A 144179-nucleotide genomic window follows, 5' to 3' on the forward strand; every position below is an offset into this window, starting at 1 on the left:
CCATCCAAGGATAGCAAGCAGTTTTCCAAGCACAGCCACCACCCACAAAATGCTCAAAAGAAACGGGCTAGGAAGGATTTGCTAGTTGCACAGGGGTATTGCCAGGGCAATACATCAATACGGGTGCCCGAATCCTTCCCGAGTACCAATACTACTAGCACTTTCAAAAGCCCATTCAACCCACCAAATAGAAAGGAGCAACATTGTCAACTCCACCTACCAAGGTGAACAAATTAAGCAAGGTTAAGGAGAAAGGGAAAAGAAGGTGTGCAACCATAGTTACAAGGCACACAATAGGCTCAACAAGAATCAGTGGATGCACTCTTCAATTGGATGGATGGCAAAATCAAACAGTCCCACTATGAACTAAAGAGGTTACAACAACAAATTCCCACAAGGGCCAAGGTACCAAATTGGTTTCCATGGCAATAAACAGAGAAGAAGTACAAAAGGTATCCATTTCTCAACAATGGGTTAAAGGTAAAAGTGTATTTAACCCTTCTCTTAATGCATAATATAGGGAATTAAGTGTTTGAGCATGTAGGAAGCATAGGGTGTCAACCTTGCACGCACGAGATCATAATAATTCACGTCATGAAAGGCTTAGTGCTTCACGTCATGAAATGGTTAGAAACAGTTCGCGACGTGAAATGCTTAGTACTTCACACCGTGAAATGGTCAAAAACAATTCACGGCGTGCCATGAGAAATGGTCAGAAATGGTTCACATCGTGAACCACCTTAGTGCAATCACAAGACGCTACATGGCTTGCCTCATTAAGTTAGCCACCAAGGCCGTCGATTTATTTATAAAATCGATTTCTTCTCTCTTTTGTGCACTTCTGCTTGTGCGATTTCTACATTCGAGCTTCATCCGTTGCATCTCTACTCATCGCTCGGTCGTCGCGGAATCTGTGCTCATCACTCACGGATTTTCCACATGATCTTCCATCTCACATTGCTTGCGATGGTTGATTTTAGGTGGTTGTGCTTTAACCTCATTCTTTCTTTCTTTTGCAAATAGTGGGTATCAATCGCTATCATGTTGTGTATAGTTGTACTTTGCCAGATTGTTTTTTGTCTGCACGCGGTTGCTGCTATGGGTTGTATCTATTCCCCAATGCCTGTATGAAAGAATGTGCATAAAATGTTTTACTCTTGGTGGCGATTGATTTTTCCCATGAAATAGTAGTCTACTACTTCACGACACCCACTCTAATCCTTTGGATGGGGCTACACAATCTCTCTCTATCTAAATGCTCAAATCCATCATAGTTGACCCATAAAAGCATTTAAAGTAAAAAGCCCTCAGGGTCAAAAACCTGATATCGCACGGGTTAAGCCCTCTCACACGTTAAGCCATCTCACAGCTTATAACTGTCTCATGGGTTAAAAACTATCCATTGATAGCTCCGTGCTACAACCTCCTATTTGGCTGGTGTATTAGGGATATCATTTGGGACAAACAGGTCAAGTTTGTTGACACTGTTGTCCAAGATGTCTGAGTTTTACAACACCCGACAACAACTACGTAGGTTAAACATGATGTGATGCAGGGGATAAAAGAATATATCACTGGGGTCTATTAGTACTAAATCCCCCCAAAAAATACCCATGATTATAGTTGAGTCTGCATCTCGTTCTATATTTTGCTTGATTAGTGTTAAATTCCCTAAGCTGAGGTCTTCAGATAAGTTAATTTCATATTAAAGGAGTGAGAGGGTTAGTGTAAATAAAACAAAGTTAATCTAAGGAGGGGTTTGAGGAGTCATTGGTAACGAACCTATCTTTTAGGCTCATTTAATCGATAATTGTAATTCGTCCAGTGGCTCCTATCATGCACTTCTTTCTCTTACAGCAAGTTGGTGCTCCAATTCTTGTATTCATGAGTCTTTGGCTGACAGAAGATCTGATATGATCATTTCACGAACCAGTCAAGCTGCATCTAATTCTTCATATCTCCGGCTTCTTGTGCCCTTCTTGTTGTTGCTGATGCTTCCAAAGCTTGAGCTTCTTCTATCAGCCTCTCTGCTGCCAATACTTGGCTGGCCTTGAGTTGCTGAGTGATCTGATCCACTTCTTGTTTGTGGCTAGTGGACATATGTTCCATCTCCAACGATTTGGTAGTTATCATTTCATTCAAGGCTTTAACATTCTCTGCATGTGCTTTGTTTGTTTGCTCCCTCTCAATCTGAAGTACCTCCTGTTCAGCAGCTGTGTGAGGACTTCATTGGTGGTAGCAATAGTCCTTGTTGTGAATTCTTCTTCTTTGGCATGAACTTTTCCTGACCATCTTGAAACTGTTGAGCATGTTGCCTTACTTGTTCCGGAGTGTGTACGACTTCTTTTTGGAGCTAATCCTTTGCTTGTTCTACTTGCGCTTTCAGCTCCATATTCTCCTTATCCTCTGAACAATGGTGGTTGAGTACTTGCTTGTTGCCCTCTAAGACTTGGTATCTTGTTCTTGTCACTTGCTTCTTGGACCTGTCTCCAGAGGGTAGCATTTCTATCATTAAGCATGTGAGTAGTTAATAAGTGGCATTGCCATACCCTTTGCTCCTGTTCCTAGATGGAAGCACTTGTGGAAGCTGGGCCTTCTAATCCACGTAGTGGCAATTGTATCAAGTTGTCTAGGCCCTCCATTGTTTCTGTTAGAGGAAGCAGTCAGTATCCAAATTATGTAAGAAGGAATTCTATGGGATTTGGTCTTCATCATCCAACCATTGTTGCTTGTTGGGGATTATTGCTTCTTTGTCTCTCTTTCTCTTTTTCGTTTCCTGGCTTTCATATAGGGCCTCTATGAGATATTGGCCACCCAAGGTCTTAGTTAGTAAGTTTTGGATGCCCAAATGTGAATAAGGGCCAATTGTATATAATGAATGGACACAATCCTCCTTTGTGCTACGAGAGCTCTTGTCTTGTCTTGTGAGAGAGTGTGAGAGTGTACTCTAGTACATGTACCTTCTCTATGCATGCTTGTGTAGAGGAGTGAGAGAGAGATTACCGTGTGTGGTGGTGTGAGCGACTCTACGAGATGGCAGCGTGGAGGTGGAGCTTGGAGGATTGGAGCTTTTGGAAGCAAGCTTGGAGACCTCAGGGGACGTGAGCTCAGAGCATTGGTAAGTCCCCAATGATGCTTATTGTCTATTGCTTCATCTAATGATGAATGTTATAGTTCTCCCTTTGGAAGTGTGGTAGCCCATAACACTGCCATATCTTGAAGCCCCTATCAAATATGTTTGTGAGAGTTGTATTCTTGGAAAAATGCAGCGGGCATCATTTCCCAAAGATGGTTCAGGTAGAGCTGTCCAAAATATGCAGCTTATACATAGTGATGTATGTGGTCCTATACATTCATTTGATGATTATTTCATATATACTTGGGTATATCCATTGAAACAGAAATCAAAGGTTTTTATGTGCTTTAGGTACTTTGATGCTACGGTGCATATAAGATTGGTACCCTTCTTACTGATCGAGGGGGGGAGTATATGTCTAAGGAGTTTCATGCATACATGGCTAATCATGGGATAAAACACCAATGTATTGTGCCCTATACACCTTAGCAAAATGGTATAGCTAAACGTAAAAACAGGTCTCTCATGGAGATGGCACATTGTATGGTCAGAAATCAGGAGTTACCACATGATTTTTGGATAGAAGCAGTCATGTGTGCAACATATGTTTGAACAAGTTTCCTACAAAGGCTTTGCATACAATTACGCCTTTTGAAGCTTGGAATGGCAGAAAGCCCTCTATGGCTCTCTTACACATTTTTGGTTGTCTTGCTTATGCCCTTGCGTGCCTGAACAACTTCGCAGCAAGCTTGATGATAAGGCTATTAAATGGATTTTTGTAGGGTACAGCTCAGATTCTAAGGGTTACCATCTCTACCATCCTGGTACCAAGAGGATTCTTGTGAGTAGAGATGTTGTATTTGTGGGAAATGCAGCTCAGCCCTTGCTTTCATGTAAAAAATAACAAAATGTATATTTGTAGGATATATTCGACACTCTCCTTCCATTGTTCAATGGAAGACACATTGATGTAGAGAATTTGGGTAGTCAAAGAAATGTTGAAAATCACCCCACACAGGTTACAAATAAGTATGTTTTTCAGCCCACGAATCAACCTATTCATCAGGCAAATGTGGATGATGCAATTGATGTGAGGAGAGAAGGGAAATTGAGGAGTCTAAAAGTTGCCAAAATGGTTGGCGCAAACACTACGTGACAACAAATTGGCCACTCCTTTTTCTAGTAGAACACATGTAGACTCTCATCATGCATCTCTTATTGATATAGGTTATACTCTTATTGCCAATTTATGTGATGACGAGGAACTTGTCTTCTTTGATGAAGCAAAGGAATATGAAAATTGGATGAGTAATATGTAATCTAAGTATGATTTGATACTAAAAAATAATACATGGGATTTGGTAGACTTGCCTCTTGGGAAGAAGGCCATTGGTACGAAATGGGTTTACAAGCTTAAACATAGAGAATATGGCAGTATTGAGCGATACAAAGCTAGACTTGTTTTTGCAAAGGGTTATGTACGAGAGAAAGACATTGACTATGGTGAAACCTTTGCACCCACTTGTCATATGACTACCATGAGGACTATCATTACATTTGTAGCACATAAAGGTTGGAATGTATGTCAGTTGGATATTAAAATTGCTTTCTTGAATGGAGATTTGCATAAAGAGGTCTATGTATCTCAGTCTCATGGTTTTGTTCAGAAAAGTCAGGAATCAAAAGTATATAGATTAAAGAAAGCTTTATATGGTCTTAAGCAGTTTCCTAGAGCATGGTACAAAAAATACATGCATACTTGGTTGCACGGGGTTTTTGCAATAGCCCAACTGACAATACCCTCTACATTAATGGGACTAAGGATATTTTATTGTTCATCATGTTATACGTTGATGACATCCTGCTCACACAGGTCCTAATGATGATCGCATTTTAGCTTTTTATAGCTGATTTAGAGAAGTCTTTTGAGATGTCAGATCTTGGACCGTTGCACTATTATTTGGGCATTGAATTTTGGTAGCGTAATGATTGGCATCGTTATGCTATAGAGGAAATACATAGATACATTGTTGAAGAGGTTCAATCTTGAAGACTATAAACCTGTGGGGGCTACACCTATGGAGCCAGGTTTACGACTAAGTCTTAAAGATGCAGGTGACTCTTTTGATGCTAGCTTGTATATATCAAGAAGCTGTTGGATGCCTTATCTTTTTGTGTAACACCATACTTGAAATTCAGTATATGTGGTCTCAATATTGAGCAGATTTATGCATAGCCCAGGTACAAAGCATACTTGAAATTCAGTATGTGGTCTCAATATTGAGCAGATTTATGCATAGCCCAGGTACAAAGCATTGGTAGTCTATCAAATGGGTGTTCCGTTACCTAAAGGGCACTAAGAACTTTGGCTTATTTTATCCCAAGGGAGGTAAATCACAGCTGCATGTATTTACAGACTCAGACTGGCAGGATGTCTTTTACAGACTCAGACTGGCTGGATGTTATGACACACAAGTGTCTATGAGTGGTTTTTGATTTTGCCTTGGTGATTCATATATATCATGGCTCAGAAAGAAGCAATCCATTGTGGCCACTTCTAGTTATGAAGCTAAGTACAGGGCAGCTTTTATAGCTATAGTTGAGTGTGTTTGGCTCAGGCACCTTATTGCTAATTTGGGTATTGGCGAGTCCTCAGTCACTACCATCTTCATTGACAGTCAGAGCACTATGGCAGCAGTTGTAAGGAATCCAGCTTTTCATGCTCACAACTACAGTTGATGAGTGTGTTTGGCTCAGGCACCTTATTGCTAATTTGGGTATTGGCGAGTCCTCAGTCACTACCATCTTCATTGACACTCAGAGCACTATGGCAGTTGTAAGGAATCCAGCTTGTCATGCTCACATAAAGCATATTGAGGTGCACTATCATTATGCCATTGAGAGATGATGTGCGGGGGAAATCAGCTTGGCTTATGTGCCAACACAGGATAACTTGGCAGATTTAGTCACGAAGGCTCTTCCACGAGAGAAGTTTGAAGCTTTTCGTAAACCTTTAAATTTACTTCCCTTTGGGGACTGGTCTAGGCTCCCTATCAGAGAAGAGCCTGGCACATCTCTATACTTCTAGTGCCATCTCACCCCTTGTTCACATCATCACTTCAAGAGAGGGATTTGTAGCCATATTTGGTAGTGATGTGTGTGAACACACTAGGATCAGTTGTCTAGGAAACTTTTTCCCTCTTTAGGAGGTTTTTTCCCCCGTGCTAGTATACACCCTTCTCAGGGTATATTAGCTTCTTTATACATCACACATTCATTATCTATTTATCATCTCATTGTGTGCTCCCTTGAGCTTCTCCACTGTGTGTGTGCGCATTCATGCAACCCTATTTCAAACATTAATGAGTTTTCTAACTCTCCCTCACAACTTTTTATCGCATGGTCTGTACAATGAAATATCCTTTTTGGAATAAAGAGATTTCTCTCTCTCTCTCTCTCTCTCTCTCTCTCTCTCTCTCTCTCTCTCTCTCCCCCCCATTAGTTCTTATGCTCCTTCTTCATTCAATATTCCCCCAACATCACACTATGAATCTCACTCTATCTTTGATCTTAAACCCCTAAACATCATGTCTAGCTTCAGCAGTAATGTTACAACAATAGCATAGGATATCTCTACAATCTTGGCTAAGATGAAGGTGCATATGAAAGATAACAAAGAAGGCGATCATGAAATCTTCAATTGAATGAAGCTCTCTCTCTCTCCCATTAGCTCTTGTGCTCCTTGCTTCATTTAACATTTCCCCACCATCACATTGTGGCTCTCACTCTATCTTTGATCTCAAACCCCCAAACATCATATCTAGCTCCAATAGTAGTGTTACAATAATAACATAGGATATCTCTACAATCTTGGCTATGAGGAAGGTGTAGATGAAAGATAAAGAAGAAGGGGATCGAAATCTTCAATCGAATGAAGCAAACTCTAGAAGCAAAGTTGTTGTGGGAGAAAATGAATGGAGATGGGCCGTTCTCGTGTAAGAGAGAGAGAGAGAGAGAGAGAGAGAGAGAGGAGAGTGAAGTGAGGGCAGGGAGGAGGGAGGAGGGAGGATGAGGGGAGAAGAGAGAGAGGCCAGGGGTGATAGAGAGAGAGAGTGGATGTCAAAAAAAGCTCACTTCAAATCCATTCGTGAGTATGTCGCAATCTCACAACGTGATGTTGAGAGAACGAGGGTGAGGTTATAGTGGTGTGGTATTGGAGTCGTAGAGGTTGTGAATAATGAAGCTATTTGGAGGAACCCGTAAGGTTGAGGGTTCTCCAAGTGATGAGCCATACCAGCCCCCATCTAGAGATGTACTTGGAGTGTTGGCGTTGACGAGGTTAGTTGTAGGCGCATGCATTTGTATGTACCATGAGAGATAAGAAGTGACAAAAATGTGATGCCTGTAATGGAATATGCACATGATGTGCGTGGGCAATGGGCAGAAGGTGTGCTCTTGTGTGTGTACACTTCTCTAACATGAACACTTCTCCAACTCAACTTCTCTAGCATGAACACAACTCAATTGCTTTTTTCCACTCTCTTTGTTGCTTTCTTTCACATACATCCCTTTTTGTGAGGAGTCAAGATTATTAGATTATTTGAGGCATGGCAGTGGACTTTGTGCATGGTTGTGCCTACAATGGAGCTAGGCAATCTCAGTGGCTCGATGGATTTGGCTTTGTAGAGCACTAAGGATAGAGGCAGGGTGGAGCAATTATTGTGGATGAATACAAGGCCACGAAAAGTTCCTCCTGCTGATGGAAGGTGCACACAATGGGTCGTCCCATGGGCCAGATTTGCCATGCCATGGTCCCCCCATCCAGAAATGTACCTTGCTTGAATTGCGCTCCCCCCCCTCTCTCTCTCCCCCATGTACACTCTCACTATTGAATGTTGCCATGCAATGGTAACAAGGAACCTTTATGTCTCTATCTCTCTATTTCGTACAACCTTGCTCTTATACACATAGCATGGGTACTACATGCCATTCTCTATGCTTTCCTAGAATGGTGTTTTTAGAATTTCATAGCTTCAAAGGTGAAACCTTTGGACCTCTTTCATTTTTACCATTAATCACCTTAGCCATTCGAGTGGATAGGATAGGGCACCAAAATGATTTTTTGATTGGTTTTAATTAATGAAAGTGGTACGTTTTAGACAGATGAAAATGTTACGTGAAGAATTCATGTTTATTTTTAACAATCTTCTATCTCTGTTTTTAGTAGTCAATTGCTCAAGTTTATGACATGCTTTACAATTATTACTCTACCCCCTTCCACACACACAAGCAAATTTTCCACAACAAGTATTGCTTTCTCTCCATCTCTTTACACTCTCTCTTTTAGAAATTTGCATGAGCGCTCGTGTGTGTGTGTGTGGCAAGTATTCGCAGCCCAACAAAGGGTCTCTCTGTCTAGACGTTTTCAAAGCCTGGAGAGGTTTTTAAAAATGTGTATTTCATCTTTTTATCTATTCAGTTTAACGCTTTCTCATTCTATCTCTGTCACTTTTCATCATGGTTATGCAACACAATGGGAGGTAGGGGTGTGGCTTGGCAAGAGGTAGGTGACATGAGGGATGCCATGAGGCTGTTGGGTGGACCAAGTGAGGCTCCCTGTTTTGTAGGTTTGTTTTGCCTTCACATTGAAGGATTGGACCAAGTGATGCCATGAGGCTGTTGGGTGGACCAAGTGAGGCTCCCTGTTTTGCAGGTTTGTTTTGCCTTCACATTGAAGGATTGGACCTTACAACTGGGTAAGGTTGAACCTTATTGGTACTACATTGAAGGTTTGGACCTAACAATTGAGGAAGGCTGAACCTTATTGGTACTGTTAAATAATACACAGACAAGACAATATAATATGTGATCGTGTATCTATGTATTATACTGTAGGCACGAGTAGGGAGTTGATTATTGTGCAGGCATGAGTGGGGGTTTTTTTTCCACGTGGTTTACTTTCTACACAACCCACTAACAAGATCTTCTCACGTTGGGCCATGGAGGTTGTAGAAGCATTAAATAAATGCTAAAGATTTCCACTCCCACGAGAAAAAGATTAGGTAAGGCTCATTCGACTTGCCAAGTTTCAGAGTAAAATCCTAACTGTGCCGATTTGGCATAGTTAGGGGAAATGGCTGGCCTAGTTTCAGAGTAAAATCCTAACTGTGCTGATTTGCCACAGTTTGGGAAATGGCTGGTCTAGTTTAAGAGTAAAATCCTAACTGTGCCGATTTGGCATAGTTAGGGAAATGGCTGGCCAAGGTTCAAAGTAAAATCCCAATTGTGCCGATTTGGCACAATTAGCCTCATGGGCCAATTAACCTCCCCATGGGAAGCTCGCCTGTTAATGTGTCACTTGGCACATCTACATATACGTTTTATACATATACATCTACGTTTCATTTGAATGTGAACTATGATTATTTATTGAATCATAGTTTTAGAACCAAAAAATAGACAATTTAAATTAGAACTTGAACCACACTACTAGAAAGAAGCACAAAAATCAAAAGCGTGGTGTCGACAGGGGAAGCATTGCATGGCCTGGTGGCCCGTTCAACGCTATCATCACCGCCATCGCCATTTCTTTGATCTTCAGCTGTGATGCCAGGCCGAGAGGAGTGGGACGGCTATGGTAACGAAGAATGGGACCAGCAGAACAAGAGAAGGTCCTCCGTCTGGCCCTTCGTCGCAACCTTCATGGCTGCCCTTGCCGTAAGTCCGCCATCGTTCATATGTATTAACACACAATTTAGTTGCCTTCATCTGCTCTGGGAACGTTTAACCTAATTGACTCACTTTCTGGGAAAGTTTAAGTTAATTGACTCATTGTCTCGGAAGGTTTAACATAATTCTAGTGAAACAAACCTAATCCTTATTTTTGGCAAAGTTTTAACCTGATCTTGTAATCCTACTTAATGGAAGGTAATACCTGATCTTTTCATGATTGAAGTTAAACAAAACCTTAATAATCCTACTTTTTGGGGACACTAATCTACTGATTAGGGATCTAATCTAGCGGGGTTAGGGGTTTCAAGATTAGGGATTAGCAAGCTAACTCACAACCATGCCAACATCCACTGCCAGTCTCCCCCAAGCCGAGGCTAGGGCTTCGTACGCAATTCCATCGTGTCTAACTCCAGCGTTCCATACCACCGAAGCTTGTTGGTAGCCTTCGACACTCCAACCTACGTACTTGCCATGTGCTTGGCATGAACATGTCTGCTCTCTTGGTCCAAGCCAGATCCTCAGTGGTGCATCTGCAAAACTATATCTCATACCTTAGCTCCCAGCATCTCTTTCAGTTGACTGACATGAAAGACTGGATGTTTGGAGGCAACTCTAGTCTATAAGCAACCTCACCTATCTTTTTCAAGATCTTGTAAGGTCCACAATACCTAGGGGATAACTTCCCAACCTTCCCTGTATGTAGCGTCTTTGAACTCTTGGGCACTCTCAAATAAAATAGCATTCCCTTGGTGAACGTTGCCTATCCACAGCACCTAGGGGATAACTTCCCAACCTTCCCCGTATGTAGCTTCTTTGAACTCTTGGGCACTCTCAAATAAACTAGCATTCCCTTGGTGAACTCCCTCGGTGAACGTTGCCTATCAGCATAAAATTGTGCACAATCTTGTGCACTTTTGATAGCCTCTCGTGCTCCGACTAGCATTACTTGCATATTTGAATACCCTTAAGTCCAACTATTATTGGAGATATAGGTTGGTATTCGTACATTAGCATAATGGACTGTTAGTAGTACCTACAAGCTTAGCACTGTTATCGGCAAACTTGACCATTGAGATGTACTTCTCTCAATCCGATGGTCTCTTAGAGACGTATGCATGAAACATATCCTCCAAAACCTCTCTGCCTGCCCATTAGATTGAGGATGAACAGAGGTTAAAGGGGTCCATGGATTTACTGAACAACTACGGCAGGTATTATGGTCACGCAGGCCCCATTACCCGATTTGTCACTTGTGACTCGTCGTCCTAGTACAAGATCGCCAAACCTACCTCCATAGCCCACCCTACGGTGCCCAATGAAATGGATCTTTATTCCTTCTGTTACATCCCTAATTGAGATAGGGACCGGTGTTAACCTGGGATAACCCAAGGTTAAAGGAGTGGCTAATCCAAATCGACTAGGTTGAGGGCTAGGATTAAAAAGCTAACCCCAGATCAGGGTTAGGGTCTAGGCAGGCTTAGGGTTTGGTAGAACCTTGGGCGGGTTGCCAGAGCTAGCAAGAATGCAGTTTGGATTGCTTAGGGTCAAGTAAAAGTAAGCGAGGGGCTAATTATAAGCGAAACACCTAATAATGTGTTGAGAGCTTATGATAGTTGAGGCAGGTCTAGTAGTGATCTTAGGGCTTAGTTATTAGAGGTTGAGGAATGGATCCATGGGTAGAGGCATTTGTCGAAGCGTGGAGCCTCAAGGTTTGGAGTGGGTTTGTGGTATGAGACATAGGTTCATGCTATTAGGTGTGAGGCTATCTCAGGGACAATGTAATATGAGAAACACGTTCATGCTATTAGGCATGAACTTTACCTGGGGGAAATCGAGACCTTAGGCTTAGGGGTGGTTGCAGGAGGAAATTTATGGCTTGGAGGAGAGTTACTAGCCACAATCTATCACAGTCATCATTGTTGGTCCAAGTATGCACGCAGTCCTAACATTGGTTTCAGAGCCAAACTCTTGAATTTATGTAAAGACGTGCTTTAACTAAAAATACATTTCTACGGGCCATGGTCTTAGAGAAAGATGGTGTGTGAAGTGCTTTTTTTATGCGTACTTTTTTGCCTATGTCGAAAATTTCCATCAAAAACTTTCATGTTGAGCTAAATTTGCATGAGCGTAGATTCAGGTGGAAGAGAGGAGATCAAGACTAGAAGAAAAAGCTGGATGCTAAACTTCAGCTGTACCTAGAGCTGATTGGGAATTTTCCCAAACGGAACTTGATGTGAGATTGATTGCTTTTTGCATCTCTGCCGGGAAAAGCTTCCACATAAATAAACACAAGGGCCTCTTGGTAACTAGGGCGAGTTCTAGTGGAAGGGAGGGGACTCCAACCAGAAGAGCATTAGAGTCTAATTATTGTTGAACGGATTGGGAGCAAGGTCTTGGTTCAATCCTTGATTTGGATTGTTGGGAGAAAAGAAAAAGGAAAGATTTTATTAATGTCTACTAAAGACCTAAAAGGGCTTTTAAGAAGCTATAATCTTTAATAATGCCTAATTTCCTAAGACTATGTTCACATGATCTAGTCTATCACTAGCTAAATTTGTCTGATTTTGATGTCATTTGTTCTGTCAGCTTCGTCTTGATCTCCTTGATCATCTTGAGCTTGTTTTTCTTTAACACTCCTCCTCAAGCTCAAGATCTTCAAAATAGATAGCTTGTACTTCTTGCCAAAGTTATCTTTCAGAAGCTTCAAAGCATTTCCTATCCAGAAAAAGATCAACGAGGTGTCGATGAAGTTCCAAGCCAGACCATGCACGATGTGTTCCATGTCAGTCGGCTCAAACCATATGTAGGTCCAATTCCTTCAAAGATTAAAGATGAAGCAGAACGACGAAGTTGAAGTGATGGTTCCCGAGTAGATCCTTCTGTAGCGCTTCAAGCAACGGTTCTAGCCGAAGACAGACAATTCCTCACAAAGTTTCAAGACCGAGAGACGCACGAAGCGGTTTGGCTTGACAAAGAATTTTTCGACGACTATCCGGCTTTATTGAGAGACTATCTAGAGGCTATGCAGCTTCCGTCAAGTTAAGCAGAAGGGGATGTCACGTTTATCCCGCACTTGGATGCCACGTGGACATACCTGCATAGTAGTTGTAGGGCCTGGAGTGGAAATTGGTCCCCTGTGAGCCCCAGTCCGACGAGTCAGCTAGGGTTCCACTCTAAGTGTCCAGGGTCAAGTGTACAATTCCTGTACATGGTCTTGGTCAGGTGTGCAAGTCCCGCACATGAAGCAACACCAGTCTGGACTCTATACTGTGAATCTGTTAGAATTTATGCATCTCAGTGTATTTGGGGTTGTACCTATTCTACCTATTTTAGGGCATTTATTGTATTTCTCCTTGATCTAGTATGTTGCATGGTCACCGTGAAACACGTTTTAGGTAGCTTGAAACGTGAAACCTTTGAAACGCATGAAACGTTTCAACATTTCAATGAAACGCCCCACTAAAACCTTCAAAGTGAAACGTCCAAAGTTTCGGAACTTTGAGATTTGAAGTTTAAATATTGATAGTAGAGATGTCTTTTATACTTATGTTATCACTCGTGGTAATGTATTATGTGAGTAATTTTGAGATTTTTATACTAACAAATAGTAGACCTAGCATATCTCTCTCTTGACTTTATATATATAGATATATATATAGATAGATAGGCATTTCGGTCCGGCGTTTCAAATGGTGCATGTCTCATAGAGTGAAACGTTTCGGACTTGAAACGTTTCGTGGTGACGCTGGTAGGTCGTGAGCTGGTTGGCCTGCTTTAGTGCAGTCGGCCAGGTCATGCATGCACTATATAAGGAGTTCTCCCATTTCTCACTTCAATCATCCAATCCCTTGCACAAGTTCAACATCTCTTGCTAGCCAATTACCATTGTAAAGCTTCAAGCTAATATAAAAGGTGATCTTGTTCACAAGCTCTCTCTACTCTCTCTGGTCTTGTTTATGCTTCCGCTTGTGCATTTTCCAACATGGTATCACTTGTTTAGGTTCAGGCTGCTCCATCTTCTGCAAATCTGCCCGCCTTCTCATCTCTGCCTTGCGTTTTCTGGCCTAGCTCCTCCTGGCTGCAGATCAGTCCCAAACAGTGGCTGCATTTTCATAATTTGCTGCATTTTCTGGTCCAGCCAGCCCTCTTCTTGCTGCCGGCCAGTTTCTTGGCTGCGTTTTCTCCTACAGAGGCAAGCCGGCCAGGTTCTTGGCTGTGTTTTCTTCTACAAAGGCAAGCGTTGGAGTTTTTGGTTGTGTTTTTTGCTCCGGCATCAGTTGTTGGTGAGTTTCTTGCATGTGGACTTGCCAGACAAGTGGCTGTTCATCTCCTTCTTCCTCCACGAGTCCCTGCCCTTCCGGTAGGAGGTTCTCGGTGGTTTCTTGGACTGTTTTGCTGCTGTCCAGCCTCCTTCTCTCTTAGGTTTGAGAGGGGGCTGATTGGTTCTGCAGCCTCGCTTCGTTGGAAAGCACTTGAGAGAAGTCTGAGAGCTGAGATCTGTGTTTCTTGTTGCTGTGGATATGGCTCCCTCCTGTACGAACAAGGATGACAAGTTGAAAGGACCCAACTATGCCCATTGGAAGCTTCAAATGCTGATCTGGTTCATCCACAAGGGTTTGTGGGATATTGTTCAAGGCACTGAGAGGAAGCCCGAGCGTCCTCAAAACTCTATAGCAGCTCATCATCTATTCTTGGAGTTCACTGCACACTTGTGTGGGAATTTGTGGCCAAGCAAAGTTTCTTGCTGTTCGTGGTGGCATTTTGTTTGGAGGAAACAGGTTGGTGGGTGCTTTCTTCGAGGTGATTCCAGTATTCGTGGTGCTGGAGGGTCCATGGTTGCATCTTCATCGGCTTCTCTTCTTCCGACTCTTGCACACTATCAACTGCAGAGGGGGTGTTAGAATTTATGCATCTCAGTGTATTTGGGGTTGTACCTATTTTACCTATTTTAGGGCATTATTTCTCCTTGATTTAGTAGGTCGTGAGCTGGTCGGCCTGCTTTTTTGCAGTCGGCCAGGTCATGCATGCACTATATAAGGAGTTCCCCCATTTCTCACTTCAATCATCAAATCCCTTGCACAAGTTCAACATCTCTTGCTGGCCAATTACCATTGTAAAGCTTCAAGGTAATATAAAAGGTGATCTTGTCCACAAGCTCTCTCTACTCTCTCTCGTCTTGTTTATGCTTCTGCATGTGCATTCTCCAATAGAATCACCCTCTGGAATGATGACGGGTTCCGAGTGTTCAGCTCATAGCGAGATACTAGGCATCTGAGCAGGAAGCATGTAGTTGCATGTAGAAGGGGGCAGCCCTAAGGGCCACCCGAGAACAGGGTTTGATACCCTTGACTGAGAATGGGGTAGGGCTTTGGCCACGGTGACCCATGGCCAATGCCCAACAGTCCCATTGGACTGGGCATGCTGTGGGCCTGGCCTAGAGGGGCGTGGACAGCAAGGCAGCCAGCGTGTCTGCCAGCCCTATGGCCTAGGCAACCCAGTTGGCCAGCCCTCATGGCTTGGCCAGACTGTGGGCTAGCCCATGGGCAGCCATGCACAGGCTGGACAGCCCAGCAAAAGGCGGCCAGATCATGGACAAAGAGGCTGTCAGAATTTGTGCATCTCTGTGTATTTGGGCTTTCCCTATTTTATGGGATTTTATCTATTTTCTCCTATTTTAGAAAGTCGTAAACAGTCGGCCAGCTCCCTCCCTTCACTATAAAAGGGGCTTCTCATATTCACTTCTCAGTCAACCAATCCAAACACAAGTGTAACACTCTTCTTGCTGGCTATTGCCATTGCAAAGCTTCATGCTATTATAAAAGGTGATCTTGTGACTTGTCCACGAGCTCTCTATCTCCTTTGCTCCTTCTCTCTCTAGTTTTGTCTATGCTTCCGCTTGTGCATCCTCTAACATGGTATCAATCGCTTAGGTACCCGGCTGCATTCTACAAGGCGATTGTGTTTTCTTCATATGCTGGCTGCGTTTCTGGCTCCTGAAGGCGACTCTACTTTTCTTCATCTGCGGGTTGCATTTTTGGCTCCTGAAGGCGACTATTTCTTCTCCTTCCACTGCTGCGTTTTTTGGAGATCCAAACAATAGCTGCATTTTCTGAACATAGCTGTGTTTTTCTACTCCTGGTGCTTTTCTTCATCTGCGTTTTCACTCCGCGGGCTGCCTTGCTGCTGCTGCTTCATACCAAGCGTCATTGGCAAGCTTCTTGGTGCTTTTTTTTAGCGTCTGATTGCAGTGAAAGAGCTGTTTTCTTTGTTTTTTACAGCGTGGACTGCAGCATGTGGTGCAACTTGACAAGCTGCCCTGACATCTCTGCGTCTTCTTGGCTTCCCCTCCCTCTGGTTGGGTGTTTCCGGTGAGTTTTGGTGGACTGTTTTTCTACTGTCCAGCCTCTCTCTCTCTCAGATTTGAGAGGGGGCTGATTGGTCCTGGTGCCTTGCTTCGTTGGAAAGTGCTTGAGAGGAGTCTTGGAGTGCTAAGATTTGTGTACTTTGTTGCTGTGGATATGGCTCCCCCCTGTACGAACAAGGATGACAAGTTGGACGGAACCAACTATGCCCATTGGAAGCTGAATATGCGGATTTGGTTCATCCACAAGGGTTTGTGGGAGATTGTTCAAGGCACTGAGAAGAAGCCCGAGCGTCTTCAGAACTCGAGGAGGTGGACCCAAGATCAAGAGGATGAATTCCTTGCGGAATTAAAAGACTAGGAGAATCGTGATTCAAAGACGTATTCAGTGCTTGTGCGGACCATCACAAAGGAGATCTCACCGGCCGTGCAAACTCTTACTCAGCTGGATGCACTCATCCTCACCAAGCTTCCCCTTGAGTATGATGTGGTTTCTCGAGCTTTGCGGTGCCAGGTCACAACCACTCAGTTGGATTTTGATGACCTTAGCTTCCTTCTCTTGGAAGAAGAGTCCGTCCTTGTTTCTCAGGGTAAGATTAAGGTGTCTCTTAACAGTTCTGATCAGGCACTTTAGTTAGTTTAGAAGAAAGGTCGGAGTCATTGCTTCTCATGTGGGAAGAGAGGACATCTGTCTACGGATTGTTTGTCCATGAAGAAGGACAAGACCAAGGGCAATTCTTCATCTCAAAAGAAGGGCAAAGACACAACACATGACAGTGATACAGATACTTCGAGTACCTCGTCTAGGGCTTCCTAGGGCGCTTCCGGCCCGGGAGGACCAAGATGGTGTACTTCTCTAGTATGCATGCTTTGAGCGAGAGGAGGCTTGTGGATAGGAGAGGGGGCTGATAGCAGCTCCATTTGCTAGTGCATGGGAACCATAAGTTGAGTTCCAAGCATTAAAAATCTAGCAAGACATGGTCATCTTTGGTGTAGCAGAGATTATGGACTGGATTTGTTCCGAGTTCATTGTTCGAGGCTTTTGAGACGTGATGTGTTCACAGGCCACTGTTGGGGATTATGGGCGCGGTGTGTCCAACAGCTCATTATCTTATTCTTGGACTTCACTGCACATAGAATCCCTTCGCCTCTGATCTGCAGTAGGAGGTGCAGGTGCTTGTATGACTAAAGCAACTGTAACACCTTCTGTAGAAGGAGTAGGAGAAGGTTGTTGCATTGCAGACACTAGGCGTTCTTCTCCTCCTGTAATGATTTCCCAAAGCCCTTTGGCCATCAATGGCTGCCTCATCATATAGGCCCACAGCAGGTAGTTAGTCCCGTCAAGCTTGTCTTCAGTAGCAAGCATTCCAAATACATTATTACCAGCCATATTGTCTACAAGTATACTCTTTGTAACCAACTGAATGCAAGTGATGCAAAACCCCCAAAATATTGCAAGTATGTATGCTAATGATCGCAATGCGAAACACTGCAAGTAGCTCTCTAACGATCGCAATGTGAAACACTGCAAGTAGCTCTCTAAAGACCTGTAAAAGTATTGAAAGGAGTAGGGATAGAGATTACTTTTTGAAATTTCTCAAGCTCGGTTGACGTATTTCAATGCCAATACCACCGATGGGTAGCTAGAAGACTCCCACACGCACCCCTATGCTCTGTTCAACTCTATTTTGGTACAAGCTGAAAATTTGCAGAGGTCTTTTGGAGGGGCAAATGGACTCCAATTCTGGCGTTCTTCAGCTTGGAAGACTCAGGAAGATAAGAGGAATCCAATGATGTAAAAAAGTCAAAAATTTGAAGTTAAATTTCTCGCCTTGCAAGTTCGCAGTGGCGGGCGGATGGTGGTGCCACACAGTTCACCAAATCAAAAAATTGAGAAGGGGCTTCTCTAATTGGCTGTTGGGCAAGCTGTTTTATGTAGCTTACTTCGTGGACCGGGCTGTGTAGACAGCGGTGCTGGCCTGTAAATGGCACCAGCTATGGCCTGGCTGCACCCAGCTCACCCGAAGGGTGTGGCTCCTAGGTAAGGAGCCTAAGGGGGCTTAGAGACCTAAGCTCAAAGATTATGAAGGAAAAAGAGCCCCAATAGCTACACGTGCCCGACACAAGAAAAACGAGCTACTCCACCAAAATGATGCTGTAGATGTGTGTCCCTAGATGGGTAGAGCCCGGTGCTCTAATACCAATTGTTGGAGTAAGGGTTGCAACCAAGTACAAGAGTCAACACACACACACACAAAGCCACAGTCGTGAGAGTACAGGAGAGGCACAAAACACAATGTTATTGATAATATGCAAAAGTACAAAAATATGTGAACCCCATAAGTGAAATAAGGGCCAGTTCACATGTACAAGAGCTCGGGGGAAAAACCTCTCCTAAAGAGAGTGAAATTGTCCCGGTAGGTCCTAGTGTTCCATATGACATGGATGTCAACATGTATTATTGTTGTCCATAGAAGTGGCTGACAACAGGTTGGCCAGTTGGCCTAGTTGCCAAGAGTGTTCATTGTTAGACATCTTTCTTTGTAACAAGCTTGATGAATAGAATCCGTTCTTCAATGGACAGAATTCAGCAATCTTTCGTGACCAAGATAACACACAAGATAGAGAGATATGTGCAGAGAGAGAGAGAGAGAGAGAGAGAGAGAGAGAGAGAGAGAGAGTATTGGGTCCCGAATACCCTCTCTAGGGCCCCCACCACGGATGTTGTATTTGCTTTATTAGAATGAAGACCTTGGTTTTAGAATCCCCTTTGGCTGTCCTGGCCCTTGGAATGCTTCAGCCCCTTGTGAAATGTAAGATGCCTCAAATGAATCCTAGACAATAATTTTATAGTCCTCATTTATGCTGTGGTCAATGGTTCCTACAGGGGTTGGCCTATTTAAAATATCTCCACGACCTGAATTGTTGTGCCTTTTAATAGGCGCCTTTGTTGGAGTATGTAAAGGCGGAAGCGTAGACAAAACAAGAGAGAAGAAGCAAAGGAGATAGAGAGCTTGTGGACAAGATCACCTTTTATAATATCATGAAGCTTTGCGATGGCAATAGCCAACTAGAAGAGTCTTGCACTTGTGCTTGGATTAGTGTACTAACAAGTGAATATGAGAAGCCCCTTTTATAGTGAAGTGAGGGAGCTGGCTGACTATTCATGACTTCCTAAAATAGGAGAAAATAGATAAAATCCCATAAAAAAGGGAAAGCCCAAATACACAGAGAGACAAATTCTAGCACCCCCTCTGTAGCTCATAGTGTGCAAAAGTCTGAAGAAGATCCAACCACGGACCCTCCAGTACTGCAGATACCGGAATCACCTCAGAGAGAACACCCGCCAACCTGTTTCCTCGAAACAAAATGCCACCACGAACAGCAAGGAACTTTGCTTAGCTCTGAATAAGATTACTAGAAGTGAGTGCTTCTGATGCTAATTTGTATGTTCTAAAATTGTATGGCAAGATTGCTTTGGTTGTTTTGTATGTAGATGACTTGAACATCATAGGTGACAGTGAAGAAATGATCCATCAGACAATGGATATGCTGAGCTGCGAGTTTCAGATGAGAGATTTGGGTCTTATGGATTTTTGTTTGGGAATTGAGGTTTGGCAGGGGTGAGGTAAGATCTTCATACGCAACTGAAGCATGCTTGGGAGATTCTCATAGCATGACTGCAAACCTTTGTCAACACCTATGGAGGTGAATGTGATGCTTTTTGCAGAAGATTTTTCACCATTAATAGACATCGAGAAGTATAAGAAGCTGGTGGGGAGTTTAATTTTTCTCACTAACACTAGACTTGATATCAGCTTCATAATTGGTATTTTGAGCAGGTTTTTCAACAAGCCAAGGGAGAGTCATTGGAAGCAAGGGATGCGAGTACTTAGGTACATCATATGTACTCTTGAGTACGACATTGCTTACACAGTAGGTGACACTCTTATATTCAGATTGGACAAGAGATTGTGATTGTAGAAAATTAGTTTCTTGGATATTGTTTTTCTCTTGGTGCCGGTTTTCTCTTGGATGAGTAAGAAGCAACCTACAGTGGCACTTTCTTCTATAGAAGCTAAGTACAAGGCAACTTGTTTTGCTTCTTGTGAAGCAGTATGGTTGAGGAGGATTTTAGTGGACATGGGAGTTCATATTAGTGGGGCTACAGCCTTGCAACGAGTTGCATGCATAGTCACATAGAAACGCGTTTCTTGACTAAGAAACTCCGAAATCCCGAAACGACCGAAACGCCAGAAACGCGGTTCAAAAACGAGGATTTTTTTTTTGTTTCTAAAAAAAATAAATTGTCTATTTTTAAAATTCTGTCTAAGTGTTTTTTTAATAAAAATGTTGGGCTCTCATTTTAAATTGTCTATTTTTCATTTTGTTGGGATGACAGAGGATACCCCACACAGGTACATTGATTTGTCTCATAGGCCGAGTTTGGTCTTTTGGAAGACGTTAATAAAATCTTTCTTTCTCTCTCCGGCGCGCGACCTGCAGCCCAAACATCCTCTCTCTCTCTCTCTCTCTCTCTCTCTCTCTCTCTCTCTCGCACGCGATCTGCAGTCACCCCTTCTCCTCCTCCTCCTCGTCCTCTTCCTCTCTCCCCCAATTTCTCACAAATTCCCCAATATTTCCAATTCCCTAAATTCTCAATTGCCCAATTTCTCATAAATCCCCATTTTCTCTCGAGTCACAATTCCACAACTCCCCAATTGCCCAATTGTGACCACAATTACCTAAGCTTTTACCATATTTTAAGTGCCTAGCTAGCACTAGGTAGTCCTACAAATAATTCTACAAACTACAAGTTCTAAACCATTTAATTTTATGTAGAAAAAAACTACGAGACCTCCGCGTTTCTTAGCCGAAAGACGAAACGTTTTGTCCCGAAACCTCAAAAATCCCGAAACATTTCTGGTGACTATGGAATTTGCATGGCTGCCAAGAACCTTGTGTTTCATGCTCGAACAAAGCACATTCAAATTCATTATCATTATGTGCGAGAGCTGATTGAGGATGAGAGAGTGGAGCTGGAGTACTATTCTACGGACCAGAACTGCGTCGACATCTTTATCAAGGCTCTTGGGAAGGATCAGCTTACTAGGTATCTTCATTGACTTGGCGTTGGGCCAAGAATATAATTTGTCTTTAGGTAGACATTGAGGGGGGGTGTCAGTATATACTCAAAGCTGCCTTTCAGCATGTATCTCACATCTATGTTTGGTGCACATTTGTAAAGGCCCCCATTATGTGGAGAAGCCATGCGTGCACGTGTTTGGTGGGAACCCCGGCTTAGACGCCGATGGGGTCTTTATTGTGACCATTGATGGTTAGGAGCTGGTCAAGAGTGTAAGCGTTAGTTGAGGCCTGAATGCATGGAGAATATTCTTGGAATATTTCTTAGGATACCTAAGTTCATTATTAGTGGGCGGTGGACGGTTGGCGTTCTTGATATGCGGGCGGTGATTGCGTCCGTACAACGTAACCGACCACGTTGTATACGCGTCTACCACACCACTTACAACACTATATATGGACATAGTTATCACAAGCTAAGGTATCCACACCCTCTACACTTAGTACTTCCTCCATCCAGAGTGTCTAGATCGCTATCTAAGCTCTACTTGAGAGCGCACAGGTGGACATCACCATCACATTGTACCTTTCTTAGAATTTTTAAATTCTCTATCTATTGCATTGTCTATTGTACTTTGTTTTACTATCTATCTTTTTGTTGTGCTATATTCTTATAGGTATTGCTGAGGGTCTCTTAGGATAGGCTTTGGTGTTATGGGATGTTAAGACTGGCTTGGCTTGTGGCGAGTGGAACCTTAGCTTCTGGCTCAGGGAAGATTCCAGATGGAATCTATGGTTGGGAGGTAAGTTTTCTTACATCCTTCGATGTTGTTCTAACCTTGTGTGTTTAGCTTGTTATGCGGTGATCCTTTGGGAGAGGTCTTACATGTCTATGCGTTAGCAATCAAATAGATTTGGGTGATCCTTCGGGAGGGTCTTACATGTCTACACCTTAGTAATCACATAGAGGAGGACTCAACTTGGGAGACAGTTGCTAGTTTAGAGCGGAGGTTCCTTGACTTTGTTTCCTAGAGGGGAAAGGTCTGAGGAGGACAAGTATGTTATGTACTTAATGCTTATCCTTGATATTAGGTCCTAATATGGGTAGGGTTGGAGAGACCTAAGTTTAAGGGAAGGCTGCATGCATGTTACAAGTGGTGATGGTTCATTATTATTTATAATCCATGGTTATAGGTGGGGAGGGCTCATCATGGTTATTGGCTATTTATGATTGGATGGTTATTTATGGTGGCAATAATCACTATATAAGTGACTTAATGGGTTATTGAGGTCATAGACTGTTCTACTTGATAGTTGGTTTGTGTGTGGACTAGAACGGTCTTACTCTTGCCATGGACATGGTGATTCACATGTGGTCTTGCCGAGGGTTCCTTAGGATAGGCTCTAGTGTTATGGGATGCTAGGGTTGATTGGCTTGGTTTGTGGGGAGTGGAATCTTAGTCCCTGTCTCTCGAGGGAGATTCCAGATGGAATCTACAGCTGGGAGGTAAGTTTGCATGCACCCTTCTATGTTGTTCTAACCTTGTGTTTAGCTTGTTATTAGGTGTGATCCTTCAGGAGTAGTCTTACATGTCTACACCTTAGCAATCACATAGATTTGGGCGATCCTTCGAGAGGGGTCTTGAAAGAGTGCACAGAGCGGAAGCAGAGTGGCACTAGAATGTGCTGAACAGAGAGTGCAAGAGAGAGAGAGATATGGAGAAAACTATGCTGAATATACTGAGATTTTTGTTGCTGATGAGTTTGCTTTAGATTTGAAAACAGCAATGAATCAAGTCCACTTCACAATCAGGTCGGCTCAAGAGCGACAAAAGAAGCAAGCTGACAAGCGTCGAAGGCATTTGGTCTTCGAGAAGGGCAACTATATTTTGCTGAAATGCCATCTGAAGCAGGGAACCGACCAAACTTCATCTTTTCCAAATTTGTCCAATAGATATTATGGGCCATTCAAAGTTATTGATAAGATCAATGAAATATCTTACAGGGTTGATCTTCCACCTCATTGGAAGATACATAATGCTTTTCATGTAAGTTTACTAAAGCCTTATGTTTGACCAGAACCAGAAGAACCCATCATTGAAGATCCACCTTTGGTGGAAGAAACTAAATAGGTGCTAGAACCAGAACAGATATTGTTTCACAAGGACCAGACCACCAGAAGTGGCCTTGTGACTCGGAAGTTTTTGCTGAAATTCATAGATCTACCCTCAATAGATGCAAAATGGGTAGATGAAAAGTTCATGCAATCTTATCTAAGGATTCTTCAACCATACGAAGAAGCTTTTCAGCTAAGGACAATGGAATGAAAGCCAGAGGGCTGTCATGACTCAATGCAAAATGAAAGAAAGAATTCTTTGTATTCTTTGTAATAATTATACTTTCTTCTATGTTTTTTATGTTTTCCTTTGAATTTAGATAAGCAAGAAAATCCATTCATTTGGATAGATTCGTGCATAGGAGCTGGCTACTGGTGAGTGGCCATTGGTCATGGTGGGTCCACGCAGTGGACTAGAACATGGATAGTGCACGCTTCCACCTATATGACCTGATTGGTCGCATATGGTCGGAACTCAAGCATACCAGGGTCAAGCTCGCACGCAGAAGCAAAACAATCCCAAGCAAGAGACACTACAAGTCTCATAAGTGAGGGAGCAAAATATGTACAAGACTGAATGAATAGGGAGAGGCCAGCCCCACCTATTTATAGGTGAGGAGGGCTGGCCGACTGGAGCTCAATAAGCTGGTCGACTGGAGCAGAGGAGTTGGTTGACTGGGAAAATACCAAATAGGCCGGGAAAAATCCCAAAAAATATGTAAAATAGGGGTGGCCAGCCCACAATCAAGGGCCATGCAAAAGGGACCAAATGGGCACCATAAATGAGCAGAAACTGGGGATGAATGTGCTAACACCCCCTCTTAGCACCAGATGCTGAACATACTCCGAGAAGTCGAAGAAGTCGTCCTCTGTCAAAGACAAAAGAAAGCAGCAACAACAGGTACCAGGAAAGCTCCACAAGCAATCTCCACAACAACTCAGCTACAATAGCAACAGAATAAGCTGCAAGGTACACTGCTCTTCTAGAAGAAAACAACCATGAAGGTTGCGTCGTGTTGCTCCAAATATCGGTGCCAAACCCAAATATAAACACAGTGTCACAGGAATCCCTAGAAGCCTGTAGCTCTCCAAGAAGATAATACCCTCAAAAGAAAGAGTCCATCTGCTCCAACTCTGTACCAAGAGTAGCCAAATGCTGTATAATAGCACCCTCCTCGAAGGTCGGCATCGCCAGATGTAAGAACTCAACTGCCCCCTCTGAAAACTGATGTCGGGACTCCACAGGCCCAACCAAATCCAAATCCCAATCCTTCAATCCCTGGAAGTACCACTGTGCCCTAGGCACGATCACGGACACACCTGACCACAATCCAAAATCCTCACACAGAGTAAGGTAAGTAGGAACAGTCACTGTAGTGGTAAAAGAAGTAGTAGTAGCCTCCTCAATAGCATAACACAGCGTTGAAGCAGGCTCCTCTATAGAAGGCAAAGGGACTAGCAACACATCCTGGTCACTGGTTGACAAAGAAAGAATCGGAGGCGAAGCAATAGGAGAAAAATCCCCCTCAGAAGTTGTGAGCAAAGATAGCCCACTGTCATCCTCAAAAACATTACCAGATATATCATCCTGGCAGGGAGAAGTATGCAAAGAAACTGAAGGCAAGGCAACAGGAGAAACAAACTCCTCAAATGCAATGAGCAAAACTGGTCCAATATCCTTCGCTGCAGGAACATCTCCAAAAGAAGTATCCACAAGATCACTGGCTGCATAGCACCCAGAAGTAGAAACCATCTGTCGATCACTGGCATCACCATACAGGTCGCAGAGTAACTGCCACACATAGAAGGTAGAAGCATCATCAGGAGCATAGATGAAGTGTTGAAGAACTGAATCCTGACAATTCAGGAGGAGAAAGCCATAGATCTGTCCATCAGTCTTCCTCCACCGACACATCCTTTGCAGAGGCAAGGTCCGGCAAGCACCGATTCTTGTATGAGAGAAACTCCATCAAACCATACTCCCTAAGAATAGAAGTAACCTGCAACTTCCATGACTGAAAGTTACCACTATCCAACTTGTCTGCCTCATCTAGGAAATAACAAGAGAGTGGTACGGGAGCCAAATATGAAGCTGTCATCATTGATCCAATCAATAGGACCAACCCTCATAAAATAAAACTGTCCAAATTAGAAAACGCTGATATAGGGTCTTTCCTCCCACCAAAACGCAGCCCTAAGAGGCTGGACAGCACCCGATAATATGCTGTAAGAGGGTGCAAGAGGGAAAGGCAACAACAAGGACAGTAGCTTAGGCTCTCCTCAAGAAAAAACGCACAATCTCTGAAGAAGAAGTGTCCTCCACAGGTACCAAGAGTGCCACCAAAGCCTGCAACACCAAAGACCCCCTCTGCAAAGGAGCAAACCCATGGGAGAGGAAAAACGCAGCGAAGGAACCTGCTGTCCTGAAGAAAACAGGCCGCCTATGTCCCAAACTCCACGTGGAAGAGAAGAAAACTGGTCAAACAGTACCAGACGGCTGTGTTGATGCAGCCAAACTGAAGGGTGCAGCAACCAGCAGGTTCAGTCCAGAAAACGCAACAAAGGAAGCTGCAGATCTGAGAGAAAAACGCAGCAAAGGAAGCTGCAAATCTGAGAGAAAAACGCAGAGTCAAAGTGACCAGGTCCAGAAAACGCAGCATGAAAGAGCTGCAGATCTGAAGGAAAACACAGAGGAGGAGGTGCTGAAAACAGTGCTGAATCTGGGGCAGCAAAGAGGTTGCTGAACCGGGAGCGATGATACCATGAAAGAGTGCACAAAGCGGAAGCAGAGTGGCACTAGAATGTGCTGAACAGAGTGCAAGAGAGAGAGAGAGATATGGAGAAAACTATGCTGAATATACTGAAGCAAAACAGTCCCAAGCAAGAGACACTACAAGTCTCATAAGTGAGGGAGCAAAATATGTACAAGACTGAATGAATAGGGAGAGGCCACCCCCACCTATTTATAGGTGAGGAGGGCTGGCCGATTGGAGCTCAATAAGCTGGCCAACTGGAGCAGAGGAGCTGGCCAACTGGGAAAATACCAAACAGGCTGGGAAAAATCCCAGAAAAATATGTAAAATAGGGGAGGCCAGCCCACAATCAAGGGCCATGCAAAAGGGACCAAATGGGCACCATAAATGAGCGCTAACAGGTCTTACATGTCTATGCCTTAGCAATCACATAGATTTGGGAGAAATCTACAGCACTTATGAAGCATATATATTATCGAAGATAAATTTAATCATGCATGTATCAAAGATGACATACCATTAAACTCATAGACATATCTCAGCCCATAAGTGATGATCAAAAGCACACCAACTCAAGTGTAGCCAAGAGGAAAGTAGCACTAGAAATCTTCAACACACACACCAAATAGAGCTGAAAATGCTATGTAATCATCACAAACTCTTGTTTGTATGTTAGACCTAGTATTGGAGCAGCTAAACCTCTGATTTGAGGAGAGATTAGACACCATTAAGTGCTCCAAAAGAGTGCTGGAACTAGACGAAAATTACAGCAAACTGTATGCTTCAAAAACATGAACATAAACTATGCTGCAAATCGACTAGAGAAGGTAGAAACAATAAGTCACCGAATCGCCTCGTAGATTGCTTGGATGCAAGTTCCACCACTGCGAGGATAGAGTTGCTGCAGGATTGACTGCAAATGGGCTTGCTGCTGCACCATTTCCTGTCAATGAGTGTTTGTGAGGGGTGCAACCCACCCAGAGCTTGTGTTTGTGCTCTATTTGTGCCATTGGGGGAAGCGAGGAGAACTAAAGCCCAAGATCTAAGCGACTCGATCCTAGACGGCCCTTGGGAATGTGTGGGAGCCAAGCCGATGCCCAGTGAAAAGGTGGATGAGGTGTTCAAACATAGGATTGCTGCAAGTGCTCCTCATCTGTGGTGGGAGGAGAATCCCAAGCTCAAAGAAGGCTTGTGAGTTTTCAAACTTGTGGTCAGGGGACTTGATGAAGATCTATTGAGTGCTGGAAAGCCAAGGTGTTGTGCGGGTGGGGTTGGGGTTGGGGTCAGTGATGTGGGCTATAAGAAAATCCTTCCACGCCTCCTCCTTGGGTTGGAGACCGCGGACAATGAACTTACTGAGAAGTGTCTTGCTCTGTACCTTTTGGTCAATGATGCCTAGCCTGCTCTTGTGGGGAGGCTGAATGATGACGTTCTAGGGCACCTTGGCCTGGGTGGTAAGGCCACCCTGAGAAGTTTTGGATGAGCCATTGAAACTTGGTTGATGTAAGATAGCATAAGATGATGTACCACATGGTGACTAGTAGAACATTATCGGGGCCACCACAACCCAGCCTGCCAATGAGAGCCTTGCAGTGCTCTAGTGTAGAAACTTCCGGTCGATGCTCAAGAGAAGGGGGGCCATATGCTACTTCAGGAGATGTTGATGCCTACCTGGCACCATAGGTAGCCTATGAGGGTGCGCACTAGAAAGCCTCCAATGGTTGCTAAGTTGGGGCAAGAGTTACGGCTATTGAGAAGCAGCAAGACGTATGCCAGCTGATTCGCTTCCCCAAGGTGAGACAAAATTACTTGATCACTGCAGGGTTTCACATTTCAATTTTTAAATTGGCTGAATATACACAAATTTTGTCAAATGTACATACATGGGCTCAATTGTACACTAATCTTGTCCCAACTGTCAGGAATGGGGTATGCATTTTTACAGATTTTTGCTTGCTTGGATTTAGTCAAAATAGGCAGAGTGGTTACCACCATTACTGTACTGTGCAAAATCATTTCCTTACTTTTTTCTTTCTTTAGCATGTTATTATGCTTCAAAATTATATTGATGATCCAATGTTTTGTCTGTGGAGAAAAATTGCAGATAGGGCACATTATGTCTCTTAGACGGCGTTTACAAGATTATGAAAAGTTTGCTCGGCAGGTATTCTCTATATGATGGCTGTGCACTTTCTCCCATGGGTGGACTGGTCATCCTTCATCAAAGTATTTTATTAGAAGTGAATACATTAAGGAAGTACAATCTAGGGCATGGAGTGTAAATGGGTGTGGGTGGGTTGGGGATGTGTGTGTGTGTGTGTGAGAGAGAGAGAGAGAGAGAGAGAGAGAGAGAGAGAGAGAGAGAAGAAGAAGAAGAAGAAGAAGAAAGAAGAAGAAAGAAGAAGAAGAAGAAAGTTGTATTAACATCTTCAAAAGGCCAAAATGACCTATGAGACCAAAAGGTTACATCATATCCATGAGGTACATCATCTTGGGTACAAAATAGTAATAAAAAAAGATAACAAAAATCTAGAACTATAAAATTTGATCTAGGTACATGAGTAAAGAGCTCTCATATCACCCTAATACATCCCTCATGGGCCGCTGTGACACGGTGCTCAAGCCCCAAGGTGGTAAAATTGAGCCGGCGCGAGGTCTTGCAATGACGGGAGATGATGGCCTGGATCGTCCTGTGGTGGCGTGGCTGTGGGTGAGGGCCATGGGGTCTGGGGCGTCGAGCTCTGCATAACTCAGTGGCTATGTCAAGTGTCACACCTCTCGGCCGAGCTCCTGCACTAGCTTGTGGTCCGGGTATGGTGGGTGGATCGGCCCTCGGAGTGCTGGTATGGAAGAAGTCGGTGAGAGTTCTCTGTGCTGGTTCTCGAGCAAGTATAGCTGATCTAGATCTCACTAAGGACTCCCTGTGTCTACGGAGCTCTAGAAGAGAAAGTCCTAGGCATATGTGATCCGGGGAGTCCATGCTCCTAGAAAGTGGTCCGAACCTAGCATGGAAACCTCCCCCGAATCTCATAGTATACAAGGCATCGACATATGTAAAGATCCTCTGTCTCGGGCTCTGTGTGACAGAGCTGGCATATCCTGTCCTCTAGTGTGGCCGCCCTAGTCCCATATATGTCAGTCTCCACTCTCAGCTGGTGGGACGAGGTGCGGATCTTGCCGATCGCACATCTCACCCCAAAAGATAGGTGTGTGTCCATGTAGCATGGGCAGATGATGAAACCATTCTCTGTTAGGCATAAGAGGTGATCTCTGTAGAAGGCCATCTTCGTCCCCAGTGGACGACTAGGTGAACTCCATGTCCTCTGAGTATCCAGTCTAACAATGTCCTTCCTGATAACCCTGTTCCGCTTTGTGTAGCTGAGAGCAAATGACGGGGCCTCTATGCTGTACTGGAACGGGGGGAGTGCCTCCATCAGCATGCCGTGCATGCCAAACCCAGTGCCCTGTGCATACCAGCACTCTGTATCTCCCTTGAGTGTCATGAGTGTCAGTTGTCTCGAGGACTCCAGGGCTAGCCGGGGTATCTATCTAGTGGAAGCTCCCATAGCCTGTGCCAGTATGTCACTGTCTGGAATAGAGCCTCTTCACTATTGATGCAGCTCCCATCTCTGCCTGCACAATCTCATGTGGCACTGATGGCTTACTCCTAATTGAAAGGATGCAGGGGAGAAGAGAGCTTGAGCTCTTGCAAGCACACACACACTCACACAAACCCTAGAAGAGAACACACAAGGTGAGAGGCTGAAAATTATTCTTCTTCACACAACAAAAGAGATCTACAAAGAAGATAAAGTGACTAACACACATAATAGAGTATATACAAGCGGTCCACAATGTGAACACGATAAGAGGAGTGGGTAGATGTGGACTAGTCGAAGTAGTCCAACTGTAGAATCTCTGGCGAAGATATGTCGGTGCTAGCTACTAAACCCGCTAGTGATATAAATGTCAAACGGTTATGCAGGCGCTTTGTGAGTGTCAGCTCATGTTGAGCTTGACATCTCCACACTCCCCCTCAAGCTCAACTCCAGCTCATGAACTCCAAGCATATCTCGAAATCTACGGAGCTTCTCAGCTCCCAAGGCCTTCGTGAAGATGTCAACGACCTGATTTTGTGTGCTGACGTCGATGTTGCCTGCTCTCTCCCTGATGAAATGGTAAACTATCTCAATGTGTTTTGTCCGCACATGGAAAACTGGGTTCTTGGCCAACTGCATACTGCTAAGATTGTCACAATATACGACAACATTTCTCTCCACATGCAACCCCAAATTAGCAAGTAGCTTGCGTAACCAAGCTACCTCACATGCTGCCACCGTAGCTCCTCTGTACTCGACAAGGCAATTGTGGGCTGCTTCTTGCTGCTCCATGTCACAACAACGCTTCCCAATGAAAACATAAATCCATTGGTAGATCTCCTGTCTGAGATGCTACCTGCCCAATCTGCATAGGTGTACCCATATAGCTCCAATGGTACACGTGTTGCATAAAACAATGCATAATCAACAGTGGCCCTCAAGTACTGAAGTGTGCGTCGCACACTGTCAAGATGTGGTTTGCGCGGAACTTGCATAAACTGGCTCTCTAAGCCAACACTGTAGCTCAAATCTAGCCTGCTGATCGTGACATAGATCAAACTCCCCACAATCTTCTTGTACATAGTGGGATCCTCCAACACATAACCTGCATCCGTACTAAGCTTGCCATTTTGATCTAATGGCACCGAGATTGACTTACAATCAGCCATCCCATACTTGGACAACATGTCTAATATATACTGTCTCTGTGACAGTCAAATACCCTCATGTGTGTGAATGACCTCAATTTCCAAAAAGTAGCGCAGATCTCCCAAATCCTTCATCTCAAACTTCCTTTTGAGAAGACTTTTCACATGCTCAATCTCTTCCAAGTTGTCACCCCCAACAATAAGATCATCTACATAAATGGTGATGATCACAATACTCTTATCACTCTTGCGCACATACAAAGAGTGATCTGCATCTACCATATGAAAACCAATAGTGACAAGATACTCAGCAATCTTGTCATGCCATGCTCATGGAGCTTGCTTCAGTCCTTACGAAGCTTACATACATACTCTGGGTGACCTGTATCCTCAAAACCTGGTGGTTGATCCATATACACCTCTTCTTACAAGTCACCATGCAAGAACGCATTTTTTACATCCATTTGACGTAAAAACCAGCCTTTAGTTGCAGCCACCGCAATCACAGCTCTCACAGTTGCCATCTTTGCAACTAGGGAAAATGTCTCCTCATAATCAATCCCATGTGTTTGCGCATATCCTTTGGCTACCAATCTAGCCTTGTACCTGCTTATGCTACCATCACTGTTATGTTTCACCTTATACACCCACTTACAGCAATAGATGTCTTGCCTTCAGGCAATGGCACCAAATTCCAAGTCTCATTTCCATACAATGTATCCATCTCCTCATTCATAGCTTTCTTCCAACACACATTTCCAATAGCCTCATCAAAACATGTGGGTTCTACAACCTGCACAACTTTTGCCATATAAGCATAGTGATGTGCCACATAACCATCATAAGTTAACCTCTGCACAGGGTTTTTGACTCTTCCAGATCTTCGTAGCTTTGCATTCATGGCTTCCATAACCTTCTTCATGCCAGGTGTCCTCATTGCTGGAATCCCAAGCTCCTCATCAAGGCTCATCTCCGAGCCACTAGAATCTCCATCAATAAGAGAATGCCCTACAGAAATATCAGGCACACCAAGGGGCTCAACCACTTTCTCTTTGCCTTTACGTGATGTACCAACTACATTTTCAGGACTGATATTATGACGCAGTCTGCCACTTCATGGTCTATCAAGATGCCGGATTATCCATATACAAATGCCATAACACAGCCCAACACGAGGCTACCAAGCCGGAACATAGGCTGTAGAAATGCCGAGCCAACAATATAATCCATATACCTCCGTGTGGGTACTGATTCTTCTCCAAAAACCACGGGTCTTCATGCAATAGAGCTGGTACAGCAAGTACAACTCTCCATTCAGTCGGTGCAGCAGGTACAATGGTTGGTATAGTCGGTACAATGGTTGGTACAGTCGGTACAATGGTTGGTACAATAGGTACATTATTTGGTATAGTCGGTACGGTGGTTGGTACAACAGGTACAGCAAGTACAAATGTTGGTACAGCATGTACAGTGAACAATACAGCAGGTACAGTAAGTACAGAAGTTGGTACAACCGGTATAATGGATGGTACAGCAAGTACAACAAGTACAAGGGTTGAGCCAGTACAATGGCTGGTACAACAGGTACAAAGGCTGGTACAACAAGTACAATGGCTAGAAATCATAATAAATGATTAAATACCCTTGCCTTCAGTATTTCTTCGCGATGGAAGCCTCCAAAACAGTCCCCAACAGCCGGTATTCTTCATGGGCAGCCTTCAAGAGAGAGAGAAAGAGAGTAGCCATCATTAGGGCAGCCTTCAACGGTGGTAGAGGCTAGTGTGCAGCAAGAGAGCCTCTCTTAATGAAGAGAGAGGGCTCCAATTTATAGATTTGGGCCTCCCATGAGCTAAAATGGCAAGAGAAGGCTACAATGACAAGTGGAGAGCCACACAATAGCTGAAGTGACAAGTGTGAGGCCACTTGTCTCACTTTGATCCACTTTCTAACAAGTGTCAGGCCACTTGTCTCACTTTGGTCCACTTTCTTGCCACATGTCTCAATCTAAGAGATGGGTCCTTCCATAAACTTTATCTCTAAAAATATCCCAAGTGATAGACATTCTGTCATAGGCACTTTGCCAACTCTTGGTATGTGCTTAATTCCAGATGTAATGATGCGAACAGAATTTCCATCAGAGTCGGGCCAAAAATAGCAACTCTCCTAAATTTTAGGAGTGTGGTTCTTTGTATTCTAGGATAATCCCCCATTCCCAAAGCTTGTACTTTCCAAATATTTAGACATCCTGGAGTCCACGCAACTTTAAGCTTCAAGCCATATATTCAAGATATAATCATGTCCCATTAAGTGGGCGAGACGAGACAGTCTCAAAAATCCAATATAACTGAAGAATCCATGTCCCAAAGAAATGGGTGAGACTAAATAAGTCTCCATAATACCAATATCAAAATCATGTCCCAAAATAAATGGGCGAGAATTCCATTGAAGATATGCTAGACATAGGCACAAGAGCCAATTGTGTCTCAATCACCAATATCAATGAGATAATCATATGCCAATGAAAATCACCAACCAAGTGCTAAGACACTTAAATAAGTGCCATGCACAAGAAAGTTGAAACTAGTGCCTTGCATAGAAACATGTGCTATGCACACAAACTGGGGCCATTCAAGAGCACAAACCATGGGGATGGAAAAGTTGGTTCTCCATAGTTCTGGCAATCCTTTCTCCCAATCCCAATAGTTCCAATGTTCTCCTATACAATCCCAACTCTGATCAACAAGCATGGTGTGGAAACAATGAAACACTCACTCCACAATCGCAACACGAATCCACGTGTATGGTGGAGTGTTCATTGAATTATCCTCTCACAATCCCAACATTAATCCACATGCATGGTGAGATGAACAATGAACCTCTTGGCCTCTGTATGGGAAGATAGTGATTCTAATATGGCATAAAGATAAATAAATCCATATCCCAAATAAATGGGCGAGACAAAATAGTCCCATAAGTCGAGATATCATAATCCAAGCTCAAAGCACACAAACATGTGCCAATCCAAATGACCCTTGGCGTACACATAAGTCCCTTGCCAACCAGGTATCATGTCCACTTTACCACTTGCACTCCATGTTGGTACTCTGACCACACACCTTGGATGAGAGGTGGGCTCAAGTAACAAGATAAAACAATCACTCGCAGGCATAGATATCCTGGTGTTCCATAAGCATTTCTGCTACACATAGTTTATAGGCATTTCGGCCACCAACTCACACTACCCTCTCAAGTGCCCATGTTCCCTTCCATCTGCTCTCTATTGTTCCACCCACACATGGTAGAAACAATCTTCAAGAGAGCACGTAGGACAAAAGAACACTACACAGGGTATGTTGTGCTTGTCACTACCCTTTGAAGTGCCCATGTTCCCTTCTATCTGCTCTCTATTGTTCCACCCACACATGGTAGAAACAATCTTCAAGAGAGCACGTAGGACAAGAGAACACTACACAAGGTATGTGAACCATGAGTTCTAAAGTCCAATGCATCCCAAATAAAGGGAGCCAAAAAGAATAATCCATAAACTTGAGGATAGATCCAAAGAAGTCCAAGAATCCATAGACTTGTATACCATAATTCTTGTATACCATAACTCTTACCACATACTCCATGCTAAACACACACCTTCGAGTAGAGGTTGACTTTATCCATAAAAGCGTCATATCCATGAGATATCCAAAGATTTCTTCTCTAAAAACTCAGACAGATTCGTCCATAGAAATTGCTTGTGAAGCCCAATATCTATATAAATCTCATCCAAGAAAGAAATCTCCATAGATATAATCCATCCCAATAAAGGGAGCCATAAACAATGTTTCCCTGAAACCATCTCAAGGCAAACAACACCACCTTTCTCCTTGCATAGCTATACAAGGGTTAGTGAACATCAAAAACACTTCATAGCAAAAGCACTAACTTTGCAAACTCAAAGTATACTTAGCTTTTCTTTGCCAGGTTGGTCATGAAGCCAAAAGAAATATCTCGTCACCATATCCTTAAGATATCCTGAGATATTTCTCCATATACCTTGCCTGTAAGCTTGATAATATAATCCACAATATCCATATGGAAAGAGTGCTAAACGTGTGCACATAAAGTCAACTCCATACTTCCAAGATAAATTTTGTGAATTCATAAATCCTTAGATCAACAAGCTGTCTACTGCTCATGCTCTTGTTTCATAAGCTATGAAGCGGCTGGCCATGCTTAACAGCAATGATGGTAAGTGTGGTCCCCACTTAAGATCTTTTCTCTTCCTTATTGATAGAAGGAAGCCTTCGCTTCCAAGAAAGCCTATGCTTCCAAGAAAGCCTATGCTTCCAAGAAAGCCTATGCTCTGATACCAATGAAACTCGCGGCGCCGCCCGGGGGACTAGGGCCTTTGACACACTTGTTGATACCATCAATGCATATTAAAACATTTAAATATAGCCACAGCCTTAACATATATCCATCATCATCACTTTGCATGAAACATAAAAGCTAGACAAAACATCCACAAATGCTGAAAATGGAGCTTGCACATGTGACACCGCATAGAGACCGGAATGGGCCGACCCCCCCCTTGGAGTATTTTATTACCCAAGGAGAATAATATCATGTACAAGCTTTGAGGGCCTTACTCTCCCCACGGGAGATGCCGGATTATCCATATACAAATGCCATAACACAACCCAACACGAGGCTACCAAGCCGGAACATAGGCTGTAGAAATACCGAGCCAACAATATAATCCATATACCTTCGTGTGGGTACTGATTCTTCCCCAAAAACCACAGGTCTTCATGCAATAGAACTGGTACAGCAAGTACAACTCTCCATTCAGTCGGTATAGTAGGTACAATGGCTGGTACAGCAGGTTGTGCGCTTTTGCCGCACAGGTCGTAGCTGGGGGCTTGCCGAACACCGTATGCGAGCCACGAATGGCTGCAAGCATACAACTAGGGAAGTAAGCTCAAACAGAATGCAAAAGGTGTGTCACTCACCGCTCAACCGCTGCCTTCAAGGATTCCCGCGTTGCAGTGAAGAAGGAGCCGCCGTCGCCGCCCTTCCGCCTCTCCGCCGCCGTGCCGCTACACAGTGCTCGATCGCTCTCTCACTCTCTCTCTCTCTCTCTCTCTCTCACACGCAGGAGAAGGAAACCAAGGAGATAAGGCAAGAGCACTCTTGTAATCACGACACATGAGAATGAGGGTTTTAGGGTTACATTTGACTCTTATAGGTGACTTGGCCGTTCACACATGGGCGCCCATACATGGCCGGCCGATCCTAACCCTTACCTTGCTGATATTCAAGGTGCGCCTCTCATCGGCGATCACCCAATCCCTTTATCCTTAACATATGGTACCGACAAGCCCGGCCCATGACTCAGAATATTTAAATTAATGACGTAAAACATAGTACGTCTCAATGTCCGTCATGGGTTAACATGCCCCCCTTCCTGATGTAGATTCCGTCCTCGGAAGCTATGGTATTAAGCTCGATAGGGTTGTTGTGGTGGACCGTTTGCAAAACAGGGAAGTAGAGTGAAAGTATGCTGGAATTCAAAAGATATAAAGTGTATAAATTCAAGCATGTTAGACCACAATGGATGTTGCTATGAGAACTTAGTTTAAGGGTCACATGAATGAGCTAGTGTAGCAAATTAACAAGAGATTAAAATTATTGAAAGTAAATCAAGAGTTAGCAAGGTGTCAAAGGTTAATCAAGGTTTATAACTGGCTTAAGTCAAGGAAAATAACCAAGCTTAATAAATAAACAGATGACCACATTGTGTCTACTCTAAGAACAAGTTAATACCACGAGCCTAGGGATACAAGAAACATCAGAGTTACAGGAGCCTTTTGCCTTTATTTCTTTACGCACGTGATAATTTTTATACACAATGGCGACCTTCCTAACGCAAAACTAATATCGATCCTGGTACCATGTTTAACACAAAGCATTATCCAGGAATCTATTAGCTCACTTTAGGCAAGGCTACCCTCTACCAACCAAGGCATCGGTGTGGAGTAGAATACTCCTCGCCTACCAAGTATCAATAAGGCGATAGGCCAATCATTAAAGCACATCATAGACTTGTATTGCCATTTATTGTAGGCTCTTTTTTTTTTAAATTTAAATAATTTCTTTTGATCTTCACTCCTGAACTATAATTTGTCTTGCATCCTTTCGACAAGGGGTAAAAGCTATGTCCTAGAGGTCAACACACACATGGCCAGGTGTCAAACATTAAGATGGTTTGACTCTAGACCTAAGACAATCGTATTCCAAGGTTAACTAAAGACGTCATGCATTCTTAGGAATATATCCAATAAGGTTAAGCTCATTAATGATTTACACTAGCATGTCAAGCAACTTCAGAAACTAAGTATTACATTGACAATTTCCATGTGGTCATGCATTATAGTTCATGCAATTAATTGAACAGAAAAAATGAAAGAGAGTGGGTATGGAAGAATTACACCTGTATTTTGGAGATCTCCTTGATGCGATGAGAGAAATGCCCGCAATTTGATGAGATATTTATGTATGAGCGTTGCGGCTATCTCAGGGCTTGAAAGCGAACCCACCTCAAACTTTTCAACCTGTACAATCAACTAACAAGCACTATACCTCGAGAGGCACATCAGTGTGAAAAATTAAAGACTCATTTAAGGAATCCAAACTAGAAAAAACTAGAAAACACTAACCTACCTACCAGTCACCACACTACTACTGAGGATACGGTAAGAGGATGTTGTAGAGTCCTGGCTCTAGCCCTAAGGCTAAGCCTCTATCCGCATCATCCAAATAAATAAAGTCAACCTCAGTAGTGCCATGAGTTTCATCCGTCCATTCATCATTGTCAGATATTTCCTTTTCATTTTTCCATCCACATAAACTCATCAAGAATGTAACCATGCGAGGATAGTCATCTTGTGGAAAAGGAAAGCATTGGGCTATTGGGGATATTTCCTCTACAGAGTAGGGGTCAGTCATGGTCAATAGGCGAATTAGCCATTCTAATTCTTCAACATTTTTCTCTCTGGCTAGTACATCTATATGATCCCATTCAGTTTCAACTACAGGATAGCACATGTGAAATATCTGAGAAAGGTACAGATGATACCTCTCACCAAAGGTGGGAGTGGATGAAGTGTATGATGATCGTGCATCTGCCATATCTGCAAACACAGATATAGCATCAGTAGGTTTGTGACAGGTCAATCTAGTTCTTGATTGTATACGGATATTTATCCTCTTTTTGTGCTCTTGCTCTTTTTACTATTTTTTGTTTTTCTTTTCTTTGTTAAAAAAAAAAATGTATGAAGCTATATATATATATCGCCTTGAATTTGGCAATTACATGGTCAGGGGAGAAGGTTAAGGAGGAAGCATTAGAATGTGGAGCGTGAGTACATGCTCCCCCTTTCCTTGGGTAGATCATATTATTTGCAATGATGTTGCAGCCTCTTGGAACCAATTTGTCCAACGGGTCATAGGTTGTGATGTGGGCAGATAGCTTTTTATGACCCTTGTGGCCACATCCAATAGTAGAGATGGTAGTGTACGCTCCCATTGACGAATGGAGGAAATGGTTTCCGACGATACTATTACAAGGGGAGACGTAGACTCATCGGTTTTTTATTGGGTGTTGACAAGAGTAGGTGTAGAGCATGTAGAAACTTCTATATGAGTGTGTGCCTGGCATGAGGAGCTAGAAGCTTCATGTGGCTCCCCCCTTCCTGAGCTAGGTGGTAATGATCTATATCGTTTGGGAATCCAAATTAACTCTGGAAGAAGTGGTGCGGAGCACTCTGTTACCTTTCCCTTACCACGGTCTTGAATTGTCATTGGGGTGGCAACAATTGGTTTGCAAGGTTTTACAGGTGATGTAGAGGGATTCAGCTTATGTTTAGGGACCCAAATCTGGTCATTCCCCTCGTAGTACCCTTGGGCTACTAATAATTTTTTAGGGATCCATCGCGATGTTACATTGCCCTTTCTCGGGTGGTTAGTTGCTTTTCTTTTACGAGGCTTCTTGGTGGCTGAACGAGATTGAGCAGGGGAAGTAGCTGTTAACGAAGCTTTTGGGACCCATTTGTATATACTCTTTGGCATAGTAAGCGGAACCTTAGAGACCACCTTGCCTGTTTCCACTCTTGGCGTTGAAGCGTTAGAGGGATGACAAACAATCAAAGATGGTTTTGCCACTGGACTATGTGATTTTTCATTATCTAATATTTGAGTGGATGACTTAGGTGCGGGATTTTGAGTGGTCAGACCTAGTGTTGGTTCTTGCGTTGTGACTCGTCTAGTTGCCCAATCGATATTGCACTTGGTGGCCATCATCCATTTGCGCCCTAAGTTTACAGTCCCTTCCATGGTACCCGTAGGCATAACCAAAAAGCTTTGAATTACAGTCCCCTTGTCATAGGCAACCGGAGTGTGCAGAACTCCTGAGACAGGGGTTTTTTTCTTGTTGATTTCTTGAACTTGGATAGCACTCTTGGATAAAGGTGGTTTTCCAAGTTGACACCACACGCCATATGATAGCAAATTGTGTTGAGCTCCTGTATCAAATAATGCATTATACAGCACCTCCCCGTAAGGACTCTGTAACTCAATTGGGTATCTTAGAGGTGGGTCAGATTCCAGTGCATCCTCCTCTGCTTCCTCGAAAAATACTTGCGTAATTCCCAAGTTGGCTTCTCGTTGTCGCCTAGCACGCTGTTGACGTTCTTTGGCTTCGACTCTCGCTTGTATCTTTTTAAGCTCAGCTTGTTCTTTAGCTGCCTTCTTTTGATGAATTGCATGTAACTCCTCTTGGCTCAGGGGGTCATAGTATCTTTTGAATTTACTCCCATTAAGGAATCCAATGGTTTCAACTCCGTCGAGAGTCTCCACTCTAATGGTACCTTGCGGGGTAATTTCACATACTCTATACGGTCCCTTACCAGCGTATTTGAGCTTCTTCTTTTCGTTACGCACTCCATACATCAGGACTTTATCCCCAACCTTGATGTCCTTGTCCTTGAGGTGGCGATCAAACTATTTTTTCCTTCTATCCTTCTCCACAAGGGCATTGTATACAGCCAATTGTCTTTCTTCGTTTAGCCGCTCAAGGATATATAGACGCTCTACTAAGGGATTACCATCCCAACCCTCTTGAGTAGCAACACGAAGACTAGGAATGACAAATTCTCACGGCATGACTGCTTCTTGACCATATACCATTTTGAATGGTGTGCAATTAATAGCCACTTTGTACGCAGTACGATAGGCCGCCAACTCTTGGTTTTGCCGCCTTCTTGCAGTACGACTTAGTTTCGGCTTCTCTTCGATTTCTAATTGGGCGACGTCATGAGGTTGCGGAATACACCACATGACACTTTGGAGGTATTGTCCCCAATTATCCACTAACTTCAGATGAGCATCAATGGCTCCTACATAACTAAGCCATTCTGCAGTGGATCTTTCCTTGTTTATTGCAGTGCGTACATTAGCTCGATAGCGTTGGCGCTTATGTCTCGTTTTCTTCTTACCAAGTTTTTGATTTTTGTTTCTATCAGATTCGGACTCACTTGGTCGATCTTCACTTGTGTCCCCCTCACTTTTGGATGAACTGCAAGAGGTCACTGTCCTAGGCCTTGAGCACCTTGCTTCCACATTTGGGTGAATATTTGATTCATCCCCCCCATCAGGCTCAGAGTCAGTTTGTTCTTGAGATTCATACTCAGAGTTGCATTGGTCAGAGTTTTCGCTACTTTCAGTGTCAGTGGAGTTTGCCACTTTCTCGCCATCAGGAGTCAAGTGCATAACACCTATCATGTTTATTGGCACTAACGGTGGCATATCTTGCCCCTCAGGTGTTACCCAACTTGTGCCTCTATTTTCCCATGTGTCTATGGTTGCCGCTAGGTGTACCCAATCCACGTTATCCGACTCAGTCATACCCGGTAGGACATCCATATAAGGAGAATCTTTCCCATCATCAGTCTCTTTTTTGCATGTATAGCAATACCTTAATGGGACGGAGTGAACAGTGGTATCCGATCGATTATCGATGATAACCTTGCTTCCTAAAGGATGCACACGACCATTCTCAAGATCAACTCGAATGACAGAGTCCTGGAATTGTAGATAGACATGGTTTTTCGACCAGTCATGCACCATTTGTGCTTCCCTCATGAAAGGACGTCCTAAGATCATTTGATATGACATAGGATGCTTGGAGAAATCCATTACAATGAAGGTATGTCGTACCTTGTATCCCAGAACCTTGATCTTAAGGTCCCTTAACATTCCAATAGGTTTAGCAATAGTTCCGTTTGCCATCTTAACCACTATGTTTGTGACTTCAAGGTGAGGTCTTCCCATAAATTCCCAACAGTTTTTAGTCACAATGCTCACGCCAGCACCACCATCAAGGATTCCCTTTAGAGTTAATCCCTTGGTAGTAATGGGGAGGGTTGCATTAGATTCGTCACCTTCAAAGTACCGTCCCAACTTGTTAACAGGTATTTCAACGACCGAATCTTCATCTAAGTTGGGTTGTAGATCCCAATGCTCCCCTTCATCTTGAAGCGTGTCGGGTCTATCCATATTTGCAAATTGTGGTAGCTCCGCCTTTAGTTCTCCATTGAGAAATGTCCGAAGAGCTAAGAATAGCTCAGGATCTCCGTATAATTTGGATATGATCGTGGTTCTGATTTCAGAGGACATGAAGTCCATTAGCTTAGACACATTCAACGGTACTTTTCGAGACATCGCCCCTTGACTAGGGACTGGTGAAGATGGAATCACTTCCTCTTCGATGGGGTCAGGCATTCCCTCATTAAACATTCTTTCAAGCAAAAAGGGTGGTTGCCCACTTCCTGATGTCCTATCCTCACTTTCCTCCCGAATGACACTAGGTATAGCTAACGGTTTATGGTTCCTGTGAGGCTGAACTTGCGTAGGAAACACTGTGTCTGGAATTTTGATTTTTCTGGGGTTTGGCTCCAGTTCTCTTTGTGTTTCTTCCACCAAACCCCTTAAGTGTTGCACTTGTTCAATCTCCTCAACTGGGTTTGGGTAAGTTCCAATCTTTTTCTTGAGGGTTTTTGGCCCACGTGGCTTGTCTTGGGGAGTCTCAGTCAGTTTGGGTGGTCGAGAGGGCATTAACTGACTTGGTTGTGGGGCCGAGGAAGTTTCCTTCTGTTTTCCCTTATTTATGTACTCGCTTGGTTCTCCTTCATTGAGCTCCTGAGTGGGTTCCTCCCTTAAGGTAGTGGCTTTGGTCCCCATGGTTTCTATTGAATCAGAATCATCTTCAGGATCATTCATATACACGGGGTCGTCTCCTGTCCCTATGTTAGTCTTTGAACTGGGCTTGGAGCTCGTGGCATTAAGCGATCTCTTCCGCCATGTTTTCTTTTTCTTTGCCTGAGCGATTGATGCAGTATCCCTCTCTTCAAGAATGTAGTTTTGATTTTGAAGCATTGACCGTGTAACTACATTCGCGGGTACAACGGGTGTGGTTCCTCGTGCTTGGTTGGTGACCTCAACCAAATTCAATGGCGTAATCTTGGGTGCATTAGGATTATGTGGACATTGAGCGATCAAATGATCTATGCCACAATGATTACATGTAAGTACCGGCATTCCCGATGTGCTCCCTTGATTTGGTTGCATATGAGTAGCGATCTTCTGTAGCCTATTAGGGCACTCCGCTACACGATGCAGTCCACCACACTCGTAGCATTGAAGAGGTGGTCTCCTCGCCAAGGTATTAAGGTTTTGCCCTCTTGTGGCGAGAGCAGCCGCTTGATATACAGGCTTGACTTGCCCGAAATGATCCTCCATGTAGTACTGGGAAATCATTTCAAACGTATCAATCCCATATGGAGCAGTGGGGTCTATCTCCTCTTCATAATCCCCACACGCACTATGTGACTCACAACCCATCTGGTTTATTGGGGTAATCCTTGGATGTGGAGGTTGTGGTCCTAGCACTGGCGGTGGTAACGTCACAGACTGGACTACATTCGGATTCCTTGGAACTATGTGCTGTGACGGTTGCTCGACAGGTTGTGCAGGCATTAGCGCGGGTACTTGAGGTGTGTTTGACCAAGCTAGTGGTGCCTGATTCGCCAACATTCGCTTAAGTACTAGGCAATCTTTAGATTGATGGCCATACTTACCACATGCATTGCAATTCCCATTGAATTTGACTCTGAATGTGGGACATTCACTCGTGCTATGTGGTCCTAAGCACACCGAACACCATTGTTGCTCTCTCCTTGGGTACATATAGCTATTCTGAGGAGCTTGATTACCCCTAAAGTATTCTTGGAGAGCCTTAGTAAGGTCGGTCATAGACATTTCAGATATCTTGGGCTCCTTGGCAATAGGTTTCACCGTCATTGGCTCGTGCCCAGATACTTGCGAACTAACGGATTTCGTCTCCGAAGACACCTTTTTACCTGCAATCATCAAGTTGTCTTCTAACTGGATTGCATTGGCAGTGACTGCTTCCCACGTTGTAAGACCTCTAATGACTAGGCCATTGTATATGTCCTCGTGGCGCAATCCTCGGATGAATCTATCGAGCAGTTGGTTATTATTGAAGCGCTCATCGGGAGTGCAGCGAGAATTTAGATGCTTCAATCGACTTATAAAGTCTCTCACTGACTCCCCTTCCTCGTGTTCAGCTTTTTGGAGTTGAGATGCTATTCCCCAAAGCACACCCTCACGAATGTATTCTTTCAAGAACAATCTCTTGAGAGTGGGGTAGTGAGTGCGCTCTTCAACCCTTAGGGTTCGATACCAATCTCCGGCCTTCCCACTCAAGGTTAAGCCTAAGGCTTTACACTTATGCAGCTCATTGTGCTCTTCCAAGGAATCACACACGTGTTCAAAGACTTCAATGTGCTTCCTCACATCTTCGTTACCACTGAAGTTTTGAGTGAGCTTGGCCACTTGTACAGCCTTGCTTCTAGGTTCTCTCTGAGGCATACCCCGCATGTTTTCCGCAATGGATCGTCCGATCGTCTGAGCAAACGCTGCGAGATCACCTAGGTGAGCAGGCATAGCTGGTGGAGGTACTTCTGGGATAGCTTGGCTGATAGGAGTTGGCGTTGGTCTGGGTATGTTGGCAAATGACGTAGGATATGATATGTGACTAGGCCTAGCTTCTCTTGGATAAGGGTTGTGATAAGGCGGTCGTGGAGCATACGCCATTGGCATACTAAGAGGCGTAGGAGCTACATGAGCATGAGTAGCGATAGGTACATAGGGTCGATAGGCACTGGCACGCACTGTTGTAGGTACTGTTCCACTAGGTAGCGGTGTCGTACTAACTACAGTGGTAACAGGTGCGCTTTCTGTCATGCTCATCATCGGGGTAGGCATTGTGGATTCCTTAATGGAAAGTTGAGCCAAGGTTGGAAAGCTAAAGTTACTGCTCGTGGGCTCAACCTGCATTGAGACTCCAGGCGAAACAACATACGAAGGGTCTATGGGACTCACCGAGGGAGTCTCCAATTGTGATAGGGTTGGTTGTTTGGCCTTGCCCGTATCCAAAAATCTCATAGGGCCAGTGGAAACCAGGTTCACTCTCCTATTTTGCCTCTCAAATTGGATAATTCTATGAATAACCTCACATATCATTTGTTGTTGCTCCTCTAGATTAGTGGCGCTAGATGTAGATCGTAGGACTTCTAACCAACCTACATGGTATGTGTAACCCGTGTATAGGTCAGTTAGAGTCTCTGTGTGTAGATCATATTCCCAATTTTCATTGAGAAATATCCCATCCAGACTTGGTGTGCCAAATGGTTCTCTTGAAGTGGACGCAATGTCACTTCTTATGGATTGGCTTCTACGGACCTCTGCTTTAGGAAGAGCATAGGAAGGTGGTAGCTCAGTAGGGCCCTCATTAAACGAAGTGGGTAGAATATCCACATGGACACTCTTTGGGAGGGTAGGGTCTACATAAGATGTGAATGGCGAATCTACTACCCCTCCTTCCTCATTTACTTCGCTTGTCGCATGTTCAGAGCGTGTAGCTCTACTAAAGGTCTCTATTAGACGACTAAACATGCTAGATCCGGGTTGTGGGGCCCAAACTGGCATGTTTTGGCTTGTCTCCTCAGGGTTCTTGGTAGGGTGCCCTTCCATGGCTTCTGAGTCAGAGGACGAGTCACTATCCACTATTCGTGGATCTTGGGTTGCACTCCCTTGGGTTCCAGCCGAAGGCCAAGATGCTAACGTGGAGGGATGGTGTGAGCCTGCGTAAATTGAAACGCTTTCTAGTGGCTTAGGCTCTAGCACCCGACTAGAGTGTAGATGCATATGACGTGGGTACCCTACGTGCGTTGGTAACTACCCTTGAAACTCACACAAGTGGTTTCTTAGGTGTTTCGCACCCCGTTTTTACTTGTTTTTAGATTGTTTTTAACTCGTTTTTGACCCCCTTACTTACGGTCGAACTTGGACTAGGGCGTGTGATAGCTCGAAACGAGCGTATCGTTTAAAGGGTCCTAGCGTGCTTTACAGCACTGTGTTCGCCTATCCAGAGCTCCTGTGGTCCTCAAAACAGTCCGTTTCCCTATGGGGGAAGGGGCAAAAGCCTATTTGCTTGTGGAGGAAAGGGTGAGGGCTTTATCACACATGCTCACTTTACTCCTTGGGGAGTGGGCTACATATAGGGCACAACTTTCCATAAGCTCTCACTTGAAAGAAAGCTATGGAGGCTCACTCTCCTATATATATATATATCAAAAGACCGAGACCGAGACCGAGACCGGGGCCGGGGCCGGGGCCGGGGTCGGGGTCAATTGGGGGTTTTTCTTTTCAAAAATTTTTTCTCCAATTAAAAAATCTTTCCTCTCCATACGTTTGGTTTTTTTCTTTTTTTAAAAAAATAATTTTTTATTTTTGTTTTTTTTTTCAAAATTAATTTTGTCTTTTTTTTCTTTTTTCTTTTTTTAAAAGATAAGTTTTTCTAGGGTTTCTTTCTGGGGTTCAGTCTCGGCCGCGGCGTAGTTCACACACAGCACAGGTCTGGGAATCAGAAATCTCCCCTCACACGCGGAGAACCAGATAACAGAACGCACGTCCACACGCGGAGCGGAAAAATAACAAAAGAAACAGAAATGCAGAAGACAAATTGCAGAAACAGATTGCAAAACACAGAAACACCTCAACGACAAATACACAGTCGCTTTCCTACAGTGTAAATTAAACTTCACGCAGCAGCCCGAGCTGCAAACTGGAGCTTGGTGTAGGGCAACTCCCCGGCAGCGGCACCAAAAAATGTGCGCTTTTGCCGCACAAGTCGTAGCTGGGGGCTTGCCGAACACCGTATGCGAGCCACGAATGGCTGCAAGCATACAACTAGGGAAGTAAGCTCAAACAGAATGCAAAAGGTGTGTCACTCACCGCTCAACCGCCGCCTTGAAGGATTCCCGCGTCGCAGTGAAGGAGGAGCCGCCGTTGCCGCTCTACCGCCTCTCTGCCGCCGTGCCGCTACACAGTGCTCGATCGCTCTCTCACTCTCTCTCTCTCTCTCTCTCTCTCACACGCAGGAGAAGGAAACCAAGGAGATAAGGCAAGAGCACTCTTGTATTCACAACACATGAGAATGAGGGTTTTAGGGTTACATTTGACTCTTATAGGTGACTTGGCCGTTCACACATGGGCGCCCATACATGGCCGGCCGATCCTAACCCTTACCCTGCTGATATTCAAGGTGCGCCTCTCATCGGCGATCACCCAATCCCTTTATCCTTAACATATGGTGCCGACAAGCCCGGCCCATGACTCAGAATATTTAAATTAATGACGTAAAACATAGTACGTCTCAATGTCCGTCATGGGTTAACACAGGTACAGTGGAGTAGGTACAGTGGTTGGTACAGCAAGTACAGAAAGTACAGAAGCTGGTACAATCGGTACAATGGGTGGTATAGCAAGTACAACAAGTACAAGGATTGGTATAGCCAGTACAATGGCTGGTACAGTAGGTACAAAGGTTGGTACAACAAGTACACTGGCTAGAAATCATAATAAATGATTAAATACCCTTGCCTTCAGTATTTTTTTCGCGATGGAAGCCTCCAAAACAGTCCCCAACAGCCGGTATTCTTCATGGGCAGCCTTCAAGAGAGAGAGAAAGAGAGTAGCCATCATTAGGGCAGCCTTCAACGGTGGTAGAGGCTAGTGTGCAGCAAGAGAGCCTCTCTTAATGAAGAGAGAGGGCTCCAATTTATAGATTTGGGCCTCCCATGAGCTAAAATGGCAAGAGAAGGCTACAATGACAAGTGGAGAGCCACACAATAGTTGAAGTGACAAGTGTGAGGCCACTTGTCTCGCTTTGATCCACTTTCTAACAAGTGTCAGGCCACTTGTCTCACTTTGGTCCACTTTCTTGCCACATGTCTCAATCTAAGAGATGGGTCCTTCCATAAACTTTATCTCTAAAAATATCCCAACTGGTAGACATTCTGTCATAGGCACTTTGCCAACTATTGGTATCTGCTCAATTCCAGATGTAATGAGGCGAACAGAATTTCCATCAGAGTCGGGCCAAAAATAGCAACTCTCCTAAATTTTAGGAGTGTGGCTCTTTGTATTCTAGGATAATCCCCCATTCCCAAAGCTTGTACTTTCCAAATATTTAGACATCCTGGAGTCCACTAGACCCCTTTTATACTGGAAAATGTCTAGGTTGGTGACAGCTACCAAACCCGCCAGTGATATAAATGTCGAACGGTCATGCAGGCACCTTGTGAGTGTCAGCTCATGTTGAGCTTGACATCTCAACACTAATCATGCGCGAGATCATCGCCACTAGGCGTCTCTCCATCGGCTTCCACCCATCATATACCTCCTTTGTATCTGTCTTGGCCGGCTCTCTCCTCTGTCTCCTCTAGTGGTATAAGGTGGGATCCCAGACGGGGGCACCATACAGTAGTGCAGGTGTAACTGGAGTATCCCCTGAAACTGTATGTGTGAGCATTGCCTCTCTAGCGAGCCAAGGGCTGCATATCCCCTCATCAATCTAGCTTCAGCCGCCTTTCGCATCGAGAACTCAAGTCCAGCAAAAGTGATCCCAAGGTATACATATGAGATGAGGTAACATAATCTAGAGGCTCTCCACTGTATGTAAACTGTATTGTAGATCTGCCTATCCATTGTGGGGAGGTGCTAAAGATCATGACCTTGGTCTTTCCAAGGTTCACAGTGAGGTCCTGGTCCTCGCAAAAGGCTCGTAATGCATCAAAATGCCTCTGCAGCCCCTTTGGTGAATCAGAAATAAGAACAATATCATCTGGATACAAGAGGACCGGTATCAGGACTCCTGCTAAATGTGCTTGTGGTCCTCCCTATCTGTCTATGTAATCCGAGATCTCGTCATTGCATAGACCAAATAGAGTAGGAGACAAGGGGCAGCCCTGTTTAACCTCGATAGTGCTATGTATGATCTATGAGTCACCTCCTGGAGCCCGTACTGTGCCTGTGACTGACTCATAGAGTGTAATGATTCCCCAAAGCGTCTTTGCTGGCACTCCCATATCCTGCAGTCTCCTCATCAGTTTGGCCGGTGGGACAGTATCAAAAGCTTTGCGGAAATCCACAAAGCAGCAGTATATCCCATGCCCGTGAGCTCTCCCCTCCTCAATGATCCCCCGTAGTATAAAGATATGATCTAGTGTAGAGTGACCTCTCCTGAAGCTTGCCTGCTCTGGTGCTCTGAGTCTCTGCTCCTTGGATCATCTACTAAGCTCATGCTCCAAAATCAAACCATAAATCTTGGCCAAGGTGTGACCAATCATGATAGTCCTGTAGTTGCTGGGGTCCATGGGATCACCTGCTTTCAAGATAGTTACAATAGTATGCGGGGAAGCTCTCACATAGAGCCCTGTTAAACATGTGAACTAGTAAGGGGGCTAGCGTGTCCCTAGCATGAGAGAAATGCTCGGTGAGGAGTCCATCATGATCCTGTGCTCTCCCAGTTTCCATCCTATCAATAGCATCTCTCACCATGCTCAGGTGAAGGAAGGAAGAGTGTGGGGGACAAGGTTCGGGTGGATGGGGGAGAGGTTGCTGCTTGGGGGTATTGTAGAGAGAGGTGGCATAGGTGTGCTAGGTGTCGGGTGAAGTAATCGGAGTCGGTAGGCGATGATCTTGGAGGATCCTCCAGGCCTCCTTACAGTCCCTCCCAAGAAATAGCTGGTATAGTTCCTGCTCAAGCCTGGCTAGGTAGGCTCTCTTCTTCCTCCGTGTGAGACGTCGGAAGATCAGTCGTGCGTGCTGGTGAGTAGCGCCAACTCCTTGTTGGGGTAAAGGCGTTATGCCCACCCTTATAGTGTGTACAAGCCCATAAGTTATAGTACATAGTACACTTAGTACTTTTAATGTACTAAGTGCACTATGTGTACTAGTGCAATATACATGTGTGATAGGGGAGTCACACACTCATGCTTTTCATGAGTTGACTTATCCCCACAACTCTCTCTCTCTCTCTCTCTTGCTTCTCTGTGTATGTCTCCCATGAATGAACTCTAAACCCTAATTCAGGTTTCTCCCCTTCAACTGGTATCAGAGCCTAGTGGTCCCTCCCTCTTCTCCTTGCTGATTTCTGGTCGTATTCAGCCCCATCAACTGGTCGCCTGCTTCCATAAACGTGGTGAGCGCTGGCCCTTCAGCGTGAGTGTGAGCAATGGCTGCCAACGGCTGATCTGTTCCGTCATGTTCGTTGCTGCCTTGTACTCATTCATGGCCAGCCCAAGTCGTGTGTAGCGCCAGCGCTAGGCGGCAGCAAGAATTCAAGGCGAATACAAAAGCGCTGGCGACTAGGCGAAGTCGGTGTGGCGGGCGTCCATCGAATACTAGGTAGCTGGCGTGGAGCGAAGGCAGCATAGCGAAGGTGACGTGTCGGCTGGCTCTCAGTCGGAGGCGACTCCTTGTCGCGTGTAGCTCTACACGGTGAAGGTAGCAAGGCGAAAGCATTACGGCTGGCTAGACGGAGACGGCGAAGGCAAGCTCGACACGTTCTCCTTGTGGGCGATGGCGATCTTCCTATGAAGCTGGGCATCGCCTGACACCGGCGCTGGCAGCTTGAATCCACCAAAAGAACACAAGAAGACCAAGGAGGAGGAAGCGAAGGCGTCTGCTGCTTCCCCGGATGCAGCAGCACACTTGGCCACTTTGACAATGGATCTCAACCAGCCTCTTCTTGATACATGTATTTGAGCAGGATCATCAGCATCTGCATCAATACAGCACCAGCATATTAATCGACGCCCTCCTTTCCTGCAACAGAAATCAACCTGCAAATCAGAAAAAATCAGAAATTTCAAAGGTATTTTTGCTTCAATTTTGCGAATTTCTTATCAATTCAAGTAATTGAGCAAATACAGGTGCCCAATTGCTCAATTTTTGAGCAAAATTGGCAAAATTGGGTGACATTGGTCACAATCAGGATCAATTTGCAGGAAATTGGTCAAATCAGGATCAATTTGCAGGAAATTGGATGTCGAAATTTGGGGCTTTTGATGTAATTGTGCAATTAAGCACTCATACATGCTGTATGATGTGAAAAATCGCACACTTGGGCAAAATTGCAGCAAATTGCAGTGCAAATCAAGGGGCTTTTGTGCCGATTTGGTTGATTTGCATGCAGGCAATCGCATTTGATGCTGTGGTTAATGTGCTGATGCCTTACAAGCACTCAATGTGCCTGTAAATCAAGGGGCTTTCATGTATTTGATGTATATGTGGCCAGGGGAAAGCATCGTGAACACTCTGGATGCCTTCATGTGCGCCAATGTACCATGCATGATCAGAAATTGATCTCAAATCAAAGGGCTTTTCAAGTTTGTATGCTTGTTGAGCTTGGCAAAGCAGCAGGCAAGACATTTATGTCTTGAATCCTCAGAAATCAGCTTGCAGTCAAGGGGCTTTTGCCCAATTTCTGTTCGGAACTGTTGTATGCAGTATACAGGACTGTAAAAGTCTGATTTTCACTCATTTGGACAGCCAGGAGAGCATTTATTGCTACTGTACCTGTTTTGAGTGATCAAAAGGTTCAAATTCAGCTGCTGAAATTGCCGGTACAGGTTTGGTACATCATTTGTAAGCACTTAGTACTGCTGTACAGTACTTTGGAAGGGCAAAAGAGCACATTCAAGGTGCTGTCCAAAATCTGCAGCAACCAGATTTTGGTGTTTTCATCACAAAAAGTGGGAGAAAAGTTGTATTCTTGCTTCCGCAGTGGGAGATAAAGCTTGGGAGAACATTTGTGAGCACTTTGTGTGCTTTGGGTGCAGTGTTTGCACATCTTTTGGTGCAGTGTTTGCACATTTGCAGGGAGTCAGGCATTACAGGTTGCATTTTGCTATGGCAACCACAGGTGAGAGCTCTTCATTGCTTCACATCAAGAAGCTTGAAGGCTCGCATAATTATGATATTTGGCAAACCCAGTGCTACAATGTGTTGCTCCAGAAAAAGCAGCACAAGCCTATCAAAGAAAGGGGTGTGATGCCCGCTTCTCTTACAGCTGAAGAGTGGGAAGATATGGATGAGCTGGCAAGATCTACTATCATGTTGTCTGTGTCAGACTCATTACTTTTCAGCATTCGTGAAGAGAAGACAGCTTGGGGAATGTGGCAGAGATTGCAGGACTTGTATGCCCAACAAAGTGCCTCAAGCAAAGTGTATTGGTTGAAGAAACTCATAGGCCTTCAGATGAAGGAAGGGGCTTCTATGACAGCCCATCTCAATGAGTTTAATGGTATTGTCAGCCAGGTTATAAATCAAAAGTTGGCAATGGACGATGAGTTCAAAGCCACTTTTTTGTTATGCACTTTGCCAGAGAGTTGGGACACATTCAGGACAGCCACTAGCAATTCGAATGCTATGCTGTCATATGCAGATGTTGAGGGTGCTCTTCTTCAAGAAGAGATGAACAGGAAAAACAACTCTGTTGGCAAGTCCAATGCAATGAATGCACGTGGGAGATCCCAGCAAAGGGGGAAAAGCCAAGAAAGGGGAAGGAGCAAGTCTCGCTCCAAAAAGGATTTGGAATGCCATTATTGTGGCAAAAAGGGACACATTAAAAAGCAATGCTACAAATGGAAAAATGATCAAAAGGAAAAGGGAAAAGGCAAAGACAAAGAGAAAGACGAAGCCAAAGATGTAAAGCCGAAGGGCAAAAGTGGAGTCAAGATTGAAGAAATCAATGTGTCACATGCAGGTGGCAGTGAGGATGAGGTCCTCTTTACGTCTTCACTTGATGCCCATTCACTTCTTACAGGTGGTCATGGTATGCACTCATGGATCATTGATTCAGGTGCCTCCTTTCATGTCACAGGTTGCAGAGACATGTTTGTCAGGTATACTGCTGGCAATGAAGGAGTGGTTTATTTGGGTGATAACCATGCATGCAAGATTCTTGGCAGAGGTGATGTAAGGCTTGTATTTTCAGATGGCTCACAGCTTATGCTCCATGATGTCAGGCATGTGCCTGAGATCAAGAAGAATCTGCTCTCTACTGGACAGCTTGATGATGCTGATTATGTTACCACATTTGGTAGTGGAAAGTGGAAGATTAGTAAGGGCTCACTGGTTGTTGCCAGAGGCTCTAAAGTGGACACTCTTTACTTTATGCATGCAGGTGTTTGTCACCATGCTAATGTAAATGCAACCGAGCTGCCGGAAATTTCTATGTGGCATAGCCGGTTGGGACACATGAGTGTCAAGGGAATGGAGCAATTGTCTCGTTTGGGTTACTTGCCTTCTCTAAAGTTTTCAAGTTTTCAGTTTTGTGAGCATTGTATTTATGGTAGGCAACTACAGTGCCCCCACAAGAAAGCTCTTGGACAGAAAGATGCTCAGTTAGAGCTTGTGCATACAGATGTATGTGAGATGCCTCAGCTTTCTTTGGGAGGGGCAAAATATTTTGTGTCTTTTATTGATGATGCCACACGCAAGGTGTGGGTCTATCCTCTTCGTTTGAAGAGTGATACATTCTCAGTGTTTCAGAAGTTTGTTGCTCTTGTTGAGAATCAAACTGGCAAAACACTGAAGGCTTTGCGTTCCGACAATGGTGGAGAGTATACGTCCAAACAGTTTCAGGACTTTTGTGATGCTAAAGGCATCAAGAGGGAGCTCTCTACTCCTTATGATCCTCCACAAAACGGGACAGCAGAGAGGATGAACAGGACCATACAGGAGAAGGTCCGTTCTATGTTGTCACATGCTGCATTACCTCATGGTTTTTGGGCTGAAGCTGTTATGACAGCCGTTCACCTTATAAACAGGTCACCTAACACGAGGCTTGGTGGGAAAGTGCCAGAAGAAGTATGGACAGGGAAGCCTCCGTCATACAAGCACTTGAGAGTGTTTGGTTGCGTTGCGTACGTGCACATACGCAGGGAAATGCGCACCAAACTTGATCCTAAGTCTCATAAATGCATATTCCTAGGATATGGTGACAGAGGTGAAATGGGGTATAGACTTTGGGATCCCATGAATAGAAAGATCATACGCAGCAATGATGTCATTTTTGATGAAACATGCATGTATAAGGAGCCTGCAAGGCAACAGGAGCCTAGCAGAGTCATCTTTGATGATGATGGACATCATGGACAACAACAAAGGGCTGTAAATCAGCCATTACAGCAGGAAAACCAGCCCTTAAATGGTGCTGAAAATGGTCCAAATGGACAGCCAGAGATGGCAGAAGATATCCCTATGGATATACCACAGTTGGAGGAGATACCGGGCATGATATTTCAGCCTTATGGCATGGAACAGGAGCCACCAATGGGTGATATGCAGGCTGGACAGCAACCTGCAAATGATGGTCATTGGGTACGGAGGTCCACTAGACCCTCCAGAGCCCCTGACAGGTTTGTTCCAGGGGTTGACTATTTGATGCTTACTGACTGTGGGGAGCCCTCATGTTACAAAGAGGCTTTACAGAGGGCAGACAAGGCTCTATGGGAGCGTGCCATGAAGTCAGAGATGGATTCTCTGCATAAAAATGGAACATGGAAGTTGGTGCCTTTGCCTGCAGGCAAGAAGGTTTTGCCATGCAAGTGGGTATACAGGCTCAAAGTTGCATCAGATGCTAAGCCAAGATACAAAGCCAGGTTAGTGGCTAAGGGCTTCAAGCAGGAATATGGTGTGGACTTTGATGAGATCTTCTCTCCAGTGGTCAAAATGACCACACTTAGAGCTGTGTTAGCTTTGGTTGCACATGATGATCTGGACTTGATTCAGATGGATGTGAAGACTGCTTTTCTTCACGGTGATCTCCATGAGGAGATATATATGCAGCAGCCAGAGGGTTATGCAGTGAGTGGAAAGGAGAAGCTTGTATGCAAGCTGAAAAAGAGTCTTTATGGGCTCAAACAGGCACCAAGAGAATGGTATCATAAATTTGATACATTCATGAAATCACAGAAATTCAGGAGAAGTGACATAGATCACTGCTTGTACACCAAGAAAGCTTTGGATGGCAGTCTATTGATTCTCATTTTGTATGTTGATGATATGTTGATTGCCGGGAAATCTCGTAAAGAGATGGATGCCTTGAAGCAGAGGCTGCATCAAACCTTTGATATGAAGGATTTGGGTGATGCAAATCACATCTTGGGTATGCGGATACTTCGGGACAGAAATCAGCATGTGTTGTATTTGTCTCAGAAAGAATACATTGGCAAAGTCTTGCAGAGGTTCAATATGGACGGGGGGAAGAAAGCTAGTACTCCTTTGCCTCCATATGTGAAACTCAGTGCTATGGACAGCCCACAGTCAGATACAGACAGGGCTGATATGGCCAAGATTCCGTATGCTTCAGCTTGTGGCAGTCTCATGTATGCCATGGTTGCTACTAGGCCGGACATTGCATTTGCAGTGGGAGTGGTTTCTAGATACATGGCCAACCCTGGCAAGAAGCATTGGGAAGCAGTGAAAGGTGTCATGAGATACCTGAAGGGCACACAGGATTTGTGCATTTGCTTTGGCAAACAGGATGCATTAGTGCATGGTTACACGGATTCGGATTATGCCGGTCATCCAGATAACCGGAAGTCTACTACCGGTTATGTATTTACATTCACAGGAGGTGCTGTGTCATGGATATCCAGGATGCAGAAGTGCACTGCCTTATCTACTACAGAGGCCGAGTATATTGCAGCCACAGAGGCTTGCAAGGAGGCATTATGGCTATCTCGGTTAGTGGTTGATTTGGGCTATACAGGGGATATTCCATTGTTGCATTGTGACAGTCAGAGTGCCATCCAGTTGGCAAAGAACCTTGTCTTTCATGCAAAGACGAAGCATGTGGATGTGAAGTATCACTTCATCAGAGAGGTGATAGAGAACAAGCAAATTCAGCTTGTTAAGATTCATACGGATGACAACCCGGCTGATCTGTTGACGAAGAGTTTGCCTCCGGAGCGGTTTGCTCATTGCAGACACTTGATGGGCATTGGATGAGGCCATTTTCAGCCTTGATATGGCCTTGTATATTATCATGTACATGCTGATTTTTTCTTTTCCTTTACTTAAGGGCACTTTGCCTTTAAGTGGGAGGTTGTTGGGGTAAAGGCGTTATGCCCACCCTTATAGTGTGTACAAGCCCATAAGTTATAGTACATAGTACACTTAGTACTTTTAATGTACTAAGTGCACTATGTGTACTAGTGCAATATACATGTGTGATAGGGGAGTCACACACTCATGCTTTTCATGAGTTGACTTATCCCCACAACTCTCTCTCTCTCTCTCTCTTGCTTCTCTGTGTATGTCTCCCATGAATGAACTCTAAACCCTAATTCAGGTTTCTCCCCTTCAACTGGTATCAGAGCCTAGTGGTCCCTCCCTCTTCTCCTTGCTGATTTCTGGTCGTATTCAGCCCCATCAACTGGTCGCCTGCTTCCATAAACGTGGTGAGCGCTGGCCCTTCAGCGTGAGTGTGAGCAATGGCTGCCAACGGCTGATCTGTTCCGTCATGTTCGTTGCTGCCTTGTACTCAAACAGAGACGTCTCTCACTCACTCACTCACTCACTCACTCACTCACTCACTCAGTCAGGAGTGAAGGGGAGAAACCTGAATTCATTCTACAAACAGAGACGTCTCTCTCTCTCTCACTCACTCACTCACTCACTCACTCACTCAGACGTCTCTCTCTCTCTCTCTCTCTCTCTCTCTCTCTCTCTCTCTTTGGCCTTTTGAAGACGTTAATATAACATTTCATTTCATTTCATTTCTCTCACTCACTCACTCACTCAGACGTCTCTCTCTCTCTCTCTCTCTCTCTCTCTCTCTCTCTCTCTCTCTCTCTCCCCCCCCCCCCCTTGCACCCCCTCCCGCCAGCCCCTCGCCCCCAGCCCCCTCTGCGCCCCCTCCCGCCAGCCCCTCGCCCCCCTCTGCGCTAGCCCCCTCTGCCCCCCCTCCCGCCAGCACCCTCTCTCTCTCTCTCTCTCTCTCTCTCTCTCTCTCTCTCTCTCTGTGCGCCTCCCTCTTTCTCTGCGCCTCCCCTCCTCCTGCTCGCCAGCCCCTCGCTCTCTCTGCTGCGCATACTACCCCCCCCCCTCGGGCCCCTTTTTTTTTGTTTTTTTGTTGCACCTCCTGCCCCCGCCTGCACACGCCTGCACACGCAGCCCCGCCATTGCCCTACTGCTGAATCTTTTCTCTACATGGCTTGACCCCCCCCCCCCCCCCCCCCCCCCCGCGCTGTTGTTTCGCGCTGCGCGCAGGTGTCATGGATTAAATTCCAGTCCATTGGCTGTGGGAAGTACTGCAAAAAGTCATGGCCAAGACTGGAGTTAAAGAGGAGCTCGTGAAGGTGGAGGACAAGCTTAGCACAATTATCAAAGAAAACAAGAAGATGGTCGACTCTTCCGTTACTGCAATCATAAACCGCCTCTCCAAACTCGAGAAGGGATTTGACAAAATCCAAGAGCTCGAAGAGAGAACATCCAGGCAAGAGGCTGAGATTTCAGCCCTAAAGGAGGAACTAGTGGAGGCCAAATTGCATGCTAAAAGTCAAGCGGCTGAAATCTCAGCCCTCAAAAAGGAGTTGGAAGCCACTTCACAAGGCAAGCTTGAGGATGGAAAATTTCAGCCCTCCTTGATTGAAGAGCTGAATACCATCAAGGAACAAATGAGGATCATTCGAGAGGAGGAGGAGCAACATAAAGAGAAGACATCTTCATGGGTGGAGGTGATCACAGAGACACAAAAGAAGATGGACGAGGCGGAGAAATGGATCGAGGTCGCCAAGAAAGGGAAAGGTAAAGAATCGCCACCCATCCCCACTCCCACCATCATCAACATGACCCTTGAAGAGGAGCAAAGGAGGAAGACCCGGGCCTTACATGTACGAGTGTCCGGTCTAAAAGACCGTGATGATGAGGAAGGGGAAACCAAGGAGCTCTTCTCTATGATGGGCATTGAAGCCACGCACACAAAGGCATGGAGAGTGGGAAAGAAGAGAGAAATCTTCTAAGGAGAGAGCACTTATCATTCGTTTCCCCTCCATGGTAGCGAAGAAGGACTTCTTGAAGAGACGTCCTACACTCAAGAAGACGGGAATATTTCTTGGAGATGACGTCACACTCTCGCAGCTTGCCCACATGAAAGAAGTTATGCCCGAGAGAAAGGGAAAGTGGCCTTCTGTAGAGATGGTAGAGTGGTGATTATGGAGAGGCGCTCTTCATGACGGCGCGAGACCTATGGGACTACACTCAAAGTTGCTACTTGGAATTGTAATGGATCTCTACGCCTTGATGTAGGGGCTTTTGAGGATAGTTTCACTGGGAGGGACATCATCTTCTACTTTGAGACGCATCAGGCTCCTGGACAGTCCATGCCACATGTTAGTGGATACCAATGGGAGACAGCTTGTAGACAGGAGACTCGTTCAGAGCATAGAGGGCAGGGCTCAGGAGGAGTGGCAGTATTGTTTAGAGAGGAGCTGCAGCCACTGATACATATAGTCCGCAGAGATGAGTAGGCTAGGTACATGTGGGTTAGATTGAGGGCAGAGACGGGCAGATATCTCTACATTGCTATATGCTATTTTGCTCCTAGTACATTAGTGTATGCATCACCTAGCGGGCGGTCTTCCTTTTCTATTTTGGATGATGACATTTGGGAGTTCTCCAGGGATGGTGACATCATTCTCCTGGGGGACTTCAATGCCAGGACCGCCCATAACCAGACAGTATTTTATGATACCTCAGGGGAGATGTTGAGGGAGCTTGATGTTAGGGATATGGGCCTATCTAGACTCTCACAGGATGAGGAACACACTGAGTATGGGCGGTATTTGATAGACATGGGATTGCACATGGATTGGCCATCTTGAATGGCCTACAGAGATTCCCGGCAGCGGGCTGTTTCACTTGCTTTCCACATCAGCATGGTGCTAGTACAGTGGACTATGTTATGTCTCAGCCCAGTCTCATTTCCTCTTTTCAGGATTTTATGGTAGGCACTAGGCCGGTTCGAGTAGCAGTGGATCATGCTATCTTGTCCTTCACTCTCACATTTCAGTTCAGCACAGCTCCATTGGGACAGGTCTCCACACACACTCGTTATACCTTTACGAGGGAGACTGACACGGTGTACACGGATGAGATATACAGACGCTTATGTGCCGAGGAGCCAGGACGACCATTAGATGAGCTCACTCAGATATTGATAGAGACGCTTCATGTTGCAGCATCAGAGGCATATCCCCATAGTCAGCCTACACGGAGACGATCTGGGAACATGCCCCAGAACAGCTGGTATGATGAGGAGTGCAGAGAGATGAGGATCAGATTACAGAGAGAGGTGCTCATGGGTGTTACCACTCACAGACAGTCACGGATTACCTTCCGGCACCTAGTGCGACGGAAGAAGAGGGCTCATCTTGCTCAGTTAGAGAGGGATTTGTATCAGTTATTTATGAGTCAGGACTCAGGCGAGGCATGGAGACTATTCCATGAGTATTCACCATCACCAGTCATTACCTCCACAGAGATTTGGAGTGAGTATGCAGCATCCCTATACACAGCACCAGGACAGCCACCCCTGCCAGACCCATCGGAGCCATGCCCAGAGACATGTGCTTTCTTTATTGCTGAGATGGTAAGGAAAGCTATTGACAGGATGAGGACTGGGAGAGCATATGATCATGATGGTTTGGTAGCAGAGCACTTTATTCATGCCAGAGATATGCTTGCAGAGCTTATTGCTATGATGTTTAACCGAGCCATGTGTGAGGGTTTTCGTGAGACTTGGAATATGTCCACGATTGTGCCTATCTTCAAGTCAGGGGATCCCATGCCTCCTGGGAATTATCGTACCATCATGATTGGTCACACATTGACTAGATTATATGCATCTATTCTTGAGCAGGAGTTGAGTAGATGGGCAGAGAGAGAGGGCATACGTGCATCAGGGCAGGTAGGGTTCAGGAGAGGTTTCTCCACTCTTGACCATATCTTGACACTCAGAGCTATTATTGAGGAGGGCAGATCATATGGTAGGAGGATTTATTGTTGCTTTGTGGATTTCCGCAAAGCTTTTGACACAGTACTGAGAGCTAGACTGATTCGCAGACTACAGGAGATGGGAGTGCCCACAGAGCTGATTTGGGGAATCATGGCTTTATACAGGACAGTTGTGGGGCAGGTACGTACTACTCAAGGTATATCTGAGATGGTTCACTCCACTATTGGGGTGAAACAGGGCTGCCCCCTGTCTCCCACCTTATTTGGGATGTACGTGGATGAGGATGAGGTTTCGGACTATGTAGAGCGGGAGGGTGACAGAGGAGCACAGCTAGCAGGGACATGGATTCCGCTGTTATTGTATGCTGATGATATTGTGTTGATCTCAGATTCTCCAGAGGGGATGCAACGTCATTTGGATGCATTGCACACGTTTGCACAGGACAGTGGATTGTCTGTTAACCTTGGTAAAACCAAGGTGATGGTGTTTAACACCACAGCACATTGGGTTAGGAGGTCAGCACCCACCTTTACATATGGTCAGAAGACAGTGGAGTATACAGATGCATATACTTACGTTGGTGTGGTTTTTAGTGGCCCACTATTTTCCTTGAGGAGAGCAGCGGAGACTAGATTGACCAGAGCTTATGCAGCATTGGGGAGACTAGAGAGGATGTGTTCGCAGGTTCAGTTTCAGGAACCTCGAACAAAGCTCTGGCTCATTGACACTTTGGTCACTTCAGCCATGCTGTATGGAGTGGAGATATGGGGACCCTCAGTGGATCACCATAGCCGAGCTGGTAGCACTGATGGATGGAGATGTATGGAGAGGCCCTTGGTTTCTATGATTTCCCGGATGATTAGGGCCAAGGCCTCCGTACCACATGATATTATCCATGCAGAGATGGTTGCCCCCCCATTGGTAGTAGAGGCACTCACTCGATCAGTCTTCTTTATACATAGCACTTGGGCTCTCCCTAAAGACAGATATGCTCGCTTTTCTAGTTGCATGGCTTTAGTATGGACAGGCTACCTCCATTTCAGTACTCCCTAGATGCACCCTCCCTCTCTCTCTGTCACAAACCCCTATATTCTAGGGACATGCGGATGCGTGTCAGGCCTAGAAACATGCGGATGCATGTATGTATTATACCTGGGCATGTGTATGGATCATATGAGTGGATGCATATGAGTCCAAGGACATGGCAGGACATTTGTGGACTTTCGGGCGGTGCCCGTGTGGATTCCGGCCATGCACACATAGTGTGTTATGATGGCAGGCGGAATATTTTCAAGTACAAGAATGATGATAGGTGGTTCTCCAAGTTTACATGTGCACAATGCATAAATGATGCATGCCATAACTTTATTTTACTTTGTGTGACATTGTCTTGCTGCCTGGACAATGCTTGTTATTTTGGCTTGTGAAGTCCAAGGGACCGGGGACGCCCGGGCACCTTGTGGACGCGTGTGTGCACTCCTGTTTGGGCCTAAAACTGTGGGCTTATGGGTTTTGCAGGTGGTAAGTGTGTCCACACTCAATTTATAGCTTATTTCATTTACTACTAAAGTTTAATGGTTTGCAGGTCCACACTCATTAATAAGTGGCCGGACAACTTATAATGCGTTCGCATTTGGTTGGACCAAAATTAATGAAGTCCGGACAGCTTATGGCCATTTCCCATTTGGTTGGACCTAAACTTATACAAACAGGACAAATGGAGCACTATGGGCTGGACACCTACCTGGACACCTTATGGGGACACTTGTCAGCCTGTATGTGTACCCACCAAATCCCTTAGGTGGCACTGGAGAAAGGCGCCTCCTTCAAGAGGCCTTTTGGGCTGTTTTATTCATAACTCAACACATTGGAGAGCTGGTTGAAGCTTTGGGAGTTGCTACAGGGCTGGTTGCTTGCTTCCCGGACTCACACAAGCTTGGATAATGATCCCCACACTCTTCTAAAGGGCTGGTTGGTAAATTTCAGACCTGTAATTTCTGGTTATTGCGAGTTTTGGGCTGTTTACAGGTGTCCAAAGTCAACTTGGACAGTACAGGACAGCTCTAGGGACCTCCACAGGGCTGTAGGATCCTTTACAGGTGGAATTCTCGCGATAGAAAGTTGCTGTTTTGGACTGGTTATTGCACAAAACAGGCTGGACAGCAATGGAATATGTGAGCATGGATGTGTCTCAAGGATTCCTGGTATAACAGGTGTTTAGGGCAAGCATTGGGGACACTTGCTCGCGGAGAACACAGGTTTCCGGATCAGTTTCTCACGTGGAAACAGGGCCTAAAGATCCATTTACATCTTGTGCAGGGCGGAGTACCTGTGAGGATTGTGATACTCTTGTGCAGGGCGGATGTACCTGTGAAGAGGCTTGTGCAGGGCGGATGTACCTGTGTGTAGGGCGGATGTACCTACAGATTCTCTTGTTTGAAATGTATTCATTCATGATGTATTTGGAAGAATCAGGTGCAGGCTGGTGGTGAATCCCCAGGCACCCGTAATCTTGTACTTTGCAGACTCTTTTGGTAATATAACCTAAAGGGGGGGGGGTCAGCCTATCATCGGCCCCTTTATGTGGTGTACTGTCATTTTCAGCTTTGTGGTTGTAATACTCAAGTGTTAACTGCTCAGAATCTTGTTCACATTTATACGATTCCAATACACGCGTCCGCCTCCCGTTACATTGGTATCAGAGCTCAATTTTTTTCCCCTCATTGGAAAACGGTCTGAGGCTTGGAATCATAAGTGGTGACTTGATTTGAGTGTCATGGACAGCCACATTTCTGACAGTGTGGAGAACACACAGGACCGTGAATTTCATGGTACAAGGGATGCAAGAGATGCTGCAGGCAATGATGTCTATGGAGATGTAGGTACTCATGACACTATATGCATTCTGATTTGGAATCTTTGAGGCGTCAAGTGCGACGCTATAGGGCTGAAACCGAAGAGCTTAGGTCATTGAAGAATGACCCGGATGTACAAAAGGTGTTGGCTGCGAAGGCAAAGGCTTCGGTCCATGAAGTCACTTTTGAAGCAATTGCAAAGGAAATGGATGTTGAGAAACCCCGAGAGCTTGCACTTGCATACCTAATGGTTAAGGGTGATGTATACACTGAAGCGGATGGTAGTTTGGCTTTCAAGAAGCCACCCCTCATGGCTACCCGTGGTGATGCACATGATGCACAACAAGCAGAAAGAGCACAGCAAGTGCCAAATGCTGAAAGGACAAGAGTCCCTGGTGCTAGGCTTGATGCAGGTCAAGAGAAGAGTAAGGATGAGGGATCCTCTACTCATTCCCGCTTTACTCCAAGAAGACCTATCCGTTCTCGTGTTGAGCTTTCCACTCATTTGGAGAGTGTGGCTCAAGAGAGAACGAAGAGGGATCGTGAATCCTCATCGCGGCATCATCATCATGGAGATGAACAGGATGTACATAGGGATGCATATAGAAGGAAGAAGCCTCGAGAGTTCAAGTCCGGTGACAAGGATGTAAAGTTTGAAAACTTTCAGGGACGGATGGACTCTACCAAAGCACTTGCTTTCATTAGACAGTTTGAGATAGCTTTTTGCAATGAAGACTTTTCAGAAAAGTCTATGCTCAGGCATGTGGGAATGCATCTCAAGGATACGGCAAGTGATTGGTGGCTTGCAAAAATACTTGATGGAAGTGCTGCCCCAACTTGGTCTTCTTTCAAAATTCAGTTTTATGATCAATTCTTACCACCAAACTTTGCAAAGGATGTACGCAAGGAGTGGGATTGGCTGTCCCAAGATGAGGGAGAGTCATACATAGCAAAGTTTTGGAAAGTCCTTCTCAAGGTTACTCCCTTCATGAAGATTGGAGAGGACGGGAAGAAGAGAAAGTTTGAATCGGGGCTCCATCACATCATCCAACAAAGCTTGGGAGTGTACCCAAATAAGACCATACAAGAGCTTATACACTCAGCCATGATTGCGGAGAATTTGCACATAAAAGCACCCACAAATAAGCCATTTGCAGGTCAAAACAAGAGCAAATTCAGGGCTGGTTATGACCAGAAAAAGGGTGGACAGCCACCTAAGAATGCTCCCAAAAATGGCCGAGATGCAAAGGATGACTCCGAAAAGAAGCCGGGGGGTAAACGCCACAATTTTGGGCTCTCAAAACAGCAATTGGAAGAGTACAGGAAGGCTGGAAAATGCTTTAAGTGTGGCAGTAAAGATCATATATATCCTAAATGCCCACAGAATCCTAAGAATGCTGAGCCTAATGTGGAAAAGCCTCTTGTGAATGTTGTACCCGATGTGCAGGGTAATACAGGGCATGAGCCCAAGAGTAGAGTCATATGCAAGGCTTGGGGCAAATTGAAGGATCAGCCCGCTTTGTTTCTTTTTGATGATACTTCCACATATAACTTTATATCCGTACAGATGGCTGCCGCCATAGGTCTCAATGTGGAAGACATGGGAATGCAAATGAATGCAGATGCCGCCTTTGAGGGCAAACAGGTTGATGTAACTCCGGTCATTGGTAAACTCCGTGTACAAATACAGGACTACCTTGACTATGAGAGCTTTCTAGTGGCTCCTCTTACAGGTTGTGATGTTTTGTTGGGGATGCCCTGGCATCACCGTTTAGAGCCTGTTAAGGCTTACAAAGAGAAGAAAATCAGCTTTGTACATAGAGGCCGTGAGCACTCTATAGATGCTGGTACTACTGGAAGTACCATACCTCTTGTAAGCCATGTACAAATTAATAAGGCAATAAAGAAATCAGCTTGTTCTTACTTGGTTTTTGTACGTGATACCATTGAACATTCTAGTGTTGATGTTAGTGCATTAGATCAAGACAAGCTTAACTTTTTGAATGAGTTCAAAGATTGTTTTGCAAATGCTTTGCCAGCAAGGTTGCCACCAGAGAGGCCGGAAGATCATTGTATAGATCTAATTCCCGGTAGCTCTCCACCTAATAGGCCACCATACAGGGTGAGTGCTAGTCAACAAGAAGAGATTATGGCACAGGTGAATGAACTTTTGGAAAAGGGTTTGATTCGGCCTAGTTCCTCGCCATATTGCTCGCCGGTACTTCTTGTTCAAAAGAAGGATGGTACTTACAGGATGTGTGTTGATTACCGTGCCCTCAATAAGATAACCATCAAGAATCGGTTTCCGATTCCGCGCATTGATGACATCTTGGACAAGCTTGAAGGTTCGGCATGTTTCAGCCGAATAGACCTCAAGAGTGGGTATCATCAAGTGAGAGTGGCACCTCAAGATGTACACAAGACTGCATTCAGGACAGCTTTTGGTCTTTATGAGTTTTTGGTGGTGCCTTTTGGTCTTACAAATGCACCCGCTACCTTCAACAGGATGATGGACAGGGTGTTCAGAAAACATAGAAAGTTCACAGGTATATTCTTTGATGACATTATTGTATTCTCAAAGAATGAAGCCCAACATCGTGAGCACCTAGCTATTGTGTTTAAAGAGCTTAAGGAAAAATCAGCTCTACATAAATGCAAAAAAGAGTGAATTCCTCCTCCCAGAGATTCACTATCTTGGTCACATTGTATCAAAAGATGGTGTGCACATGGATCCCGCAAAGATACAAGCCATGCAAGAATGGCCAGAGCTGAAATCAGTCCATGAAGTGAGGAGCTTCCTTGGTTTATGTGCTTACTAAAGGAGGTTCGTCAAGCATTTTGCTTTCATTGCCGCTCCGTTACATGACTTAACGAAGAAGAAAGCAATCTTTAAATGGACACAAGAAGAGAGAGATGCCTTTCAAAAGTTGAAGAGTGCAATCATCTCGGGACCAGTACTCATTATTCCGGATTTGCACAAACCTTTTGTGGTGGAATGTGATGCATGTGGGGACTGCATAGGGGCTGTTTTGAACCAAGAAGGACATGCCATTGCCTATGAGAGCAGACGCTTGCAACATGCAGAGCTTCACTTACAGGTTTATGAGAAGGAGTTGTTGGCTGTAATTCATGCCCTTACTATTTGGAAACACTATCTTTTAGGGGCTGATTTTATGGTCAAAACTGATCATCAAAGTTTGAGATACTTTTTGACTCAAAGTAAGCTCTCAGAGAAGCATATGAGATGGGCAAATTTCCTCTCAATGTTTCATTTTCAGATTTTACACACTCCAGGGAAAAAGAATGTGGTGGCAGATGCCTTATCTAGACGACCACAGGTTCATGCTATTACAGTTGCATACCATGAGGACTTATCGGATATGCGTAATACTTATCATCTGGATGAGGATTTTGCACATGTATGGGCTGAATTACAAGAGGGTATTGCTGTCCCGTCTTATGTCATAAGAGATGGATATCTCATGATGCAAAATCGTATGTGTGTGGTAAAGAACCTTCGCCATAAGGTTATGGATGAGTGCCATGCTCCTCCATATGCAGGTCATAGAGGCATTTTAGCCACAGCACAAGCTTTGGAGAGGTATTTCTTTTGGCCACATATTCGCAAGGATATTGAAGCATATGTACGTGAATGTATGGTGTGTCAAAAGGTCAAATTTGATCGACATAAAGCACCTGGATTGCTTCAACCTTTGCCTATACCAAATGAACCATGGGAAAGCATTGCTATGGATTTCATTATGGATTTGCCAAGGACGCCACAGGGAAATGATGCTATTTGGACCATCATTGACAGGTTTAGCAAGCAGGCACATTTCATTCCCGTGCGCAAGACAATAAAGCCAGATCATATGGCTAGGATGTTTTTGGCACAGATATTCAAACACCATGGCATGCCTAAATCTATTGTGGGGGATAGAGATCCTAGAACCACAAGCTTATTTTGGCGCGCATTGTTTGACAATATGGGTACAAAGCTGAACTTCTCATCAGCTTACCATCCACAGACAGATGGGCAAAGTGAAATAGCAAATTCAGCCGTCCTCGACTTGCTGAAATCTTATGTATCCGACCGCAAATCGGATTGGGAGAAGTATTTACCACTTGTGGAGTTTGCCTACAACAATACGGTACATACTTCTACGGGCAAGGCGCCCTTTGAGATTATCTATGGCAAGGTGGTACTACCACCCATCCTCGTACAAAAGATGAGATTTTTGCAGCAGATGAGTATGTCAGAGACTTGGATACTGCATTTGCACAGGTACGGACAGCCATAGAGAGGTCTCAAATCAAGATTAAAAAGGCAGCTGATAAGCATAGAAGGGATGTACAATTCAAACAAGGTGATTGGGTCTTGCTGAAATTTGAAAAGGCACGCCTTCGGAAGAGGCCAGGGAAAGAGGGAAAGTACCCTAAACTTTCCAACAGGTATTATGGACCTTTTCAGATCTTGGAGAAGATCAATGATGTTGCATTTCGGCTTGTACTCCCAGATCATTGGAACATGCATAATGCTTTTCATGTGAGCCTATTGAGGCCTTATGTGGGACCGACACCGTTTGAGCCGGTTTTGGAAGACCCACCCGAGGTGGATGAGCTAGAAGAAATTCTTCAACCTGAACAGATTGTTTTTCACAAGGAACGAAAGCTTGCGGGAGGCAAACTTGTTCGTAGGTACCTTGTGAAGTTCAAGAATTATTTAGCTTTGGATGCGAAATGGATGGATCAGGCCTACTTCGAGGATTACCCAGATCTTTTGAAGGCCTATCTGGAGGCTTTTCAGTTGCGGTCAACTGATTAGAAGCCGGGGGGATGTCACAAACCCCTATATTCTAGGGACATGCGGATGCGTGTCAGGCCTAGAAACATGCGGATGCATGTATGTATTATACTTGGGCATGTGTATGGATCATATGAGTGGATGCATATGAGTCCAAGGACATGGCAGGACATTTGTGGACTTTCGGGCGGTGCCCGTGTGGATTCCGGCCATGCACACATAGTGTGTTATGATGGCAGGCGGAATATTTTCAAGTACAAGAATGATGATAGGTGGTTCTCCAAGTTTACATGTGCACAATGCATAAATGATGCATGCCATAACTTTATTTTACTTTGTGTGACATTGTCTTGCTGCCTGGACAATGCTTGTTATTTTGGCTTGTGAAGTCCAAGGGACCGGGGACCCCCGGGCACCTTGTGGACGCGTGTGTGCACTCCTGTTTGGGCCTAAAACTGTGGGCTTATGGGTTTTGCAGGTGGTAAGTGCGTCCACACTCAATTTATAGCTTATTTCATTTACTACTAAAGTTTAATGGTTTGCAGGTCCACACTCATTAATAAGTGGCCGGACAACTTATAATGCGTTCGCATTTGGTTGGACCAAAATTAATGAAGTCCGGACAGCTTATGGCTATTTCCCATTTGGTTGGACCTAAACTTATACAAACAGGACAAATGGAGCACTATGGGCTGGACACCTACCTGGACACCTTATGGGGACACTTGTCAGCCTGTATGTGTACCCACCAAATCCCTTAGGTGGCACTGGAGAAAGGCGCCTCCTTCAAGAGGCCTTTTGGGCTGTTTTATTCATAACTCAACACATTGGAGAGCTGGTTGAAGCTTTGGGAGTTGCTACAGGGCTGGTTGCTTGCTTCCCGGACTCACACAAGCTTGGATAATGATCCCCACACTCTTCTAAAGGGCTGGTTGGTAAATTTCAGACCTGTAATTTCTGGTTATTGCGAGTTTTGGACTGTTTACAGGTGTCCAAAGTCAACTTGGACAGTACAGGACAGCTCTAGGGACCTCTACAGGGCTGTAGGATCCTTTACAGGTGGAATTCTCGCGATAGAAAGTTGCTGTTTTGGACTGGTTATTGCACAAAACAGGCTGGACAGCAATGGAATATGTGAGCATGGATGTGTCTCAAGGATTCCTGGTATAACAGGTGTTTAGGGCAAGCATTGGGGACACTTGCTCGCGGAGAACACAGGTTTCTGGATCAGTTTCTCGCGTGGAAACAGGGCCTAAAGATCCATTTACATCTTGTGCAGGGCGGAGTACCTGTGAGGATTGTGATACTCTTGTGCAGGGCGGATGTACCTGTGAAGAGGCTTGTGCAGGGCGGATGTACCTGTGTGTAGGGCGGATGTACCTACAGATTCTCTTGTTTGAAATGTATTCATTCATGATGTATTTGGAAGAATCAGGTGCAGGCTGGTGGTGAATCCCCAGGCACCCGTAATCTTGTACTTTGCAGACTCTTTTGGTAATATAACCTAAAGGGGGGGGGGGTCAGCCTATCATCGGCCCCTTTATGTGGTGTACTGTCATTTTCAGCTTTGTGGTTGTAATACTCAAGTGTTAACTGCTCAGAATCTTGTTCACATTTATACGATTCCAATACACGCGTCCGCCTCCCGTTACACTCTCACACCGGCAGAGATTACCAGACTTATCAGGCAGGACTTGACTCAGCTGGACACTAGGAGGACATGGATACAGCCGACACACGAGCTTGGTACGAAGATGGCTTTCTATAGAGATCATCTTCTCTAGCTCACGAAGGATGGGTTTGTGATTAGACCCAGCTACATTGGTCAGATGCGCACATCCTCACACTAGCTAGAGATTGAGACTGGCAGATTCAGAGGAGTACTAGCTGAGGCCAGGATTTGTCAGTTGTGCCAGATGGAGCTAGAGACAGAGTTACATTACATATGTCACTGTCCAGTATATTATGAGATACGAGGCCGTTTTCAATGCCTGTTCAGAGAGGGTTTCGGACCACTTTCCAGAGTCATGATTATACTTGCTAGAGCTGCGTAGACATAGAGAAGTTCTCTTGAGAGGGAGGGGATCAGAGAGGGAGAGACACCTATAGAGGCGGATTACAGACTTCTTTCGACCAGAGATTGAGCAGTTAGGCCAGCAGGCATTGGAGCTAGCCCCAGAGTATAGCTGCACCAGAGGTACACTGATTGATTGGGCTATAGAGTTGGGGCGGTCTAGGCGCCCCAAGATGAGAGGCCCATCTCGACACCGGCGGAGATTACAACAGAAGCTCCTAGTACCTTACTTTTCCCCATAGTTGTTGTTTCAGTTTCAGTTAGTTGTTTAGTTGTTTTAGCTTTTCTTACACAGACATTGTATCAGATCCACCAATTGTTGTAACCTTTTTGGTCATACTGATACACCACCCAACCACCTGCTTTGCCCCATCACCGCCCAAGATACCATTTCACCGAAGAGACCTCTTCCATCTATTCTGATCATGTCTACCGCCTATTTTGATCATGTCTACCGCATCCTCTCCGACCTCGACCCCCACATCCCACTTGGACCTTAGGCTTAGGGGTGGTTCGAGGCACTGAACCTATGCTTGGGCGGTGAGTCGCTAGAGCCACAATCTATCGCGGTCATGCACTGTGTACGATGTCGGGTCTATTAAACCTCATGAAGGTTTTGGTTCTAGGTCAGATGATCCTTGGGCGTGGTCTATGGAGACCGTACATTGGTATCAGAGCATGGATTTGACAAGTGCTAGAACCTGAGGCATGGAGGATGTACAAGCCAATACTCTCATGCGGGCTGAATTTCGTAGAAATCCATGGGACCTTGTATGGATGTGCGAATGTTATAGAAAGGGAGAAAAAGCACCCTTAGAGCGTGCTAGAGAGCAGCATTGAAGCGCACAAACATGTGATACAAAATGGGACCATCATCATCATATATATAGCCTATGGAGCTAATCCCCGGGTAGGAGGAGGAGGGGGCCATCAAGGATATCGAGCATCGGGTTAGCCTGTAGAAGGCTCTACCGATCCACTGGGCGTGGGAAGGTGGCTCTGTGTCTTTGAGAGAGAGAGAGAGATATGTTGAGCGCCTACTAAAGACCTAATGGGCCTATGAGAGTAAGAGAAACTTTGCGTGCGAAAGAGGAGGGAAAAGTAGACAAGGGGCATGTGGACTCTAGAGCCTCCAAAGAATCCGGGGGAGGTCAAAGTAGGGGATTCTTCTGCAAAAGGGGAAACATTAGAAAGTAAAGAAGCATGTAAATCCCCTACAAAGCGGCCTCGAAAGTGGGGTTAGAAAATGTGGATTTCCCCTATGTCACCAAAACCAACATTCAAGAGGAAATTGCCAATCAAACGACAAAAGAGGTGCACTGTGGACAGGGAGCAGGAGGACATGGACAAAGAATCAAAGGACAAAGAGGAGGGAAAAGTAGACAAGGGACATATGGAGCCTCCAAAGAATCCAGAGGAGGTCAAAGTAGGGGATTATTCTACAAAAAGGGAAACATCAAAAAGAACTCAAACATGTGGGTGATTGTTCCTCAAGACACCTAATATCAAGTGCACCATAGTGTAAGCAAAAGACCCACTCTCCATTGGAGCTCATTATAGAAGCACCTATCATGACCTGGGGCCTCTCAACTCGCTACCAATCCTCATCGGATAAATCTAGCCCCCAAAAGGCTGCTCCATACATCAAGGCTGGTGTGATGAGGGTGTCAGAAAGGCAACCCTTCGTCGTGGGCTCGTGGAAATGTGCCTAGAAGCACTGCCCTCAAGTAAGCTCAAGGTTGCATATCCCCATGTCACTCTGGCATGTGCTGTGGGAAGCATGGTGAAGCGTGGGCCACTGAAAGTGACACTGAGGTAGACGTAGGATGAGAGGATCTCCTCTATATGTGAAGCTCAACCTGGATGTGAAGGGGCAGGAAGTATTCAAGACCATTACCTTGGTTTTACCAAGGTTAACAGAGAGGTCCCACTGAGTGCAGAAGTCCTGTAAGGTATCCAACTGTCTTTGAAGCCCCTCGGCTGAATCTGAGGGGAGGACGATGTCATCTGCATAAAGTAGTATGGGGATCAATATGCGTGCCAGTGTGGGACCAGCCCCACCTAATCCGCCAATGAAGCGCGAGATCTCATAAATGTACATGCCAAAAAGAGTGGATGAGGGCAGCCCTGTTTCACCCCAATAGTGCTGGAAATCTCTTGCGATGTACCTCTTGGGGCTCTCACTCGTCCGCCGGTGACGGACTAATAGAGGGCGATGATGCTCCAAACCATGTCAGATGGGACTCCTATCTCATGTAGATGGTGGAGGAGGCGGGCTCGGGGTACAATATCAAAAGCTTTGTGGAAATCCACAAAGCAGCAGTAAATCCTGTGATGATGTGCTCTACCCTCCTGGATGATGGCACGGAGGGTGAAGATGTGGTCAAGGGTAGAGTAGCTCCTCCGAAAGCCTGCCTGTCCTGAGGTTCTGCATCTGTCTCTCTCTGCAAATGAACTGAGCTCCACCTCTAGCACCGATCCATAGAGTTTGGCCAATGTGGCATCGGGACATCCCGTTATAGATAACAAGACCATATGTAGCTGTCAGAACATGCAGCGGAGATGATGACAAAATCTGAGAACACGAGCAAGTGCAGAAAAAATACAGCAATGGAGAGAGAGAGAGAGAGAGAGAGAGAGAGAGAGAGAGAGAGAGAGAGAGAGAGAGAGAGGCGTGTAACTCTGCTCTATATACACAAAAGAATTCCCGAAACAAGATACAATGAAGTGGGGGGCCATGGGGCCATTTTACATGGCCCCATCAGTGCAGTCGGCCTGTAGAAGAGCAGCCGACAGCATGCCGACCAGCATCTACTCCAATCGGCCAGCATGCACACATGTGTGAAGTCGGCCTGCTCCAGTCGGCCAGCAGCCAATAGTTGGCCAGCATCTGGACCATCCTGCCAGCACAAGGCAGCCTCCCACACCATGGAAACATAGGGAAAAATATGGAGAGTGGGGAAAAATGAGAAAACACCTAATACAGGCGGGAACATCCACAACAGTGACCCTTGTGTATATGTATAGACAGGAGATGACTTCTAACACCCTCTCTCAGCTCCTGGCTTTGGAACCAACCCCAGGGAGCCTCTTTGGATCAAACAATCTGTATCCCTTGGAAAGAGAGTTATATCCCACAAATATAAGCTTATGGGACTTGGAGTCGAGCTTTTCCCTCTGCTTCTTCGAAATATGTACATACGCATCGCTCTCCCAAACACACGAAAGTGGGAGACATCAGGTTTCCTCCCAAAGTATGCCTCAAAGGGAGTCATATTAGGTACTGAAGTCGTCGGAGAACGGTTGAGGATATGGACATCCGTAGCCATAGCCTCTCCCCAAAGCAAACGAAGAAGATCACGATGCTCCAGCATCGTCCTCGCCATCTCCACCACATATGCAAGAATTGCAACGTCCTTGCCTGCTGCCAACATCGAGCGAGCCAACCACCATCTGGTCTCAGAAAGCTCGCCGCAGCACATCCACATTTAAGTGGCCAAACCGAAAGTGCCACAAGTCACCAACATGAGAACCTGTCAATGAGGAGAGTGCGGAGAGTTTGTAGATACCATTCTCCACACCGCCTTCCCAAATAACTTGGCCAGTCTTGCGGTCCCTTAGAGCAACTGAATGCTCCTCAAATTCCACCCGGAAGCTAGTCTTGCAAACCTTATGCACTGACAATAGATGAAAACCAAGTGCTGGGACGTAAAGAACACGAGAGGAATGCTTACCCCCCTTGCCGTCGGGAATGATCTCCATCCGGCCCTCACTGTGTATTGGAATCGTGGAATTGTCGCCAATGAAAATGCGACCTGACAGAGTGTTAGCCTTTGGTTGTATGGTGGCTGCCCTATTAGACATTTGCATTGGGACCCCAGTGAGTGGGAGTGAAAGGATGCTTGTAACCCTTTGAAAAGCATGCCTTTTTTCAGTTATACGGTGTGGAATGCCAGACATCTTATCTTGGGACACATTCAGAGTGTCCCTACTCTTAGACCCCATTGGGAATCTTACGGCATTTTGACTGACATTCAGAAGGTATTTTGGCGGAGATTGTGGCATTCTTATAGGAAGCCATAGATTTTCTCCTTTATTTGGGTCTGGCCAGCAATCAGTGGAGGTCTATTACTGGTGCTTGCCCAACATGCCCATGTGTGCAGGAGTTTCGGAGTCAGTTTACCATTTTGGGTATAATGATTTCATTTTGACACGTGTAAGGAAGGGAGTCCCTTAAAGGAGGCGCCTACTTCACATGCTTGAATGAGTTTTAAACTAAAAAATAATGTGATATTTTTCTCTCTCCTCTCTCTTAGATCAAACCGAATAAAAAAGGAACTAAACTAGGTCCAAATCTGGTCCAAATTCAACCAAACTGAATCTTTGTATGGTGGGAGCTTCCATGTCTTTTATTATTCAAATCCCGCACCACAAAAAGCCTTGGCCAAACTGAACGTGCTCAAAAAGATGCCTACGACCCTCAAAAAGATGTTTGAGGCCCACAATATCCCATCCCCACCTGAGTTGCGGGGATGTAACTGAAAAGGGTGGGTGGGTGGGAAAAAAAAACTTAAACCTGCAAGTGGCTGTCCAGCAAATCAGCCCGCCTTCCTCTTGCTTCTCCTCTTCCCAAACAGTCCAAAACAGTCCACCAATCAGCAACACAATAGTCCCCCTCTTGCTCACACAATTCCCAAGATCTATCAAGAGCCTAGAGCTTTGATACCATGTCAGAATATGCAGCGGAGATGATGACAAAATCTGAGAACACAAGAGCAAGTGCAGAAAAAATACAGCAGTGGAGAGAGAGAGAGAGAGAGGCGTGTAACTCTGCTCTATATACACAAGAAAAATCCTAAAACAAGATACCATCATGCCAACACAAGGCAGCCTCCCACACCATGGAAAAATATGGAAAAATATGGAGAGTGGGGAAAAATGAGAAAACACCTAATACGGGCGGGCACACCCACAACAGAGGCCTTGGTGTATATGTATAGACAGGAGATGACTTCAAATAGTAGCTTCCAGCTCTAAGAAATATGTCCCATGCACTGTGACCTCCTCACAGTCCTGTGGTGATCTTTGCAGCCCCATAATAGTGATGTCCAGCTCTTGCAGTTTGATAAGGTCATCGAGATCGAGTAGTGGGTCTTGCTGACTCCCCGTCCTTGCGTTGAAGTCCTCAAGCAGGAAGACTTCCCCCCAGTTGTGAGAACTCCATAATATCCCCATATAATGGTAAGTAGTGAGGAAAGAAAGAAAGAAAGTTATATCAAACGTCTTCAAAAGACCCATTGGGTCTATGAGACCAAAAGTGATTCAATAGTGTCCATGTAATCTCATCATGGTACAAAAGAAAACAAAGACTAGAGCTATGAGATGGGAATGTCAAATCTGAGCCATATGATACAAAATGGGACCGTCATCTTCATACAACCTATGGGGCTAACCCCCCCGGTAGGGGGAGGGGGCCATCAAGGATATTGAGCATGGGGTTAGCTTGTAGAAGGCTTTGCAGATCCGCCAGGTGTGGGAATGTGGCTTTGTGCCTCTCCAAGATCTCCTCAAGCTGGGGCTGATGTCTAAGTTGCTGGTGAGGTCTAGGGAGTTTGGGGAATTGGGTCGTGGCTCGGTCTAGAGTCACACCGAAGTGGGGTCGGGCACTTGAGAATGTGTGGCTTGATGAGGGGTATGTCATCCATGGTTGGTGGGGTGTCCTCTTGTGGTCGGAAGAACTGAGTGATGGTCACCTAGGGCCGAGGTGGATGTCTCCCATGGGGTCTCAACTCCCTAATTAGTGCGATGAAGCTCTAGTAGGAAGAGGCCGAGGCACCGCTGATTTGGGTAATCCATGATCCTCAGGCAGTGCGATGACACCTGCAACTGGCCCACTGCAATCCTCATGGCATGTGACATGTATATGTCAAGATATCTGGCCCTTAGTATGAAACCATTCTTTGGAAGCCTCATGAAAGGATCCATGTAGTACTCCCGTTTGTGTGAGAGTGGCCGTTTGTGTGTGTGTGTGTGTGAGAGAGAGAGAGAGAGAGAGAGAGAGAGAGAGAGAGAGAGAGATTAACGTATTCAAAAGGCCGAAGTGACCTATGAGACCAAAATAATTACATCAAGTCCATGTGATACAATGTCTGACTTAGATAAAAAAATGGAAATGCTAGGAACTAAAAATGAAAAGCTAAAGTTGGTACTAGAACTGAGAGCATATGGCATGCCACCCTCATCCTAATATATCCCTCATTGAGAGCTACTGCATTGTGCTCAGGATGGTGGGACTGAGCTGTCGAGAGGAGGTCCTCCTATGGTGCCGCGATCTGCTTGAAGTATCGGGGTCGTGGACAAGTGCCCTGTGGGGGAGGGCATCGTGCTCTGCAAAGTCCAGTGGCTGTGTCTAATGTAACAAAGCTATTTTCCACTAGCACATGTACACATTGGTGTTGAGGCACATAGGCTTTGGTATGGGCTAGTGTGGACATACTTTAGGGTAAGTGGCTATACAAGTCACTTAGTAGGCTCAGGAGAGAGGCTTGGCTTGGATCCGGGGTAGAGATAGACTCAGCCTCGACATCGACTCTGTTATTCCCCATGAGTGGCTTACCCCTATCATGGACCCGACCCCCTGCAGTGGCTGGGCGTGTTTACTAGGCATGATATTCTCTTGGCAGTCCATGGCGCGGATGAGAGCTGTGCTTTGCTCACCTTTTCTATTGGACCCCATGGCAGATTAGAGAGATCAGAGCCCCCTTTGGATGATTTCAGTGGTTTCACCTTGTAGAGGGTGAGGGTGATCGGATTTCAGGCATATGAGTGGCACATTCATCCCCCTCTGGCCAAGGTGGCCAGGGAGAGAGATTGGCGGTTATGGATTTGGGAGAGCCGGCTCCTCATGCGTCTCTAGTGGGACCTAGGGGAGTGGACTTGGCATGATCCTGCTGACCAGGAGGAGACATTTGATACCATGATTAGGCTATAGGATTCATATGCCCGAGGTTGAGGGCACCCTGGCAGTACACTGGCAGTCACAGGGCCTCTCACAGTGGTGTCTCTCAGATTTTTGGAAGAGGCTCTGGAACAGTTTTCGGCCTCGAAAGATCACCCTCTTTCTTTGGTTGCTGGCACATAGGAGTTTGGCGGTCGAGGAGGAGACATTGGATACCCCGTTCTTCGCTTACACCACGCGATTAGGCTGCAGGATTAAGATGCCCAAGTTTGAGAGCACTCGGCAGCTATAGTACACTGGTAGTCACAGGGCCTCTCCCAGCGGTTTCTCTCATATTTTTGGAAGAGGCTTTGGGACAGTTTTTGGCCTCAAAAGATCACCCTCTTTCTTTGGTTGTTGGCACATAGGAGTTTGGCGCGGTTGGCACATGGTTGGCCATCGGCAGTCGACCAACAACGTGTCTGAGGTGCGGCCACCCTGAGGAGTCACAATGGTATTGTCTTTGGGATTGCCCGAAGGCTCAATAGGTTTGGCAGTAGATTCTCCTGTCCATTTTCACAATGGACAGGACCTCGACCTGGATCATTTCATGGGGAATTGTCGCATGGGCCATAGAGGGGCTAGTCCTTTAGGTCTCTCACCTTCGCATTTCGGCAATTCCAGTCCCAGCCCCATCTACTAATCATTGGACTCTGGGCTCATGCCATGGGAGATTTGTAGTAGCATTGTGGCTTGGCACATCTAGAAAGCTCGATGCAGTGAAGCCATTGAGGGCTCCCCGCACTCCGCCTGCGGAGTCCATCATGAGCATTTGGCTCGATATCATTCATACCCTCCACGGTCAACGGGGGAAGCTGCAAGGTGGCTTTGACCGCATGCGGAAGCGACGGGAAGCTTTCTTGAGGCTCTGGCGGCTTGGCCCTGTTCTCACAGATAGAGGTGGTGATCCCACTTGACATTATAGACCACTTGTGTGGTTATTCCCTCTCCCTCTCCTTGTATGAGATAGCCTTCTCCTCAGAGAGCGGCTAGCCAGAGGAGAGGTGCATCTTTCTCCACCCCTTTTGATTCTTTGATTCCGGCCCCGTACATGGAGGCGAGTTCGTATCTAGCCCTTCGTGGTTGTATTTAGCCCTTCGAGGCTAGTTTTTGTTAACTAATAGAAGGATATTTTTCTCGAAAAAAAAGAGAGAAAAAAAGTCACTTACTAGATAGCTATTACCATTACGATCTTGGATATCTTTGGATACCTTTAGAAATCTTTGACTTTCTCTCTAATCTAGGCTAATCATCCTAAGCTAGGCTAATCCAAGGCTAATCTAGGTGTAGTTGTCTTTCAGTGGTATCAGAGCTCTTGGCTTAGATCTTGATGTTTTAATTAGGGAGTGATTAGTGCTTAATCCATTTTTGGATTAGTGATTTCAGATGTTCTTTTGATTTTGTTTTGAGTGGATTAGTATCATTTTCGGGTATATGCTCATCATAGATTTTAGAAACCCTAATTCCTGCACAGATATGAGAGAATCTTGATTTTCTTGATTTTTGAATTAAGGTTTTCAACCATTTTTAGAGTGATTTCCTTGGAAGTTTTTTGCTAAATTCTCTTGATTAGTTCTTCCTTTCATCAAATCTATTCATAAATCTTAGTTTCCTTCTATATTTGCCTAGTTTTGGGGAATCTTGGAAGTTTTGGAGGATGCTATGCAAATTTTGGTGCAGTTCTTATCAAGAATTGGTGTAGATTGAAGATTCTATGCAGATTACAATGCTTTTACAGATTTGAGCAATTTACTGTGCAGTTTGCATTTCAATTGCAGTTCTATACAAAGCTTATTGTGTAGAACCAAATTTTAAGAATCTTGATGCAGAACTGTAAAGTTTACAAGATTAAGTACATAAATCAACAAATCTTGGTGCAAACTTCAGTGAGTGATTCTTGATTGAAACTTTTCTAATCTTGATTATTTCTTTGTAAGAATTATTGCAAGGAAATCAAGAAATGTTACGAAGTTTGATGCAAGATAAACATAAGTGTGGTGTTCTTGCTTAATTTGATCCAAGTAAGCAAGATTATTGAATCTTATTGGAAGCAATGCAAGATTATTGCAACAATTTGGGGGTTTTATAGACCTTGTTCACATGCTTTGAGCATTGTTGGGTGGTATTTACTACGTTAGATATGCTGGCCTTTTCCTCTAGAGGGTTCACATGTAGGGATACATATGATTCAACCACTCTTTCTAGTTTTCATAGTGTTCCTGGCAACGTTTTCACAAGCGAGGCATGAGTATGCACATAGATCACATGGATTATGATTTTGAGAGCTTTGCATTTGATTTAGGCATTTTCATGGATCCAGTGATTATGGAGGTACCATTGATAGAGGCATACTATACCTATGATGATACATTAGTTTTTGGTTCGGGCCTCCACGTGGATTATGAGGCATTCTGTTGTGATGCTCGTGGATGCTTATGCATGGATGTGGATTCAATTTATGGGGCATTCACTTTTGGTCATACCAAAGATCATCTTGAGAGCCTAGTGCTTATTTTGATGCATGCCATCATGACACATTTGTCTTCAATTTGGGTGGATATCTAGACCATGATCTTGGTGGCACGTCTTGTGGATTTTTATTCGATCCGAGTTTTCTTGGTGACCACTTTTCAACGGTGGGGTGATGTCTCTTCATATTTGATCCAGGTGGCTGCCACATGCTCGTGACTTGGTGTGATATGAGTTACCATTTTGATCCAGGTGGCACAAGATCTATGGCTATGATCAGATGACTCCTTGGTTTCACATTCGATCCTGGAGGACATATTGTTAGCTTCATCATCGGCATTGCACTACATTCCTTTCCATTTGATCCATGAGGGGTCATATGCCCTGGATGACGACATTGACACTTAGCTTTAGATGTGATATTTTTGTTATGCACAACCACCCTTCGAATTCGAGGACAAAATCATTGTAGGAGGTCTTTTCCAGCACTCTCATGTTTTCTATGTGCTTGAGGTTGTGTGTGTGTGTGTGTGTGTGTGCAGGCTAGCTGCCCTCCTACCCAACAAAAACCTCATGTGACGAAGGCTTAGGGCTTCTCCCTCAAACACATGCGAACAAGAAAAGGCAAGGAACAAAGTAAATGTACAAAAACACGACAAAAAGCTCTTACTTTTTCCATAGATATTCAACGATTTCAAGAACCGTATGAGCATATCTGACCAAAGTGCCTTTCTCGTTCGTCTCTAACTTTGCTCCGTCTTCCACCCTAAGACTGGGCCTTGGAAGACAAAAAGTAGCCCACGGATTAGAACCCAGAAGATCCACGTGATGGAATTTCCTCTCCTTCTGGAGTGTTTCCCACTCTTCTTCTCTACACTTTAACTTTCCTATTGACACACTCGATTTTGACGAGTCACTGGCACCGAAGTCAACTGCGGACAGCTTCATTGAGTTAACACCACAACCTACGGCTTTACTTGGTCAAGATGTTTTGGGGCAACTCACTGTGTGACAGATCTTACAAGGATTGGGAACCCAATGTTTGCGACCCAAAGTTTTTCTTCAAGGTGTTGATGTAGGTGGTGGCACCCAACAATAAGGTTATTCCCCGAAGCTTATACTACAGCTCCACATAGCCTCCCGTACACACCGTATCCACCAATCAAGGCACCTATGTGGTTTCAGTGTGTGTTTTCAGATTCGTATTATTGTGAGGAGGACTAAAGAAATTCCAACAGGTTTGGCTTTGATACCGATTATGCATAAAGATAAAGGAAATACACATAGACACTGGCATCTAGCTCACCGCCCAACCATAGAGCCATTCAGGCTCACCTCCGAGCACAGGTGGATAGTAGCATCCGAGACATGGCTCCACGTGCAAAGTCCTCGGCATCCCATACCATCAGTACACACCCATTGGATTTAAGCATGGAGTAGTCTCAAGGCCTTGAGGCCAGGTCTGAGGAGCTCTCTACCAAACTTACTCATAAAGTCACTTATAAAGGCCTCCTATAAACTAGGAGCCAAATATAGCACATGTCTCATAAAAGCTACTAACCCCATATGCTATAGTTAACCTAACCTGAAGGTCTTAACCTCGATTAGCTTTGGGATATAACACGGGTGGTGTAAAATACCTTTTCACTTTCAATTTGCCCAAATTGACTGAAAGGTCTTTCTCCCTGCTGAATCTGTCCAGAGCATCTAGGTGTTTTTGGTGTGCCTCTGAATCTGAGATGAGGACAATGTCATCGGCGTATAGCAATATGGGTAACAGTGTTCGGGGCAAAGGTGATCCTCCGAAGCTGTCCCCAAAGGATGCAATCAATATGTAGCCCAAATAGTGGCTGTGAGAGTGGAGAGAGAGAAAGAAAGAACGAAAGTAAGTAACATTAACATCTACAAAAGACCCCAAGGGTCTATGATACTATAACTGATACAATGATAGCATGGACATACTGAGCCATGGAAAAAATAACTGAAAGAAAAGAGAGAGAGAGAGAGAGAGAGAGAGAGAGAGAGAGAGACATAATATTATGTATTTTTGCAATGGAAGGCTCACAGTAGAAAGAGTGGACCCAGCAGCAGTAGTGGTGATAGGACATCCCATTCCAGTGCTTCTGGCAGTGGTAGCGGTAATGGCAGTGCCCACGCTGATAGTGGGAGCAGTAGCGGCAGGACTTTTCGCTTCACGTATTGGACATCTGATGGGTTTCGAACTGTGAAGAGAGAGGGTTATGTGCATAGGGATACAGGAGGAAAGGATGATCCTTGGGCGAGTTTTTTTCGAGATGGCTTCTTTGACAGGGAAGAGTTGGAGAGACTGGTTAGCCTTGGTCGCTGTTCTTTGTTTTTTTTAACAGAGCTTACAATAAGTGGTTTGTGATATCAAAGGCTGACTTGCCTAACACACTCTCAGGAGCGCATCAGACGAATGACAGAGGCTTTTCATAGAGAGAGGGCACATTACACTAGAAGCTATGAGAAATGGCAGGAAGCTGCGGAGGAGGACAGTGATCCCCAGCAAGGTGGCAGAGATGACTGGACGTGGACAAAAACGGACTGGGATGCATGGAAGAACGCTGACCGAGGCAGATCCCAAACATCACAACGTCCTTGGAAATCTCCTTACGCACATCATTACAATGTTTTGGGCCTTGACCCGTACTATTTGATAGCCTTTGTCCTCACTTGAACCTTTCAGACATTCTGTAGAAGGGGTGGCTAGCTGATGGTTAATAAATGTTTACATCACTTATTTTTTTTTTTCAAAATAATGCAGGTCAAGAGCGGGCACATATTCAGAGGCTGAGCTAAAGGTTTTTACTCCAGACCTTCTCCTGAACCTTCCGGCATGCATGCCAGTAGAAACCTGGTTAAACTATATGAACAAAAAGCTTTATTAACCTTATCAAAATTTTATTAACGTGGTTAAACTATGTGAACAAAAAGCTTTATTAACCTGTGCACAGGTTTTCAAAAAAATTCTTTTCTAGCCTGCATTAGCTGTTATGTACCCAGATGAAGGCAATACAGCATATATGCATTGTGGCAACAGGCACCAACTTGCATCTAGAGCACCAAACACATGCATACATACACTTAGAGAAGTTGGCGCCAACCTTACCTTAAGCCTGACTGCTGTGGTCCACCCCCAAGTGTAGGAGAGTCAAGATGGGTGAATGCACCTGTTCCAGATCATAGACTGTGGATGGCCGCCTGTGGGAGATGGGATTCTGGGATGGGCTTGTGACTTAGAAATGCTTCCCTTCCCTTGCTGTCTAGACTCGTTAACTTCCATGAAATGCTAGCTGATGTGTCCTAACCAACATTTCTGTGTTTACAGCTGAAAGGGCAGAAAAGAGCAACCAGAAACTAGGGTGCTGATGGCCCGCACTGTGCTCCACATGACCATGGTCATTATATGCATAACTAAAACCCGAGAAAAATATTAAGAATCTTTTTTGGTGGTTGGGCGGGGTTGAGGGAGGAGGACCCCAGCAGAATTGGTGGTGTGCAGCCTCCACATACTCAAATTGCCCCATATTTTTAGCACATCTCCTACCTTCCTCTTTACTCTTTTAGAGTCCATAACCTTTCACAGCCACCTTGAATTGAGGAGTTTCACGGAGACAACATATAGCTCATAATGAGAGTTTTGAGCTCTTTACATACACACCATCAGCATTTTATTCTTTTTGGAAGCTCAACGTCATTAAGTCTGAAGAAACAGGCAAAAAGTTTATAACTTTTGATCATGACATTCTGTCAAGGAGTCGTGAAAGGATTTGTTTGGTAAGTGCTGCAACCTTGTCAAATTAAATCTAGCAAATCAGCCTACATTTTGTTGGGATCATTTACATTAAGAAGGAATCATAAATCGTAAACATGGCCAAAACGGTAGTCTGAAGAATGAGTTGAATTTTAACTCACTATTCTTGATGTAATGAGATAGGCTGAAGTGTTTTAAGAGGGGAATGACCTTCATTTAGTTTTGTAACTCCAATCTCTACCAAAATGTCACCATGATGTATGTTGATAATCCCATTATCACAATTAAGTCTAGTTTTGTGCTCTTATGGTGATAGCTTTCTTGCTTGCTTGTGGATATTGCGTGTGTGTATTGAGTGAAGATTGCCTGCTCTCCTCTTCTCCATCTCCATCTATGCCCCATTCTTTGCACTCACGTTGGCATTGAGGCTGAGGTAGAGTGTCAGTTATATAGGCCGCAGGTGAGAGTGCTTAAAACCTTAAGTCACACTCATCAATTAATAATACTTAAGACACATTGATTGAGTCAACCCTCACCATCGTTTACATTCCCTCTCTTTGCGTGCAAGGGGTGATTTGTGTAGCTTCTAGTGGGCTGCTGGACGCAATATGTAATCACTGGCCAAGATGTTGCTTTCTCTCAGAACGCAGGGCTTCCAAATGGGTGCTTGCTGGCTTCTCATCTTTGTGTGATGTTTGATATGGCAGGGAAAACATGGTTTCACATGTGTAAAATATTGGCTCAATGGTCATTTGGTGGGGTGAACATCGAGTTGTTGCCCATTTCTCTGAAAGAGTGCAGTATAAGGCTTCTTGCCGGCATTATAAGATTTCAATAGAGGGCAATTTGGGCCTCCCTCCTTAGTGCTCATAAAAGATTATCGTGCCTTATGCCACTGCCCACTCCCCTCCTTAACTGAAAATCCCTTAGATTTTTGCTGACTGATTGTGTGCAAGATACAAGGCCATGGATCTTTGTGCTTGTCTGGTGTTGTCCCATTAGAAGCATGGATCTGTGCCCCCTCAGTCTTATCATCTGTAGTGTAAATTCCTGGCTGCAAGTCCAGCCTGTTACTATTTGTCTAGCAATAGTTTAGTTGGTCAATTATGTTGCTCATGGTGTCCATGTGATTTAACAAGCATCTTGGTTGCGCTGTAGAAAAGTGAAATGAGTACGTGGATTATAGAGCAGATAATGATATTCTTTTTTAAAAGTTCACAATTTTTTAAATTTAAAGTCTCATTGCAAAGATTGTATGCAGACCCAGTCCCTGGTGCTGACATCGATCCTTTTTTTTAAATGCAGGCTGCGTATAGAACAAAGGCAATGGAATATCATCCTGATCGAAACCAACACAGAAAAGGTACACAAGGATAAGTTTTCTGCAGGTGTTGAACGATCCCCTCCCCCCCCCCCATCCTTTTCCCTTCCTTCCCCCTTTTTCATGGCTTCCCACTTGAATGCCCTACTCTCTCTCTCTCTCTCTCGTTGAAGTATGGGAAGTCAGCATATCAACAACCACATGGTTGGACATAGAAAGGGTTCAAAAGAAGTTTCTCACAAACTTATTCATAGTTAAACAACAAATTCCCTATCCACTTCTTCTTGAGTCAGGGAGTCTGCCCATCGAGATTCTGGGAATGCAAAGGCCAGTTTTGAGCTTCAGAAACTACTAACCACCTCTATGCACACCATCTCCTCTTCGTTTTTTGACCACCCCCTCACTCCCTTGGCCTCACGCCCCACTTAATCTCCCCCACCCTTCCCCTCCAAACAGCACCCTATCATGCCTTAGCTCCCTCCCATGCGTAAAGGTTGCTAAACCTTATTATGTTCTCAATGCTTGCAGATTTTGCAGAGGCAAAGTTTCGAGAGGTGGTTGCAGCTTATGAAGCTTTAAAGAAGTAGATGCCCTCTGAATTAATCATGGCAAGTTTGGTTTGAAACCCACCCTTTGTGCCAGAATCATGCAAGCCTAGATCTTGTAAGATATCCATACCCATGGCGATCCCTCCCCAAAAATACGAATATCCTCAAAAATCGTCAAGTCTTCTGAAGTCAGGCAGAAAATCAAGAGGCATGCGCAGAGCTGCAGAGGATGTACTTCTGCCACGTACAAGAGTTATTATTCATGAAGAGCTAGGAGAGCATCAGCCATTGGATTTAGTTAGATAGCAAAAGAAGAGGCATGTGCGTAACTGTAGAGGTTGTACTCCTGTTGCACAGAGTCTGAATTATGATTAATGAAGAGCTGGGAGAGCATCAGGTGCCATTGGATGTTGTCATAGGCCATTTTTGATAGATGCAGGGCGCTATTTGATGCAGCATGGTATTGCATCAGTTTGTTTACTTCTCTATTTTTTAGATGGTTGATGAAAACATGGAGTTCACGATTGAATGTGAAGTTCAGAAGTCAATAAACAGAAACACCCTAGTATCAACTGGCAAAGGCCTGCCATGAAAACCATAATACCCGATTACAGTTGGACGTTTTTGCTTGGTTTTCCCACCTTTCACATGTACAATTTACACTTGATAGAATGAGAAGTAATTAGTATCTCAAGTGCATGCTTTATGCTTAACCATAATTCAATATTTTTTGCTCATGATTCATATGAGTTGTGGGAAACCGCAACAGGGGCTGATGCAAAGCTGGGTCGTTGAGCAGATCCACTACAAATTATGCTGCTAGATCCTACTCTTTCTTGGCGTGGAGGCGAAGGAATGTAGTTACGTTATGTGCCATCATCACCAGCATGAGGGTGGACGAGGAATAATCTTGTCTTATTGTTGCATAATAGGCACACTTTGTAAGATCGAGTTCATCAGTAGTTTCACAATTGTGATGAGGATGTGTAAATCACTGCATGTGGGCTACCTTTTTTCCCCCCAAAGAAAGATGCTTCTATTAGTTATAAGACCAGCCATATGGCTGAATACGATGTTGCTAAAAACAGTCCACTTGAGACGAGAGGGGGGGGGGGGGGGGGGGGGGGTGTAGCGGGGTTGGGGTCCTCAGCTGGTCGCTCTATTGGAGGGAGGTTACAACTGGAAAAGCCACACTGGGGGCCTGTAGTGCCAAGTAGCTCCATTGTTCTCCCTGAATAGGAAGGGTACGTGGGTCCAGGCACAGAAGAAAACCTCACACCGCTGCTGCATGCGCTCCATCGGTCAAGCGCTCAAACGGCCCTGGAGGGTGTATGAGATCAACTCAAATGGAACGGATGATCTCCGCTTCTGCTGCTTGTTTTTTTTTTGTGAGGGGGGGGGGGGGGGGGGGGGGGGGGGGTAGTACTCAACCCGTCGATAGCCTTGCTCCATCGGGCTCACTGGATGTGCAAAGCTGCTATGCTGCTGTTGATCTCCCATCACGAGCTTGTATGTGACTTTGGAGTCCAGGGCCATATCAGAGCTGCCACTACAGTCGTCCACAGAGATAAGCATGTGAGTGAGGCTCAAAGCAAGGCTGCGTCCATTTCATAAAGAAAGGCCTCGCTTGCCTCTGCAATCCCCCAGGGTGCCCAGGCGGTCCTCTTTTGGAGAACAAGCCTTATCCGAGTAACAAATGATAAGTGTCTGAACAGCTAAAAAGGCTTCATATGTATGTGTGTGAGTGAATCCACTCTTAGAGGAGTGCGCCTAAATATCTAGATTTTATACCTGTACTGACCTAAACAGTGATGTCATACAAGAGAGGCTCTAAGCCTATAGAGGCATTGTACTTGAGTGGAGAAATACAACAAGTCACATCATTTGAGTCGTGCAAATCTCTCTGTAGTCATGCATCGTCTCTCTCTCTCTCTCTCTCTCTCTCTCTCTTCTCTCTTTGCTCCAATGCCATAGCCATGTTTCAATACAAGCCACCATAGCCTTGCACACAACAGCTATTGGTATCAGAACATTTGCATCCACCATCTCCGTTCACATTCTGTTGCGACTTCCTCCACTGCACACATGTTGCCTGAGCTGCTCGCAGCAGCCGCAATTGAAATAGCCAAACTAGCCGCTGTGCACATGCTACCCTCGCATTGCAGCCGCTGCCACAGGCTGTAGAGCCAACACGAGGCTGTAGAAGCCAAGAAGAACTTTGCCTTCTCCACTGTACACATGTTGGAGCTGCTCGCAGCCACAATTGAAATAGTCAAACTAGCCGCTGCGCGCATGCTACCCTCGCATTGCAGCCACTGCCACGGGCTGTAGAGCCGACACGAGGCTGTAGAAGCCAAGAAGAACTTTACCCAGCCATGCTGCCGACTGTGAGCCTCCTCTCTGTTGTGTACACTGGAGTCAGCTCACACACCAACTCTCTCAGCCGTAGATTATTCAGCATCACCTTTGCATACGCAACAACGTGTAGACTTTTCTCCAAGGTGCGACTTACTGCTGCTCACTAAGATTTGCAGCAGTAAAATAACCACAAAGGCTCATCAACAACTTGATAGGTGGGCTCACGGCACATCTTCAAAAGCTACTTCAATAACAAATCAGAGAGCTATCATTACACAAGAAAGTAAAATCAATTTGGGCCTTTTTTCTTGTATGCAAAATCATGCTTAATCAGAGCAATTAACACTAATTACTCCATTATTGAGGGTACAAATCAAGCATTAAAGTGTTGCTATAGCATGCTACAACACCATCCCCTTGTTTGGAAATCCCATTTTTTGGGGGGTATTTTTTATAAGGGATTTGACACTTGCATCCTTAGTCTCGAGCATCTCCTCTTCTCCTTCAATGGAAAGCCATAGGCCCTCCCTCATGAGGTCAAATTTTAGTTTAGTCTGCCAGTTATGGAAACTTTTCCCATTGACTTGTCAATGAACATGTGGGTAGCCATGAATCTGGGGAGGTCTTAGCAAAGGAGAGTCTCCAATGCCGCTTAGAAAGCATGGAAGCTTAGGGGGCCTCTGGCTTGATAGCCCTCTGCCTCCTCGATAATTTCATACACCATGTTGCAGATCTCCCAACCTCCAAAGAAGCCTATGAAAAGTTGGACAAGCTTTTTGGGGCTCAAGCAAAGAACTCCAAAGTTACTTTGCAGATAGAGTTCTATGGTCTTTTAATGCAACCACATGAGAGCTTTGGTGTTCATGTGCACATGATGAAGTCCTAAATAACGAACTAGTTTACAGGTCTAATGGTACACGTTGAAGATGATGTGGCACTGGTAGTACTCATGAAGTCCATGTTTGAAGAGTTTTATGAGAGCCTCATCACCACATTGAAGAACTTGCCAAATCTTAACTTAGAAGGGGTCATAGTCTCCTTTAAGGAAGAAGAAAGGAAAATAAAGAACAAGGCATAGGGGGATAGTTCCTTTATAAAGAAGATCTTCAAAGGTGAAAAGTGTTCAATTTGTGGAAGGAGCAATCATGTAGAGAAGGAATGCTATGCCAAGAAGCCTTGCAAACATTGTGGAAAAACCAACCACGATGAGAACAATTGTTTTCATAAGAAAGTAGAGGCTAATGTCACACAGGAAGAAGAAGAAGCTTGCAAAGAAGATGCAAACTTTGTAAAGTATGAAGACAATGAGCCTTTTATAGGTCTAGTACACAAAAAGTGGCTTGATTACCTTTGTACTCTACTCTAAGGATAGAACTAGACATAACTTCTAGTGAAACTATTTGTATACTAGGATAACGCTTAGGGGGAGTGTTGGAGAACAAGCCTTATCCAAGTAACAAATGATATGTGTGTGTGAACAGCCTCTAAAAAGGCTTCATATGTATATATGTGTGTGTAAACCCACTGTTAGAGGTGTGCACCTAAATATCTAGATATTATACCTAGCTGTTAGAGGTGTGCACCTCTAACAGTGTGTAAACCCACTGTTAGAGGTGTGCACCTAAATATCTAGATATTATACCTATACTGACCTAAGCAGTGATGTCATACTAGAGAGGCTCTAAGTCTATAAAAGCATTGTATTTGAATGAAGAAATACAACCCTCTTCCATGTGCCCAAGTGTGAGCTGTCCTTCCACAGAGCTGGCCCTAGGAGAGGTGAGACCAAGCACCGATCATGTGTCCCGAGGGGACACGGAAATGAGGGTTCCAGGCCATGGCTGCCTCTCTCTCTCTCTCCTCCTAGCAAGTGGGGGAACTTGAACGAGGGCGGGACGGAGAAATTTCTAGGTGTGGAAGAGGCTCTTTGTTGCAAACCGGTCCTGAAGGCCAGTGTTGAGATCACGGAGGGAGGCCTGTGTGGATAGAAGACATGAGACAGGAAATCCTTCTAGGCCTATGAGAAGATCCATTTGTGGGTACGAAGGCGCGAGGAAATGCGGCTGATCAGGTAATCTTTCTAGGGCTCCTCCCTAGGCGGCAATCCACGTACAATCAGCTTGCCCAAAAGGTCCTTGCTCTCCATCACGGAATTGAGCCCAAGGCTGGGCGACCATCTCCTCCAGAGTAAAGAAGGTTCCAGATCAAATGTTGCACTTGTCCAATATGCAAGAACGATGGAAGGCTGTGCATGAGGTGATGTACCAATTGGCTACCACCACTTGCCCTACAAGTGATAAACCGGGCGAAGCTGCAATATAAAAGCTTCCTCCGAATGCTTAGGAGGAGCAGGGCTATTTGTTGCTTTGCTGAAATATCGATGCTACCCACCTGGCATCCAATATGCCATGCAGTCATGTCATGAGGGATCTATCTGAATTCGTTAATTGGGCACCAAGTCGGGTTGGGAATGTTACTAACCAGAATCCGACTTGCGCTAGTTGATCGCCCATGAATCTAGGCGGAACTCCTCAACTGCTGCTGCAAAGCGGCCCTTTCGACTCCATTTGGTATGCGACAGTTGTTGGGTATTTTGGAGTCTCTTGTGTTTGTATGTCCACCACATATACTTGTCGGTATGTGTGTAACGATCTATATGTGTTTCTATAGGTGTGAACACCCCATGTATGTGTAAGTGTGCTATAAACACCCTCTTATTTGGATAAGATAAGTGTGTGCCCTGTGTCATTTATGTGTGAATTTTTTTGGTCAAAAGATAAAGCTACATGTCTACAAAAGCATTGTACTTGGTGTGAAGCTTCATATCATCAATCTAATATAATTCTCATTGAGTCGTGTTCATTTTGGCCCAGGTGTACTTCTCTCTCTCTCTCTCTCTCTCTCTCTCTCTCTCTCTCTACATCATGGCTGCAGTCGTGTACTTTCACCCTCCATAGCTGAAGTTGGAAAACCCTAGCTCTGGCTGTTCTTTAGATTGGTATCAGAGTCAAAGGGTTACCATCGCTTCTGCTGTACGAGGTCTACCACAGCAGGCGCCCAATGACTGTTGGCCCTTTCGTTCGAGGTCATTCGAGGAAGATTGCCACCATCATCTTACTCGTCAACACCTCGCCCACATTCTTCGAACTGCTCGTGACTAGGCAAACGGCACATCATTATTGTGAATTGTCGCCTCTTTGACTGTTGTACGCCACACGCCGCCCAGAACCTGCCCAGCAAAGCCAGCCAATGCAGCGCCACCCTCGTCGCCGGTCGCCTCCAACTTCCACGTATGTTCACTAGCGGCGCTCTCCCAGCATTCCTCTGATCGGCAACCCCTGTGCTACGCCCATGTGTGTTCTCTAGCCGGCGCACCTCCTTGCGCTACTTTGCCTCTCCACTACGCATTAGCTGTGCATGCAGTACCACTGCTGTTGCCTGCTCTGACCTGTGAGCTGCTGGGCTCCACCTACTGCTTTGCGCTCTTTGCTCAGCCCAGCCAGCACTGCTTTGTTATTATAGGACCTTTCCACCCAAGTAGAAGCGTTCAATAAATTTTTAAATTTTACAGTAGTTTTAAATAAAGAATTGAACGAAAAACTCAAATAGAAAAATATTTGCTAACACAAGACAAGAGCATTGGGCCCAATTTGTTCCCCATATGTGAGACCCGCGGTCTCACATATGAGTATTTTGATGATTTATTAAGGTATGAAGTAATTTGATAGAATCAATACATCTTCTCATCAAAAGAGAAAAGAGAAGATGGAAAGAAAAGAGAGTTTCATCTAAGAAACCTGCAATTCTTACAAACCATGTTTTATATCTCTCTCTCTCTCTCACACACACCGATGAAATAATTAAACCATATAAGGAAAACAATAAGAGAAATTGATACTCCGTGTAGACGTTTGCCTGTCTCACCCTGTTATGGCTCCCTGTATACAGGTACATGAATGCAACTGGCAGTCACTGTAACTCTTTGGTTTTTTGCCAGAATATAGTCGAGTTTATACTTAAAATTATGAAAATAGACAGTCTATAACTCAACACGAGCCGTTTCGCTAAATTCGGCCATATACAAAAGCCGACCTACTTTTGAGGATCTCTATCATAAAAATATTATTTTTATCACAAATTTATTTTCTTTATATTTTTTAAATTATTTAGAGATATTCTATACTCTTATTTCTAACTCTAATTTTATCAAGAAAGTTCACTCACATAATAGTCCTCCCGGTTAAGAAAGCAATTGTCGTCAGTTGCGTAGCTATCAAACTTGGTCTTGAAATTTGACAAAAGAAAAGTCCAACAAACTAGCAGGGTTGTGCACATTGTACATTGGAAAATGAGAAGATCATACATTACCAATAAAATGTGGTTGGCAATTCCTACCAAAACCATCAACAAGGTATGTATGCTATATTTTTTTAAAAAGTTGGTAAGAAACATACCCGCCATACCGAAAGCTTGATATTGTTGTTGAAATATCAACCATCTCGACCCATTGTCTTATATTCATGCCATATTGAGGTTGGCGAATAAGTAACATATGCTCACACTCTCGTCAACTATACCAGTTGTCCACCATTACACAATTAGTAGCTCACAGCTACTAACATTCGACAGCAATCATGAGTACTAACCCATACTCAAGTCCAATTTTCTCTAAGCCATGGGCATCCCCAATGACCCCAGAGGGTGATCAAACACACTAGATCAGTGCCTCCTTCTTGAGAAAACAACTATCATCTAATGTGTGGTTAAAAGAGTAGAAAAGGAGGGGAATTTAAAAATTGTAACAGCTTCAATATGTTTATGCCATATGTTTATGCAAAATAACAGAAGCACTATAGTCTAAATATTAATAGATTAGTCCATAGCCCACATCTTTGATTTTCTTTCCCCAAGCATGTGAAAAGATCTTGTACTTGGCCTGTGGCTCTGATACCACTATTACATGACTTTTCTTCCAAGTACAACCTTTCAACAAATTTATAATTACTTTAAATAGATTAAAAAGAAGTTAATACATCAACCTTAGAAGAAGAATTGAACGAAAAACTGAAACGAAAAAATATTTACTAACACAAGACAAAAGCATTGGGTCCAATTTGCCCCTCCTCCCATATGTGAGACCCGTGGTCTCACATATAAGTATTTCGATGATTATTACAGTATGAAGTAATTTGATACAATCAATACATCTTCTCATCACAGGAGAAAAGAGAAGATGGAAAGAAAAGAGAGTTTCATCCAAGGAACTTGCAATTTTTACAAATCATGTTTAATCTCTCTCTCTCTCTCTCTCTCTCTCTCTCTCTCTCACACACACACACACACACACACACACACACACACACACACACACACACACACATACACACATGAAATAATTAAACCATATAAAGAAAACAATAAGAGAAATTGATAATCCCTCTGAAGACGTTTACCTGTCTCAGCCTGTTCTGGCTCCTTGTATGTAGGTACAGGCATGCAACTTGCAGCCGCTGTAACTCTGGTTTTTTGCCAGAATATAGTCGAGTTTATACTTAAACTTACAAGAATAGGCATTGTCTACAACTCAGCACGAGCCATTTCACTAAAGTAAGCCGTGTGTAAAAGTCGACCTACTTTTGGAGATCTCTATCATAAAGATGCTATTTTTATCGCAAATTTATTTTCTCTATATTTTTCTAATTGTTTAGAGATTTTCATATACTCTCATCTCTAACTCTAATTTTATCAATAAAGTTCACTCACATTAACATCTGTAAAGTGGCCAGCACTGTACCGCAAGCTTGGCATCTACTAGTGTAGCCTGTCACATCTCCTACAAACATAGAAAATCAGTCAATTGAAGCCTTGTATTTCACAAAAAATTGGGATTTCTTAAAAAAAAAAATAAAGCTCTTGCATCAAATAAAAATATTTTTTTGGTAAAATCATATGCTTAAAATTTGGGGTTTTTAAGAAAAAAAATCATTCCTTAGCATCAAATTTGAAGCATCCATAGTATTAGAAATTGGGGGCTTTTCTCAATCATGGAGAAAATGCTCAAATTGAAGCTTTAATAGTTACCCAATTTTGGGGCTTTCTCAAAATTGGCCTTCCTACATCAATTGAAGCCTATGCATTGACGAAAATTTGGAAACTTCTCTCTTCTGCTTTAGAATTTTGCCATTTGGGGTCTTGTGTCCTGGCTCTCGAGTCTAAAACGATGCAAGTTTGAATTTCTTGGAAAAGATGTCGAAAAAGGTGACACCATCGGCACCGAGGGGGGAATTCACCTTGATTGTCCCAGAATTTATAATTTCCATGTTATGTGTGTGAGTTAGGGTTCTCTACTTGGGATGTCTCTCGAAATCTGAAAAATAATCTTGTATGTTATGTTTTCCCGTGTGCTTCTCGGCCTAAATGTTTGTACCACCTTATATTACAAAAGGCTCTCTAATTTTCTCGTTAATCCTATTTTGAGTCAGGGGGTAATCTAGAAGGACCGAGGAATCTTATGTGTGGTCAAAGCTCCGTTTACAGGCTGGACTATGATTTGTTGTATCATGTCAGGTATGGCTACTATGATCTTTTGTATCACGTGGTGTGAGTGAGTCCAAATCACCAGTATGAAGGCCACTTCATAAGATACCACCTTCGCTCCAAAGGGGGGTTGGTTGGGTATTTCGAAGTCTCTTGTGTCCTGTATGTCCACCACCACGTATACATGTCAATATGATCTATATTTTTTGTATAGGTGGGAACATCTATTTAGGTGTGAACATCCCATGTATGCGAAGTGTGCCTATATGCGTGTGAACACCCTGTTATCTAGATAAGATAAGTGTTTACCTTGTGTCGTTTATGTATTTATTATGTGTGATTTGTTTGGGTTAGAAGATAAGGCTACATGCCTACAAAAGCATTGTACTTGGTGTAAGGCTTTATATCATCAATCTAATCTAATTCTCATTAAGTTGTGCATTTTGGCCCACGTGTACTTCCATCTCTCTCTCTCTCTCTCTCTCTCTCTCTCTCTCTCTCTCTCTCTCTCTCTACATCATTGCTGCAATCATGTACTTTCACCCACCATAGTTGTAGTTGGAAAACCCTAGCTCTGGTTGTTCCTTCAATAGTGTCATCTACGAACTTTGCATCCAGTAACTCCTCCATGGTGGGAATGGGCAAGCACAACAACCCCTAGAGGCTTGTATCTCACTTAAAGAAAGGAACTCATGTCCTAATCCACGAAAAGGAATATGAATGGTACGAGGGGGCATCCCTACCGCACCAAGCGGGAAATGGCAAAACACTCTCCAACTCTGTCATATGCTTTCTTGAAGTCCAGAAGCAAACCATCCATGTCTTCCCTCATAAGTCTCACTGTAGTTGTTGCCTCCCAAAAGGTGAAGATGTTATTGAGGATGTTGCAATTCAAATTTGGTAGGGAAGGCTAAAGGCACAGGCTAATCGCCTTGGCTAGTTTAGTTGGATTATAAGATTGAGACTTGTACTCATAGAAAGACTTGAGAGCTAGCTTGATTTGGTTGCTTGAAAATGATCCCTTTTATATGAGGTGAGTTGTACAACTTAGCTTCGTTATCTCATGTAGAATATTTCATACTTGCTCATGTGGTTGTTTGCTAGACTTACACGCAATCCCTATCTTCCTTGTGCTCCATGATGGCACCATATTTCTCAACACAACCCATTGGTGCCATATTCTTAGGCTAATGCAAGGTGGCTAGATATGAGGTTTATAACTCCAATACCTCCCCTAGGTGCTTGATTTGCTACTCTCAGGTGGTAAGGTTTGGTTATAACATGTCATTATCACCCCCCCTTAGTGCCAACATAGCTACTTAAGGTGTGGTGGAAACAACATAAATGAGATGAGATGGGTGTCTACTCATATGGTGACTCTTTTTTACATATAGGTTGAAAGATAGGTTTGGGTAGTGAGGTTTTTTTATGTAGCACTCAGAAGAGTCTGCCATTCGGGAATCTCCTCTTTGCTCGATGAAGACTCCATGTAGTTGGCCTCTTGGTTCTTGAATTTGCATTCCTCTTCTTTGTGTCCTAGCTTCTTGTAATAGTCACACTTTGGCTTGTGCTTGAGTCGGTGTTTGCTTTGGTAATGTTCCATCCTTCCACAGTGAAAGCATTTCTTGGTAGTTTTGTTGAAGAGTGCGTATTCCACAGTTGTGCTTCCTTGCTTTAGCTCTTTTTCTTCTTTAAGAAGAGAGGAGACACATCTTTCAAAGGCTGGTTCTGGCAAAATTTTTAGTGTAATCACCAATATATTGTACTCTTTTGGCATGCTTTTTAAGAGAATGGCTAATGCATCTTTATCTTCTATCTTGGCATTTATGTCATCTAGTTGTGTCATTATGCTATTCATCTTGCTAATAAATTGTGCTAGCGCGATTGAGTGAAGTTCATTTCTAGCCCATAGAACTCAATTTTGAGATGAATTTCTTGATTTTTGGCTTTGGTTCTAAATACTTGACTCAACTCTTCCCATGCATCTTTAGCGTGTTCCTTGGAGTCTATATGATGGATAAGATGAGGCCTTAGGTATAGCCCGATGAGTGAAAGTGTTTGCTCATCCTTTTCTATCCACTCATTATTAGGATTAGCAAGTGCATTGTCTTTAATGAGTTTCTATAGCTTTTTGTGCATGGAATACTTCATTTGTGTAGCCCAGGTATGGAACCCTTACCCGGTGAATTTTTTTAGTTGACTCATTGTTCTTGACATCATTTGCAAAGGTCTTCCCCAAGTTTACACTTAGGCAGTGTCTAGTCACTTACAATGTGACAATGCGGTGAAATATGCTCAAATGTTTCCTGGAAATATCCCAAATGCCAGAGGATGAGATTTGATGCTTATAAAAGGCTAATGCAACCCAAAGGTTCCAATTTCGATCCTTAATTACATCAATTTTTGCTAAATAGTTGCTAATGAGAGTGTATAAGGACTAAACATGGATATTAGAGAAGTAGAAACTTGGAGGGTTCAATTGAGCTCACCATTGAAGTTTTCAATGGTGCTTTTGGCATAGCCTTGTCCTTAATGATGAGGACAAGTGTCCTATGTAAAAAAAACTAGCTCAACAACCAAAAAGGTACAGATTTGCTTCAAATTAAGTGATTGTTTTTTCACCTCTTGTGCTCACACTCGTGGTGGATGGAATGAGCTCCAACTTGAGTTGTAGGCTCCTTATAGCATGTTGTAGACACATCTAAAAGGAATTAGGCCAATTTAAAGTGTAGGAGGTGAATGGTTCAAAATAACAATTAGCTATGTTTCTGCATAGCGTAAGCTAATGGCAATAAATTTTGCTAATTCTATGAGGAGGAGAAACGTCTTGAGGTGCTAAAGATGCCCGTAAAAGAGGTTGGCAAATGGTGGAGGGGATAGGCAATGCGAAGCTTTGCAAGTATGCACCACAAGTAGAGATGAGGATAAGATTTGGGGATAAATTGAGATTAGTGCTTAATGTGGTGTAATTAAGCTAAAGAGGCGATGAAATGTGTTGGGAGAGTGAGAAACTTGATGGAAAGTCTCACGAGGAGAGGGAAGGTTTTGATACCATCATGTTGAGAAATGTGAGTACCATGTGAATGGCTATGGTGATGGAGGTGAGTTGTGCTAAGGTGGGTGAAGCTTAAGTGCACTTGTAATCAAAGTAATTAAGTGTTAGACTCAAGTTCAGTTAGGTTACAAGATTGAGACTTGTATACTTATAGAAAACTTAAAAATAATTCCTTTTATATGAGGTGAGTAGTACAACTTAGCTTTGTTAGCTCATGTGGGATATCTCATGAGGTTGTTTGCTAGACTTAAACTCTCTCCCTACCTTTGGTGTGCTCCATGGCACCATATTTCTCAACAATAACCATAAGATCATGATGAATAGACTCAATGAGAGTCTCGTTCTCTTGCACAAGTTTGGGTGATGAAGGAGGCAAGTATGAGGAGTGCCTCAACTACCTCACCAAAGATCCTGCCAATCGCCTAGAAGGGCTGGCAAGTATTCCTTGTGCCTCATGTACTGGAGTGGGCTTTGGTCAACGACGCTTGAGGATCCAGTAGTCAAACTCTATCCTCAGGTAGCCCTTTCCCATGAAGTGAATGTCGGTGATCTAGCCCGGGTTGCCAACCAAGGCTGCCTGCTATTAAAGAAGTACAATGTCATCTGTGAGTTGGATCGGTGAGGGTAGATGGAGCGACTCCTCCAAGGGAGAGAGCCAAGGTGGCAGATGAAGCGAGAGAACCTAGAAACTTGTGCCTGGGGGGGTGTTGTGTGTGAAACTCACACACCCTGAGCAAGTGCAAGAGAAGAAGAAAGTGGCGGAGGAGGTGCAAGGGGCTCTCTCTCTCTCTCTCTCTCTCTCTCTCTCTCTCTCCATGTGGGCTACCTTTTCAAAGAGAAATAGCAACAAGTGGAGTTCACAGGTTCTCTTGTGGCAACAAAACATGTTGAGAATACACTTATAGTTGTGCTAGGACATGCAGGTAAATAACCTAGGAGTTTGGATCTTGCAAGAATTCAACTGAAAAAATCAAGAACTTTGCACCTGCTTTTTGCATTGCCTTGACTTGGATCTCACTTAATTAAATTGGTTGTATTCAATCATACAAGTAAGTATTCTTTCTCATATCAATAGAATAAAAAACTACAAAGAATTTGGATTCTATGCTATTCTATCATACAAGTTGTGAGTACTCTTTCTCATGTCAATAGAATAAAAAACTACAAAGAATTTGGATCTATGTTAAAAAGGACACCCAATGGAACTTTTCAAGCTTAGAGTACAATTCACATAAGAAATTCGATTGCAAAGTTTTTGGCCTACTCATTTTCGCACATGAAACATATCTTTCAAGTTTGACATGTACCTCATTTTTCGAAGGATATTTAGTTAAAACTCCATACACCTCATTTTTCTCTAGCATTTCTCTCTCCTTTTGTCTTATAAAACACCACCAAAACATGACTCCTCTCTCTCTCTCTCTCTCTCTCTCTCTCTCTCTCTCAAATACCATATCCAAAACCCCTTGTGCCCATAGTGTTAGCATAATAAAGCCAATGTTTGTAGTGTTTGTGTGTGTGTGAGGGAGGGAGGAGAAAGGAGGAGGAGGAGGGGATGTGTGTGTGTGTGTGTGTGTGTGGCATGTGTATTTTGTAAGGGTTGAAAGGGGTGTGTGTGTGTGTGCTTCCCCATTCAATGCTCTCTCTCTCTCTCTCTCTCTCTCTCTCTCTCTCTCTATCAATACAAAGGTGTGTGTGTGTGTGTGTATTTTGTAAGGGTTGAAAGGGGTGTGTGTGTGTGGCATGTGTATTTTGTAAGGGTTGAAAGGGGTGTGTGTGTGTGTGCTTCCCCATTCAATGCTCTCTCTCTCTCTCTCTCTCTCTCTCTCTCTCTCTCTCTATCAATACAAAGGTCGGTCCATAGTGTGAACCAAACTACATAAACCAGTGCTATATCTATGCCATAACTCTAGTACACGAAAGTGGCTATCATATAGCACTAGCAGTATATTGCATAAAATCTCACTAACCCAACCAATGGCGTAAATGTAGAAGCTATCACCCAGGTAGGTCATCAATGAGCTCGATATCTCAATACTCCCCCTTCTCGAGCTTAACTCTACACACTATAAGTAAACTCCTAAACTTATGGAGCTTCTTAGTACCCAATGCCTTTATGAAGATGTTAGCCACCTGATCGTACTTGATCCTCTGTGTGTTGACATATACAAATCCACATCACCTACTAGAACCTTCTCCCTCACAAAATGATAATGCACCTCAATGTGCTTCATCCTAGCATGATTGACTGGGTTACTACTATATGCTACTCATGTTGTCAAAATAAATGACATCACAACCCTACTCGTGGGCTCACTCATATAAACAAGTAGCTTCTAAAATGAAGCTACCTTATATAGTAACACCCTTGTACTCTACCTCTATACCAATAAGGTAACTATCAACTGTTTCTTGCTGCTCCAACTCACAATAACACTTCAACATAAATCCAGTGGTAGATCTCTCTTGTTTGTGACATTACTAGCCTAATCATCATCTGTATACCCATGTAGTATCTCTCTAATATTCTCATAAAAAAATCCATAAAATATATCTAAGAATCCATCTAGCTACATCCAAGTGTGGCTTTTTAGAGGCTTGCATAAACTGACTCATGAGTTCAGAAACATAGCTCAAATATAGCCTAGCAATGGTCACGTAGGTCAAGCTACCCACTATGAGCCTATACATAGTGGGATCCTCCAAAATCCCACTTGTGTCTACAAAAGTTTAGTGTTCTTCTCCAATGGCATTGAAATAGTCGTATAGCTAGCCGTACTGCCTCTATAATAATCAAGCGATCTCACAACTTTTACACCAAGAAAATACTCATCTCAAACTTTCACTTCAAAAGCATCCTAACGTTATGTATATAAACATCACTATCACTAGTGATAATTTAATTAAGTTATTGACATAAATGACTAACACCACGATCCTTCTATTTGCCTTTTTTTTACAAAAAGTAAAAATATGCATTGGATATCTGAAATCCAATGGTCATAAGATACTCCTCGATCTTGTTTGGCCATGCTCTAGGTGCCTATTTCAAGCCTTATAAGGCTTTGCATAACCTACACACACAAAATATAAATGTGCATCGCTCTCATAACCTGGTGGTTGTAGCATCATGTAAACTTCTTCTTGTAAATCACTATGCAAGAATGCATTCTTTACAGATTCCATCTAATGTAAAGAAAGACCTCTCAGTAATGGTAGTTCTCATGGTTGCCATTCTTGCATTGGACTGAATGTCTTCTCATAGTCAATGCCATATTTTTATGTGCATAACCCTCGGCAACCAGTCTTGCCTTATACCTATTCATAGATCCATCTAAGTTATGCTTGACGTTATATACCCACTTATCATCTTTTTATCCTTAGGTATAGGTACTAATTTCCATGTCATACTTGTATTTAATGATGTCACTCTCCTTATCCACATGGCCTCTTCCCATTCCTCCTCAAATAAATTGGCTCTATCTCCCATATTTCTTTAACCATGTAAGCATAGCGATGGGATGTATATTCATTATATTTTAACCTATCAATAGGATATCTAATTGCATACACTTGGATCATTATCGAGTGAACTCAAAATAGCCGTGGTCCGTGGTTCTTTGTTCACCAGGAGTAACTCCACTAGAAGAATTCCAAGCTCCTCATCAAGGCTCTGCTCAGAGCACTAGAGTCAACATCCACATAAGAGTGATTTGTTGCTCCTCATCAAGGCTCTGCTCAGAGCACTAGAGTCAACATCCACATAAGAGTGATTTGTTGTGATAGATTAGGCACAAATGGTTGATCTACCTTTTCCTTCTCTTTGCATGTGATACATTATGTGTACCAACACACCTTTAGTGGTATAATGAGATGATGCATTTACATTTCTTGCATCTATCTTCAACCTGCCTGGAATAACGCTGGATCTACTAGTAGAGGACTCTCTAGGTCCACTAAGCACTTGAGATTGATGGTTACATGTGGGACAATATCATTACTTCTTACATCTACATCTTCGATTGCCTTCCCTGGTGTATACTAGCTACTCATCTCATCAAAGACAATAACTTTGCTTGCTCACATCTCATGAGTGGTAGGGTTATAGCATCCATAACCTTTTTTCTCCAATGCGTAGCCAAGGTTGTAGCATCTATAACTTTTCTACTCCAAAGCATAACCAATCAAGATGCATTTCGTTTCCCTTGGATCCAACATGGTCCTCAATTCATTAGGAATATACACCTATGTAATACATCCAAACACTTCAAGTGAGAAACATCTAGTTTTATGCTTGTAAACTTCTATTCAAGTGTCATGACATGAACATCATTTTACTGGTGGGAGTCATGTTCATAATGTAAACTATTGCTATTGCTTCAGTCTAAAAATAATCTGGTATATTCTTTTCAAACATCAAGGCACAAGAAACTTTTGCAATATGCTTGTTTTTTCTTTTTGCAACACTATTGTATTTTGGAGTGTACCTATATGTGAATGGTCGCTTCTTGATTCCATGCTTTCTCAAGAAATCAACACCATTCTATTGTGGAGTGTACCTATATGTGAATGGCCGCTTCTTGATTCCATGCTTTATCAAGAAATCAACACCATTCTATTGTTGACTGTACCTATATGTGAATGGCCGCTTCTTGATTCCATGCTTTCTCAAGAAATCATTGAACTCGTCGGAGAAATATTCTCCCCATCATCTGATGATGTTAGGCCCTTTTTTCTTCTCAACCAAGGCTTTCAATCTCTAAAATTGAGTAAACACCTCACTTTTACCCTTTATAAAGTAAACCCACACTTTCCTAGTGTGGTCATAGTGAATGTTAAATAGTACCTATAACCTTGTAATTGTTGTAGTCTTGGTTGATTCCCATATATCAAAATATGTATAATATACAATGGCCTTACACTGACTTCCTTTTCATGTAAGAAAGCATGTTTGACCTATTTACTAAACTAGCATGCTTCACATACTTTGTGCATACCATTAACCTTAAACTTTGGTAAACTTATAATATTTTTTTGGACCTACATAGACTTCAACCACTATATATTCATATGACCAATGTGCTTGTGCCATATGTCAATATCTGTGATGATAACTGCCGCATATGTAAACATGGTTGCCTTCACCTCAATCATGATAACATCCAAAGTAAACATCCTACCATTTTTGCTACCCTTTGCAACCAAATGGCATTGATTTTTAAAGTTTTCCATAAAGCACCTTGAGGATTGAACCTCACTTATAGACCCACCCCATCTGTCCAATAGAAACCAGGTTTTTCATAATATTAGGAACATGAAGTGCATCTACCAAAGAACTTTATTTTCCCATCCTACGTAGACAATGACACTTTACCTACATGCACAATGGGATACCGATATCATCACATGTTTCCACATACCTTGTTTTTTACATTTTCTACATATCTCTTAACCACTCACCATGATTGGTCACGTGGCTAGAGGTAGGATAATCCACATACCAATTATCTCCTTTGTGAAACTGAGAATGTGCTGCATCACAAATAATCGCTCACTTATGTCATCACCTTGATGATGCATAGTTGCTTTTATTGTTGCTGCTGAGCAACTCTTCACTTTTTGATATTATTCTAATTTTTATAACAGTTCTTTGCAATGTGCCCTAGTCTGCCATTATAAGAGCACTTTATGATATTTGCATCGCCAACAACCTCTGGCTCCCCCTACCTCTAGAGTGGCATCTTTCACTTATTTTCTTGTTGTTGTTTTGCTTCTAGTTTTGATTTCTAAATCAACCACCATCACTGCATCCTCTAGACGACGATCTGCCTCTCCCTCTACCAATAGTTGAGTAGAAGGATTTCTCATGTGAATTTTTGGAGGATGACTCCAATATTCATCTCCTCAGAGAGATGAGGAGAGTAATCAGTTCTTGAAAATCAATTAAAAAATTTTAAACTTCAATGGAGGTCCAGAACTGATTGTATTCCTTGCCAAGACTATTCAAGGTCATCTATACCATATCATCGTGATCTACTGTGTTGAAATGTGTAAAAAATAAATGGGTTATTTGGTTGAGTGTGTGAATGCACCCTAGAGGTGCAAGATATTGTGGAAAAATAAGAGTGCCATATAGGATACTGTGTGAATGGTGAGAGCCATATAAAAGAATGTGGAAAAGTGATTTCCACATGTCATGATGATGTGTAAAGGAGATTGGATCAATGTCTATCTATATTAAAAGTGTTTCATTGTATGGTTCATGACATATGCAATAGAGTATTGTTAAGTGTGCTAATCTCTCTCTCTCTCTCTCTCTCTCTCTCTCTCTAGCAATCATTAGGAAATTTTGGAGGTCATTTCTAGGGCCTTGTTATAAATTTACAAACTCGTATTTTCTCTCTAGAATTTTTTTTTAAAAGATACCCTCATTAAATGTGTACTTGACAAGAAACTATCGGAAGTTATAAAAAAATGGATCTGACAAGGTATTGAAATATGTGCACTAGCTATAAGTCGCCCTCAACTTTTTGGGTTTGCAAAAGGCACTTACGTCTCATATGGTACCTTTTCCAAAAATTTAATGCTACTCTCCTAACAGTCTACACTTATTGCTAGTTTGGTGTAGAATTTGGTGCTTTTGACATCACCATTGCGTCCAGAGTGGCCAAAACCCCCAACAGGACTTTTGAATCACTTAAATCAGACACATGGAGAGGTAGAAACGACCAAAAGAAGGGGAGAAGAGGCTCCTGCCATTTGGCGTGCATAGAGGCCTCCATTTGGCATGAAGGCCTCTATGCGCACCAAATGGCAGGAGCCTCTTCTCCCCTTCTTTTGGTCATTTCTACCTCTCCAGCATGGAGGCCTCTATGCGCGCCAATTGGCAGGAGCCTCTTCTCCCCTTCTTTTGGTCGTTTCTACCTCTCCAAGTGTTTGATTTAAGTGATTCAAAAGTCCTTTTGGGGGGTTTTTGGTTGCTCTAGATGCAATAGTGATGTTAAAAGCACCAAATTCTACATCAAAATACAATCATAAGAAATGTATAGACTCAAGCGTCTACAAAGTTTAGCTTCAAAGTGCTTTTTCTTATCCAATGATGACGCAAGTTGTATTTAATAAAGTTACTCTACCTCATTTGAAAAAGATACCCACATTGAATGTGTACTTGATCGTTTTTTTAAAAAGATACCCTCATTGAATGTGAACGTGACTAATTTTTGAAATTTTTCAATGAATTAAGCTATTTTTCAACGTTACGTTTGCTTCTTCTTCATTGGTTGCGCTCTATTTTCTCTCTCCTCTAAAAGGCCCTCCAAATGACCTTTGAAATGTCCTAATGGGCTTTCTTTGTGTGGTTCAACCCACCTTAGTTATCATACTTAATCTATGCACTTCACTATGATCAATCCCATATTAGGATTTTTAACATACCGTGGTGATGAAATAGAAGCAAGGGTACTTGCAAGACCTTTAACCTTCATCGAATAATCACTTATAATCAGCTTCCCTCTGGTCACATTATGCAGTTCTTCCTGCTTTAGGTTGGAGAAAGTATCCCGTCTCCTAAGGTGTTTGTACATCTTATATATATATAATCATAGAGTTTGTCACACAGATGGACAACCAATACATCACCTTTTTGGTTGTTTCATGCCATGCTTTATATGTTTTCACCTGGTGTACAGGTGGTTATCTATCACATTGATAGACAACTTGTACAACACCTTTCTAGCTCTTTCATGCCATGCCTTATATGTGTGTACTTACTATGGGGTGGGATTTTCTTTAACAATCTCTGGCTCCTTTTCATCACCTATGGTGATGAACTCCCAATCCCAAATTTCCAAGCAGGGAAATTATTCTTGTCTAGCTTCTTGCTCATAATTTGTGACAGGTCATATCTCTTAATTGCATTCCCTCTTTTATAACTATACATGAACTTTCTTTGCAAATCCATAGTGATCTTTTTAACAAAATCCTTAGCGAGATTTTGTGCAAGTAGTGAAGCATTAAAAGATGGGGGCTAGCAACAATTGGGATGTGCATGATAGCCACAAGTAATAGCAATTATCCTTGAGTTTGAGCTAGTGATGATGAATGGCATTCTAATATCTACCCATGGACACCACCGAGAAGTGGGATGTGCATGATAGCCATAGGTAGTAGCAATTATCCTTGATTTAGAACTAGCGATGATAATGACATTCTAATATCCCCCCATGGACACCACTCAAGCATAAGTAGTGAAGCATTAAAATATGGGGGCTATCAAGAAGTGGGATGTGCATGCTTAGTAGCAATTATCCTTGAGTTTGAGCTAGTTATGATAATGACATTCTAATATCCCATGGAAACCACCTAGACATATGCAATATTCATAATAGTTCAATTGGGAAGAGAGGATTTTATGCCCTCAAAACTAGGCACTTTGTGCTCACTTTTAGGTGCCCAAATCTAGGAGATGGCTGAGAGATCCTAGGTAGAGATTAGTACCTAATATCACCTAGACATGGCCCTTATTAAATTATCTTTTACCATATAAACCTTGACCATTTTATATTAAATTTTTTACTAGGCTAGGCATGGTCTAATTTCTTTGCTAACTTATCTTTCAATATCTTAACCCTTAGTTAGTGCATAAAATGTGCACACGGGGGTTAATTACTTATCTTTCAATATCCTAACCCTTAGTTAGTGCACACAAAATGTGCATATGGGAGTTTTCTTAATATTTTTACACATGAGAGACCATTCTCATTTGTAAAAGTCTATTCTTGCTTACATAAATTTTTTATTTTACCAAGTTCTTGAGAATTCTTTAACAAGAAATTTCTCATTTTCTCTCTCTACACAGTTATATAGTTTGGCAAGTTTTACAATAAATAATTTGTAAGGATAAGAGGGATCTTATATAGACAAACTCTAGATGGAGGATGTCTTGCTTATAAGAATGCTTGAACACTATGAGAACTTGATGATAAATAAATGCTAAAAAACTACTTTATATATAGTGCTCACACATGGACGTAGTTTGGCCATGTCCATAACCCATGGCTTGGTCCAAAATGACCAAGAAAGCAAGCAAGCAAGCAAGCAACCATACCATCCGACTAGTACAATATTAGACTACAAAAATACCATCTGATTGGGACCATATTAGACTATAATATATAGTTCCATAGAGGTTGTGTGTAGCTCCCATGACCATAAGCTATGACTACAAACTACATTATTATTAAATGTCAAGGGTCAGCATGGATGTAGGGCAACCATGTTGGCAACAACCATGACTTGGTCCAAAATGACCAACCAACCATATCATCTAATTGGGACAATATTAAACTACATCATAGTTCCATAGAGACTGTGCGTAACTCCCACAACTATCTAAGATGACCTAGACCATTAAACGAGCCCCACAACCCAAGAATAGTGTCCTTGATTTTCTTTTTCCAATGCGGTCATGTAGCCTCCTACATAAGCATGTATCAGTGGAAGTCTACATAAGCCATCCCCTAACCATCTAGTCACATTTGGACCCACCATCCAGTGTTTAAACTAGGAACACCATAACAACTATTCCTTATATAGGGGGCCTTTAAAAATAGAGCACATCCAACACTTACACAGACAACACAAGGGGGGAGCATTAAGAAAATTCTTTTCTAACACCCCCTCTCAATGTCCACTTATACATGATGAACTACCTCTTCGATCCATTCTGAGTAGATAAAGATATCGCGCAAACAAAAAGTACTCCAACATATCTCTCCCAAGAGCCTTTGTGAAAATATATGCAGCGCATGCATATAATAATATTGTATCTCAATGTTCTTTATGCACACCTTGCTCTTGGCAATTTCTATGTAACTCTTGTTATTGTGCAAAGCAACATTGTCACTCCCTTTTTGAGAAATATATATGTCTCCTAAAATCATTCTCAATCCTAAAATGTTTCTTAACTAGATTGATTCGCATTAAGTAATACATGTTGCCTTGTACTTAACCTTTGTATAAGAAAGTCTTATTGTAGGATGCTTCTTGTTCTGATCTAAGATGTAATTCTAGACCGAATAAGAAAACAATAACCAAAAATAGTTTTTTGACTATCACAATCTCCTATTCAATCCGAGTCACAAAATCTAGTCAAGGCATTTTTCAATATGTAAGTGACCCAATGGTACCTTTGTACTTTACACCCATATCCCTACCTTCAAATGTGTGAGGTCCCTGTTCCCACCGAGTAACAGATTCGGTATACTAGCAGCAGAAGTAGCACTTCTCGCGCGGGACAGGGGTCCCACATTCGGGGCCCCACCCACGGATATCCGGATAAGAGACTAATCCGTCGGTTGTTCCAAAACCGAACCCGGAAAAACTTCCTTTACCGGAAAGCACGGGTGATTCCACCAGGATAACTCTTTACTCTAACGCAGTCAAGATCATTACAGATCAACTGATCTGACTGCACCTTTAACGGTACTTGGTCAAATCACGGAAGAAACTTGCACTTGGATCATTGGGATCAACGCTTTTTTCCCCATCAAGAGGCACAGCTGTTGATTCCTATCCATAGAACAATTTCTATCCGGGATTTACTTCATCTATCGTAATAATAGAAATTAAATCTTGATTTACGGATCCATCAGTCCAGCCTAACCCCATCCGATCCCATGGGTTAGCCAACCGCCCAACCACTGTAGTGATGGGATCCAATTTGGAATTTGGTTAGGTTTTGTCCCGGGTACCAAGGAAAAGAGTTCCAAGGCCCCCTAGCCGGAAGTTCATGCAAACATAAAACTAGCCACACCACTTACACACCCAATATGAAAATTGCCTTTTTCTTAGCATCAGCTAACTTTAAAACAATCCTTTAATGAAACCATAGTACCACTGATCACAATCTTCCAATTTATCCGGTTGATTCATAATTTCTCATCATTCCTTCATCAGAATATCTATGGCATCATTGGCAACTAGAACGCTCACCACCTGTCCACACAGGGGCCTTTTCAATAGTTCCTAGCCCATAATACTCGGCAATATAATCACTTATAAAAATCAAGATGGACTCTCGTTGAAGATCAGCAAGATCAACCAACAGATCCATAAAAAGAGCCATGGACTCATCCATTGAAGACCAGCAAGGTCAATCAACCAGATCCATGCCCGGTTTCAGAAAACAACTCTTACTCCTTGTTCCAATATCTTCCTCGACGCACGCGTGGGTATCCTAGGCGACCCAGAGCCCGAGCACCGTATGGTCAGCACCCTCTAGGATCCTTCGCAGGTGACCTAGTGCTTCACTCATAGGCCGCTTCCTTGGTCCCTCATTCACCGTACCGGAAGCTCACCATTTTAATCGAACCGAGGCTGGTCAAGACCTCGGCCGACCTTGCTACGCGAGACGTCCTCCATTGACTCTCCGTCAGCAGTTGCAACTTTATCAGTTAGGTCTCCACGACCTTAATCACAAGATAGTCAAAATGCTTTCCCAGCATTCTTGACATAAAACAGCCATTTACAAACAGCATTTACAAACAGTTTACAAATACAATTTCTATATTAACTCTAATTTTTCCACATTATCCCTCATATAATCCACATTACTTATTCCTCATTCCATTTATATGTGTACTCATCCAATCACATCATTTTCCATCTCTTCACTTCAGATTCCTTCACATCACATATCATATATTCACATCCATACATCCACATCCACATCCACATCCACATTCACATCCATACATCCACATCTACATGCTTACCTCCATTTTCACATCCTCATTTATACATCCACATCCCATATCCACATTCATACATACACATCCATATCCACATCCATACATCCACATCCACATGCATACATCCACTATCACGTCCTCATTCATACATCCACATCCACATGCATACATCCACTATCACGTCCTCATTCATACATCCATATCCACATACATACATACATCCACATCCACATTCCCATTCACATCTATACATCCACATCTACATCCACATGCATACATCCACTATCACGTCCTCATTCATACATCCACATCCTCATGCATACATCCACTATCACGTCCTCATTCATACATCCATATCCACATACATACATACATCCACATCCACATTCCCATTCACATCTATACATCCACATCTACATCCACATACATACATACATCCACATCCACATTCACATTCACATCTATACATCCACATCTACATCCATATACATACATACATCCACATCCACATTCCACATTCACATCTATACATCCACATCTACATCCACATTCACATATATCCACATCCACATTCCCATTCACATCTATACATACACATCTACATCCACATACATACATACATCCACATCCACGTTCCACATTCACATCTATACAACCACATCTACATCCACATTCACATACATCCACATCTACATTCACATTCACATCTATATCCACATCTATATTCCCATTCACATCTATACATCCACATCTACATCCACATACATACATACATCCATATCCACATTCCACATTCACTTCTATACAACCACGTCTACATCCACATTCACATCTATGCATATACATCTTCATGCATACATCCATTTTCACATGCATACATCCACACTCCCATCTCCACATCCACACATCCACATACATACATCCATTTTCACATTCCCATTCATATAACCCCATATGCCTTCATATCTAATCTTTTATATCACATCCATTCTCACCCTATCACAACCCATATACATCTTATCTCATCTCATACACTTCTTATCTCATCCCATACACATCTTATCACATCTTAACTCATCTTATATGCATCTTATCATATCTTATCACTTCCCATATCTTTTATGCATACTTCTATGCATGAAATTCAATTATGCTAAAAGTAACACTTTTATAATAAAATAATCATCTCTTATGCATACCTCTATGCATGAAATTCAATTATGCTAAAAGTAACACTTTTATAATAAAATATTCATCTCTTATGCATACCTCTATGCATGAATTTTAATTATTGTAAAAGTAACACTTTTATAATAAAATATTCATCTCTTATGCATACCTCTATGCATGAAATTCAATTATGCTAAAAGTAACACTTTTGATATAAAAATTTATCCATTATGCATACTTCTATGCATGTAAATAAAAATGATAAAAGTAACACTTTTGATATAAAAATTTATCCATTATGCATACTTCTATGCATGTAAATAAAAATGATAAAAGTAACACTTTTGATATAAAAATTTATCCATTATGCATACTTCTATGCATGTAAATAAAAATGATAAAAGTAACACTTTTGATATAAAAATTTATCCATTATGCATACTTCTATGCAAGTAAATAAAAATAATAAAAGTAACACTTTTGATATAAAAACTTATTCTTTATGCATAATATAAAAATTCAATTTCTCTATGATTATAATGAAATTCTTTCAATTAGTCTAGGATGATAATTCCTAGAAGATGGTAGGAAGTCCTCTTTTTATGCTTTGAATGAAATTATTTTATGCATAATTTTTATAAAAATTTTGCCATAGCTCCGCTGCTATGACTGATAAATCTCAATTTTTCTAAGGGATAAAGCTTATCATTAAGGAAATAATTAAAATGATCTCTAATTGGATCATTAATCCATAATGGATTGAATCATCAATATGCATAAACTAAAAGCATAGAAAAAAAACCATTAATTTGGCCTCAAGCATAGCTTAATCTTGGATTAAGGAAAAGCTTTATGAAAAGCTTCTTTTGGATTGAGAATGGGTCATGAGTATGACCATTTCTTGAGTGAGAGAGAGAAATTACATAAAAACCATTAGAATTTAAACATAAATGAAAATTAACTTCAATAGAATTTACTAAATTATGTAACTCTTCACTACTATTCACCAATTAACTTCAATAGCATTTAAAAAACCATACCAATTAAGCTTCTCAAGCTTGAGAGGGGTTGAGAAGAGAGAAACATTGAGAAATTATAGAAAAGAGCAATATTCACTAATTACCTTACAAGTTGCTTGATTCTTTGTTCACGGTAGAGGCCCCCAACCAATCAATTGGTTAAGTATGTTGATGGAGCCACTAATGGGGATTGAAGAAAGAGGAAAGCTCCAAAAACTAGTGAATTATTAAATGAATTCACAGTTCTTGGCTTAGGTGGAGTAGAGTAACGATACATAAACACTATATATTTTTCAACAAGGGGGAGGCTTCTATTTATAGGAAAAATTGAGCTCCTAACCAAACAAACTGATTCTAGAATTTTCCAAATCAGTTTGGTCAATTTTTGACCATTTTTAGGTCAGTTAAGCTAATTTTTTGGAACTAGACTTGAATGAGGAGAGAGGAGAGATGAAATATCTCAATTTTTATGAGTTTAAAACTCATTCAAGCATGTGAAATATGCACCTCCTTTAAAGAACTCCCCTTCCTTACATATGTCATACTTTTAATATTGCTCATAATTTTTTACTAATAAACCTTGTACATTTTCAACTCTTCATCTTATGTGAAATATGCACCTCCTTTAAAGAACTCCCCTTCCTTACATATGTCATACTTTTAATATTGCTCATAATTTTTTACTAATAAACCTTGTACATTTTCAACTCTTCATCTTATGTGAAATATGCACCTCCTTTAAAGAACTCCCCTTCCTTACATATGTCATACTTTTAATATTGCTCATAATTTTTTACTAATAAACCTTGTACATTTTCAACTCTTCATCTTATGTGAAATATGCACCTCCTTTAAAGAACTCCCCTTCCTTACATATGTCATACTTTTAATATTGCTCATAATTTTTTACTAATAAACCTTGTACATTTTCAACTCTTCATCTTATGTGAGCATTTACTCATTTTTGGGTATCTTCTTTTACAAATTGGATTTATCTCCTCCCTACACATGGATTGATGCTATTGGCCCATAGGAACCTTAATTGGACCATAATCCAAAAATTTCTGAAAATCTAGACCCTTAGACTAAGGTCCTTTATACACATTTCCAATTAATTCCAATTGCACATTGGAAAGTTCTTTTTGAATTTCTGTTTCAGGGGAACTTATTTTAATAAGATGAGATAATTTTCTATCCAAAAATATTAAAAATCTGAATATTCTCTCTCTAGAATATTTTCTCTCTCTAGGTTAAAACAGTTAGAAACAAGTCTTTTATATTTCTGAAGAGGGATTGATTATAGAAGAAGATACTAGACATCAAAAGGGGGTTTGGGGGAGGAATCTTACATTCTACCCCACTTAAAAAACGCGAGATGTCCTCATCTCGCAAACTGGGATAATTTCGCAAGATGCACGAATTATGAGACTTAGAGAAAAATTTAAATCAGGATTAACCACCAAGAAAAAGTCTCAAAGAGAGCAAGATTCAAGATAAGAACAAGATTTAAACTTTATTCATTCTCAGAACTTATACAGTAAAGATAGAAGAACTCTTTACACTTCCATAAGCCCGTCCATCATATGATCACAAAAGCAGCACTCACAAGCTGCGCATGTATAAGGTAACTCATCTATGGGAATAATTCTGTTGGTTATTGCTGCACCTATCTCAGTGGTATGAGGTGATCTAACAAAAGGGCCTCTGAGAGGCAAGCCAAAAACGGGGTAAAGGCATATCTTCTCATGAGGAAGAAAACACGCCAGTAAGAAGACTCGCTCAGAAAACCCAAGATGCCTTGATCTCATGACGCGGTAGTATCGGGGACCCAAACCCAAAGCTTCAATAACCATGGCCAAGCGGACATTATTACGAAAATGTTGCTGACCCCAGGGTGTTACCCTAGTTATGTCTTGATAGGTCCGCCATTTGGTCTGCGCTACAGAAGTTTCCAAGTGAGGGAAAAGTGAGCGCTCATACTGTTCTATAAAATCCTTCTTCACAGACTCACTTGCGTCTTGAAGGTGAGGAATCATTATGGATAAAACTAGTTTTTGTTGCCAAGCCATGAAGGAGATTAAGAAAGAAAGGAGATCGATGGGAGTAAGATTACTGTGAACGACAAGTAAAAGTTACGACTTATATAAAGGAAGGAGCTAGCGTAACTTAGAAGCCAACGGTAACTTGCCACTGAAGTTTTACCGTCTTTCCATGATTTGGGTTTGGCATATTTTTCTATAGAAGGCATTTAGAACTTTGAGATGAGGAGATAAAAGAAGTTCGTAAGCTAAATCACCTACTTTCTTTGGTCCACAATATCTGGGAGATAACTTCTTATACTTCCCAAGAGATAAAGAACTTCTTTTGAGCCGTACTCGAATGAAGACCAAAACCTTGATATCCAAAACATCGATTCTCACTTCTGAACTCATTGTTCTGAATCTTAAAACAGGTGGGACTCTTGAGAAGTATTCAGGGAAAAGGTTCTTCCTTTTTTAAACAGAATCTTTCTTTTATTTTAGAGAGAGAATAATTATAAGATCAGAAAGGGAGATTCTTACTCCTGTATACCTCGAAGGCTGGGGGAGAATCTTACATTCTACCCCACTTGAAAAGTACGGGATGTCCTCATCTCGCAAGGTAGAGGACAACTCTTTTTCTTAAGATCCAATTTATTCTGGGGTTCCTTATATTCTAGTCAACCCAACAGAATATGGGGATAATTATTCCTTATATAGAACTCATCATTAAATAACAATTCATTCAGATCATATCATTCATATCTTTAACACGATAATGGTCCATTAGACTGAAAATTTTCCTTCTGAACATTCCTCCGCAGGAATTTTAGTTAAGCAAGTTCTCAATTTGTCATTCCTTTAACTTAATCTTCCGTCAAGTGTTAACAGTAGCAATCTGACAGCACAATCCACTAATCTCATAGTGATTTGCTGAAATCATTATTATCATTCCAGTTATGAATATTATCACTGGGACTCGTCCCATTCATCCTCATTGTGGTTTCGCTCAGCTTATTACATTTTAACTAAATTTCAGAAATCATAATTTTTCAATCAGAATCCAAATCAATTTTATCAGTTCCCAAACAGAATTAAAAATCATATCAACCACATTCAAATTCATCATCTGGATAGCATTAACGCTTATAATTTCAAGTCTTAGATTTACTCGTATATACTGTCAGTAAAGAGCTGTAGTATACTCTCGGTATATACGGGTAGTCACGGCCCTTGGAATTATAAGGTAAATATCATCATGTCTAGGCCTCAAGCAAGTCAGGGATTCTATATAATTGTGGTACTTCCATCTGAAGACCCAATTACTAATTTATGAATTTTCAGATTGAATATCAATTTGTATGAATTATATCACACAATTACAACCTTTTTGATTCTTGATAAATTTTTGATATATTTGGCTTCTCTGTTGATCCTTATTAACCAAAGGCTCTGATACCAACTGTGAGGTCCCTGTTCCCACCGAGTAACAGATTCGGTATACTAGCAGCGGAAGTAGCACTTCTCGCGCGGGTTAGGGGTCCCACATTCGGGGCCCCACCCACCCACGGATATCCGGATAAGAGACTAATCCGTCGGTTGTTCCAAAACCGAACCCGGAAAAACTTCCTTTACCGGAAAGCATGGGTGATTCCACCAGGATAACTCTTTACTCTAACGCAGTCAAGATCATTACAGATCAACTGATCTGACTGCACCTTTAACGGTACTTGGTCAAATCAAGGAAGAAACTTGCACTTGGATCATTGGGATCAACGCTTTTTTCCCCATCAAGAGGCACAGCCGTTGATTCCTATCCATAGAACAATTTCTATCCGGGATTTACTTCATCTATCGTAATAATAGAAATTAAATCTCGATTTACGGATCCATCAGTCCAGCCTAACCCCATCCGATCCCATGGGTTAGCCAACCGCCCAACCACTGTAGTGATGGGATCCAATTTGGAATTTGGTTAGGTTTTGTCCCGGGTACCAAGGAAAAGAGTTCCAAGGCCCCCTAGCCGGAAGTTCATGCAAACATAAAACTAGCCACACCACTTACACACCCAATATGAAAATTGCCTTTTTCTTAGCATCAGCTAACTTTAAAACAATCCTTTAATGAAACCATAGTACCACTGATCACAATCTTCCAATTTATCCGGTTGATTCATAATTTCTCATCATTCCTTCATCAGAATATCTATGGCATCATTGGCAACTAGAACGCTCACCACCTGTCCACACAGGGGCCTTTTCAATAGTTCCTAGCCCATAATACTCGGCAATATAATCACTTATAAAAATCAAGATGGACTCTCGTTGAAGATCAGCAAGATCAACCAACAGATCCATAAAAAGAGCCATGGACTCATCCATTGAAGACCAGCAAGGTCAATCAACCAGATCCATGCCCGGTTTCAGAAAACAACTCTTACTCCTTGTTCCAATATCTTCCTCGACGCACGCGTGGGTATCCTAGGCGACCCAGAGCCCGAGCACCGTATGGTCAGCACCCTCTAGGATCCTTCGCAGGTGACCTAGCGCTTCACTCATAGGCCGCTTCCTTGGTCCCTCATCCACCGTACCAGAAGCTCACCATTTTAATCGAACCGAGGCTGGTCAAGACCTCGGCCGACCTTGCTATGCGAGACGTCCTCCATTGACTCTCCGTCAGCAGTTGCAACTTTATCAGTTAGGTCTCCACGACCTTAATCACAAGACAGTCAAAATGCTTTCCCAGCATTCTTGACATAAAACAGCCATTTACAAACAGCATTTACAAACAGTTTACAAATACAATTTCTATATTAACTCTAATTTTTCCACATTATCCCTCATATAATCCACATTACTTATTCCTCATTCCATTTATATGTGTACTCATCCAATCACATCATTTTCCATCTCTTCACTTCAAATTCCTTCACATCACATATCATATATTCACATCCATACATCCACATCCACATCCACATCCACATCCACATCCACATCCACATTCACATCCATACATCCACATCTACATGCTTACCTCCATTTTCACATCCTCATTTATACATCCACATCCCATATCCACATTCATACATACACATCCATATCCACATCCATACATCCACATCCACATGCATACATCCACTATCACGTCCTCATTCATACATCCACATCCACATGCATACATCCACTATCACGTCCTCATTCATACATCCATATCCACATACATACATACATCCACATCCACATTCCCATTCACATCTATACATCCACATCTACATCCACATGCATACATCCACTATCACGTCCTCATTCATACATCCACATCCTCATGCATACATCCACTATCACGTCCTCATTCATACATCCATATCCACATACATACATACATCCACATCCACATTCCCATTCACATCTATACATCCACATCTACATCCACATACATACATACATCCACATCCACATTCCCCATTCACATCTATACATCCACATCTACATCCATATACATACATACATCCACATCCACATTCCACATTCACATCTATACATCCACATCTACATCCACATTCACATATATCCACATCCACATTCCCATTCACATCTATACATACACATCTACATCCACATACATACATACATCCACATCCACATTCCACATTCACATCTATACAACCACATCTACATCCACATTCACATACATCCACATCTACATTCACATTCACATCTATATCCACATCTATATTCCCATTCCCATTCACATCTATACATCCACATCTACATCCACATACATACATACATCCATATCCACATTCCACATTCACTTCTATACAACCATGTCTACATCCACATTCACATCTATGCATATACATCTTCATGCATACATCCATTTTCACATGCATACATCCACACTCCCATCTCCACATCCACACATCCACATACATACATCCATTTTCACATTCCCATTCATATAACCCCATATGCCTTCATATCTAATCTTTTATATCACATCCATTCTCACCCTATCACAACCCATATACATCTTATCTCATCTCATACACTTCTTATCTCATCCCATACACATCTTATCACATCTTAACTCATCTTATATGCATCTTATCATATCTTATCACTTCCCATATCTTTTATGCATACTTCTATGCATGAAATTCAATTATGCTAAAAGTAACACTTTTATAATAAAATAATCATCTCTTATGCATACCTCTATGCATGAAATTCAATTATGCTAAAAGTAACACTTTTATAATAAAATATTCATCTCTTATGCATACCTCTATGCATGAATTTTAATTATTGTAAAAGTAACACTTTTATAATAAAATATTCATCTCTTATGCATACCTCTATGCATGAAATTCAATTATGCTAAAAGTAACACTTTTGATATAAAAATTTATCCATTATGCATACTTCTATGCATGTAAATAAAAATGATAAAAGTAACACTTTTGATATAAAAATTTATTCATTATGCATACTTCTATGCATGTAAATAAAAATGATAAAAGTAACACTTTTGATATAAAAATTTATCCATTATGCATACTTCTATACATGTAAATAAAAATGATAAAAGTAACACTTTTGATATAAGAATTTATCCATTATGCATACTTTTATGCAAGTAAATAAAAATGATAAAAGTAACACTTTTGATATAAAAACTTATTCTTTATGCATAATATAAAAATTCAATTTCTCTATGATTATAATGAAATTCTTTCAATTAGTCTAGGATGATAATTCCTAGAATATGGTAGGAAGTCCTCTTTTTATGCTTTGAATGAAATTATTTTATGCATAATTTTTATAAAAATTTTGCCATAGCTCCGCTGCTATGACTGATAAATCTCAATTTTTCTAAGGGATAAAGCTTATCATTAAGGAAATAATTAAAATGATCTCTAATTGGATCATTAATCCATAATGGATTGAATCATCAATATGCATAAACTAAAAGCATAGAAAAAAAACCATTAATTTGGCCTCAAGCATAGCTTAATCTTGGATTAAGGAAAAGCTTTATGAAAAGCTTCTTTTGGATTGAGAATGGGTCATGAGTATGACCATTTCTTGAGTGAGAGAGAGAAATTACATAAAAACCATTAGAATTTAAACATAAATGAAAATTAACTTCAATAGCATTTATTAAATTATGTAACTCTTCACTACTATTCACCAATTAACTTCAATAGCATTTAAAAAACCATACCAATTAAGCTTCTCAAGCTTGAGAGGGGTTGAGAAGAGAGAAACATTGAGAAATTATAGAAAAGAGCAATATTCACTAATTACCTTACAAGTTGCTTGATTCTTTGTTCACGGTAGAGACCCCCAACCAATCAATTGGTTAAGTATGTTGATGGAGCCACTAATGGGGATTGAAGAAAGAGGGAAGCTCCAAAAACTAGTGAATTATTAAATGAATTCACAGTTCTTGGCTTAGGTGGAGTAGAGTAACGATGCATAAACACTATATATTTTTCAACAAGGGAGAGGCTTCTATTTATAGGAAAAATTGAGCTCCTAACCAAACAAACTGATTCTAGAATTTTCCAAATCAGTTTGGTCAATTTTTGACCATTTTTAGGTCAGTTAAGCTAATTTTTTGGAACTAGACTTGAATGAGGAGAGAGGAGAGATGAAATATCTCAATTTTTATGAGTTTAAAACTCATTCAAGCATGTGAAATATGCACCTCCTTTAAAGAACTCCCCTTTCTTACATATGTCATACTTTTAATATTGCTCATAATTTTTTACTAATAAACCTTGTACATTTTCAACTCTTCATCTTATGTGAAATATGCACCTCCTTTAAAGAACTCCCCTTCCTTACATATGTCATACTTTTAATATTGCTCATAATTTTTTACTAATAAACCTTGTACATTTTCAACTCTTCATCTTATGTGAAATATGCACCTCCTTTAAAGAACTCCCCTTCCTTACATATGTCATACTTTTAATATTGCTCATAATTTTTTTACTAATAAACCTTGTACATTTTCAACTCTTCATCTTATGTGAGCATTTACTCATTTTTGGGTATCTTCTTTTACAAATTGGATTTATCTCCTCCCTACACATGGATTGATGCTATTGGCCCATAGGAACCTTAATTGGACCATAATCCAAAAATTTCTGAAAATCTAGACCCTTAGACTAAGGTCCTTTATACACATTTCCAATTAATTCCAATTGCACATTGGAAAGTTCTTTTTGAATTTCTGTTTCAGGGGAACTTATTTTAATAAGATGAGATAATTTTCTATCCAAAAATATTAAAAATCTGAATATTCTCTCTCTAGAATATTTTCTCTCTCTAGGTTAAAACAGTTAGAAACAAGTCTTTTATATTTCTGAAGAGGGATTGATTATAGAAGAAGATACTAGACATCAAAAGGGGGTTTGGGGGAGGAATCTTACAAAATGGTCCTCTTGGGGCTGATTTGATAAAACTACTAAGGACACTAACTATGTATTCCCCAAAATGTCAAACTCCCCACCAAATTCTTGTACTCCTTCACATCCACACAGGTGAAGATTATTAGATAGATAGCTTTGCATCAACCTCCATGGGCATAACCACTAACTTGCACTTAGCCATGTTGAATGCCTTCACAATTTCTCTTGCATACTTTTGTTAAGAAATGAAGATTCCTCCATTTTGCTCTTACAAGACCTTAATCCCCAAATGGAAATGCATAAACCCAAAGATGACATTTCAAACTCTGAACTTAACATCTCTTGTGTCTGTTAGATGTTCTCTTATGGTTCCCCATCATTTATGAGGTTGTCCACATATATGATGACGATCATATACCTACCCTACTCATAAAAAATAGACAAGTTTGCATATGAGGGCTTTTAAAAAGACCAATACTTACAAAAATGCAAAAATTCATTGATACCATGCCCAAGGGGCCTGTTTGCATATGAGGGCTTTTAGAAAGACTAATACTTAAAAGGAAAGAATCTATTCATTGGTACCATGCTTGAGGGGCCTGTTTCATTTTATAGATTGCCTTTCAAAGTCTGCACAGTTTGCTTTCTAAACATGGTATCTCAAACCTAGGTGGTTGTGCTCCCTTCTTCCCTACTCTTGCTTGCTTATACCCTTTTAAATCTTGATGGATGCTAGATTTTTTTGGTTTCCCTTTTGCATTAGGTTATTCTTCTTTCCCCACATTTTTTGAGATAGAACCATCACAAAGGATATCGCTTTTTGCCTCCATCTAGGCACAGAGGTGTGGTCCTTCCCAAGAGCCTTGGTAAAGATGTCGGCATTGTTTTGGTCTGTAGAATAGTACTATAGCTCCACTATCACATCCTTAATCACCTCTCACACGTAATGATATTGAATCTTAATGTGCTTCATTCGAGCATGGAACAAAGGGTTCTTAGCAATAGCCATACAATAATTGTTATCACATTATAAGGCTACAGTGTAGCCCATGAATTTGAACCCCCATGTCCACTAAAATCCTCCTTAACCATACTACTTTTACGTATAGCAAAATAAATTTTCTTGTACTTAGCTTCTATGGAAGAAGGTACCACTATAGGCTGCTTCTTGCTAGTCCAAGAGAAAGCACCGAAACCAAGCAAAAAATAATATCCAAAAACTGATTTCCTAGCATCACAATCTCCTATCCACTCTGAATCACATTAACCCATAAGAGTGTCACCTGCACTGTAAGTGATGTTGTACTCATAAGAGTACCTTTGATGTACCTAAGTACTTGTTTCCCTTACTTCCAATGACTCTATTGTGGCTTGTTGGAAAAGTTGCTCTCAAAACACCAACTGTGAAGCTGATATCAAGTCTAGTGTTAGTGAGAAAAATTAAACTCCCCACCAGCTTCCTCTACTTCTTGATGTCTACTAATGGTGAAGAATCTTTTGTGAAAGCTTCAAGGTCACCTCCACAAATATTTTTAATCGGACATCCCAAATACTATGAGAATCTTCCAAGCATACTTTTTCTATGATATGAAGATCTTGCATGACACATGCCAGACCTCTATCCCTAAACAGAAATGCATAAGGCCCAAGTTTGTCATCTCAAACTCACGGCTCAAGATATCCATTTTCTTCTTAGAGATCATTTGTTCATTGTCACCTATGATATTTAAGTCATCTATACATAGGACAACCAAAGAAATCTTGCCATGACTTTTTAGAATATAAAAATTAGCATCAGCCAGAAGCACTTTTAGCAAACCCAATCTTTTTAAAAATCAATCTATCCTATGATACCATGCTCTTGGGGCATGTTTCAACCCATATAATGCCTTCTTCAGCCTCTAAACTTTGTTTTCTGATCTTGGCATCTCAACACCTAGCGACTCAACTACATATACCTCCTCCTTGAGATGTCCATTCAAAAATTATGATTTGATATCCATGTGAAAAACTAGCCAGTGTTTATGAGTAGCCAAGGCAAGTATTGTGACGACAGATGTCATACAAGTTGTAAGACCAAAGGTTTCAGCAAAGGCAAAACCCTCCACCCGTGAAAATCCCTATGCAACTAACCTTGCTTTGTATTTTTCAAGTGAGCTATTAGCCTTATACTTAGCTTTCCAAAACCATATGGTACCAATTACCTTTCTATTTGGTGGTTGATCAACTAGCTCTTCAAATGCCAAAAGATTTGTAGTTCTAGCTCAAGAAGGAATGAAAATGTTTTAGATACCAACAACTAAGATATTTAATGAATGACTACCCATATGCGCCAGTTGTTATAACCTATCCAACTCCTTATGCTCCACAATCTTTTTTTTAGAGGCCTACAGTCTCACTCTATAATAATCTCATAGACCTCCACCTCAGAATTGGAGAAATAACAGGACAATTCCAACCTAGTCACTAGCTTCCAATGTCGCGATGGTAGTAGGTGACGATGACTAGGAGGAAGAAGAGAGAGGTAGAATCCATACCCTAGTTGAGCACTTGGCAAACCTAATTGTTCTTAGTGATTCAACCCCTAACCAATTTCCAATGTAAAAATTTTAAGCTTTTGGTTGATTTAGGCACATCACTCATTCTTTCATTTCATTAGGAAGTTTGCATAAGCTAGTTAGAAGTAAGGTAAACCAATGTAAGTGTAGTGTAAATGTTCTTTTCACATGCCATGAGAGATAGATGTAGTTCATTTCTCCTTGATGGGAACCATAATGAATGTAAATTTAGAGTCTTTCCCTTAAGTGTGTATGATGGGACTCTTGGTAAAGCATGGAATGATATTGGGGCACATAGTGTCCAAGAATGGGATTTCCACTAATTACAGCAAGTTGAAACTCATATAGAGTTACCACCACAAGGAGTGTAATGGTTTATGGTCACGTAGGTTATTAAGGGAGATTCATTATGTTTTATGATAATATAACAAGGCCATTGTATAAGCTTTTGATTGTCTTAAAATGGATTGAGGAATGTCAACAAGCTTATGATGAATTAAAGAGGACATTAGCCAATGTGTTGAGATATCAAGCTTAACTAGTGCAGCGGACATTATGACCCGTCTGGGTGATAGCTTTCACACTCAGGCCATTGGCATGGTTGGTGAGATTATGGTTAATATATTGCCAATTGATTACAGGTTATGTGAGATTATGGTTAATATATTGCCAGTTGATTACAGGCTATGTGACATCCACTTTGGAGTACTAGAGTTATGGCATAGTTATAGTGTCAGCTGATATGGTCAAGTTCATGCTATGGACTTACCATTGTATATTATTATAGGAGAGTACTTTCCCTTATAATATGTACTCTTATATTTTTAGTTGTATGGTTGTAGAGAAGAAAATAAGATAGAAGAAATTTATCTATCCATCTCTCTCGTGTCTTTCTCTCTCGTGTATGTGTGTGTGTGTGTGTTTTCTTGCAAGGAACTTAAGCTCTCTCGCTCCCCCACATTCCCTTTATGGTATTAGAGTCTATTTTAAGCTAAGAAGCTAAGCAGAAAGCAAAAGAATCTACGAAGGCAAAGGAAACGATACACGATTAAGAGCATCATCATCACTTTTCCTTCTTGTTTAGGTATGACACCTCTTGGGTAGCTGTGGCAGCTATACATCTCTGATTCTTATGGCCAGAGTCACATTTCAGGTGTGTCTCCATCTTCGTTTGGTCACTTCAAGGTATTTTTGGGTAGAAGTTCTGATTGAGAGAATTAAATAAATAGATGCATAAAAGATTTTTTTATTGTTACTTTCATCAATATTGATTTTTATGCATAAATAGATGCATAAAAGATTTTTTTTAATTATAGAAGTGTTATTTTCATCAATATTGATTTTTATGCATAAATAGATGCATAAAAGAATTTTTTATTATAAAAGTGTTACTTTCATCAATATTGATTTTTATGCATAAAAGATTTTTTTTTATTATAAAAGTGTTACTTTCATCAATATTGATTTTTATGCATAAATAGATGCATAAAAGATTTTTTTTTATAAAAGTGTTACTTTCATCAAAATGGATTTTTATGCATAAATAGATGCATAAAAGAATTTTTTATTATTATAAAAGTGTTAGTTTCATCAAAATTGATTTTTATGCATAAATAGATGCATAAAAGGATTTTCTTCTATTTAAAAGTATTATTTCCATAGAAGTTGGATTTTATGCATAAATAGATGCATACATAATTTTTTTTTAAAATCAAAATGAGAGTTCTCTTTAAAATCAAAATGAGAGTTCTCTTTAATCATTCTCCCCGCCGCCAGCAGCAACTGTTTTTGCAACCGAACTTCCCTTAGAAAAACATATATACCAAATGCTCCCTCCACAGCATTCTGGTGTAAGACAGTGCTTTAAGAAAACAGGGTTTCTATGCAAGTTTTCAGTTTTGATTTTCTTTTAAATAAAATGGGCATATCTTAAATCCGTATCCCAATACTTCTAGATCGCAGGTCTAAAATTCCAACAAAATTTTTTGAATTCTGTAATCTTGATCCTCAGATCAGAATCAAGGGTCTTATCTTCGGTGGGTGATTTGAGTGAAATTTTCCTGAAACTGGTCACATCGTCTTTTCTTGAAACTGACGAAGGAGATTAAGTCGTGGTCATAGTCTGATTCAAGGTTTGAGTCTGGAAAGGTTCTCCTTGAACTATCTTTCTCGAAGGGTAATATTTCAATTACTACTTTACTGAATTTCATTCATTGAGTATTTTGCTTAACGAAATTCAAAACTAAACACGTATTTCTATGAGGAATAAATTAATCATTTATCTAAAATTTCGACTTCGATAGATCTTCTGAATTTTCTCATTACCATTAGAGTGATACTATTTTGTGAGAAACAAGGATTGAATGGAAATTTTGAGTTATGACATCTGTAACCAATAATTGTTTGTCAATGGATTATTTTAAAAGTTAAAGTTTAAAGAGAAGTGTGTGGTATCTGTATTGTGAAGCAAAAGTTAAGAAAGGCATTCAATTATGGGTGGGTGAGTACTTGTCTGGTTCTACTAATTCTAGTGGTTGGGTGGTGGCTAACCCATGGGTCGGATGGGGTTAGAGGCTGGAATTAGTAGAGTTTTAATAATAAAATTGATCAATAAGAATATGCTTAGAACTCGTTAGAGTTTTAATCAGATGAAGGTTAGTTCAGTATCTTGACCTCGTTAGAGAAATTCGTTAAGAAAATAAAATGGTGGAATCGTCCCCGTTTTTCGGGCAGGGAAAAGTTTCCCGGTTTCGGTTTTCGGAATGACCACCAGCTTAGTCTCGTGCCCGGACATTTGAGGGCGAGGCCCCGAGTGAGAAACCCTGCCCTGCGCAAGAGGAAGCTACTTCCCTTGGTACCATCCCCCCGAGAATCTGGTGCACAGAGGGGGCAGTGGGATCCCACACTAACACTATAGCAAATTGCATGGCAAAGCCATGTTCTAGACCAATACAAAGGCAAGAACTGAAACAAGAGCTATATACTATGGAGAAGAAAAGCATGTCTTTCAATGAGTATGCTTTAAATATCAAGGGAATTGTTGAATCACTTAGGTCTATCAATGTATTGGTGGAAGAGATGGTTTGGTGAGAGTCTATCTAATGGGCTTGGCAAAGAGTATAAGCCATTCAAGACCTCTATTATAGTCAGGGAGAATGTTTCCAACTTTGAGACTGTGTTAATGCTGATCATGGAAGAAAAGTATCTAGGTGAGAACTCTTCTTCAAAAAGAAAGAACACATCAAAATAGGGGTTGTGGTCAAGGCCAAGGTGGTGGCTGACATGCAAACCATAATTATGAACAACAATAATCCAATGATTTGCAATAGTAGTGCAACAGTAATTATACACAAGTAGAAGAGGTAGGGGGAGCTAGAGGGGGATGAGGTGGTTGGCAAAGAAAGTAGAGTGCGAATAGCATAGAGTGCTATTATTGTGGCAAACTAGGGCACATGGAAAGGACTGCTTTAAAAAGTAAAATGACATTAAAAGTGGAAAGTTGCAGCAAGGCAACTATGCATCATCTAGTAAACAGGGTGGTGATGTGACAAAAGTGGGTAGCTATTTGTGATACAACACATGCTCAATTCCACAACAAGAGATGTGTCAGAATCTAAAAAATATGATATGTGGATTCTATGCCTCTAACCACATGACCAGTCATGGTGGGTGGTTTAGAGACATGCAGAAAATGGAAAAACCAGGTTATGTAGAAACATGTGATGATACTTGACATCCCATTGTGTATCTTGGTAAAGTGCCATTATCTATGAAGGATAGAAGAATGAAGTACTTGGCAGATGTAATTCATGTTTTAAATATTAGAAAGAACCTAGTTTTTGTTGAACAAATGGTTGAGCAGGGTTTGCAACAAGTGAGGTTTAATCCTCAAGGATATTTTGTGGAAGACTTCAAAAATCAGTGTCACTTGGTTGTAAAGGGTAAGAAAAATGGTAGGATGTTTACTTTGGATGTAAACATGTATGAGGTAAAGGCATCCATGTTTATGCATAGAACATGTGTCATTACAAATATTAACATATGGCACAAGCCCATTGGTCATGTGAATATACAGCAGGAGTAGCATGGTTGAAGTCTATGCAGACCCAAAACATTGTTGTAGGTTTGCCAAAGTTTAAGGTTGATGGTATGCATCAAGTATGTGAAGCATGCTAGCTTGATAAGTAGCAAAAATAGGCTTTCCCACATGAAAAGCATGTCAATGCAAGGCTATTAGATGTTATACATTCAGATGTATGGGGATCTACCAAGACTGTAACAATTGTAGGTTGTAGGTAATATATTACATTCATTAACGATCACACTAGGAAAGTGTGGGTTTATTTCATGAAGGCAAAAAGTGTGGGTTTATTTCATGAAGGCAAAAAGTGTGGGTTTATTTCATGAAGGCAAAAAGTGAGGTGTTTGCTCACTTTTAGAGATTTAAAGTCCTGGTTGACAAGGAAAAAGGCATACAAATAAAATGCCTGAGATCAGATGGTGGGGGAGAGTATTTCTCCAATGAGTTCAGCGATTTCTTGAGAAAGCAGGGAATCAAGAGATAGTTTACATGTAGGTACACTCCGCAATAGAATGGTGTTGCAGAAAAAAAAGGCACATTACAGACGTGGCATGTGACTTGATGCCTGAGAAGAATATGCCACATTATTTTTGGGCAGAAGGAGTAGCAACTATTGTGTACATTATGAACAGGACCCCCACTACAAAGTTGTTCATGGTATGATGCCTGAATAGAAGTTTATAGGCATATAATAGGATGTGTCTCACTTAAAAGTGTTTAGGTGTATTGCATATGTGCATATTCCCAAAAACGACGTGAGAATAAAGTTGGATCCAAAGTCATAAATGCATCTTCATTGGTTATGCTTTGGAGCAGAAAGTTTATAGATATTATAACTCGACCACTCGTGAGATGCGAGTAAGCAAATATATTTTCTTTGATGAGATGAGTAGCTGGTATGCACTAGTGAAGGCAATAGAAGATGTAGATGTAATAAGTACTGATATTGCACCACATGTAGAGTAGTAATCACAGGTGCTTAGTGGACCTGGAGATTCCTCTAATAGTGCATCCAATGTTAGTCCATATTCAAGAAGATTGAGGATAGATGTAGATATACATGTACCACACAAAGGGAAGGAAAAGGTAGATCAATATTTTGTACCTCATCTATCAGTAGATCACTCATATGTGGATGGTGACTTTAGTGGCTCTGAGTAGATCCTCTATGAGGAGCTTAGCATTACTTCTATGGTTACTCCTAGTGTAAGGAGAACCAGGATTGTTTTGAGGACACCTGGCAATGATCTAGTTATTCATAGGTCTACAAGGGCTAGGTACCTTGTTGACAAGTTAAGATATGATGGATATACAACCCATCATTATGATTACATGGTTAAAGCAATATAGGAGTTGGAGCCCACTTGTTTTGAAAAGGCACTTGGAAATAAAAAATGGGAGTTGACAGCAACCTGATAAGGATTTGATTATAGCTTTCAAGGCTGATATTGCCTTAAATTTTGAGATGTTAGATCTTGGTCTTTTACACTACTACTTGTGTATCCAATTTATACAGTAAGATGATAGTATAATCATTAAACAAACCAAGTACATAAAGGCACACATCAAGGCACTTCTCAAAAGGTTGCAAACCAATCTCTACACCAATCGAACCTAGTGTAAAGCTCAATCTATAGGATTTCAAAGAACCATTTAGCATAACCACTTATGATTAAGCTTTTGGGTGCCTTATATATTTGTGAAACTCACGGCCAGACATTGATTTTGGTGTGTCACAAATTTCAAAGTTTATGCATTGCCCAGGCAACACTAACCATTGGTAAATAATTAAACATATCTTTAGATACTTACAAGACACTCAAGATCTTGGATTGTTCTATATGTCAAGTGGGGGTGATTTAGAACTGCAGGGCTTGTTTGATTTCGACTGGGCAGGTGACTATGATACACAATAGTCTACATTTAGAAATTATTTCTTCCTTGGACACTTATGTATCTCCTAGCTAAGCAAGAAATAACCCAATATGGCAATCTCATCCTGTGAAGCTGAATACAGAGTAGCATTCACTGTTACAATAGTTGAATGCGTATGGTTGAGAAGATTGATGGAGGATCTTTGTGTCTCAACAAACACCCCTACTCCAATTCTCATTGACGGTTAAAATGCAATGGTAGTAGCCGAGAATTCTTTCATGTTAATACCACATGTTAATACCAAGCACATTAAAGTGCACTACCACTATGTAAGAGAGAGATTCCATGCAATTGAGATTAATTTGATCTATTGCAGTATACATGATAATGTGGCAGATCTTTTCACTAAATCCTTATCACGTGAAAAGTTTAAGGCCTTTTGTAAAGCTTTGGGTCTCATCCCTTTCAGAGACTAATTTGTAATCTAGGTAAACCTCACATCTATATAACAAGGGGGTTATAACTTTATAGTAGTACTACAGTGAGGCCATGTACTGATACCATTGGCACTTTTTCCTATTCTCTCTCACACTCTACACCCTTTTGTTCTTCTCATTGTGTATTATATGTGTGTAAGTTAAGATCCATTGTGAGCTAACAACCTACTCATGTCTTATAAATATTTTCCTATCATACTATCAGTATAGCAGTAATAATTTCTCAAAAAATATTTTCCTTTACAATTATTAGAGCATTAAGCATTTTTATTTCCTAATATCAACCCTGTCATAGGCCCAAATCCCCATGCACTACTCAAAATTTGTGCTCATACAACATGACCAAGGTATCCCAAGCATCCTTAGGTGTCATTACATCCCGTATATGATCAATCATAACATTAGCCATGCTAACAAAAAACCATTAAATCACTTTGTTGGATCACTTATATCATGTCTTAAGGGCTTGAGCCTACTAATCCAAAGGAGCCTCAAGAAGGTTCAACCAGATTCACTATGGGTGCTGGCTGCAATGCAAAAAATGCTCAATGATGAGGTAACCCATGGTAATGCACATATATAACTTTTTGGACCCAAGAGGAGTTAGACATGACAGACTAACATCTATCTCACTAAAAAATAAAGTCAAGGAATCTACTAGAATATTCACCACAATAACACAAACATAGAACCTATGATGTAGAAAGTAACACCATCTGTAAAATGGGTACTCCATGGTGCAGAATAGCCGAAACATATCATCAAATCATGTATAATGATTGGCCAATAAGGGGTACTATCTTTGGCCAAAACAAAATCATGATTCCTCAATCGGGGAGTCTGCATATAAAGAGTGTACTAACTCAATCAATGAGTGTACTAACTCAATCAATGAGTCTGCACAATCATGATGCCTCAATCGGGGAGTCTGCATATAAAGAGTGTACTAACTCAATCAATGAGTCTGCACAATCGGTGAGTCTGTACACACAAATGGAGATATGTACACTACCTGAATCGGCAAGAGGCTATGCACATAGCTAGAATCAAGGCGACTGTGAATGTAGGCAGTAACCAAGGGCATGATAGGTGGACAATGATGATTCAGGTATCCACTATGGTTACTGAGGAGAGTGATTCTTGTATTTAATCAAGTATTGATGATAAATAGTACCTGTATGAGTGGTGGTATGGTCATGGTCAAGGATAGATTCTGGGACTAAAATTTCTAAGTCTTCTTATAAAAGAGGTGGGTCATCTAGAATAGGATAAAGTGGAAGAGTTCCTTTAAATGGGCATAGCAAACTGATATGGAAGGAGTTGTGTATATGCCAGTGAGGTGGGATGTCCAATCTAAAAGCATTGTCATTGATTTTCTTGAGAATCTTAAAAGGCCCATAAAAACATGGAGCGAGTCTAAGCTTGGGGTGCTTTTCAATGCTCTTAAGTCTATGTTTTTCAATTCTTAACTAAACGATGTCATTCTCTTGAAATTGCATAGGTCTTTACTTCTTGTTTACTTGTTTTGTATATCTTTCTTATATATTAAGTCACTTCAGCCAAAATTTGGGTATGGTTGTGGGAAAAATGGTCTACGGGCTGGAACTTGTGTTTCGATTCTAGAAGTCAGTGTAGGCAACTTTTTACCATAGACAACTTCGAAGGGTGCCTTTCCTATGGGAAAAGTGGGTGGTATTGTTATAAGAAAATTGCAAAATGTGCAAATGATCATCCTAACTAGAAGGTTTGTCAATGGTATAGGCCCCCAAAAGGTCCATAATAGTGCTATTAGTAGCTTCAGTCTGTGTGGCCGGAACTAAAGTCCATCTTAGAGCCTAAATTTGAAAACAAAGCTATCCAAAAATGATTGTAAAGCAAGAGGCCCTTTCAGAAACAATTAGTCTAGTAAAACTATGATGAGTGAAAATAGTTTTAATAAATATCCTTGTAGAGCAAGTGGAGTAGTCAATGTCTTCTTGCATGCCACAAAGTCTGCTTGTTTGCTAAACCTATCTACTATGGTCCAAATCTTGTCATTATGCAAGGAGGTAGCCCATGGACCATTTAGAATTGGCAAAGGCATCAATAGTCCATATGGTTTTCCATGATAACGCTTGACATGTTGACAAACAATGCAATTAGAGACATATTTTGCAATATCTTTTTTCATGTTAGGCCAATAAAAAGGTTTTTCACATGATGTCAAAGTAGAAAGTACGCCACGATGCCCAACATAAGGTGGCTCATAAATTTCTTGCAAAACAATATGCCTAAATGGTGTAGTTATGCATAATATTTTCTCAAAGAATAGGAAACCGTCAGCATATAAATAACTATTGAGAGGAAAATAGTTATTATGAACAAGTGCATTGCAATCATTTGAAAAATCAACATCATGGGCATAATTGTCATGCATAGTATCAAAAGATTCAATATGAACAATAAAAATATTATTAATTCATGGTTTAAGGCTCAAAGCATCTACAAAAAACATTAGCACAACCTAGTTAATATTGGATTATGGGGTGAAAACTTTGAATGAAGGAAGCCCATTTAAAATGACAGTCGGAGATGGTGTTCAATGCTTTGTTGGTTAGTCTTAATCAAGAATTTTGAACCCATGAGGTAGTGTTTCCACATGCAAAGAGCATATACTATGGTCAAAAGTTCCTTATCATAGGTGCTATAGTTTAGTTTAGAGGGTTTTGATTTACGACTTTCAAATGCTAAGGAATGGTCATCTTGCATCAAAACGACTCTTATACCAGATTGATTAACGTCAGTGAAAACTAGGAAAAATGGTCAAGTAAAGTCAGGTAATTATAGGATTGGGGTGTGAGTTAAGAGATATTTGAGATGGTCAAAGGACTTTTGTTGACTATCACCCCAACGAGAAATAGTGTTCTTTTTTCAACAATAATGTCAATGGTAATGCAATGAGGGAAAGTTTTGCGCACAAATCCTCTATAAAAGCCTGAAAGTTCGAGAAAAGATGTCACATCATGTACAGTCTTGGGAGTTGGCCAGTCTCTAATGGTTGCTATTCTTTTAGGGTCAACATGAATGCCATCAGTGGAAATAATGTGCCTAAGATGTTCAATTTCACATTAAAAGAAATCTCTTTTATCACGATTTACATACAAATGGTTCTCTTTAAGAAGTTCAAAAACAATTCTCAAATGGTTTTCATGTTATTTTTGGAGCGACTAACAATAAGAATGTCATAAAAAAATATAATCACAAAATCTTGACGGTTCAAAAAGATTCTATGCATCATGCGAACAATGTGGCCGATAGATACATTTAGAGGGCCAAAGGGCATTACTAGAAAGTCATAATGACTGAATTGAATGCAAAATGCACTTTTATTAATATTAGCGGGATCCATACGCACTTCATGATAACCTGATTTTAAATCTATCTTTCTAAAAACACAAGAACCTTTCAATTTATCAAGCAAATTGTCTACTCTAGGAATAGGACAACGATTTTTGATAGTTACTTTATTTAATGCACGATAATCAATACACAAATTGATAAGTCTTATTCTTATGCTCCAAATGGTAGACTACTAGGTCGTATTAATCCTTTATCTATTAATTCCTTAATTTGGCGTTGAATTTTTTGTTGTTTGCAAAGGGTTTTGTCTATAAGAAGGTACACGATGTGGTGGTTGTTGTAAAGGGTTTTTATTGTTTTGCAAAGGGTTTTGTCTATAAGGTGCATGATGTGGTGGTTGACTTCTTGGGGCAAGAGATTTATTTTACGGTCCTTGGGGCGAGAAGGAGGTAAGTGAGGGAGATAGTCTCATTAACAAAAAAATCATGAAAAGTATCAAGAAAGTGTTGTTGATGTGGGGTGAGTGTTTGATTTACTTTCTCTACCTCAGTCACATAAATCATGTATGGTTTGTGCTCTTCTCTAAGTGCTCTTTTTTCTTGTGTATGTATAATCAATGGAAAAAGTTCATGTAAAGAGTCACTCTAGAAAGAGATATCAATGTGTCATTATGTGTGAATTGCATAGTATGAGTGTTGTAGTCAATGTTAGGATTGTGTTGATGACGGAATGGTATTCCTAAAATGATGTCCATGGAATGTAAAGATGCAATCAAGAAATCACGATGCTCTTTATATGACCCAATCTGAATTTCAAGATTTTTAATTTCACGAGTGCCATTGTGAGTTCCTTGGAATGAAAATTTTACTTTATATGTAGAGGGAGATGTGTGCAGTTGTAATTTCCTTACAAGATTTTTTGATTCTTACACAATATGGCCGACTTTAGGCAACAATGACAAGTAGGAGTAGGCCTAGATCCTTTTGATGAGACATTGTGAGCACTATTGTGACTGGGCTTGGGGTTTGAATTTACAAAATTTGGCTTTGAAGTTTTCCCATTAAATACATTTTTAGGAGGAAATGTGGATGCGCGCAAGTGTTGCACATTGCTAGGGTGATGTGAAATAAAAGAATTAGGTTGAACAAATCATCTAAATGGACGATTATTACCCACAAAAGATGATTGTTGTCGATTTGTTGGACTAGGCCATTGCATATGCCTAACAAACTTGCCTATAAAGCGACCCTTCTTCTCTCCATCATGAGTAAGAGAAATAGTCTCATAGAGAGAATAGGGTTGGAGCATATTCACCTCTGCTTGCAAGCCTTCTTCAAGACCATCCTCATACTTTTTTTGCAAAGTTTCATCATGCAAATCTTCTAGCACGCGAAGATGGAATAATGTTTGCCAAAAATGCTCAGTTTATTGTGACAATTGTCACGATCATTCCAAGAGAATTTTCTCCATGCATGGCATGCCTGCAAATGAAACTGAGATGGAAGGAAAGGCTCTTTGACTTTGTCTCAGAACTCAAGCTAATTGGTTGGCTTGTTAGTAGCATTGCAGAGTACATTCCACCATAGAGATGCTTTATCAACCATAAGGTTGGTGGCACATTTAATGTTGTCTCTTTGAGAGAAGTTTTCATTAGCAAAGTAATCATCAAATTGACTTAACCATGAAAGAACAATGCGGCCATCCTTTTTCTACCATTGTAAGATTCCTCCCCAGCCTTTGAGGTATGCAGGAGTAAGGACCTCCCTTTCTGATCTTATAATTTATTCCCTCTCTAAATAAAAGAAAGATTCTGTTTAAAAAAAAGGAAGACCTTTTCCTAGAATACTTCTCAAAAGTCCCACCTGTTTTAAGGATTATGAACGATGAGTTCGGAAGTGAGAACCGGTGTTTTGGATGCCAAGGTTTTGGTCATCAATTAAAAGACTGCCCAGGATCGACAGAAGCAGTATGCAGAAAAATTTTTTTTTTATTATAAAAGTGTTACTTTCATCAAAATGGATTTTTATGCATAAATAGATGCATAAAATAATATTTTTTTATTATAAAAGTGTTACTTTCATCAAAATGGATTTTTATGCATAAATAGATGCATAAAATAATAATTTTATTATTATAAAAGTGTTACTTTCTTCAATATTGATTTTTATGCATAAATAGATGCATAAAAGAATAATTTTTATTATAAAAGTGTTACTTTCATCAAAATGGATTTTTATGCATAAATAGATGCATAAAAGAATATTTTTTTATTATAAAAGTGTTACTTTCATCATTATTGATTTTTATGCATAAATAGATGCATAAAAGAATAATTTTTATTATAAAAGTGTTACTTTTATCAAAATGGATTTTTATTCATAAATAGATGCATAAAAGAATTTTTATATCAAAACAAGAGTTCTCTTTAATCCTATGTTTAAATCCCATGAATATTGGAAAAATGAATAAGTAAATACTCAGTGTGAAGGAAAATTATACCGTTTCATATTCTCTAGGATGATAATGAGAAAATTCAAAAAAACTATCGAAGTCAAAATTTTAGATAAATGATTAATTTATTCTTCATAAGAATTCATGTTTAGTTTTGAATTCAGTAAAGTTTAAAATATTACCCTTTGATAAAGATAGTTCAGAGAGAATCTTTCCAGTCTAAAAACCTGAATCAGACTATGACCAAGACATAACTCCTTCGTCAGTTTCAAGAATAGACGATGTGACCAGTTCAATAATCTACACTCAAATCACCCACCACTAAATCTGAAACTAAGTTGAGATTCTTTGATTTTTGATCAAAGGATCAAGATTACAAAATTCAAGGAATTCTGCTTGGGAATCTAGACCTCTGATCTAAAAGTCTTGGGATACGGAATTAAGATATACTCATTGTATTCAAAAGAAAATCAAAACTGAAAACTTGCATAGAAACCCTATTTTCTTAAAGGAATATCTTATGCCAGAATGCTGGAGGGAGCATTGGCATATGTGTTTTTCTAAGGGAAGTTCGGTTGTAAAACAGCTGGTGGGGAGTGTTCAAAGGACGGCTCACGCGGCAAAAACCTGCCCAGGTCTTGACCAGCCTGGGTATGGTGTAAAATGGTGTGCTTTCGGTACGATGGGCGAGGGCCGACGAAGCGGTCCCTGAGTGAAGTGCCAGAACACCTAAGGAGGATCCTGGAGGGTTCTGACCAGGCGATGCATGGACACCCATGCGTATGTCATGGAAGATGTATATATGAATGATGACAAGAAAATTATTGTAATCTGCTACTAGATTTTGTTGACCCGCTGGTCTCAAAACGGAGAGTCCAGAATGATTGAATGGAAGTTTTGAGTTATGACATCTGTAACCAGTCAATGGATTGTTTTATAAATTAAAGTTTAAAGAGGAGTGTATGAGTATCTGTATTCTAAAGCAAAAGTTAAGAAAGGCAATTATGGCTGGGTGAGTTTTTGTCTGGTTCTACTATTCCAGTGGTTGGGCGGTGGCTAACCCATGGGTCGGATGGGGTTAGGCTGGAATCAGTCAATTTTAATAATAAAATTGATTAATAGGATTACGCTTAGAACTCGAGTAGTTAATTAAAAGCCTGAATACTTCTCAAATGAATAGATCAACGGCTGTGTGCCTGATTCAATTAAGAAAAAAGCGTTGATCCCTTCAAGTTCAGTCTGTAATAGTTTCCCTTCTATTTGGTTTATTCAGATGAAGGTTAGTTCAATATCTTGACCTCGTTAAGAAAATTTCGTTAAGAAAATATAAATGGTGGAATCGTCCTTGCTTTTTGGCCATGGGAAATTTTCCTGGTTTTGGTTTTCGAAATGACCACCAGCTTAGTCTCGTGTGCCCGGACATTCGAGGGCGAGGCCCCGAGTGAGAAACCCTGCCCCACGCAAGAGGAAGCTACTTCCGCTGCTACCATCCGGGAATCCAGTGCACAGAGGGGGCAGTGGGATCTCACATTATTGGGACATGAGAAGAGAAGGTCGAAGGACCTAAGAGGAAGGTTAGGTTTGAGAGATGGTTGGGAAATGGGAGACTAGGGTATAGAACTTGATCATACTTATTTCAGTCTTCAATACTTTGGCTCATCCTCGAGATTCGATAGGGTTTTTTTAGTCAGCAAGTAGCTCGGGTCCCTCACACTCTTAAGCTCTCAATTGACTCTAGTACATCTCTTTTTGATCATATGCCTCTCAGATGGGGTTGGCATGTCATGGGCTGGGAAGAGATGGCACTCAATAGATTTCCAACTAGGAAATTGAGAGTAAACAATCTATTTCTTTTTGAGGATTAGCTTTTTAAGACACAAACTGAAATGGCTATAGAAAGATTGAAAAGAAGAGATGCTCAAGGGTCATGGAGGCTTCTTACTAATGAGATGCAAGGGATAAATAGGGGGGTTGGTAAATTGAGGAAAAGAGACAGCAGAGAGGGAGGTGGAGTGAACTTCTAAACCATCTTCACAAAAAAAAAAGACAAACTGGCAAGTTGTCAGAAGATGAGATTTTTTGGTATATTAAATGTCAGGAAGGGCTAAATAGTGAGGATGAGAATTATTCAAAGAGAGGGGACAATAGACACAAATGGAAAATGTTTAACAACAAGAGGAAGCCTGATAGATATTTATTTAAGTTATCTGAGGGGAAGGGTTCCAAGGAGGTGATGGGGAGAATACTAGGTGAGATTGGCCAAGAGATTAGGATTGATTGTTTTGCTGAGAAGTGGGTGAAATTTTTGGAGCTACTCTTAGTTTGAAAGAGGATTGGTCAACCAAAAGGTATCAAGCTGAGAGTAAGCTGCTTGAACTAGTAAGCAATAGAATAGATCATGATAAAGATAAATGGCTAGAAAGGGATATAGAGGTGGATGAGTGTTGGGATGCCCTTAACAAATTGGGAAAGGAAAAGTCACTTGGATGGGATGGGTTATTTGTAGAATTTTTTATGGCCTTTTGGTCTTTTTTTGGGAGAATATGCAAAGATGCTTTTAGGATAGAAAACTTGGACAAAGATCTAAAGGAGGGGATTGTAAAACTCATTCCTAAGCAAGCAGCTTCGTAAAGCTCATTCCTAAGCAAGCACCTTGTGAAAGGTTTAATCACTAGACACCCGTCACATTGCTGACTGTCATCTATAAGGTCTTGGCTAAAGTCATTGCTATTAGGATTATTCCTATTTTGCAGAAGGGCATCTCTAAGAGACAATATGGATTTATTAAGAGCAAATCCATATATAATAATATATATGCTGCAATGCTGGGCAGAGATCTGGCTCTAAGAACTAATCAGAAATATATCCGTATGCATTTGGATTTGGAGAAATGTATCCGTATGCATTTGGATTTGGAGAAAGCCTATGACAGAATACACTGGTCTTTTGTGGCTAGGGTAATGGAAAAACTAGTCTTTGGCATGAGGATGGCCACCTGTATTTATACCCCCACTTTTGGAGTTCACTCTAAATTGCTTTTGAATGGCTGAGTGGCTAGGGGGTTTGATGTGAACAAGTCAGTCAGACAAGGTTTCCCTCGTGCTCCCCTACTTTTTGCTATTGCTTCCCATCCCCTGATTATAGCACTGGAGCATGCCACTATTGAAGGGAATGTCACTGGCTTGAAGTTGAGTAATGGGGAACAGTTGGTAATTCAATGTTTTGCTGATGAGTCTCTCCTTTTCTTACAAGCTAATAATGATAATGTGAGACTAGCTTTAGGTATTATTCAGGATTTTATTGATGCATCAGGGTCTAAATGCAGTATACATAAATCATAAATTATAAGTTTGTCTGAGGACAATGATTTTGACCTAGGGAGATGGGGTTGTGAGGTTATTAAAAGATATCAGATAGTCAAAACACTTAGGGGTTCCTTTTGGTGTAGATGTGACTAATAAACAACTCACAAATTGGGCCTTAGACAAGTTTTACTTGAAATTGAAGAAGTGGGAAGGTATCAGAGTTCCATTCCATGATAGAGTGGCCCTATGCAATACAGTGTTAAATGCTCACATTATGTTTCTGTACCCTGTGATAGAATTTGGCAAAGGACATTGGCAGAGAATAATCAAACCCATAAGAGGATTCTTATGGAGGAATGGTAACTCTAACAAGAAGGCTCTAGTCTGGTTGGCATGGGATAGATTGTCTCTCCCCAAGGAGGAGGGTGGTATTGATATCTTACATCTTCCCTCTCATACTAAGGCTAGGATGGCATTGTTGCTCCCTAAGTGTCTTCATCATCTTCCCTCTCATACTAAGGCTAGGATGGCATTGTTGCTCCCTAAGTGTCTTCATCATCCCAGGAGTAGGTCTAGACAAAGATGTTGAGAGAATTAGTTGAAAGGGGTTGTGTATACTTTGAAGGCAAATGTCATAACCTAGAATGGAAAGATAAGATATTCTCTTATGTCCCTCTGAAGGTGCAGGTTTATCTCTTGCAAGAATGTTGTGTACTAATTGGAAAGAGGATTTGGAGTTGATTCTTTGGGATGGTTGTTCAAGAGTCACTGGGAATTCTTTACTTTGTTTAGGAATATGGTGGTCACATAAATTCAATCCTCTCTTGGCTTTTCAGGATCCTAAAACTGCTAAAAATCTGAATAACAAAGGCCTTAAGATATTAGCTGACTATTGGGACAGGGTTTTGCTGAGATGGAAGGACCCTGGACAACTTGATGAGGAGTTGAACTTTAGGGAGGCAAAATTGGTCAGGGTGGTGCTGGAAAAGGTTCAAAAAAGTTGGTTTTCTACTGCATTTGATGAATCTTGTTGGGTTAAAGACTGGGTCTGGTATAATGGGGCTAAATTGGACAAAGGGACTACCCAGGATTTGTACAGGGCCTTAAGAAGGACTGAGGAGAATGTGATATATTGCAACAAGATTTTGAGGACAAGTTGGGAGTCCAATACTTGGAGGAAGAGATGGAAAACCATCTAGAAGCTGGAAATTCCTACCAAGTGTCAAATCTTTCTATCGAGAGTATGTATGGGTGCCCTTCCTCTTGGCAGCAAATTGGTGTAGAAGAACTTTACTAATGGGTGTTTCCCTAGATACAAAACAGTTCTAGAAGATGGGAAACATGCCTTTTGGGATTGCCAGCTATTAGAAGTATTTGGATGAGAGTCAATAGTAGTAGATGGGTATGTAGCTATACTAGTGTGCAAGGACATTGTGAGGATTGGCTACTAGGGAGATGGATAACCAGTGATGAAGAGATTGCTGATGATATTTTCAAAATAAATTAGATTATGTTGTCTCTAGGAATTATGGAACACCAAAAACTGTATTGTATTTCAAAAATCAGTTGATACAGGGTTGGATGCTATAGGATTGATGTATAAATGTGTGCATAAGTGTTGGTCTATACATTTGGTTAATAAATTGGATAAAGAGGGGGTGATGCAGATGATTCAGGCATTGCAAGGCAGCAATCTCTTGAATCTAACCATCTTGTTGTTGTGGATGCAATTTACTTCAGAGCTGAAGCCAAGGATCAAACTAGTGAAGTTTGGTCCAAGGGCCAAAAGATGGTATAAAAAAGTTAAACAAGTGAACCATACTTTTGTTGAAAACCGAGTTGGTTCAAGACCAGTGGTCAAGGTATGGTCAAAAAAGGGGGATTTCTTTGAGAACCAATCACCTAAAGCCTACACTTCTAAGGTTTTGATTGAAGCCTGCATTCAGCTGAGATTTTAGATATCTTGGGAAAAGTCCTCCTTTGTATTTAAAGATGAGAGATGGAATTTGATTTGTAACTTGTTGAATGGGGTTTGAGGGCTGCCAAGTTAGCATTTGAGATGTAACTACTTTTTGGTATATAAATATATTTATATTGGTCCCCAAAAAAATTTATGGAGACACGTTTCTCACAGATGAAATCAATTGAGAGCTTTGAATTTTGAGAGGTAGAAGAGGCATTTAGAAATCCAATAATGAGTGTAGTGAACAAAAAAGAAAGTCCCACATCATGAACAACCACTAAGATAAGCCACCCTTTAATAAAAAGTTGAGATTGATAAGATTTTTTTAACACTTTTAATATGGAGAGAAGAGACGAGTTAGCACTTCTCCTTCTAGAGGAGAGATCTAGGGCTTCCAAGCATAGAAACACTTAAAGCATGTTGGTGTTGAGCATGGCACAAACTAGTATTAGAAGCCACTTGAAAGCATGGGGAGAATGAGCTTTGGTGTTGGGGGAAAAATTGATGTGGCTCATCCTGCTATTCTGACCACTAGAGTTTTCCTCTCTCTCTCTCTCTCTCTTAGTGGTGTTGAGCCAATTTCTCTTTCTTCCTACTCACAACAATTAAGGAAAGGTGGTAATCTTTTCCTCTTGTTTCTTGAAAAGAAGGCCAAGCCATTACTCTCATGCATTGGTAATCTTTCCCTCTTGTTTCTTGAAGAGAAGGCTAAGCCATCACTCTCATGCATAGCTAACAATCTCTCTCTCTCTCTCTCTCTCTCATCACCCTTTCTTCATAGGCTTATGAGAAGCTTTATAAAATGATTCCCAAGAGAATTATTACTTGCCTTGTAGCCATAAGTGTGGAGCACCAAAATTTGATAATGAATTTGATGATGAGTGGCTTGATTGTTGATGTAGTAACCTCCTTGTCTTTCCTTCATGGAGATGCTTCCACATGATGCTCGTGACTCTTGCCCTTTTTGACACCAGTTGGGTTTGATCCACCTTGGGTTCCCCAATTGAGGGAATAAATGCAAAATCCCTCTATGGATGGAATAAGAAAGCACTCTCAATCTCTCACCACCTCACACCCACTCTATCCTGCAAGTAATTATCTTTCAACATATACACAAACCCAATCAAACCATCACACCATGATGATATTAAGCTAAACTATGTATAAGCTAAAACTCAACTTTAGACCACACACTAATACACTCGATTATTTAGGGTAAAGAGAACTATACAAGGGCTCTCCTTCCAAGTCAATAAACACTCCCCACATCGTTATTACAAGAAGACACTCCCTAATATTAAAATGAGATTCTTTTCAAATCCCACTTTAATAGTCAAAGATGTTATTAAGCTTAATCTAATATAATATGCACCAATATAATCCTAATCTAATAATATACAAGGGCTCTCCTTTTACAAGTTAATAGACAATCCCCACCTCTTTATTACAAGAAGACACTCCCCAATATTAAAATAAGATTCTTTTTAAATCCTACTTTAATAGTCAAAGCTGTTATTAAGCTTAATCTAATAATATGCACCAATATAAGTGACCTCTAGAGGTTAATCACATGCTCCATATGCATGCTCCTTATTACCATATACATACATGGAATGTTTACTTACACCTATGACAGTGCAAAGTTATGGTAGAAATTTGGTTGTAGGACAATCTATGAAGAGAATCTAAGTGTTGCAGGTGTTGGGTTTTGGTGAATATATATGTATATGACGTTCACATTTGCATATAGTTACAGTATAACACATTTATAGTACCGTTGTATTTGACATTGCAGTTTTGCTACAAGTGCAAAAGTTTTTTAAAAGCACTATTGTTTTTATATTATTGGCCCTCTATAGTCTATTGGGGACACCCATCTGACCATTGTGCCATGCTTGCAATTAGTATCGTGAGTGATATTATAATAAATACTACATTGTAAGATTCGATTGGCATATGATTTGCAAGTCTATGCTATGTATGTTGTGATTGGGTGATGCCATGTGTACACATGCTAGTGTTGTTGATATTGGTGTTTGATTGCCTCACCTAACATGTTGACTTGTCGAGTATAGGTGATGAGTACAAGGATGATGAATGAGGCATCGTACTTGTGCAAGGGTCACCAAATGAGGTGTCGCACCACAGGCATGAGTGTGCAAGAGTCAACCGAACGAGGTGTTGCACGCGCGAGGTCACCAAATGAGGTGTCACGCGGGTTTTGTCATGTGCGGTGCATGGGCATTTACATCACCTTGACATTGGCTAAGTCACCTACTTTCTTTGTAATCAGATATGGCCCACAATATCTGGGGGATAACTTCTTGTACTTCCCAAGAGATAGAGAACTTCTTTTGGGGCATACTCGAATGAAGACCATATCTGCTTCTTCAAATCCTCTGTCTGTCCTATTCTTATCTGCATAATGCTTCTGTCTATCCTGGGCAGCTTTTATATCTTTGCGAATTGCCTGCATCTGCTGCTCCATGTCGTCAAGCATCTATCTGGACATCTTGATCCTAATCAATGGGTTAGACCAAGTTAACGGAGTTAAGCAATCTTGTCCATACAAAGCTTTGAAAGGGCTCATCCCAATACTTCTGTGATAAGAAGCATTGTAGGCGAACTCGACTAGGTGCAGATAGCTTAGCCACTTCTTGGGTTCCCTGCCACCACAGCATGACCAGAGTATATCTTCAATTACTTAGTTTACCCTTTCCATTTGACCATCGGTCTCAGGGTGGTAAGCTGTGTTGAGATCCAAGAAAGTTCCTACTGCTTCAAAAAATGCATTCCAAAATCTTGACGTGAATTTGGGATCTCGATCACTTACTATTCTTCTGGGTAGGCCATGCAATCTGAAGACTTCTTTGAGGAACACTCTGGCCACATCCACTGAAGTGTAGGTTTCTTTTACTGAACAGATGGGCATCTTTGGTTAGTCTATCAACTACCACGAAGATGGAGTTGTAACCTGATTGCACTGAAGGTAATCCAATAATAAAATCCATACTGATACATTCCCGCTTCATCTAGGGGATGTCTAATGGATGTAACTTCCCAGGCATTTTTACTCTCTCGGCCTTGACTTTCTTATAGGTCATACATTGACGTACATGATTAAGCACATCCTTTTTTAGAACAGGCATTTTTACTCTCTCGGCCTTGACTTTCTTACAGGTCATACATTGACGTACATGATTAAGCACATCCTTTTTTAGAACAGGCCAAAAGAAGCTTTTCTTCAAAGACACATAGGCTTTGATGAAACCTAGATGTCCTGCAATAAGGCTGTCATGGGCTTCATTCAGAATTTGACCCTTAGTTCCCTCATCATTTGGGAATCCATAGCCTGCGATTATAATACATAATTCCATCATCTTGAACTCGGTTCAACTCTTGTGAAGTTTTGCTTTCTTGCATAAGTAGGGTAGCAATAGGGCCAAAGAATCTATCCTGCATGATCTTCTCTCTTGCTTTAATAATCAAAGGATTTGACACTACAACAATTACAAGCAAGGAGGCTTTCTGCTAAGGGCATATACTACCACATTTTCTTTGCCTGGGCAGTACTTGATTTCAAAATCAAATTCCTATAGGGTCTGCATCCACCTTCTCTGGCGCATGTTGAGATCCTTGTGAGTGAAGATCCACTTTAAGCTTTGATGATCTGTCATCAAAGTGAATCTTTGACCGAGTAGGTAATGTCTCCACAACTTCAGGGCATATACTACTGAAAGTAGTTCCAGGTCATGGATACCATAATTCCTCTCATGCGTTCTGAGTTTTTGGGATTCATAGGCCACTGCATGACCTTCCTGCATGAGTGCACCTCCCAAGAAGCTATGAGATCATATTTTGGTATAAAAATTCTATACCAACCAGTTAATCCCAAGAATCCTCTGACTTCTTTCGCTGTCTTGGGTTTAGGCCAATCTATGACTGCTTCGACTTTTGTGGAATCTGGAGAAATTCCATCTTTTGATACTAGAAAGCCCAAGTCAACATGGTCGGTAGAGAAAGTGCATTTGCTCCTTTTTGTAAAGAGTTGGTGCTTCCTTAGAATCTCAATAACTTCTCTGACATGAGCTTCATCGTCAGCTGCACTCTTTGAGTAAATTAGTATATCATTAAAGAAAACAAGAACAAAATCATCCAAGTATTCTCTGAGAATGTCCTGCATTAAGCGATTGAATGTAGCTAGGGCATTTGTCAATCCAAATGGCATGACAGTGAATTCATAATGCCCATACTGGGTATTGATGGCTGTCTTCGGGATATCTTGCTCATTAATCTTGATCTGATAATTCCCTGATTTGAGATCTATCTTTGTGAAGATCTGGGCTCCACTTAGCCTGTCCAGAAGCTCATCAATTCTGGGGATAGGATACTTATTCTTAACTATCAGCTGATTGACACCGCTATAGTCCACACAGAGTCTAAGCGTTCCATCTTTCTTTTTCTGAAAGAGAACTGGTGCACCCCACGGTGAAACACTGGGTCTTACAAACCCTTGTTTGAATAGCTGTCTAAGCTGTTCCTTGAGTTCGATGGCTTCATGAACTGGCATTTGTACGTGTGCAAGGCTACTAGCTGAGCTCTGGGGGTCAATTCTATCACATGATCTACTTATCGAATTGGAGGCATCTCTGTTAGCTCTAGTGGGAATAAATCATCATAATCACTTAACCATTCAGGTTCTTTAGCTTTTGACTTTGAATCTACCGGATTCATTTTGACAAGATAAATGCGCTGCTTCTTTCTAAGTCCTTTTAGTAACTTACAAGCTTTTACTAGCTGCAAACTTGGGGATCCTGAAATTCCGGTTCCTTCAACCTTGTTTTCGTGATTCAGAAGGTCATGGAAGGAAATGGTTCCATTATGACAGTGAATGTCAGCTTGATTTTTGTGGAGCCAATCCATTCCCAAGGATCCTGTCAAAAACTCCCAAAGGTATAACTCTGAACTGATAGTCAATTAAATTCCCATCTAACTCTGAACTGAATATGATCTGTCTCAAGGTGAGTGAAAAGAATCTTCCCACTTGCCAATTCAACTTGCATAGGTTTCCCTGATTTTTGATCTAAGCTTATGTAAGCATCCAGTGGAAATGAAAGAATGAGTACTGCCTGAATCAATCAAAAGTTTAAAAGGCTTACCCTGATACTCAGCTGGAGTATGGATGACGGAGAATTGATGGTTTGGCCCTTGGTTTTCAATTGCAGCATAAATCTGTCCTCTTTCCTCTTCCACTACTTCTACAATTGTGACTGCTTTGGCTGCTGTAGTCTGAGGCAGAACTCTTTCTCTTTGGTTGCCCCAGTTCTGGGAAGGAACTCTGAGGCTACTCTCTAGACAGAGGCAGATGGCTGAGCTAGAGTTCTCCTAGGATTTCCCTGATTTGGGCAAGATGGACCTTGATTTGACTGATAGGATTTGATTGATAGGAAGGGGCTGGTCTTTGCACTCTCAGTCCTTGACTTCCCTGTCCCCTTGACATGGCAGGAGTCGGGCAGTCTTTCAGCTGGTGACCAAAACCCTGGCATCCAAAACACCGGT

General features: G+C 42.1%; 1 protein-coding gene across 2 annotated transcripts; it reads left to right on the top strand.

The window, feature by feature from the left end:
- Positions 1-9532: 9532 nt before the first annotated feature.
- LOC147615237 (uncharacterized) lies at positions 9533-84914 on the top strand. 2 transcript variants are annotated; one of them, XM_086779293.1, is made up of 8 exons: positions 19831-19877; positions 20012-20105; positions 28228-28287; positions 80636-80905; positions 80999-81243; positions 81362-81398; positions 83657-83714; positions 84201-84914. In XM_086779293.1, exons 1-8 carry the CDS (start codon positions 19846-19848, stop codon positions 84257-84259), a joined length of 855 nt encoding a protein of 284 aa, XP_086635419.1. In that variant the 5' UTR covers positions 19831-19845; the 3' UTR covers positions 84260-84914. The 2 variants fall into 2 exon arrangements, with proteins under 2 accessions (XP_086635420.1, XP_086635419.1); XM_086779294.1 differs by lacking the exons at positions 19831-19877; positions 20012-20105 and adding an exon at positions 9533-9793.
- Positions 84915-144179: the final 59265 nt, after the last annotated feature.

The sequence above is a fragment of the Cibotium barometz genome, chromosome 40 (assembly GCF_041138505.1).
Source record: "Cibotium barometz isolate CiBa-2024 chromosome 40, ASM4113850v1, whole genome shotgun sequence".
Taxonomy (NCBI): Eukaryota; Viridiplantae; Streptophyta; class Polypodiopsida; order Cyatheales; family Cibotiaceae; genus Cibotium; species Cibotium barometz.

Coding starts and splice junctions, on each gene's coding strand:
- LOC147615237 (XM_086779293.1), top strand. CDS start 19,846: ATGACTGCAAACCTTTGTCAACACCTATGGAG. Junction 28,288..80,635: donor ATGAAAAGTTTGCTCGGCAG/GTATTCTCTATA, acceptor TTGCAATGGAAG/GCTCACAGTAGAAAGAGTGG. Junction 81,399..83,656: donor ATTCAGAGGCTGAGCTAAAG/GTTTTTACTCCA, acceptor TTTTAAATGCAG/GCTGCGTATAGAACAAAGGC.